The sequence below is a fragment of the Oncorhynchus mykiss genome, chromosome 10, assembly GCF_013265735.2.
Source record: "Oncorhynchus mykiss isolate Arlee chromosome 10, USDA_OmykA_1.1, whole genome shotgun sequence".
In the NCBI taxonomy this organism is placed as follows: Eukaryota; Metazoa; Chordata; class Actinopteri; order Salmoniformes; family Salmonidae; genus Oncorhynchus; species Oncorhynchus mykiss.
The window spans coordinates 61,121,167-61,265,345 of NC_048574.1; the positions used below are offsets into that span (position 1 = coordinate 61,121,167).

Consider the following 144,179-nt stretch of genomic DNA (forward strand, 5'->3'; position numbering starts at 1 on the left):
TTTCTTGGGACCTAAAACAAGCATCTCTGTTTTGTCCGAGTTTAAAAGTAGAACGTTTGCAGCCATCCACTTCCTTATGTCTGAAACACAGGTTTCTAGCGAGGGCAATTTTTGGGCTTCACCATGTTTCATTGAAATGTACAGCTGTGTGTCATCCGCATAGCAGTGAAAGTTAACATTATGTTTTCGAATGACATCCCCAAGAGGTAAAATATATAGTGAAAACAATAGTGGTCCTAAAATGGAACATGGAGGATCACCAAAATGTACAGTTGATTTGTCAGAGGACAAACCATTCACAGAGAAAAACTGATATCTTTCCGACAGATAAGATCTAAACCAGGCCAGAACTTGTCCGTGTAGACCAATTTGGGTTTCCAATCTCTCCAAAAGAATGTGGTGATCGATGGTATCAAAAGCAGCACTATGATCTTGGAGCACGAGGACAGAAGCAGAGCCTCGGTCTGACGCCATTAAAAGGTAATTTACCACCTTCACAAGTACAGTCTCAGTGCTATGATGGGGTCTAAAACCAGACTGAAGCATTTCATATACATTGTTTGTCTTCAGGAAGGCAGTGAGTAGCTGCGCAACAGCTTTTTCAAATTTTTTTTGAGAGGAATGGGAGATTCGATATAGGCCGATAGTTCTTTATATATTCTGGGTCAAGGTTTGGCTTTTTCAAGAGAGGCTTTATTACTGCCACTTTTAGTGAGTTTGGTACACATCCGGTGGATAGAGACGTTTATTATGTTCAAAATAGGAGGACCAAGCACAAGAAGCAGCCCTTTCAGTAGTTTAGTTGGAATAGGGACCAGTATGCAGCTTGACGGTTTAGAGGCCATGATTATTTTCATCATCGTGTCAAGAGATATAGTACTAAAACACTTGAATGTCACCCTTGATCCTAGGTCCTGGCAGAGTTGTGCAGACTCAGGACTACTGAGCTTTGGAGGAATACACAGATTTAAAGAGGAGTCTGTAATTTGCTTTCTAATGATCATGATCTTTTCCTCAAAGAAGTTCATGAATTTATTACTGCTGAAGTGAAAGCCATCCTCTCTTAGGGAATGCTGCTTTTTAGTTAGCTTTGCGACAGTATCAAATATACATTTCGGATTGTTCTTATTTTCCTCAATTAGGTTAGAAAAAAAGGATGATCGAGCAGCAGTAAGGGCTCTTCGGTACTGCACAGTACTGTCTTTCCAAGCTAGTCGGAAGACTTCCAGTTTGGTGTGGCGCCATTTCCGTTCCAATTTTCTGGAAGCTTGCTTCAGAGCTCGGGTATTTTCTGTATACCAGGGAGCTAGTTTCTTATGACAAATGTTTTTAGGGGTGCAACTGCATCTAGGGTATTGCGCAAGGTTAAATTGAGTTCCTCAGTTAGGGGGTTAACACATTTTTGTCCTCTGATGTCCTTGGGTAGGCGGAAGGAGTCTGGAAGGGCATCTGGGAATCTTTGGGTTGTCTGGGAATTTATAGCACGACTTTTGATGCTCCTTGGTTGGGGTCTGAGCAGATTATTTGTTGCGATTGCAAACGTAATAAAATGGTGGTCCGATAGTCCAGTATTATGAGGAAAAACATTAAGATCCACAACATTTATTCCATGGGACAAAACTAGGTCCAGAGTATGACTGTGGCAGTGAGTAGATCCGGAGACATGTTGGACATAACCCACTGAGTCGATGATGGCTCCGAAAGCCTTTTGGAGTGGGTTTTTGGACTTTTCCATGTGAATATTAAAGTCACCAAAAATTAGAATATTATCTGCTATGACTACAAGGTCCGATAGGAATTCAGGGAACTCAGTGAGGAACGCTGTATATGGCCCAGGAGGCCTATAAACAGTAGCTATAAAAAGTGATTGAGTAGGCTGCATAGATTTCATGATTAGCAGCTCAAAAGACGAAGAAAAAAAAATGTATATTTTTTTTGTAAGTTGAAATTTGCTATCGTAAATGTTAGCAACACCACCGACTTTGCGGGATGCGCGGGGGATATGTCACTAGTGTAACCAGGTGAGGCTCATTTAACACAGTAAATTCATCAGGCTTAAGCCATGTTTCAGTCAGGCCAATCACATCAAGATTATGATCAGTGATTAGTTAATTGACTATAACTGCCTTGGAGGTGAGAGATCTAACATTAAGTAGCCCTATCTTGAGATGGAGGAGGTCTTTATTCTAGTGAGATTGCTAAGGCGAACAACGCCATGTTTAGTTTGCCCAACCTAGGTTGAGGCACAGACCTGTTCTCAATGGGGATAGCTGAGCTGGCTTCACTGACTTCACAAAATAGATAGCATCATGAGGTAGGAAAATGATGTGGATATATTGAAGCAACATCTCTAAAGCTTAGTCGCAAATGGGTCTTCCAAATGGATAATGACCCCAAGCATACATCCAAAGTTGTGGCAAAACAGCCTAAAGACAACAAAGTCAAGGTATTGGAGTGGCCATCACAAAGCCCTGACCTCAATCCTATAGAACATTTGTGGGCAGAACTGAAAAAGCGTGTGCGATCAAGGAGGACTACAAACCTGATTCAGTTACACCAGTTCTGTCAGGTGGAAAATTGACCCAACTTATTGTGGGAAGCTTGTGGACGGCTACCCAAAACATTTGATCCAAGTCAAACAATTCAAAGGCAATGCTACCATACACTCAATTAGTGTATGTAAACTTCTGTCGCACTGGGAATGTGATGAAAGAAATCAACGCTGAAATAAATCGTTCTCTCTACTATTATTCTGACATTTTACATTCTTAAAATAAAGTGGTGATCCTAACTGACCTAAGACATAGTTTTTACTAGGATTAAATGTCAGGAATTGTGAAAAACTGAGTTTAAATGTATTTGGCTAAGGTGTATGTAAACCTCCGACTTCAACTGTAAGTGAATGTCATAAAGGACTTACTTTTCCTTTGATCTGGTCGTGGATGTAATTGTGAAAAAGGAATTAAGCTGATTGTTGCTACTGCATAAGTGAATATGGTAAAGGACATACTCAGCCTTTGACCTGGTTCCACAGTTCTGTACTTTGATAAAGGACATACTTTTTCTTTCAGCTGGCTGTGGATCCAAGACTGTGTGTGGAATAGGAAGTAATGTGCCTATTAGCTGGTTTTTCGATTTAGGATAGTGACTGAATATGATAAAATACATACTTTTATTTTGAGCTGCTTGTACAGTGCTTTCAGAAAATACTCACACCCCTTGACTTATTCCACATTTTGTGTTACAGCCCGAATTCAAAGTATATATTTTTCACCCATCTACACACAATACCCGATAATAAAGTAATGTACATACACACACACACACACACACACACAGTAGAGAGAACAAGTATTTGATAACCTGCAAAATCGGCAATGTTTCCTACTTACAAAGCATGTAGAGGTCTGTCATTTTTATCATAGGTACACTTCAACTGTGAGACGGAATCTAAAACAAAAATCCAGAACATCACATGAACGGATGATCTCTGCATGTGTGGTTCCCACCATGAAGCATGGAGGTGGTGGTGTGATGGTACTTTGCTGGTGACACTCAGTGATTTATTTAGAATTCAAGGCATACTGAACCAGCATGGTTACCACAGCATTCTGCAGTGATACGCCATCCCATCTGGTTTGCACTTAGTGGGACCATCATTTGTTTTTAAACAGGACAATGACCCAACCTACCTCCAGGCTGTGTAAGGGCTATTTGACCAAGAACGAGAGTTATGGAGTGCTGCATCAGATGACCTAGCCTCCACAAATTGGACCGCAGAGTGAAGGAAAAGCAGCCACCAACTGCTCATCATACGTGGGAACCCGATCAAGACTGTTGGAAAAGCATTCCAGGTGAAGCCGGTTGAGAGAATCCCAAAGAGTGTGCAAAGGTGTCATCAAGGCAATGGGAGGCCATTTTGAAGAATATGTCCTCTATTTTAATTTGTTTAACACATAGCACCTATGGAATTATTTCATTGTTTTGATGTATTCACTATTATTCTACAATGTAGAAAATAGTACAAATAAACTCTTGAATGAGTAGGTGTGTTCAAACTTTTGACTGGCACTGTGTGTGTACATGCATGGGTATTTTGTTTGAATGTTTCTCCCTGTGTGGATATCTTAATGACATCCAGACACAAACCCACGTCCCTATTCGACCTGATCATCGCTTGCCCCACAGCTCTCACAATCACAGATGGACATTTTTTTTTGTCATTGTCGTTTTATTTCTCTGCATAAAAACATTATCCAAAACATTCTGGGTTAAAACTCTGTTCGCATTCATGAATAGAGATACAGTTATAGGGAATCACTTTTTCTATGGATACAGTATTATAAACTCAAATCAGGAGTAATGACTCAATATTACCACAACATAGGGATTTTCAGTTATGGTAAACATTGGAAGATGGCTTTTGATTTCTCCAAAATGCTAACTTTTTGAAAATGTCTTCTATTCCATAAAGGAAATCTTTCAACAGGGTAAAAATACATTGAGGGGGTGGAGTTCTCCCACAGAGAAAAGTGCCTGTTGATCATCTGTTATGCAAGTTAGTCGTCACAATTGTATTAGATGTACCAACGCAGCATTAGAAGAGTCCATGATCCTCATTACCACAACCTAAAAAGACATTGATATACAAAAACACTTGTGGTGTACAATATTAGTAGTTTAAAAAAAAACCCAGTGATGTCATGATGCATTTGAATCTCTCACACAACACTTCCACACACAACAAGCTAAACTACAGAACACCAACTCTACAGCCTGTACAATAGCACAAAACTACATTAACAATATCCTTGATGGATGTGTAACAAAAAGATATTGTGCTTAAAAAAAAAAAAAAGCTTTCATGTTAAATGTGCCATAAATTAACAAACAGGTTATCAGAAATATTGTAGTCGTGGGACTGGAGTAATATCATGGAAACGTTAGGAATGCCTTTTGTCTTCTGGTTTGGTCAAGCAAAAGTCCCTCCTCCATGAGTCTACAACAATAAACAAATGGAGTGTTAATCTTTACTATTGTCTTCATCAGCACCATCATTTTGGGTGTATGACTCTAGATTATGGAGGTAAATGAATGTATTCTCTGTTGGAAAAGTTTTGTTAACTCACCATGGACTTCATCTCAGCACCGTCTCCATCTGCCTCGGGCCGATCCCTTCCCGCCATATTCTTACTGTTCTCGACAAACTCCTAAAGAGGGAGAAGAGAGAGAGAGTGACTGTGTTGGGCGTCGAGATAACAAGGCGAGTCTGGTGTAATACGTGCATAATCACTATTCACCATATAGAAATGTAGCCAAAGTAGCACAGGGTAAAAACAAAGGCTATGTTCCATTAGCCACATTAGCATACCAGTTAGAATATACGGTGTGATACATTGGAATGTTAGTGTGGATAATGGAACAGAGACATGTACGTACCGATTCTCCACCTTCTACCAAAAGGCACAGTATGAATTTAACAACGGTGGAAACTCCCTCTAGCCAACGATTACAGCAGAGAGGAAAAGGCGACGTGAGATGTATAACTGGGCCCAACATTTGTCTTCTCCAGCAGATGGTGTTTTTCGTTTTTTTTTTTTGTCGCTCATCAAGCTAAGAGTTTTACGAAGTCAATGAGGGTAGAATTCAAGAAAATGAACGACTTATTTACTACGTGAGGATTATTTGATCAAATAGAAGTTTCGTAACGCTTAGGTTGTTACGATTGTACTGATTTAAGTGGGACACGTGACATCATGACAACGTCAAGAAAAAACATGTTATATCGGCGTTGTGCCTGTTGTTCACGAGCCTGATCTTGCTATGTCCCGACTGCTTTTTGAACACATTTATTTTCATTGTTAGAGCGGCCACTTGAGTATCTGATCAATATGATGGATTATCTGTGATTACACCAGTCCATTCCTTAGAAATCCATGACATGTGGAAAATCTCCCACCCACCATAATCTCCCACCCACCCACCCACCCTTCTCCTCACCATGAGGGCCTTGTCCATGTAGAACTCTCGGCCGGGGCTGCCGTCGTTGTGCTTGGTGTCCACGGCGAAGCAGAGGAAGAGCACGTCCACCACGATCTCAAAGACGGACAGGAAGCAGTGGGCCACCAGCCAGGAGAACAGGCAGACGATGAGCAGGGGCAGCACCCACACCGTGTAGTCCCGCTGGTAGTTGAGCGACAATACGCCGACGAACGCAGTGCAGGAGACGATCAGTACCTGGACACACACACACACACACGGATGAAGAGACAGATGGAGAGAAAGGAGGGAGGGAAAGAGAGAAAGAGACAAAGATAGAGAAAAAGACAGAGACAGATTGAATTGTATTAGTATGCTTGTAAAATACACACAAAATGAACTGACAAACAATCCTAAAATGGCGTCGCTGTACGGCCGATTACCTTTCCCAGGAAGAGGACAAAGTCCCCCACGGTGTTGATGGTGGCCACTCTGAGGGCATTCTCTACCAGGATGACGAAGGCGTCACGTGCCGACGTACAGAAACTGGTGCTGTTGATCGCTGTCGCCGTGTACGCGTTCTGTGGTGAAAACAGACAAACAAGAGACAGAAGTATCATCAATAACAATGTGTGACCGCTGTCCTCTTGGAACAGGTCTCCCTTGTCAAATAGATTGTTGTCAATGATGTGACTTAATCAACATCTCAGATGACAATCAATCTGATTCTGATCGAACACTTACTTGATTCAGGTACATTAGACACTTCTTCAGGCACCACAAGCAGCAGATGCAGGATTTCAACATACAGCGAGCACAGGCATTTTCCTACAAACAGAAAATACACTGAGCTTTAGTTCTCCGCCCATTGTCTGGCTTGACAAACTGGTGGTTGGTATAAGTGAAAGCGAGAATGTTTAAAAACGGCATATCAGCCACGTGAAGAGTTCATTCTGTTCCAGAGCAGCACTGGGTGGGATATACCTACTACTGTATGTAGTGCACACGAGCAAACGCCCTCAAACTCTTCAGAAAAGTATCCTAAAAGACCCCGACTCCTAACATTCATGCCCACTACGTGAACACCCTACTACGGCCCTCTATCAATGGGGGCCCGTCCTGAGTGCTTTATGGACGGTTTAAAATATTTTGATGACTCTCCGGTGGTTTTTTGATACTTCAGCACAGGAAGAAAAAAAAATCTGAGAACACGCCCACAGTCTTTTAAACAGACACAGGTGAGTAGAGATTGGTGGGATGGGTGAAGAAATGTTACTTGTGTACAGTTTATGGCAATCTCCTGTTTTCTTTATCTATAGTACTTATGTTTAACTATATTTAGTACATTTACTCATTTCTACTGTATGTTGTAGGGTTAAACAACGTGAATCAAGATTGGTTAGTATTCCTTAATGCCCTGTTGACAATGGCACTAAAACTACTGAGAGCGGAGTCATTACAGAAAATGCTCTGTTAATATATATATATTTTAATAAACAAATTATTTAAAAAAACTTTACTTAACTAGGCAAGTCAGCAAAGAACAAATTCTTATTTACAATGACGGCCTACACGGCCAAACCCGGACGACGCTGGGCCAATTGTGCGCCGCCCTATGGGTCTCCCAATCATGTCCGGTTGTGATACAGCTTGGACTCGAATCAGGGTGTCTGTAGTGACGCCTCTAGCACTGAGATGCAGTGCCTTAGACCGCTGCACCACACAGGAGCCTTCATATTTAATGCATTATTGTTTGATTGATTATAATCTGGAGCTGGAGTCTATTAGTATTTTGATCGGAAGCATTTCAGAGTGTTTGCAGTAAAAAACAAAACTATTCTTTACAGTTTCGACTTTGCGCTCTCTCTAGATATTGCTTCCTCAAGCAGTCTGGAGAGCAGTTCCTGTGCTCTGTGCCAAACACCACTTCATGTGGACATAACTTCTGCATGGTCTGTATCACAAAGTACTGGGATAGCAAGGACCTGTACCAATGTTCACTGAGTCAGGAGAAATTCTACAGACGACCTAAGCTTTGTGTCAACACAACCTACAAAGAGGTTGTAGAGAATTTTAAAAGGATGAGAGACAAAGGTAAAGATGAGTCCCATTCCAAACCCGGAAATGTGCCCTGTGACGTCTGCACTGGGATGAAGCGCAAGGCCCTGAAGTCCTGCCTGGTGTGTCAGACCTCTTACTGTGAGACTCACCTGGAGCCTCATCAGATAGCCTCACCCTTAAAGAGACACAAACTGATCGACCATGTGGAAAACCTGGAAGACAGGATCTGTAAGAAGCATGACAGACTCCTGGAGCATGACCAGACATGTGCGTGTCAGTTCTACACTGAGGCAGACCACAAGACTCATGACACTGTCCCTATAGAGGAAGAGTGACAGCAGAGTGTGTGCAGTTCTTCAGTACTCTGGTGTGCTCCATTGAGAAAAGCCAAGCTGAGCTTGTTGAGGTGATTGAGGAGAAGCAGAAAGCAGTAGAGGCGCAGGCTGAAGGGTTCATTAAAGAGCTGGAGCAGGAAATCCCTGAGCTCAGTGTTTACAGCGATCTGTGTGTGGGGACTGTGAGCTGGAGAAGACACCGAATAAAGAGATGGAGAAGCTGCCTGAAGTCAAACTGAAGAGAATTCAGCAGTATGCAGTGGATGTGACTCTGGACCCTGATACAGCACATCACAAACTCATCCTGTCTGAGGATGGAAAACAAGTAAGACGTGGAGACATACCACAGAAACTTCCAGACAATCCAAAAAAGGTTTGATTGTTATGCCATGACCCTTGAAAAGGATGGTTAAGGGGAAGACTGACTGGGATGTAGGAGTGGCCAGAGTCCTTTGACATGTGGAACAACTTCCAGGGCTCTCTGAAATGAGATGTTCCGGTCCCCTTTGGTTAGTTCAGAGTAATAGACGTCTCCCGACTGTAGTTGACAAATGTTTTTCTTCATATGTTTTGTAACGTTGTATATGTTTGACGTATTTATGCAGGAATCATCTGTAAAAGAGACCCTAGTCTCAGTATGAAAAAAATATATATATATATATTAAGGTTATAATGTAGAGAACAATGTAATGATTCTATGTGTGATTCTATGTGATTTATAATGACATGGTGCAAAGAAAACTACGTTTTGACATTCATTTCGTTGAACCCTTTTGAACTGCCCTGTTTTTCTCAACACTCTAGAGCAGTACGCGGACACCCTACATACTCTGCCTTTGAACCGATTGTGGACGTAGGTGACTGGGCTGAATGAGATAAAGGACGTACTTTTCCTTTCAGCTGGTTGTGGATGTAGGTGAGGATGAGGCGAGGGATCTCCACCAAGGTGATGATGAAGGAGCCTTTGGCCACAGTGCCCAGGTGGTAGCGGGTCAGACACAGCATAGATGACACGATGGGGGTCATGGGCAGCTCAGATTTATTCCTGATGTCCACCGCGGGACAGAGGAAAAGAAGAGTTGGAAATAGTCAAATTAACTGATACAGGACAGACTTGGGTTTAAATAGTATTATCCGTACAAATGGACCAATAAAGCAGGCACTGTACTGTAGCTAAGATTGATGTACTTTGCACTTTTGGGACAATTCCATTGGTTCAAATGCACCAGGCAAGCTCAATTAAGTGCAGCTAATGTATTTGACAGAATTTTTAAAAATATTTTGGACTCAGGTCTGATACGGGATATTTCCAAGTGAACACATCACAAGCATGCCGTTACATCTACTACATTTCATCACAACACTCTCTCCTGACCTTGTGAAGTAGTAGGTGACCACAGCTCCGGCCACGGTCATCTGCTGGCAGGCCAGGATGAACTGACTGATCCAGATGAGGCCCACAGCGTGGTACCACACCATGTACTGGAGTGGGCCTGATATACGATACTCCACCAGCCCTGCCTCTTCACTCTGCACTGGGCTACCTGTAGGGGCACACAGCTAAGGTCAGGGGTCAACCTTCTCGTTCTTGACAGGGTTCCATACAGCCAGGTTTAGGGGTAGGCTGATCTCCTCTGATCTGCCAGGCATTCACAGATCACGATTTTGTTCCTGGAAAGCTCCTGGTAGATTTTTGGGGTGAAAAATATTTTAACTCATAAATTGGAATCAAATATAAGACAGCAAGATGACACCATTTTGCAACAACAAACACTGCAGCACGGATGACTTTGATGGACCCTATTTTTTAAAATGTGATCTAGTTTGTCGAACTCTAATCTGAATAACATCCAGGAACAGATAAAAAGGTCAGGCAGAAGGAATTAGTAGGCAGACAAATTTGACAAAAACATGACGCTTTGTTGCAATTGAGGCTTCTCTGGTGGTGGTCTTGTTGATGAGGGAGATCGTGAATGTAGTGGGTATATTTCATAGACTTGGTCTTTGACTGTGTGCCCGAGCTGCCACCCACAGCACCAGACTGACCCAAGAATCTAAATAAGAGTTGGCGTCGAGTCATGCCACTTCTAGCCATGCGCTTTCATTTCCAAAATGTCCCATGAGTGTGTTAATCACATAGAATTAGGATGGACATAAACCTTATGTTGGTCAACCATGGTTTGCCAGCTCTGTGATAAGATAGTGTGTAAAAAAATGCATGTGAGGAATTTATCTGCACTGTATGCGTGTTAGCTAGCCAGACAGTAGGTAGAGGAATGTTTCCATAAATGTTTCTAATTAACTGACAATATGCCAACATTCCATTCAAACAATGATGTCAATCCACAGTCCTACACTGGCTCAAATCAGTTGATGATGGGCCTTAGACAAGTTGTAAACGCAACAAGTACTGATATTAAGCATGGTTACAGGCACACAATAAGATGATTATGGTGGACAGATTAATGCAGTGAACAAAAATATAAGCGCAACAATTACAATGATTTTACTGAGTTACCAGTTCAAATAAGGAAATCAGGCAATTTAAATAAATTAATTAGGCCCTAATGTATGGATTTCACATGACTGGGCAGGCTGGCGTGGTTAAACGTGGTCTGCGGTTGTGAAGCCGGTTGTAAGTACTGCCAAATTCTCTAAAACGACGTTGGTGGCGGGTTGTGGTTGAGAAATGAACATTAAATTCTCTGACAACAGCTCTGAGTGGACATTCCGGCAGTCAACATGTCAATTGCACGCTCCATCAAAACTTGAGACATCTGTGGAATTGTGTATAGTGACAAAACTGCACATTTCAGAGTGGCCTTTTATTGTCCCCAGCACAAGGTGCACTTGTGTAATGATCATGCTGTTTAATCAGCTTCTTGATATAACACACCTGTCATGTGGATGGATTATCTTGGCAATGTAGAAATGCTCACTAACAGGGATGTAAACAAATTTGTGCACAACATTTTTGACAAATAAGCGTTTTGTGCGTATGGAGAATCAAGATAGTCATGTAAACGTGGGGCGGCAGGGTAGCCTAGTGGTTAGAGCGTTGGACTAGAAACCGGAAGGCTGCAAGTTCAAATCCCCGAGCTGACAAGGTACAAATCTGTTGTTCTGCCCCTGAACAGGCAGTTAATTGAAAATCATTGAAAATTCATTGAAAAGTCATTGAAAATAAGAATTTGTTCTTAACTGACTTGCCTAGTTAAATAAAGGTAAAAAAAAAACACCTTACTCTGCTTATGTCCATTCTCTGCCTACTGCCGTAATCTGTTTAATATTCAATTATTTAGTGTGCATGTAAATGTACTCATAATAGCACTCTAAGAAAACAAAATCAGACATTTATGGTCCGTTTACATATATTTGAGAGGCTATTTGAACAGACTGTTTGAACAAACACTTAGAAATTGTATTTATATGACAATATTGTTGGTTGACAATAATTCCATTACACAATATCTGATGCCTTACTTTTATTTTCTACTTTTATTTTCCTGCATATGTAAAACTGGTTTTGGATTTCTCCCTGACCAAGTTGGCTGCCATTTTCACCCCATTATGGAACTTTGAGGGTTCATGACATAGCCCATTAAGTAATTGAATAGGATCTACATGGTTAATCACCACATCACTAGCAGGATGAAGTGAACCAAACGCTCCATACGTACAGTATCCAAACTTTCAATAGTGACACAAGTCCACTTCCTTAATCTTTTACAGGGCATAAAATAATTGGAACTAATCTGAAAAGAAATATGGTATCCTCACCAAAACGGTCTATTTAGATGTAAATATCTTGTTGAAAAGGTGAAAATAAAGACATTAACAAAAATGTCCTTCACAACGTGACAAAGTTGTATTCTATTCTGACCTGCGGTTCCGAGGAAGAGGAGCACACCGAGCCAGGACACCCAGAAGAGCATGAGGCTGAGGAAGGTCCAGAAGGGCTGCAGGGCCAGCAGAGGCAGGTGAGTGAACACCTTGCCCGCCACGTGGAACAGGGTGATGGTCAGTGCCACGCGCTTCCTCATGAAGAACAGCAGCAGCAGCAGGATCACCTGAAAATTCACAAGGCTACTTTTCAATTTGCTAGTCAGAATTTTAAAAAAAGTCTGCCAAGCCCTCTCCCACTAGAATAAACAATATGCATCTTCTAGTTTCCTATTGATGGGACAGGCACAAAGTAAACAGTGACAGGGAAACACTGATGGCAGGTACAGTCTGACACGGAAGTTACGTTATGACAGTCTGCCGTCAGTCTCGCCTCCCGGTACGTGTGGTAAGTATGATTTGTGTGCGCTGTGGATGTTTGCAGTCACATTTCTTTACATGGAGGATGGGGAGAGGATGATGCTTCTTTATGGTCTGCGAGTTCATTTCGGGGATCTAGAGTGTGACCATTTCACTCGCATGTGCACCTATAAATAGATGAGTGAACTGAAAAAGTAAAGCATGAGCACATTCCTGCTGTAGCTACACTCAAGGGTATTGTCATTCTGTTTCATAGCTGACAGCTAATCACACAAAGAACCATAGATCTTATTCCTATGTAAAGAAATACATACAGTGCCTTGCAAAATTATTCATCCCCCTTGGCATTTCCTATTTTGTTGCATTACAACCTGTAACTTAAATGGATTTGTATTTGAATTTCATGTAATAAACAAACAAAATAGTCCCAATTGGTGAAGTGGAAAAAAATATATAAAACAATAACTTGTTTCAAATAATAAAAATATGGAAAAGTGGTGTGTGCATATTTAAGCTAAGTGTCACATGATCTCAGTGTGTGTAATATATATATATAAAATATACATCTGTTCTGAAAGAGTCTGCAACACCACTAAGCAAGGGGCACCATGAAGACCAAGGAGCTCTCCAAACAGGTCAGGGATAAAGTTGTGGAGAAGTACAGATCAGGGTTATAAAAAATATCAGAAACTTTGAACATCCCACAGAGCACCATTAAATCCATTATAAAATAAATGGAAAGAATATGGCCCCACAACAAACCTGCCAAGAGAGGTCCGCCCACCAAAACTCACAGACCAGACAAGGAGGGCATTAATCAGAGGGAACAAAGAGACCAAAGACAACCCTGAAGGAGCTGCAAAGCTCCACAGCGGAGATTGGAGTATCTGTCCACAGGACCACTTTAAGCCATACACTCCAAAGAGCTGGGCTTTAAGGAAGAATGACTAGAGAAAGGCCATTGCTTAAAGAAAATAATAGGCAAACACATTTGGTGTTCACCAAAAGGCATGTGGGAGACTCCCCAAACATATAGAAGAAAGTACTCTGGACAGATGAGACTAAAATTGGCCATGAAGGAAAATGCTGTCTGGCGCAAACGCAACACTTTTCCTCACCCCAAGAACACCATCCCTGTGGGGAAGTTTTTCCCATCGGCAGGGACTGGGAAACTGGTCAGAAGTTCTTGAGGGAAACCTGTTTCAGTCTTCCAGAGATTTGACACTGGGACGGAGGTTCACCTTCCAACAGGACAATGACCCTAAGCACACTGCTAAAGCAACACTCGAGTGGTTTATGGGGAAACATTTAAATGTCTTGGAATAGCCTAGTCAAAGACCAGACCTCAATCCAATTGAGAATCTGTGCTATGACTTAAAGATTGCTGTACACCAGCGGAACCCATCCAACTTGAAGGAACTGGAGCAGTTTTGCCTTGAAGAATGGCAAAACTCCCAGTGGCTAGATGTGCCAAGCTTATAGAGACATACCCCAAGAGACTAGCAGCTGTAATTGCTGCAAAAGGTGGCTCCACAAAGTATTGACTTTGGGGGGGTGAACAGTTATGCTCCGTCTTATTTGTGTCACAATAACAAATATTTTGCATCTTCAAAGTGGTAGGCATGTTGTGTAAATCAAATGATACAAACCGCCCCCCCCCCAAAAAAAATCCATTTTAATTCCAGGTTGTAAGGCAACAAAATAAGAAAAATGCCAAGGGGGTGAATACTTTCACAAGCCACTGTAGAATCCAAAATATCCCACCTCGCACACAGCAACAGTGCCTGGACCACATCAACAGTGCCTGGAGTGCGGTGCACACTGAGTGAAGTTCTGAAATATTCATTTTTAGAAGTGCACAGACACAGAAGTTGGTTGAATTTACCCAAAAATGTACTAGTGTGACTTTGTCCTCGTGTTTTTGGGCTATTTACATCGTTTTGTTCACATACACTAGGTTGTTCAACTGCTACTAGCACAAGGATGTTGGAGAATCTTAGCTCTCAGACAAACGGAAATGTGAATCCCAACATTACCACGGTAAAAGCCCGTGGCAGCTGAAAATGTTTGTCTCAGATGTGAGTCATATATTAGAGGGTACATTGATTGTACTTTATTGAGCATGGAACACCCCAAAAACATTTTATTCATAAACTTTAGAGTAATTTCTTATCATAAAACACTCTTCTTCAAATAATTTAATTTTGGGCTCCTTGTAAAACATGTCAGCGTAGAGGTGTGAATTTGCACGTCCCAGGTAATGTAGCCTAAGTGTTAACGAGGAGTCAAAATCAACTTAGCCTTCATATACAGTGTAACAGCCACCATTCATTTATTTTTCAAGATAATGTGGGCATTGGGCTATTTACATTTTTCTATGTGAATAAAATACATAATTTGACGAACAAACATTGTGGCATTTCATAGCTGGCAGTAAAACTGCAAATAAGACTTCAATCTCAAGAGGAAACAGGTTAAATGTAAAAAACTATATAAATGGTATTTTACTTAGAAAATTGTCCTGATCATATAGGCTTAGGCCTGGACAATATCCAAAACTACTAACAATACACTGAATTCATACATTTGTCATTTAAAATTATAAAATCACGTACACACAATACCACAACAAATTTTCCAAATTTGGAAGTTACATTTGATAAATTATTCAATCATTTTGCTGTGTATTTCAAGGCATTAGAATGTACCACAGGCCAGCAAAATATAGGTTGTTCTGCAACAACAACAAAAAATAGCAAACCTAGGGGGGCAAGTCACCCCGGAGGGGGGGGCCTGTATGGGTACATTTTCTATTTGTCTGGCTACTTCAGGTACTTGTGGAAAACACTGATTCGGAATGGTGGGGCGGCAGGTAGCCGCGCGGTTAAGAGCATTGGGCCAGTAACCGAAAGGTCGCTGGTTCAATATCCCTGAGCCCACTATGTGAAAAATCTGTAAGAGTGTCTGCCAAATGTCTCAAATGTAAATGTGGGTCAGGTCATTTCTGTCTGTATTACAGAAGAAACTATGGCTTTTATAGTTGCAAGACACATTTTTGCAAAAGCGTTGGTCATGTTTTCCAGTTTTCCAGACTTAAAGCTTGCCTGTCTGTCAACATCAGGCTTTTTCTTGTTACTGAAAGAGCAAATACTTGATAACACAGTACAATTATAAACCCTCCATGCACTCTCACAACACACCGTACCCATATAAAACAGGAATCACACATGGCAACAAGCACACACACGTACCGTGAAGACAGTGGCAAAGATGGCGTAGACCAGCAGAGCTTGGACGTTGTCTGTGGCCACCTGCTGTTGGGGTGTTGGGGAGGTACCAGTCTGGTCGGTCAGATTCGTCCTGTGGTCCACGTAGAGCCACCACAGAACCCCGGTCCCACCTGAAACACACAGTTCATTTGGCTCCTTGATTTTCATACTGCTACTACTTCTTATTGAGCTCCCTACAATGATTATCTGGAGAGCAGTTGAAAAAAAACATTATCCGGAGAGCAGTTGAAAATACACATTATCCGGAGAGCAGTTGTAAAACATTATCTGGAGATAGTAATTCCTCACTGCAGGGACAATGGATTGTGAGGAGAGAGGCTCATTCTGGTCCATGCTCAGTTTTTGCAGTGTGTTTTTGCAAGCAATCTAATTTTGTGAGGTAAAATTGATTTGAACTCACATTTCACAATCTGACCTAATGGTTGGTGACCTTTTAGGCTTTAAAATAGAAATGTGCTATAATACATGTTTATTCATACATTTTTAAGCACTGCAGAATGAAGGAAGAGACGTTTGAGAGCCAAATGAACGGGAAGCTTACCTATAGAGCCCAGAACCACGAGGGCGGTGAGGATCCAGACCAGCACGACAGAGATGTAGCGAATCACCACCATCAGGATTATGGAGAGGACTACAAACAGAGGAGGATATAAATAAAAGAAATGAAATGATGCCATTGTCATGACAAAAATTGCCTTATTCTTGTACAACGGCTATATTTATTGAAACATAAGGCATAATTGTGTGATGTTTCATGTACATTTAAGGGGGGGGGCGGGGTGGCACGACTACTTCTTTTGGATGCCAGCGCTCTACAGTGCAACCTTCTTACTCGTATATGCGCTTAAATATTTTTGCTGTGTGACCTGGAATTTTCATTTAGGAGCACCAGTGCGCCTAGAATGAAAATCACCCAGGTGATAATTGTTGCAATAATTAGGCAACTTCACGGCACTGTAGCCCGAGTGCAGATTCATGACTGTCATGCTTGCACTATTACTACAAAGAAAACAGCTTATTACCGCAAATATTCTCCATTGTGCTCCTACATTTCTACGTGTGCTCCTAAATCTCTCTCCTAAATTTCTGTGTGCTCCTAAATGTTTCTACTTAAAAAAAAACATTTAAAAGGTCAGCGTAGAGCCCTGGATGCCGTCAGCTCTCCTGGAGACATTTCCTGTTATCATTTCCTGACCGTGTCCCAGGAAACACAACTTTCTAGGTGGAGAGCAGAGGCCTCTTTGGCACAATTAAATCAGGCAGTATACAGAGAGAGAAGTCATTTAGGATATTACACTATAATGCTTTACGAGGCTAGACAGCAGACAACTAAAACATAAAATGCCACTTTAGGATATACAGTACCTAGAGCCAGCACGCACAGGCCCATGATGATCTCCTTGCTGGCCATCACCCCGGCAATGACCCTGTGCAGCATGCTGTTGTCACTGACGAAGGTGACGAAGGCCTCAGCGAACTGGGCATAGCAGGAGATGTCCACGGGAGTGCAGCGGTGGAACACGGGGAGAGAATTACTGCACAAGGGCAGAGGATGAGGAAATGATATCGTCAGCATAGTCTCGCTAGTGTCATTATATTTACTCGCTGTCGACTCGACACTGGTAAAAAAAAAAAAAAAAAAGGACTGTACCTTGGTGGCACGGGGAGTTTGGGGCACTTTTTGGATCTCTCTCCGTGGCTTGGATACTTGGAGACTGGGATGTCGTACGAGCAGAGCTCCGACCCTATGTAAAGAGGAGAAATGGGAAATAAACATTGTGTAATTCATTCATCCACACTGTGGAAACGACCAATGAATACATGCATAAGGTACGGATGAGAGCAGGAGGAACGTTCACCATTTTGCAGTGCAAACTTTTTGACGTCAGTGTACGTCTTGAGCTCTATGTCTGGACACCTGGACACACAGAGAGCCATGGACTTGATCTTCCTGTTCAGGATGTCAATGTTGCAAGGGTCTAGGAAGAAGACATACCTGGAAAAGGACAAAGAACAGGACCTCAATAAGGATGGAGGGAAGTAGAGAAACATCCTGAAAAGAGAGCGAGATGGAGTGCATTTGTCAATGGCACATGCTCCTTGAAGGAAGCCAAGGGCCCAAGTCAAGTCAGACAGAACTAAACATCTGCACATTTGAGTAACATCCTTGAATGTTCTCTTCCATCTTGCAATACAATAAATTGCACATTTTCCTAAGTATATTTTCATAGTAGACTTTGGGATGTAGGTTGAGTAAAATGTGATGTGGGATACAGCTTATCAAACAGTCAAATCTCTGTAGCCAAAACGCCCCTGCTGCCCCTCACTCAAAACGTCAATGGGCATACCAGCCCAGCTTATGAAACAAAGCCCATTGTCTCATTGAAACTGTTCCTAGAGACTGCTAGAATGGAAACTTACTGGACGAGCAGCTCAAAAAAAGTTGAATCGTGTTTGAATAATTTATTCAAATATATTCAACAACAAAAAAAGAACACGGGCGTGAATTAATGCAGAACACTGCTGCACTCAGGCTGCATGTGAAATGGCACCCTATAACCTAGTGCACTATTATTGAGCCCAGCTCTGGTCAAAAAGAGTGCACTATATAGAGAATAGGGTGCCATTTCAGACCCACATCAGTCTTTTCTGACCACATTTAGAGTAAAGTGTCTTACAGTAACACCCTGTGCTAGCAAGCCAATTAAGCAATAAGGCACGAGGGGATGTGGTATATGGCCAATATACCACGGCTAAGGGCTGTTCTATCACACGACAACACAGAGTGCCTGGATACAACCCGTAGCAATGGTATATTGGCCATATACCACAAACCCCCGAGGTGCCTTATTGCTATTATAAACTGATTACCAACGTAATTAGAGCAGTAAAAATTAAATGTTTTGTCTTACCCGTGGTAAATCAGCATTCAGGGCTCGAACCCCCCAGTTTATAATCCTCTGTAACCCACTGATCTCACTGGTTAACCCATCAACAAAACAAATGAGCATCCAGGCTTTAACAGGCCTAGCATCAGATGAGCAAGAAAGTATAAGTGGCAAACTGGATTACCAAATTATGAAATCCGTGTTTGTGCACCGGTAATGTTAAATGGCGCGTGTTAAACTACCACAAAAAAGGCTTGTCGATTGTGGGGAGGAAGGGGGAGAGAGTTAGCCTGGTTATATCACACTGAACAATGGCGAAGGCCACATTCTGTCTGGTTTAACCAGGCTAGGAGAGAGGAGTCATAACCTGCTGAGCCTACATTGTCATGGGAGTGGACAGCTCAACCAAAACATTGTTATTATTTTCCAATTACATGATAGGCTAATAACTGGTAAGCATCCATCTCGAGATGTTCCACATTTCCAACGCAACTTACTTGTTGTCGGTCTGATCCCGGCCACTGAGCTCGACCCCCTCGATCTTGCTATTCTTCTGACCGCAGGTGTTACCGTAGCTGTCGTAGCCAGAGATGAGCCTGGATGCAGCTCCCGTGGAAATGGAGAAACCAGCGATACAGGCCTACAGGGGAAGCAGCTTCCATTAATAACGATATCATCACCATCATGACAATGCACAAAAAAAATATTGGGGTAGCACTGAACTATGCTGGTAAATACAATAATCAGTATGTAGTGCCTTTTGCTTAAAAAAAACAAAACACAAGGTTGTCTCCCACAATGTTTTGGTTCCAAATTCAAGTTGCAGTTGGTGAGGACAGAGAGGAAGAGGCGAAGCGAGGGGGACCCAAAGTCTGTCTTCTCCAGCATGTAACTTGTGTCAAATGTCATTAACAAAAAATGTTATGGCTTATTTGCTACATGTCTTATTTGCTCGAATATACGTTTTGTAATAATTAGGTTGTTATGAATGTACTTCTATAATGAGGCCACGTTACATCCCGGCAACTATTAAGAGTCGTGTCTGGTAGTCACTAATTAACACAGACACAAAGTCATAACCCCGCCTATTTCTACAATTTATCTTTTTCAAATGTGATTTTAAACCTCATCCTTAACCACACTACTAACCTTATGCCCAACCCTAATCCTTAAATTAAGACAGAAATACAAATGTTTGTCTTCATTAATTTTTACGATACACTTTGTGGCTGTGGTAACTTGTGCCCATTCACACGCGTATCTGCCCCCTCATTGGCTAGAATGGTCCCACCTGATCTTGCCTCCTCTTGACTGCTTTCCATTTTTGAAGACATGTATTTTCATTAGAGCCGCCACTGGTCAATATAATGGATAATCTGTGGTGAGGAGCAACTGAAAAAATGTCCAGTCGACTGCAGTCGAAAGTTCATGACATGGTTGTTGTAAAAGTCATGCAGTCTACATGCAGTCCCAAATCTGACACTTTTTATAACAACGTGACCAGGGTTAGTTAACGTCTTGACAAAAGCGATCCGCTCAAACGCGCCCATGGTCATCTACAAAGAAATCACAGTCAAACTCACCATTCCGATACAGAACAATGCGAATATGATGAGCCATGGAATATCCGTGCAGCTTCGATCCTCCAATGGTTTCCACTCGCGCTGCTTTTGCTAACAAATAAAAATGACAAACAATCAAAAATTGTCATCTGTGAACACCTGGTGCATGCGCGAAACTGTTTTAACCTGGCGTAATTTCTAAAAAAAAAAAAAAAAAACTCAAATCAGTTTCACACACAGCAACTACTGTACTGTAATTGAGTAAATAATTTACTTTCACCCAAATTAACACGCACGCGTCTTTTTACACACGGAAGTAACCCGTTGTTTAAAACGTAAACAACTATGGCTAACTACATATAGTACAGACAACGCCTCTAACGATCTGCAGTCGACAACAACGTGTACGTAGCTAAATGGATATCCCAAACAGATAATGTTAGCAACTTATCTGGTAAATCCAAAAATGTCTAACTAGTTAGTTTTGGCTTAAATATCCCGAACCCCGATTACCTCTGAACTGCCACAGCATCCCATTGTTAACAGGCGATTTAGGGAGTGACTGGAACTCTCAAAACACAACAATCGTTTAAGTTTCAAGTGCCCGCCTCACTTCCTTGCCTGTATTTTACACTGCGCTTCTAAACAGATTAGTTGTTAATCAAACTCTTCCCCTCAGCTGCATCCATGGCCTCTATTGATAATATGGAATAGTTCGCAAGGATGTATATGCATATCCTACTTTTTTACTGCAGGTAAAAAAAATGTAAAAAAAGCAGGAAGAGTTCAACTTTCCTTGCGACCGAGGCGGAAGTGTCGCTGCAATCACACGTTTTTTATAATATTATTTTTGTGGCACTGGATACTCTTTCACTGTAGGCTATACGTTGGACGCAATGGTACCCCCACTGAAAACCCATAGACATTAAAACCGTGAAAACCCCAAAGAGCTTATTGCAGACATTCACCTTATGGAAATAAATGTTTCTATTCAAAGTCATGTTCTTTTGACATGAATACAAGTTGCAGAATTTGCTAACGCCTTTAAATAAAACGTGTTTTTTAAAAGTTTTTTTTAAATGTTAGGGTGTTGGTGGACACAGACTTTTGTTATCCAAGAAACAAATGTGCTGTTGTTTATTTTGGCAAATAAAATCTTTCAGCTACTATAGGGCATAACAAAAGCACCATAAACTTCCACCAGAACCTCAGTGACAATGGCACTGACCATCCAGAGCCATTTGTAATGAGCATACCAAAGTCAACTGACAATTCAGTGTGAAAGGGAATTCTAATCCCACTGCCCTGAGTGATGACAGCATCTCATGATTTCATTCTGAAGCATAACACTAATCGCTGATGATTCACACAGAAACATCGCCTGGTTGCTGTCTCCGTTCTGCTATTAGATAGAATGTTCATATTTGAAGATTTCCGAAAGGCCAGTCTCTTTGGCAAATGGCAGGAATGTCAAGGAGTGGAATGTTAGCTAAAAAGACTGGTATCCAGACTAAAACAAACATGGTGACATTTTTTTTTTCATTTACAACTGCAACCTGGCCAAGATAAAGCAAAGCAGTGCAACACAAACAACAATACATAGAATAAACAAACGTACAGTCGATAACACAATAGAAAAAAATGATATACAGCGTGTGCAAATGAGGTAAGATTAGGGAGGTATAGGCAATAAATAGGCTGTAGTGGCGAAGTAATTCCAATTTAGCAATTAAACACTGGAGTGATAGATGTGCATCAGATTAATGTGCAAGTAGAGATACTGGGGTGCAAAGGAGCAAAAAAATAAATAACAATATGAGGTAGTTGGATAGGCTATTTACCGATGGGCTATGCACAGGTGCAATGATCTGTGAGCTGCTCTGACAGCTGATGCTTGAAGTTAGTGAGGGAGATATGAGTCTCCAGCTTTAGTGATTTTTGCAATGGTGGGTAGTATATGGGGCTTTGGTGGCAAAACTGATGGCACTGTGATTGACTGCATCCAATTTGCTGAGTAGAGTGTTGGAGACTATTTTGTAAATGACATCGCCGAAGTCAAGAATCGGTAGGACAGTCCGTTTTATGAGGGTATGTTAAGCAGTATGAGTGAAGGATGCTTTGTCACCAAATAGAATACAAACTAACACTCAATCTACTAGCTCAATTTATCAACCTCTTATTCACAGATCTAGGACAACATATCATATTTTGCAATGACCTGTAGGCTAGTGGTAAGGCCCGCAAAATGTTTCGATTGTTTAGAAAAACAAAACACAACCACGTTTTTCACATCTATAATGTCTCTCATTTTTTAAATTGATGGTTGTATAAAAATATTAGAATGCAAGTTGTTAAATTGATAGACACTGTGAGACAGCCCTTAAACTCAAAAAGTGCAGAAAATGCCTTCCTGGGGGGGGGAATGGGCCACATAAACTGATGTAATCCAATATTGCAACAAAAATTTGGAATACAAGTAGTCAGTTGTCTGCCCTACACACACAAACAAATATCATTACAATATCATAATGCATCTTGAAGACTTGTAAAGACTATACTATGGGCGTGAATAAATACTATGAATATCTATGATAAATGTACTTTCCTGGCCATAATAATGCTTTTGATGTATATAATTTGAGTAATACCTCCCCCGAGTGGTTAATTTGGAGAGCACCCCGACACCAGATAAGTTGGCTACATTTATGAGATTGTGGGTCTGTTTCCCACCCAGATCAAGCCCACTCAGTAGTTTGTGTCCGGGAAACCAGCAGCAAGTAAGACTTACTCTTGACGTAAAGTCGCAGTTTAGCTGATGTTTTAAGTTTTAGTGAACTTTAAAATGCATTTTGCAACTGTCATCTGAATACAAAAAAATGTAATAAAAAAAGTACTTTTTATTCTATATGATAGTGTTGTGTAGTTGTTCCTTTCTGTTGTGTAGTTGTTCCTGCTTGGAGAGTTCTTCCCGTTGTATGGTTATATACAGTAGTGCTGTGTAGCTGTACCTGTTGGTTCTATAGCTTTCTCTGTTTTTGTTGTGGCAGCTGTTTAGCTTCTGTTATCATCCTGAAAACCTTGTGAAGACTTACAGAAAATGTTTGACCTCTGTCATTGCCAACAAAGGGTATATAACAAAGTATTGAGAAACTTTTGTTATTGACCAAATACTTATTTTCTACCATAATTTACAAATAAATTCATTTAAAATCCTACAATGTGATTTTCTGGATTTTTCTTCCTCATTTTGTCTGTCATAGTTGAAGTGTACCTATGATGAAAATTACAGGTCTCTCTCATCTTTTTAAGTGGGAGAACTTGCACAATTGGTGGCTGACTAAATACTTTTTTGCCCCACTGTATGCAAGAACACATACACAGTTCTGACCTTCACAAAACCTCACCATTCCATTGTACAATGAGCCCGTCCTCGTATAGCTCCAGCCACCATCCTCCTATGACGTACACACACGCACATACAGCACATACATACACATACGACTTTAATCAAGACATGATCAATCCAAAAAATAATATACATTTGAGTGAATTTAGGATTCTTATTGGTATGTTTATTCTCATAAACTGTACACTGTAAAGCTATTCTGAGAGAGAATAATTGACAGGTTGTATAGCAAAGTATAGCGCTTTTCCAGATGCTCAAATCACTTTACATAGTAAAATGGCAAAAGTAGTGCACTATATAGGGAATAGGGTGCCTTTTGGGAGTCTACTCTGACTACAGTGACTTTTATTCAGGTAGGCCTAAACACTATACTGCGTCCCAAATGGCCATATTCCCATAGGGCTCTGGCCAAAAGTAGTACACTATATAGGGAATATAGTGCCATTTGGGATGCGTATTGACTGAGTGTACAAAACATTATGAACACCTGCTCTTTCCGGTGAAGCCAGGTGAAAGCTCTGATCCTGTCACTTGTTAAATCCACTTCAATCAGTGTTGATGAATGGGAGGAGACAAGTTAAATAATTATTTTTAATGGAGACAGTTGAGACATGGATTGTGTATGCGTTCCATTCAGAGGGTGAATAGGCAAGACAAAAGATTTAAGTGCCTTTGAACAGTGTATGGTAGGTAGTAGGTGCCTGGTGCACTGCATTGAGTGTATCAAGAACTGCAATGCTGCAGGGTTTTTCATTCTCAACAGTTTCCTGTGTGTATCAATGGTCCACTCCCCAAAGGACATCCAGCTAACTTGACACAACTGTGGGAAGCATTGGAGTCAACATGGGCCAGCATACCTGTGGAATACTTTCGACACCTTGGGGGGGGGGGTGTATATCCAGTCACTGTGACAGGCTGTACTTGAAAACACACAGTCTTTTATATGAAATACTAATTCAATAGCCTAATGTATTCAAGCGGGTCGAGGCCCAGAATGGGACATTTACACTAGGAAACAGCATTGCTCTGTGAAACATCGGAAGCAAATCATATTCAATGGAGGGAAAGTGAGAGAAGTGGAATGGGCCGCTGCGAGCATGGGCAAGGGAGCAGAACAAGGCGGGGCTAAAGTTGGGGAAAGCTGAACTTTATTCGAATCCTCTGCGATTTTGCGACACGAGTGACAAATCGAAGCTCACCATAGCAGAAGACAGAGGGCACAAACATGTCATTGAAAAATACTGTCGGCTGCAACTGTGTTAAAACCCGGTTTCAAAAAGTGTACAGTAAGTGTATATTTTGCATTTGTGAAATGATTTTGATGTGATGTGAAAGTAGAGGGCTTTATGTTTCTACAACCGTACTGCATTTGGCTTTTTTTGGCTTCCAGAACCCAATTCACCTCTAAACAGAACATGCAAGGTCCTTGGACTATAAAGACAAACGTTAGGCTCCCTTAGTCCATTATTGGGCTAACATACTCCCGGCTTGAGCCGTAATAAAATGTACCTCTGCCCCGTGATGGTTGTTATGTCAGCCACGGTTCTTAGTGAATAATCAGAAAAGCTGTCTATGAACTGTTTATAATCATCTCTAAGGATAATGACAACATCAAATCAAATCATGACACAGGCTACTTTATGAAGGCTATCCGGAATTCCCTTTGGTGTCCCCACACAGTCAGATATCTTTCGAAAAAGCTGAGACGACATTAACTTGATGAGTTCCCTGAAACTGCACAGTGCTACAATTACATAGCAATGTCGTTACATTGCAGCAGAAAGCCTTCTGTAGCGGTCGTGGCCACGATTCTGTTTTGAACCACAAGATTGCAGCAAACATCTCTGAAACGGGAATCCAACGCTCGAGCAGGCACCTGCACTGACACCGTGATCCAAACCACGGGGGTGTGTTTCTTCAAAAGTGGAATAGATAACAGACATTGTAGCGTTTTCACATGCATGTCTTCTTCATGCATATTGTTTATCTTCTAATATAAAGTTATGTATTGGAGCAATTGGTGAACACACCTACTATTTTTTTTAAACTTTGTATGCCCTACTCGTGTGTGTCTGTGTATTAATTTGTTTACTAACACACACGTTTATCGCTTTCCTTCGCCGGCATGTGGAAGCATTGCTTAGGCATGTTCATCCTGGAGATCCATTTTGTTATCCGTTTTCTCCCCTCTTTTGGATTTACTCTCTGTGCCAACTACCAAAAAGTTTACAGTACACCCCCCCCTCCTTTCTCCCCCCTGCTCTCACACACACACACACACACTCCCTCTCTCACACACTCTCGCTCCCTCTCCTTGTCTCACACTAATGCACACCATTAGAAATCATTTGTCAGCCACCTATCCTAGTGTTTCCCCTATATTCAATTAGCAGTATTTTTTTTTTTTACATATATAATTTTGGGGATAGTAAAACGTATTATGTGTCAACTTAAATGACTAATGTCAGATTTAAATGACGTAGAAAAGATAAAGGAGCTATATACAGTTGAAGTTGGAAGTTTACATACACCGTAGCCAAATACATTTCAACTCGGTTTTTAACAATTCCTGACATTTAATCCTAGTAAATATTCCCTGTTTTAGGTCAGTTAGGTTCACCACTTTATTTTAAGAATGTGCAATGTCAGAATAATAGTAGAGAGAATGACTTATGTCAGCTTTTGTTTCTTTCATCGCATTCCCAATGGGTCAGAAGTTTACATACACTCAATTAGTATTTGGTAGCATTGCCTTTAAATTGTTTAACTTGGGTCAAACGTTTCGGGTAGACTTCCACAAGCTTCCCACAATAACTTGGGTGAATGTTGGCCCATTCCTCGTGACAGAGCTGGTGTAACTGAGTCAGTTATGTAGGCCTCCTTGCTCCCACACACATTTTCAGTTCTGCCCACAAATTTCCGATAGGATTGAGGTCAGGGCTTTGTGATGGCCACTCCAATACCTTGACTTTGTTGTCCTTAAGCCATTTTGCCACAACTTTGGAAGTGTGCTTGGGGTTATTGTCCATTTGGAAGATCCATTTGCGACCAAGCTTTAACTTCCTTACTGAGGTCTTGAGATATTGCTTCAAAATATCCACATCATTTTCCTCCCTCATGATGCCATCTATTTTATGAAGTGCACCAGTCCCTCCTGCAGCAAAGCACCCCCACAACATGATGCTGCCACCCCCGTGCTTCCCGGTTGGGATGGTGTTCTTCGGCTTGCAAGCCTCCCCCTTTTTCTTCCAAACATAACGATGGTCATTATGGTCAAACAGTTCTATTTTTGTTTCATCAGACTAGAGGACATTTCTCCAAAAAGTACAATCTTTGTCCCTATGTGCAGTTGCAAAGTTGCTTTTTTTATGGCGGTTTTGGAGCAGTGGCTTCTTCCTTGCTGAGTGGCCTTTCAGGATATGTTGATATAGGACTTGTTTTCCTGTGGATATAGATACTTTTGTACCCGTTTCCGCCAGCATCTTCACAAGGTCCTTTGCTGTTGTTCTGGGATTGATTTGCACTTTTCGCACCAAAGTACGTTAATATCTAGGAGACAGAATGCGTCTACTTCCTGAGCAGTGTGACGGCTGTGTGGCTGCATGGTGTTTATACTTGCGTACTATTGTTTGTACAGATGAATGTGGTACCTTCAGGTGTTTGGATATTGCTCCCAAGGATGAACCAGACTTGTGGAGGTCTGCAATGTTTTTTCTGAGGTCTTGGCTTATTTCTTTTGATTTTCCCATGATGTCAAGCAAAGAGGCACTGAGTTTGAAGGTAGGCCTTGAAATACATCCACAGGTACACCTCCAATTGACTCAAATTCTGTCAATTAGCCTATCAGAAGCTTCTAAAGCCATGACATCATTTTCTGGAATTTTCCAAGCTGTTTAAAGGCACAGTCAACTATGTAAACTTCCAACCCACTGGAATTGTGGTACAGTGAAAATCAGGTAAATCATCTGTCTGTAAACAATTGTTGGAAAAAATATCTGTGTCATGCACAAAGTAGATGCCCTAACCGACTTTCCAAAACTATAGTTTGTAACAAGACATTTGTGGAGTTGTTGAAAAACCAATTTTAATGACTCCAACCTAAGTGTATGTAAACTTCTGACTTCAACTGTATGTTTTAATAAGATCATATTTGATAACTAACATCCACCAAAATAAAAACTAGACAGTCAGGGAGAATCTAAAATTCCAAAAATGTCACGGCATGGGGTCCACATTAATTTTTCCAAAGTTTGAGTCACTCAGATGGCTTATGTGATGTTCTTATGCTATTGCAAAATGTGTAGAATTGCAGGAAATCGGTTTTAAAACTGCAATTTTTTTCTCTCAGCCCCATGACAAAATGTATAGAATTGCAGGAAACTAGGTTTGAAAGTAACAGTAAAGTCAAAATCACACTTTTAAAAGTTACTATTCTGTTAACTCATACAAAAATGTTGTTGTCTAGTTCTATACTTGTTTTGTGGCCAAAGCATACATTTGAGAAAAATTACTTCAAAAACCTCACATCAATTTTTTTTTTAAAGTTTGCTATTTCTTCAGAGTATGATGTAATACCCCTTGACATTAAAACCAGTAGATAGTGACAGCGCTGACATCATCCACATATTCCTATGGAAAACTCCCGATGGCGCGTGAAGCTGGAAGTATTTTATTTTTAAGCGTGCCATATTGCTGAATGGGGCTGAACGGCACCAAAGCATCACTAAGGATCATGGTGAAAGTGTCCGTAACTAGCAAAGTATCATAGTTGATGTAGTCGTTTCAGTCTTTTATTTATTTATTTTTTGCAAGTTTTTTTGCAATTTTTTGCAAGTATTTTTTGCGGAGCTCGTGAATTAAAACTACAGACCGGACACTGGGGGCCTGGTAATCAGCGGTATAGAGGATGAGCTAGCCAATCAGCAGTCTACTTGCATTAATATTTTTTATGACGGTATAGTCCACACCATTCTGTTGTTGGGATATGCCTACACCATTCCAACACAGAAAAGCTGCTTTTTCCCAAAAAAATTGGAATTATTTGACTCTTATTGTAAGTAATTATAGGTCATATTTCATAGAAATCTGGAAACACTGGGAAGTTACTTTAAAAAACAATATTTTGTCTCTAAGGCAAAGAGGGAGGGACCCCCCACACTAACCATGCCACCACTGCATACAAAATCCTAGGGGAAACACTGTATGCCATTGTGTGTGATTTCATTAGTGCGATTCAGATTTGTTTCATTATGTCTGGTGGTGCTGCAGCAGATGTTGGTCAACTTAGTGTATGTATGTATGTGAGCTTTGTGGGAATATGTGTGTGTGGAGAGGAGGGGTAGGCTGGGCTTATCCAAAACTCCTGCTGTCGCTTTAATCCCCCTCTGGCGTGTGTGTGTTTACGGGCCCACACACACACTGAGACAGTACACACACGCAAAACACACAGTATTTAGTATGTCAGTGTGTCAGAGGGTTTTTAAACACCCCCCCTTTCAGTCAAGGCCTACCTGTCAATCATGGAGTAGGAATAGCCAGGCTGAAACCACTTACCCAATACATACCGGATTGTATTCGAGTGTTGGGAGTCAAAATATGGTTATTTATTTTGGAAGAGTATCTTGTATGGACATTGACTGACCATCATGATCAACAAAGTAAAAGCACATGACATGATGTATTGGTCTTGAGCTCTACTGATGAGTGGGCAAGTTTGTTTTGCATGGCCCGGTGTCCCCTGTGTGGAGATTTAATTTAAGGAAATGGTCTAATTAATCAATCATTTTAGGAGGTGTGGTATTTGGCCAATATGCCACTAGTGCCTGGATACAGCCCTTAGACGTGGTACATTGGCAATATACCGCAAACACCTGAGGTGCCTTACTGCTATTATAAACTAGTTACCAACGTAATTAGAGCAGTAAAAATACATGTTTTGTCATACCCATGGTATAGGGTCCGTTATAAACTGTTCGAGCCCTGCATGCTGATTGACACACAGCCGTGGTATATCAGACCGTATACCATGGGTGTGACAAAACATTTATTTTTACTGCTCTATTTACATTGGTAACTAGTTTAAAATAGAAATAAGGCACCTCGGGGGTTTGTGGTATGGCCAATAAAGCACGGCTAAGGGCTGCGTCCAGGCACTCTGCGATGCGTCGTGCGTAAGAACAGCCCTAGCTGTATGTCGTATATTGGCCACATACCACATAATGTACACGAGAAACTCCACTTCTTGGTTGACAGATAAACTTTCCAATAGCAAGGAAGGAGGCGGGACTTCAATATCTTCTCGGAGAGAGGTTCGTGGACATCTGCGCTTGGTTGGTCCTGAAAATATGTATCGGCTTCGGGCATCTCAGTATAATCTACCTGCTGCAATCGTTCGTGTCTTCGATTAAAAAAACGCCTAGACGTTATGTAAACACATGCACCGAAGCCATCGACCAGTGATAACGAACAGCTTTAGATACTTATCTTTTAGGCGTGTACTGTACCGTAATGGAGAAGGAAAATGTAGCTATCTAGCCAAATTGCTAACACGGAGGACCCAACACCAAACCTTCGTATGGAGATTAAAACGGGTATCATCAATCTAATCTATCAACGGGGGACATTCAACCGTTTTGGGATTTATTCACTCAAGGAGCCGGTGTGAATCCACATAGCTACAGGTAAATGGTTAGCCAGGTTTGTCAAAATGCTGTTGTGAAAATGAAACCTAGAAGCTAACTTAATGTTACTGTAGCTTTGCAGGCTAAAGGTGGTATCCAAACGTTAGCTGGCTAGGTAGCTCAAACGCTCAGGTGTTGCCACCAAGCTAGCACAGTTTCCAAGCTAGCTAGCTAGAAGTTAGCCACCAGAAATGGCTAACTGGCTTGCAAAACATCTACTCCATTCCGTACCACTGAAGCGAGCTACATTTTACAGGGGGGGGATTTAGCTAGTCATAGACTAGTAACCTTAGTCAATTCATAGTTCGCTAATGTTCCCATAACCGACTCTCACCTAGCCAGTGCTGACAGTAACGTTAATGTCTGTATTATTTTCGGGGCAAAGTTGTTGAATCGGAGTCAACGTTCCTACAGCCAACCATGCCTCGCTCGATATGAGTCGAACTCATATTTATTATGCTAACCTGTAACCTGTAACGAGTGTGTCATCTCGATTCGAGCAAGGCCGGGCCGTCAGAACACATCGGGCTGTGCCGCTGCGTCGACCCCAGTTTTGAAGGTATCTTTTCTCAACCTAGACAAGAGAGTGAGTTCGGGGATGAGTTTTGAGGCCTATACAGAAGAGTGACAGAGTGGAACCGCAGCGATACACACCCAAAAATATTACAGGCGGAATGGGGTTTGTCAAAGAGAATGAGAAAGGGTTCAAATCATAACGCTTTTTTTTCACTGAACGTGACCGCAAACTAACCTTTTCGATCGATTGACGATGCTTCGGTATTACAGATTTAGTATAAAGGTAGAATTGTATATAGCCTATCTGACCATTTTAGATTATCCAACCATTTGTCAGACTACATGAATGATGTCCCCCCATAATGTCAAATCACATGCTGCACTAAGGCCTGTCCCTTGGCAGACCAGACACCAACCTGAAGTTTTGGGTGAGGGTGTTGACTAGCCCTAGCAGCACATGCTTGTGTGGTAACACTTGACAGGTGATCCTGTTGAGGACTGAACACATGATTGTCATCTCTGCTTCAGCTATTTAGATGGTGTGTTTCTGCAGGCAGGGTCCACCTTGAAACCTGTGAAGTTTGCAGGATGAAGAGTGGGTGGTGAATAAGATGCAAATGAGCAGTGAGGTCACATTTAAGATCCTCCCTGTAAGGGAAGGAAAGACAATTCAGAGAGGGAATGTAGAAGGTACATGAATCAAACAAAAGGAGATGATGAGAGGAAGCTATTCAGGAATATTTGGTTTCCACTAGCAGTCAGATTCCACAGCCACAACATCAAAATTGGCTACACAAATGTGTCTTAATTTAAGGTCGGGGTTAAGCATAATGTTAGCAGTGGGGTTAGGTTTAAAATATCATTTGAAGAAGATAAATTGTAGGAATGGGTGGGGTTTATGACTATGGATATAGAAGCTAATGACTTCCCTACAGCTCTGCTCATGTGTCGAACAAAAGGAAAATGGGACACATCTGATCCTCACCTCCGTTCTGATGAATGGGGACTGAATGATACACTCTCAGGGAGAGACCTCTCTGCCACCTCATTGATCATGATACGCACGCAGAGTCCATGCAGAGTCCATTTTAATGCAAATGTATGCACTCCTCCTCAGCTGTCCCCTGGTCCAGGAGAAGTTGTTAGTGGTGGTGATTTTAATGTATTACGTACGGTAACCAGGTTTTCATCCAACCTTTTTATGCGAGTGAAGTACATGTTGGATAAAACATGTCACCACAGGCCTGATGGGAACAGCAAATATGTCTAAACTTTCCAAATGCCGACCAAAACAAAATATAATTTTGTGTAGGTAAAATGAATTATGTACGAAATGGCGGTGGAAATGCATTTATGCAGAACTATTCATATATCCATATGGAAGTAAATCTGGAGTCACGTGGTGATATTTTGTTTGATCCTCTTGCTAGGACTCGGGGAAGAATGCAGTTTATTAGGTTACAGATGAAATGAGTTATGAACTTCACAGGGTGTTGCACGTGATGAGCTTGATGCTCCTTTCCAAACTATTTTTTTTTGCTGTCTTATTCTGCTGACTTGATTGATGCTTCACTACCGTTGGAAAAATATCAATAATCTCACTATTTTGTCCATAATAATCTCATCATGTAGACCAAGTGGTTCCCAAACTTTTTATAGTCCCGTACCCATTCAAACATTCAACCTCCAGCTGCGTACCCCCTCTAGCACCAGGGTCAGCGCACTCTCAAATGTTGTTTTTTTTGCCATCATTGTAAGCCTGCCACACACACACACACACACACACACACACACACACACACACGATACAATACATTTATTCAACATAAGAATGAGTGTGAGGTTTTGTCACAACCCGGATCGAGGGAAGTGACAAAGAACTCTTATAGGAACAGGGCACAAGTAATAATACAATAATAATAGTAATAATAATAATCAATCATTTTGGTCTTTATTGAACCATCTTACATATTAGTTCCTCAAAAATTGTGAATACCTCACCACAGGTTAATGAGAAGGGTGTGCTTGAAAGAATGCACATAACTCTGCATTGTTGGGTTGTATTGGAGAGAGTCTCCATCTGAAATCATTTTCCACACAGTCTGTGCCAGTATTCAGCTTTCATGTTTGTGAGGGCCGAGAATCCACTCTCACATAGGTACGTGGTTGCAAAGGGAATCAGTGTCTTAACAGCACGATTTGCCAAGGCAAGAAACTTTGAGCCCAGCCCAATCCAGAAATTTGGCAGTGGCTTCTGATTAAATTCAATGTTCATAGAACCGCTTGCCTTGTTGCAATTTCGATGAGGGGCTCTCTTGTCTTGTAAGTGGACTGGAGGCAGGGCATGAAAGGGATAATGAATCCAGTTGTTTGTTTTGTCCGTTTCGGGAAAGTATCTGTGTAATTGCGCACCCAACTCACTCAGGTGCTTCGTTATATCACATTTGACATGATCTGTAAGCTTGAGTTCATTTGCACACAACAAAAATCATTAAATGACGGAAAGACCTGTGTGTTGTCCTTGTTAATGCAGACAGAGAAGAGCTGCAACTTCTTAATCATAGCCTCAATTTTGTCCCGCACATTGAATATAGTTGTGGAGAGTCCCTGTAATCCTAGATTCAGATCATTTAGGTGCGAAAAAACATCACCCAGATTGGCGAGTCGGGTGAAAAACACGTCATCATGCAAGCGGTCAAACGTGAAAATTATGGTCAGTAAAGAAAACTTTAAGCTCGTCTCTCAATTCAAAAAAACATGTCAATACTTGCCTCTTGATAACAGCGCACTTCTGTATGTTGTAAAAGCGTTACATGGTGGCTGCCCATATCATTTGCGTAATGCAGAAAATACACGAGAGTTCAGGGGCCTTGCTTTAACAAAGTTAACCATTATCACCGTAGTGTCCAAAACATATTTCAAGCTGTCAGGCATTCCCTTGGCAGCAAGAGCCTCTCCGTGGATGCTGCAGTGTACCCAAGTGGCGTCGGGAGCAACTGCTTGCGTTACCACTCCACTGTGTCTTCCTGTCATGGCTTTTGCGCCATCAGTACAGATACATCTTGACCCCAAGTCCATTTGATGTCACAAAGCTGTCCAGTAATATCCTCTCATGTTGTCCTGGTTTGCAGAAGAGGATGTCTTCCTTAATTGACCCCCCCCCCCCCATAAACGTAACAGACATATACCAGGAGCTGTGCCATTCCCATCACGTCTGTTGACCCTTCCAGCTGTAATGCATATAATTCACTGGCTTGTATGCAAAGCAGTAATTTCTTCAAAACATCTCCTGCCATGTCACTGATGCGTCGTGAAACAATGTTATTTGATGAAGTCATTGTCTGTATTGTTTTTTTGGGGGGGCCCTTTCCCCCCAGCCATATCTGTGGCAGCAGGAAGAATTAAATCCTCCACAATAGTATGGGGATTGCCTGTCCTAGCCACTCGGTAGCTCACCATATACTGTTGCTTTTATACCTGTCTTACTACTCGAAAGTCGTCTTTATTCTCCACAAAAAAAACTCCCGTGGCTTATTTTTCAAATTGTCATGTTTTGTTTCTAAGTGTCTGCGCAAGAGTGAAGGTTTCCCGCAAGAGAGTTACGGTTAATGTGATTGGATGTCAATTATTTGACTAGGCTACCTGTATTTTACATTGTGTTGTTATTTTTCTGAATACTTGATGGTTTAATTTTATTTTTTGGCAGTGAAACGAGGCTACTCAGGCGCAGGGGGGGAACCTCACCCAAATGCATAGCCCCGTTGGAAAATATAAATGGACTGTTTGAAAATGTGAAGGGGAAAATAAAAAATATTAACCACATTTTTATTTAGCGTACCCCCGACGGCATTGCGCGGACCCCAGTTTGGGAATACATGAGCTAATAGACAAAACCATGAGTAGAGTTGAAAATGTGATTGGAAACCCATTTCACTTGTACTTTTTATTCAGTACATGAGAATTTGACCGAAAAGTTATTTTAATGTGCACTATGGCTGGTGGGGGAAAAATATGCATGTTGTTTCTATGCATATTTTTGAATATTCACATCGGTTGCCAATTGGATGGAAACCTAGCTAGTGAAGAGAGTAGCCTGTGCCAATGGTCGTGGCCAGCCTGGCGCTACTGCGGCTGATGAGGGAAGGAGGAAACACTCATTGTGTTCATGAGTGTACTCAACTGCCTTCTTTATTAGGTCTGTGTGGGATACAATACACATTATACACTCATTCTTTCCACCTAACCTCAGTGTTTTGTTTGTCATCGGTCAACTTTTGTGTCGAGGCTCCCTTTCTACAGCATCCGGGTCAGCTGAGGGCAGACATCTCCATGGAAACCAATTGAAGCCAAGTTCTTTTGGGCAGGGTGGTGATCTCACTCACACCTAAGAAGTGATAAGGGAAGTAATACCTTTCTGAATGTGTTGTAGATGCAGGATAATCTCACCGTAAAATAAATAAATGTAAAATATATATATATATATATAACAGCTGACTGGAGACGAGACGGCCGGGTAGCCGTGCGACTGTCCTTTTCCTGCGGGTCACATGGACTCTTAACAACGTGATGAATCTTTGTTGCTCCTTGCTGAAACAAGCAAGAGGTGTTGTAGCAAATGAGTACACGTGGAAAGGCGCAGCAGCACACAGCAATATAACCTACGACAGTGCATGCAGTCAGGAGGAGAGGGGTAAATGTGCGTCCAAAATAATAGACATTTTAATTGTGTTATATTATTTGCTATTGGAACTGTTTTACAGAGACTGCGGTCATTTGGCTGGCCAATTACCACCATGCAAAATTCCATCACAGCCCCACTCCGATCATTCTATTGCAGGAAGGAACTGTAAGGACTTTGGTTTGTCAGTTGTGTAGATGGTTTTAAGCGCCAGATGTAGTGTGAGTGTCGGTGGTGTTTTCTGAATGAATGAATGTACTTTATTGATCCCCATGGTGGGGGGGGGGGGGGGGGTCATGTAAATGGAAAGGAATGATGGCTGAAAATGTACAGACGGAGAGCGAGGGAGTTCAATGCCTTTGAGCAATTGGGGCATGTAGCCCAGAGACAGACGCACAGCCGTTGTGCGCAAACACCTTACGGGGTGACCACACACCGCCGTGGCATCCAGTTACGTTGTTCCCCGTTGAGTGTGATGTAGGTGAGCATGCCCAACGAGGTAGGTGTCAGGTTGTTTCACCCAGCAGCCTACTGAAAAGAAGAGGAAGTGATGATGATCATCAGCTAATCCTTGTGGAATTTGACTGTGTCAGAATAGGCTCTCTCTCGCTTTCTCCCTCTCAGCTGTCATCTGTGTCTGTCTTCAGCGCATGGGATAGTCCCTCCCAGGCTCTTTCCCCAATTCGTCTTGTGTCCTCTCTCCTCAAAGAGCATTGGCGGAGAAGGCCTGAGGGGCGGTACCTTGGATCTTCTCCCCTCCAATGTGATTTGAGAAAGGTGAGGGAAGACGAATTTGAGGAAAAATTCCCAGATCAAGCAGCTAGTTTGTTGGTTGAGTCGGTGGGAGGTCCTCCACAGCTAGGTCAATGGTCCAGAAGTCAAGACTTCTCCTGGACAGTGGAAACCAAAGAGGGAGACTAGAGACTTGAACACAGGCCCAGTGAGGATACTACTTGTAAAATGCATCCTTCCTTCCTCCCTTGAAGTTTAATGATGACAGGTTTAACACGATTAAGGTAGAAAGATAGATAGGTGTGTGTGTGTGTGAGATATATATATATATATATATATATATATATATATATATATATATATATATATATATATATATATATATATATATATATATATATATATATATAGATATATATATATATAGATATATATATAGATATATATATATATATAGATAGTACCAGTCAAAAGTTTGACACACGTTCTCATTCAAGGGGTTTTCTTTATTTTTACTATTTTCTACATTGTAATATAATAGTGAAGACATCAAAACGATTTTAATTACACATGGATTCATGTACTAACCAAAAAAAGTGTTCAACAAATCAAAATAATTTTATATTTGAGATTCTTCAAAGTAGCCACCCTTTGCCTTGATGACAGCATTGCACACTGTTGGCTCAACCAGCTTCATGAGGAATGCTTTTCCAACAGTCAAAGGACTTTCCACATACTGTATGCTGAGTACTTGTTGGCTGCTTTTCCTTCACTTTGAGGTCCAACTCATCCCAAACCATCTCAATTGGGTTGAGGTTGGGTGATTGTGGAGGCCAGGTCATCTGATGCATCACTCCATCACTCTCCTTCTTGGTCAAATAGCCCTTGAGGTGTGTTTGGGATCATTGTCCTGTTGAAAAACAAATGATAGTCCCACTAAGCCCAAACCAGATGGGATGGCGTATCGCTGCAGAATGCTGTGGTAGCCATGCCGGTTAAGTGTGCCTTGAATTCTAAATATCACTGACAGTGTCACCAGCAATGCACCATCACCATGATCTGAAATTTGGACTCATCATACCAAAGGACAGATTTCCACCGGTCTAATGTCCATTGCTCATGTTTCTTGGCCTAAACAAGCCTTGTCTTCTTATTGCTGTTCTTTAGTAGTGGTTTCTTTGTAGCAGTTTGACCATGAAGGCCTGATTCACCCAGTCTCCTCTGAACAGTTGATGTTGAGATATGTCTGTTACTTGAACTCCGTGAATCATTTATTTGGGCTACATTCTGAGGTGCAGTTAACTCTAATGAACTTATCCTCTGCAGCATAAGTTACTCTGGGTCTTCCTTTTCCTGTTGTGGTCCTCAACCAGTTTCATCATAGGTATTTGCGGATATTTTCCATATTGACTGACCTTCATGTAATACCACCCCTACCTTGTCAACACATGATTGGCTCAAATGCATTAAGTAGGAAGAAATTCCACAAATTAACTTTTTACAAGGCACACCTGTTAATTGAAATGCATTCCAGGTGACTACCTCATGAAGCTGGTTGAGAGAATGCCAAGAGTGTGCAAAGGTGTCATCAAGGCAAAAGGTGGCTACTTTGAAGAATTTTAGATATCAAATATATTTTGATTCGTTTAACGCTTTTTTTGGTTACTACATGATTCCATATGTGTTATTTCATAGTTTAGATTTTTTTCCCACTATTATTCTACAATGTAGAAAATAGTAAAAAATAAAGAACATTTGACAGGTACTGTGTATATATATATATATATATATATAAGTCCATCTGTGGTCACCTTTTGAGTATCTAATCATCTCTCAGTACCTGGTACACGCTAGTCCTTTTCAGATGATCACATACCTTTAGGCTGTAGAGGGGGAGGGGACGGCTGCGTATTGTTGGTCATACGTGAATGGTTGTGATTGCATATCTCCTCGACAACCCTAAAAATGAGGTGGACGCAGGGAGGGCGTAGCACTGCGGTGAGTCATATTGTGTGTCTGTGCTTCTGTTTCCTCCCCACAGCAGTAAGACATACTCCACTGATTAGGCAATCTTCCGCACTCATGTTACACACACACACACCGAGAGTGAGTGAATGTGTGTGTGCCCCCGCCCATTTTGCTCAATATGTGTAATCTCTATCTAGATCTCAGTACTATGACAGCCTAGGCAGAGACACCCTTTTCCTGGCAAGATTCTACTGCTGCAGGCTAACCATCTATTTTGCGTCCCAAATGGCTCCCTTTTGACCAGAACCCATAGGGTAGTGTGCTTTCTAGGGAATAGGTTTGCCATTTGGGACACAAGCCTATATCAGTATCATGCTGTGTCCCAATACTCTTAGATAGCATCTGTTTCACTCCGATAGCCATTGGTCTGAGTGATACAAGCCAGTCTTCTCTCTTACAAGTAAAGCCAGAAGTGTTCCCGACCATGTGAACTGACTAGGAAAAACGCTGGGCCTCTTTTTACATGGCTATAACTAGCTAGCACCGTGGGTTTTCCTTGGTCTGCCTAGCTACCTCCATTAGGATGAAGGAAAGGAGATGAGGATACTAGGAGGTTGCTGAATCTGATTGGGACGTAGCCCAGAGCAGAGGTCTATGTATTTCACACATTCGATTGGAACTTAGCCCAAAGCAGAGGAGAAGTTTATATGTTCCAGACATACCAGGGATTGTTCTATTGTTACCATTCTGTCTTTCCCTTTTCCTTATGCTGGAGATGTAGATTCCAGAAGGAAAGGGAGAGAGGGGTCAGTCATAGGTGATAGTCGTAGACTCAAAGTCCAAAATGACAATTTTAGGGTTAGGCCAAGGAGACGGATCGGGGGTGAGGCCTTGCGACAGACCAGCGTCCTGTCTAGGGGGGTTTCCTTATACCTCCAAGCTGCCTCCCACTACAGAGACAGGAGACAGGCCTAGGTACTATCGCCGTTCTGGCTCGGGAAGAGGCTTACTTGGCTTGTGTCCCAAATTACACCCTAGTTCCTTTATAGTGCACTACCTTGATCCAGGGCCCTATAGTAAATGGTGTGGGCCCAGGTCAAAGGTAGTGCAGGAAAAAGCAAGCGGGGTGCCAGTTGGGACGTAGACTTAGAAGAACATGGGAGATCATGTTACAAATCAAATGTTATTGGTCACATACGCGTAATGTCTAACAATGAATATCTAAACAGTTTCACAACATATACCCAAAATACACAGAAACCTAAGTAAGGATTGGATTAAGAATATATACATACCCGTAAAAGCGGCATTGGACTAAGGTACAGTGGCGGTATGGAGTACAGTATATACATATGAGGTGGGGGATGCAATATTTACAAACAATTGAAGTGACTAAGACACAGTGGAATGTGAGACGCTAAATACGGGTACATTACTAAAGTGGCCAGTGGTTCCTGATCTATGTCTATAGGCAGCCGCCTCTGATGTGCTCCATGCTCTATTAGTGTTTGAATGATTCAGGTCACCGGTCTGACTGTCACCGTCACTTCCAGTCTCTGCATAGCTGAGCCTGATACCTATAGGCATGTCCCCTGTTAGTCAGCCCGTTTAGAACTACATCACCCTAATTACGGACCTGTCCGGCGTAAGAGGCGGCACATGGGAGAAACACTTTTTTTTAAAAAAGCGTTGTGTTTTAGAAACGTTTTTATTGGACTAGCGCAGCTAGGCCCCTCCCTCCCTCCCCCTGTCTGTCTGTTTTTCTTCTGCTTGGTGCCTGATGAATACAACCCTGGGAAGGATGTAACAGAGGGACCGGTGTTTGAGTTGACTACTTCAACTGTCGAAGGGGAGATGGCGCCTAATTGGTTGAGGAAAGGACAATTCAACCCAATACAATTTTAAAGCACTTTGAGATTGAGGAAAAAGCACCAAGCCACTATAAATGCAGATTCTGTTCACGAATCATAATAACTTGCTGATGTAGGACTTAGGAGTGAAATTCCTGAGTCTGAATGGAGCGAGACCTCAGGTGCTGCGTCTTATCGCTGTCTTCTCACCTCATGTGGCGGACAATGGGCCGTGTTCTGGACAATACCTCTTTCGACAGAGGATGTAGGCCTCCTGGGGAAAAACGGCAAAATGAGCGTCGTTATTGTGCAAGTTCAGGTTGTACCCCCGGTCCCGACGAGCGCACTCTCATTTCGTGCCAACCTTGGTGTCCTTCGCAGGCCCAGACACACAGTCACAGTCACTCACATTCACTCAGTCTCACTCGTACGTTCACGGTTCACGCCCTCTAGCATTGGTTGTGTCTGAGTGGCACATGGGGCCCTGGTTATAGGGCCCAACTCCCATTTTTGAGTTGGCTAATTATGAAAAGCGTCATCTCTCAACACCTTGTCATACACTGTTTGGAGACGAGGGACAGGACACTTTTATTTGTCTTTTTTTGTTGTTGTTCTCACACTCTTTCAGATGAATCCCTGGAGGGCTAACGGAATATCTGCCAGACCGAATCACACCTTTGTTTTTATGGATTCGTTTTTTAGGAACCAGAATGATTGCTGGCCGAGATAAAAAATATGAATATATATTGCCCACAGACACACTCCCCCGGTTGACGGACTCACTCGCGCGTCGTACACACACACACACACACACACACACACACACACACACACACACACACACACACACACACACACAGAGTGACAACAGCAGATCACTTCCACAGCAGAAGCAAGGTGAACAACCGACGCTTTCCTGCTAGACTAGTTGGTGCTCGACATTGAATGCTGTTTTGTTTACGATGACGTCCCATACATAGAGTTGGCTGTGGTTCATGATGGAGCTAAAGACGTGTATCTCTCTCCCACGCTTTTCCTCTCCCTCGCTTTCCCCTCTCTCTTATTCCCACCCTCCCCTTTCTCTATCCCATCTGTCTCTCTCCCCACTCTCCTGCTCCTCCCTCCCTATAGGAGCTGTGTCCCAGCAGACGTCTAGAGGCCGTGCAAAGACGTATCTGACTACAGAGAGGACGATCACCAGTGACACGCCAGCGGGGTGGAGAGAGAGGCCGTGCCTGTTGGAAAACCTGTTGGATCTTTTATTACAGATTATCACACTGCTCTCCTAACTGCCACTCTCCCCCTTTACACACACACACAGAATCACACACACTCCTCTAGAAGTAGCCCTAGAGAGTCACATAAACGTCTCGCAGTCACTCAGACACGCCCTCCGAGACCCAGAGTTGCTTCCCAGGGGTCGTAGTGGGAGGGTGTGCCCCCCCCTCTCGGTGCACTCCGCTGGGGGACGGAAGTAGAGGAATGGCCCTGGGGGAATGGGAATGGCTGGCTGGCTGCCTCGCTCAGTGAGACGGCGGCTTATGTAACTAACGGCCCTCCTCATCGTCCTCTCCTTGGCTAGCTAACGCAGCTGGGCCTTGGATGTCCACAGGCACTGGGGAGGAGCTCTTCATCAATCTCCACTAGGGAGATCCAGCTTCTAATTTTCAGGCCCTTCCTCTCTGGGTTCAACGTCACATTGTTTTGTTTTTTTTTATCCTTTTTTTGTTTGTTTTTCTTTAACCATTTTCCAGGAGGATCTTTCAGGGTGTTTCGGATATGTGCCCCCTCATGGACTCCTGCAGGTTACAGGGACACACACAATTTGACCTGTGTACACGTCTTCTTCCACCCACACCTGTAGCAGGTGGGATCGACCTCTGAGACCTCCCGCTTGTCTCCCGTTGGCTCAGGGATGCCCCGACCAGGAAGACCAACGTCTGAGCGTCCGCCTACGAGCACATTGGCGTTTTGAAAATGCTGTTTGGACTGAAGGGACAGCCATTTTTATTTAGTGAGGAAACTAGCTGACTCCCAGAGCAACTACAGGACTGCCTGATATTAGTCTCCGCTGATTTTTCGCTCTTGTTTTGATGTTGTTTTGTTTTCCCCATCTCATCTGAGGATTGAGCCAACCAGGGAGACAAGAATCCCACTTGGACACAATCAAAGACCATTTTGCTCTCCTTTTCTCTCCTCTTTCTCTCTCTGTTTACACAGTAGACCAGCTACAGTGAGACCTTTCTATCGAGGCAGAAAATAAACTGCTATGTTGCGATCTTTTTACGTCTTGACCCGCATCAAATCAAAAACCTTGCAATCAATCTCTACCTCTCGATCGCTCCATCCCCCTTTTTAAAACATCTGTGTCAGAGCCACATTCATACTCAGTCGGTCACAGACAAGAGTAGCGTACAGACGGAACCATACAATCTGCAGACGGAACCATACAATCTGCAGACGGAACCATACAATCTGCAGACGGAACCATACAATCTGCAGACGGAACCATACAATCTGCAGACGGAACCATACAATCTGCAGACGGAACCATACAATCTGCAGACGGAACCATACAATCTGCAGACGGAAGCAATCTGTCATCTTCGTCTGGAAGGGGAGAAGGTTATTGGGTCTGAATGTCATTGAACTGAACCAGAGGTCGTTCAAATATTAAGTTATTGATCCGGGCTTTCATTGAACAGGGAATGTATAGCAGGTCAACCAAAGCGATCTGCCTCATCCTCTGTACCTAACTGACCTTTTGACCCCTCAAAGTTGAGTTGTTGTTTAAAAAAAAAAAGTCTTAAGGACTAGATGAGGGTGAGCTTGTAATGAATAAAGAGGAAATGTACGTTTTTAAAACGGCTTCACCAAATCATATACATTATGCTTTACTGAGACATCCTACTTCTTTCCTTTAGAAAAGGGAGGGTCCAAGATTTTTCTAAACCCCACCGAAACGATCAAGCCATATCACAGCTTTTACATTTTTTTTTTTATTGCACAATTTTATTTTTGTATCGTACAATCACTACGCCTTCAATTAGGTTATTTACCTCTCGCACGCGCACATTTCTTGATATTCCTTTTAAAAACGTCAAGATATTTACCCAAATCCACTGTAAGGAACCATTTTTAAAGACTAAAGTGGAGAAACCAAGCAATTTAAAAGCATCAGCCTTGAGATTGACCCACATTTGAGCAGAGCTTGTCGTTGTCGTCCTCCTGTATAAAGCCAGTACTTCAAGCATATAGCTTCATGTTCCAGTCTACTTTTTATGTTGACCTGTGTGTTGAAACAAAAGGCCTTCTAGTGGAGTTTCTTTAAGCCTTTAGCTGTCAGAGTCCAACTCAATCAACCCCCCCCCCCCACCCCCCCCCCCCCCCCTATCTCTGTCTTATCTCCCCCGTTTCAAATACCCTCTGTCTTATCTTACCCCCTCCTCTCAGACGAGGCCGAAGGTCAAGTTGAATAGACACTCGACAACTTTAAGCAGAGGGACGGAGTTGTTTTATGAACACGCGGTTTAGGGAGGGCCGATCTAGCTCCCTTTCTCTTCATCCCCCTCTTTCCGGTGAACATGCAGAGACGTGGGTCTTCTCTCGTCCTGGTCCGATTGAGAAGGGGACTCCTCTACCTCCCTCTCTAACCCCGTCAATCCCTCTCCCTCTCTCTCTCTGTGCCCTTTCTCTTAATCTCTCCCTCGCTCTTTATCTATAATCCATCCCTCCATCCACACACCCCAGACAAATCCCCCTCCCTCCCTGGGTATTCCCCTCCCCTCTCCCCCTGTGTGATGCCGGGCAGCAGTAAGAGTGGAGGTGTGGGTGGCCTCCCCTCGCCCCCCCACACCGCCTCCCCGTCCCGGCCACTTCGCCCGTCCCGCTACGTGCCCGTGTCAGCGGCGACAGCCTTCCTGGTGGGATCCACCACGCTCTTCTTCTGCTTCACGTGAGTACGACCAAACCACACACTCATACACGCGTCATACACAGACATTCAAACGCACAGCGTGTACACGTCCTACACAAGTCTGACACACACACACAAACACACAAGACCGTCTCCTCAAACACACCCACACCTTTACATAAACACTGCTATCACCACACACACCCTCACTTGGTTTGTTCTCTGCCTTTCTAGAAAGACACTCGCATGCACATCAGTCCTCACACACCAGTCCCCTACGGCCTGTAGTGTGACAGTTATTGAGTAGTGCACCATCAGTCAACCCCTGACAATGGGACAGAGCAGAGCAATGTCAGACGTAAAGACATGTACTCAACATGCTCCTCAGCTCTCTCTCTCTCTACTCAACATGCTCCTCAGCTCTCTCTCTCTCTCTCTCTCTACTCAACATGCTCCTCAGCTCTCTCTCTCTTTCTCTCTACTCAACATGCTCCTCAGCTCTCTCTCTCTCTCTTCAACATGCTCCTCAGCTCTCTCTCTCTCTCTCTCTCTTTCTCTCTACTCAACATGCTCCTCAGCTCTCTCTCTACTCAACATGCTCCTCAGCTCTCTCTCTACTCAACATGCCCCTCAGCTCTCTCTCTACTCAACATGCTCCTCAGCTCTCTCTCTCTCTCTCTCTCTTTCTGTCGCTACTCAACATGCTCCTCAGCTCTCTCTCTCTCTACTCAACATGCTCCTCAGCTCTCTCTCTCTCTCTCTCTCTCTCTCTCTCTCTCTCTACTCAACATGCTCCTCAGCTCTCTCTCTCTACTCAACATGCTCCTCAGCTCTCTCTCTACTCAACATGCCCCTCAGCTCTCTCTCTCTCTCTACTCAACATGCTCCTCAGCTCGCTCTCTCTCTCTACTCAACATGCTCCTCAGCTCGCTCTCTCTCTCTACTCAACATGCTCCTCAGCTCGCTCTCTCTCTACTCAACATGCTCCTCAGCTTTCTCTCTCTACTCAACATGCTCCTCAGCTCGCTCTCTCTCTACTCAACATGCACCTCAGCGCGCTCTCTCTCTCTCTCTCTCTCTCTCTCTCTCTCTACTCAACATGCACTTCAGCGCGCTCTCTCTCTCTCAATTCAATTCAATTTGCTTTATTGGCATGACGTTACAATGTACATATTGCCAAAGCTTATTTAGGATATTTACAATATAAAAATGAGAATCAAAATTGTCAACGGGACAACAGTAACAACAATAACCAAGTGTCAAAATAACCATACATTCAACAATAACAATAAGTATACAGTAGAGGACATGTGCAGGTTGATTGGTCTGCCAGACACTGTCACTCAACTAATGGCAGGCAGTAATGTAGTGTGCTGCCAACCCACAGCTCTCTGCGTCCTCCCCCAACAGGACGGGTAGCCTACTCTCATCAGAGAGGTCTTTGAAACCTTGAATAAGGGTTTCAAATTTGGGGAAATGACACTCTCTAATTGTTTTATATTTTTGACATTTTGTCAGGAAATGCAGCTCCGTCTCAGGTTCTGCTGTTCTGCAGTGGTTGCACAGCCTTTCCTCTACAGGGAGCCAGGTTTTCCTGTGTCTACCCTTCTCAATGGCAAGGCTGTGCTCACTGAGCCTGTACTTGTCAAGGTTTTTCTAAGGTTTTGATCAGTAACCATGGTCAAATATTTAGCCACAGTGTGCTGTCGATTTAGGGCCAGATAGCACTGCATTTTGCTTTGTGTTTGTGCTTGTGTTTCCCAATAAGCAATATAGTTTTGTTTTGACTGTGTTGTAATTTGGTTTATCCTGATTGATTGGCTGTTCTGGTCCTGAGGCTTCAGTGCGTTAGTAAAACAGGTTTGTGAATTCAGCCCCAGGACCAGCTGGATGAGGGGACTCTTTTCTTTGCTCAGCTCTTGGCATTGCAGGGCTTGGTAATGATATGAGAGGGGGTCACTGTATTTTAGATGTTTCCAAAACTTAATTTCTCTGTTTTGAGTTTTTATTATTAGTGGATATTGGCCTAATTCTGCCCTGCATGCATTGTTTGTAGTTTTCCTCTGGACTTGTAGGAGAATCTTACAGAACTCTGCATGCTGGGTTTCAATGGGGTGTTTGTCCCATTTGATGAAATCTTGTTTTGCAAGTGGACCCCACACCTCGCTGCCATAGAGTGCAATTGGTTTAATGACATATTCAATTAGTTTTAGCCATTTTTTAATAGGTATTTAAATTTGAATGCGCTTATTAATGGCGTAGAATGCCCTGCGTACTTTCTCTCTCAGTTCATTCACTGCCTCATTAAGGTGTCCAGTTGAGCTTATTTTTAAACCTAAGTAATTGTACTGTGTGCAGTACTCTATATATTTTGTACCAATTGAGAACTTTGGTCTAATGTCCTGAGATCTGGATCTTCTCTGGAAAAATCATTATTTTAGTATTTTTGGGGTTTACTGCCAGGGCCCAGTTCTGGCAGTACTGCTCTAGCAGGTCCAGGTTCTGCTGTAGGCCATGTGCTATGGGTGACAGCAGGCATAGGTCATCTGCGAGGAGTAGGCATTTGACTTCTGAATTGTGGAGACTAACACCAGGGGCTGAGGATTTTTCTAGAATAGTGGCCAATTCGTTGATGTAAATATTGAAGAGTGCAGGGCTCAGATTACAACCCTGACGAAGGCCCCGTCCCTGGTTAAAGAATTCTGTTATTTTCTTGACAATTTTAATGCTGCACATATTGCCAGTATACATTTGATTTAATTATGTCATATGTTTTACCCCCTACACCACTTTCAATAACTTTGTAAACAGTCCTGTATGCCAAATAGAATCAAATGCTTTTTGGAAGTCGATAAAGCAAGCGTATATTTTGGTATTATTTTGGTGGACATGTTTATCTATCAGGGTGCGTAGGGTGTAAATATGATCAGTTGTGCGATGTTTTGGTATAAATCCAATTTGGCTTTTACTCAAGACATTGTGCTTATTAAATAAGTTTAGAACTACAGAAAACCTTCCCCAGCTTACTGTTCACACAAATTCCTCTGTAATTGTTAGGGTCAAATTTGTCTCCGTTTTTAAATATTGGGGTTATGAGTCCTTGATTCCAGATGTCAGGAAAATAGCCTACACTCAGGATCAAATTAAACAAATTAAATTTTTTGCCAATTTTGCCAGAAGTTGTGTGTGTTTTATGGACTCCTCAATTAGTGTCAGCTGCTTGCTGTTGAACTGTGCTTTTTTTGGTTCTGGGTGTACGTTTTTATAGTGTTTTAAAGTCTCACAGTAATGAAGGCGTAATTCACCATTATTTGGGTCTCTGTGCTTTTGGTTGGATAGTTTATTCCTTATAATTTGACAATCTGCATCAAACCACTTGTCATCTGTGATCTTTTTTCTTTTGTTTTTTATCATTTTCAATTGTGCTTCTTTTGCCGTTTGCCTGAATATATAGTTGATGTTTTATACTGCCAGATTGATGCCTTCTTTACTGTGAGTGAATGTGGTATCCAGAAAGTTATCTAAGAGTGTTTGGATGTTTTGGTTCCAGGTTGCTTTCTGGTATTATTCTGTGCTGTTTTGGGCCCATCTGTATGAATTTCTGATGTTGTACAGCTTATTGGGCTGTGAATGTCTGGTTGTTTCCATGTCTGTTTTTTTGAGGAACAATGTAATTTGGCTGTGATCAGACAGAGGTGCTAGCGGCTTGACAGTGAATGAGCTGAGAGAGAAAGGGTCAATGTCTGTGATCATTTAGTCTACTGTACTGTGGCCAAGAGGTGAGCAGTAGGTGAATCTCCCCAAAGAGTCCCCCCCGTAACCTACCATTGACAAAGTACAGACCCAGGCTTCTACAGAGCTGCAACAGATCCCTTCCGTTGTTGTTGACGGTGCTGTCACTGTTGTTTGTATGGGGGAGATGAAGACAGTTAGACACTATGGCCTGTAATAAAGCTGTCCCCTCGTGTGCTCGTTAGATCAGGTAGTGTTCCTGTGCGCGCATTTGTGTCCCCACAGATGAGCACATTTCTATCTCTGTCTACTCAACATATTCCTCAGCGCTCTCTCACTCACTCACTCACTCACTCTCACACACATATTGAGTGTGTGACAGTAGTAGTGCAGAGCAGGATAGACAGGACAGATCAACGTCAGGGTGTGTGTGTGTGGAGGTCGTCTCCTGTCAGTTCATAGCTCTACTCCAGACAACAACAACAACCACCACCACCACCACCACCATGCTGGAACCGAGGGAAATAGGCCAGCATCTGTCACCCTTAATAAAGAGCTGTCCTTCTCTCTCTCTGTCCCTGTCCTTCTATATCTATCTCATCCTCTCGCTCTCTTTTTCCCCTCTCCGTCTCCCTCTGAATTTGCTCAACTCGGTTTAATGCGAAAGTGCTTTATTCACTAGACAAATGCAGTCTTTGCTAAACCTAGCATGAACTCTCTCTCTCTCTTTCAGGGTGTTGTCCTGTTGTCCATGCGACATGTGGGTCACCCCATTCCCATGGCAATGAGACAAGCTGTCCTGTAGTGCCACTGCCCCCCCTGTCAAAAACACTGCTTTTAAGGGCCCACTCCTTCATTAAAACATTTCCAGAAAAGCACACCAAAAGGGCAGCCCTGCCACTTGGTTTGCTACGGAGCTGAAAGATGGGGGCGGGACAAATGTAACGCCTCTGAAATTCATAGATGGGAGCTTACTGTCAACAATGCTACCGTGATATTCCTTCCTTTTATTGAGGTGTTCAGAGGCAGCGGGGGCATTGCTGTGGTTCTTGTTATGAATAACGACAGTTGATCGAACTTCTTTAAACCCTCTCTTCTTCTCCCTCCCTCTCTCTTTCAGGTGTCCATGGCTGTCGGAGCAGTTCTCGGTTGCCGTGCCGATCTACAACGGTGTCATCTTCCTGTTCGTTCTGGCCAACTTCTGCATGGCCACCTTCATGGACCCGGGCATCTTCCCCAGAGGTGTGTGTGTGTGTGTGTGTTGCACAGGTGTATAACAACACCAGCCTCTTCCATCTCATGCTCTCTGCAAACTCTCTGCATGACTGTCTCCTGCCAATGCAGTGTAATATAGTATAATGGTGTATGTTCATGCTGGTCTAGTAAGGGTGTGTGTGTGTTCATGCTGGTCTAGTAAGGGTGTGTGTGTGTTCATGCTGGTCTAGTAAGGGTGTGTGTGTGTTCATGCTGGTCTAGTAAGGGTGTGTGTGTGTGTTCATGCTGGTCTAGTAAGGGTGTGTGTGTGTGTTCATGCTGGACTAGTAAGGGTGTGTGTGTGTGTGTGTGTTCATGCTGGTCTAGTAAGGGTGTGTGTGTGTGTTCATGCTGGTCTAGTAAGGGCATGTGTGTGTGTTCATGCTGATCTAGTAAGGGGATGTGTGTGTGGTTTATGCTGATCTAGTAAGGGTGTGTGTGTGTTTATGCTGATCTAGTAAGGGGATGTGTGGGTGTTCATGCTGATCTAGTAAGGGGATGTGTGGGTGTTCATGCAGATCTAGTAAGGGGATGTGTGGGTGTTTATGCTGATCTAGTAAGGGGTGTGTGTGTTTATGCTGATCTAGTAAGGGGGGGATGTTTATACTGATCTAGTAAGGGGGGATGTTTATACTGATCTAGTAAGGGGGGATGTTTATACTGATCTAGTAAGGGGGGATGTTTATACTGATCTAGTAAGGGGGGATGTTTATACTGATCTAGTAAGGGGGGATGTTTATACTGATCTAGTAAGGGGGGGATGTTTATGCTGATCTAGTAAGGGGGGGATGTTTATGCTGATCTAGTAAGGGGGGGGATGTTTATGCTGATCTAGTAAGGGGGGGATGTTTATGCTGATCTAGTAAGGGGGGGATGTTTATGCTGATCTAGTAAGGGGGGGATGTTTATGCTGATCTAGTAAGGGGGGGATGTTTATGTTGATCTAGTAAGGGGGATGTTTATGCTGATCTAGTAAGGGGGATGTTTATGCTGATCTAGTAAGGGTGATGTTCATGCTAGTGTACTAACAGTGTGTGTGTGTGGGTTGCTCCAGCGGATGAGGATGAGGACAAGGAGGATGATTTCCGCGCTCCGCTTTACAAGACGGTGGAGATCCGAGGCATCCAGGTCAGGATGAAATGGTGTTCCACCTGCCGCTTCTACAGACCGCCCCGCTGCTCACACTGCTCTGTGTGTGACAACTGTGTGGAGGTACGCACACACACGTTAACCTACAGGGTAGTTCTCCAGGAACAGGGTTGGAGTTAACCTACAGGAGGGTAGTTCTCCAGGGACAGGGTTGGAGTTAACCTACAGGATGGTAGTTCTCCAGGAACAGGGTTGGAGTTAACCTACAGGAGGGTAGTTCTCCAGGAACAGGGTTGGAGTTAACCTACAGGATGGTAGTTCTCCAGGAACAGGGTTGGAGTTAACCTACAGGAGGGTAGTACTCCAGGAACAGGGTTGGAGTTAACCTACAGGAGGATAGTTCTCCAGGGACAGGGTTGGAGTTAACCTACAGGATGGTAGTTCTCCAGGAACAGGGTTGGAGTTAACCTACAGGACGGTAGTTCTCCAGGAACAGGGTTGGAGTTAACCTGCAGGACGGTAGTTCTCCAGGAACAGGGTTGGAGTTAACCTACAGGACGGTAGTTCTCCAGGAACAGGGTTGGAGTTAACCTACAGGAAGATAGTTTTCCAGGAACAGAGTTGGAGTTAACCTACAGGACGGTAGTTCTCCAGGAACAGGGTTGGAGTTAACCTACAGGATGGTAGTTCTCCAGGAACAGGGTTGGAGTTAACCTACAGGAGGGTAGTTCTCCAGCAACAGGGTTGGAGAGATGCCTTTGAACAAACCTCTGTTGGAATGAGCCCTCAGCTCAATTCTCCTGTCAGTGTCACACACAAACATACACCAGCACCAAATCTCCCACTGTCCCTTTAACTTTGTACAAACGGCTCTAACTCGCCCTTTACTCCTGTCCCCCCCCCCCCCTCCAGGACTTTGACCACCACTGCCCGTGGGTGAACAACTGTATCGGCCGGAGGAACTACCGCTACTTCTTCCTGTTCCTGCTGTCCCTGACGGTCCACATCATGGGAGTGTTTGGCTTCGGCCTGCTCTACATCCTCTACCACACACAGCAGCTGGACAGGGTCCACTCTGCCGTCACGTATCCTGTACTTAGGTGTTGGAATGTCCTGAAAGCCAGGAGTCTGGGTTCTTGGGGGGGGGGGGTTAGTGAGTGTGTGTGTGTGTGTGTTTTGTTGCGAGAGGGTGTGGTTGGATGTGTTGGTTGGTTGGGGTGTGTGTGTTTTGTTGCGAGAGGGTGTGGTTGGATGTGTATGTTGGTTGGGGTGTGTGTGTTTTGTTGCGAGAGGGTGTGGTTGGATGTGTATGTTGGTTGGGGTGTGTGTGTTTTGTTGCGAGAGGGTGTGGTTGGATGTGTAGGTTGGTTGGGGTGTGTGTGTTTTGGGGCGGTAGATGACTGTGTTTCCATCTGTCGGACGGCGTGCTTCTATAGGTGTTTAATTTTCAACACATTTGGGAAGTGTTAGCCTGGTGCACTATGTAAGGAATAGCGTGCCATTTGGCACGCAGCCCCTAAGAGTGTGTTAGTTGGTGTCTCTGTTCTCTCCTCAACCGCTGGTCTCTCAGTATGGCAGTGATGTGTGTGGCTGGTCTCTTCTTCATCCCGGTGGCTGGTCTCACTGGCTTCCACATGGTACTGGTGGCCCGGGGTCGGACCACCAACGAACAGGTACCACACACACACACACACCAGGAATGAACCACCAACTAACAGGTACAACACACACACACACATCAGGAATGAACCACCAACTAATAGGTACAACTGTAGTTTTCAAAGTGCTTTTACCTCTGTCAGAAATGTCCTAATGGCCAAGATGCTGGAACAAAAGCTGGCAGCCAGTGCTTAATTTGAGCCGGGTTCCTGCCGGGAAACGGGATCCAACACCTCTCTGTTTTGGACTGTTTCGGTCCGGGAACCTAATTTGGCCGGATCCGGTATCTCTTTCTGGCTCAAAAAAATAAAAGTCGCTTTTTTTTTCAATGTAAAAATGTGAATAAAAGTGGCCAAAGTGTCATTTTGGAGTTGCCTCTTGGTGAATTGTCCTCCTGTAACCCGCGTTTGAGACCCAACGCGTGGCCGTGGCTGTATGAGTAGCACGCTTGTAACTCTCACAAGAACTAGAATGACATTCCCCTTTCCAAGATCTCTCTCTGCTCTGCTAGACGTGAGCCTGCGACTCTCGTCTCTCCAGAGTTGCACTTCATCATTTATTAGTAGAATCATAGCAAAGGGTTCTGGAGGAGCTGCAACACCCTTCATAGATTGAAACACATTAGCCAAAGTTATAGTGTTACTGCTGTCTGTCAGAAATCAATGAAATCATTCAGAATAGATTACTACACCATGTTTAGGCCTAGAATTTAGCCACTGAGGGTCAGTGTCTTCTTTGAAACAATTACCTAGCTGTGGATTGAGTGTATCCCAATAACAAGACACAGCCTACAGTCGGGAACGCGCGGCAAATCGGTCGGTGAGCAGAATGCCAGACAAAACGGGTTGGAAAGCAAATGGTTCCTGCTGAAAAGACAATACTCTTGATCTCTCTTCTCTAGGCGAACAAAATGTTTGATCGGCTTCCAAATATTGTTTTACAAAACAAAACGAGTGAGATATATAGGCTTTTGGCACCAACGCATCGGCCGCCGCCGGCGAGTGAGCTGCGCGTCATCGGGTGACCACTGGAAAGCATTTTTAGGATTTTTAGCATTTTTAGGTAATTTCCTCCTACAATATGCGTCTCCACACACCTAGACCTCTAGGCTATTGATGGATTCAAGACCAGGTCGTTTTTTTATTGATCTTTAAGAGTCTCAGTTTGTGAGTGTCAAAGTAAGCCTGTCATTTGATTTGAGCGGGGTTAAAACACATTCTGCCGGTCTCCAGTCACGTCAGATGACAGTAGAATTGCATGCAATATTTTCCCCCGGACTCTAGGCTACTAAATAAATGTACCCCCAAAGTGGTGCACCTTCTGTAAGTGCCTCTTCTCTACTGCTCTGTGCCACGGCGCTAATCAAATCACATTTAATTGGTCACATACACGTGTCTAGCAAGATGTTATCTATGTTATTCTTGTGTTTCTAGCTCCAACGGCGCAGTAATATCTAACAAGTAAATGTTGTAACAATTTCACAACAATGCGACGATATGCATGCAATGCTTTTTTTAAAAAAAAAGTAGATTAATTTTGTTATCATGCTGATCTCCCCAGGTCGTCACCCCCCCCCCCCCCCCCCCTCTCTCGAGCTCACTTTTTGTTTTGGCACCTCCCGATTTACAAATTTAAGCACGGCTGGCAGCCTCCCGGACTAGAATTTGCCCTGCAATTGCAAAGATTATCTGTCATCACGTAAATAATGAGAGATGCTTACCACAAAAAAAATACTGCACACCCCTTGAGAACAGAGACTGAGCTCAACGTTAAATCAAATCAACGTTTATTTGTCATGTACGCAGGATACAGCGGGCGTAAACAGTGCAATGACATGCTTACAGAAAAGGAGTTGTCTCCTTATTCCTGCCCATTCTTCTCCCTGGAGAGACATGTAGACCCCTTGCTAGCGTCAGATCCAACACTCCGCCCAACCCGTCCCAAACAATCACACCCTCTTATCTGACGTTGTTGTTGTTGTTGTTGTTGTTGTTGTCTGAGATCTAAACCGTTGGCTTGTGTTGACGTCGTTCTTAAAGGCCCAAAACATTTAATCTCAACAACAGCCCCATGATCATCCTCGAAAATGTGACCCCCCCCCCCCTTCGTCCCGGTATGAAAACATACAGGTCATAATCTCATCACGGAGAGAGAATAATCCTCTGTCGTCCTCTCCCTCATCCCTCCCTCCATTTATCTCCCTCTTTTATATGACTCTCCATGTCTGATGTTTTCACTTTAAATATGTTGTGTTGATGAATGGAGGATGTCTTGAGGGGAATGAATAACCTTCTCTATCGTTCTCTCTCGCTCTTTCTTTCTCCATTTGTGCCCTCTCTCTCTCTCTCTCTCTCTCTCTCCCCCAGGTGACGGGGAAGTTTAGGGGAGGAGTGAACCCTTTCACTAATGGCTGTTGGAAGAACGTTTCTCACGTGCTCTGCAGCTCCCAAGCGCCCAGGTCTCTCTCTCTCTCATCATTGTCTATGGTTTTACAGTATGTTATTAGTGTTGCATTACTATCAGTTCAAACAGTGTTTTGAGCTGCTGTCATCCCTACATGCTATTAGGGGTTTGATTGATGACCGAGACTAGGTCCGCTTAGAGCTGGATAGAGGACTCTAGATGGATACAACCCGTTTTTAGCCTGGACATTTCCATTGAGGGCTTCTGCCTTTTTTTAAAGTAGTCAACTGGGTGGGATTTGCTATGGGTTGGGAGCAATCAGCCAATGACCAGAGCGTTGTTTTCTTCAAATTGGGTTGCCTTTGGTTGAAAATGGGATTAAAGATAGAACACTGCTATCTAGTGGCCACAATAACAGATTTTTTTTTTCAAATCACTAATTAAGAAAAGTGACTACTTTTAAATGGAGATGCTGTCACAGGTGCCATAATGGCACAGATCCAAAGATGAGTCCTCGAACTCAATGGGTCCTCTTCATCCTCCTCATCTTCTTCGTTCCTTCGCTTACTACTCTTTCTCCCTCCTGTCCCTCCCCCTCTCCATCAGCTACCCTCTTCTCCTCTTCCTCCTTGTGCTTTTAAATAACACGATTTGATTTGGTCTTCATCAGGTACCTGGGGAGGAAGAGGAAGCCTCACAGTGTGGTTGTCCAGCCTCCGTTCCTCCGGCCACAGCTCACTGACACCCAGCTGGCCGCCAAGGTCCTCGACAACGGTATCCACGGAGACCTCCACCGGGTATGACGCGACAAAGACCCATGTAGACGCATTTACACGCGTACACACACACACACGATCTGTTTGTTCATGGCTCCTTCTTGCTCTCAGCATTGTGTATAGTTAATGCTCTCCAGTTTCCACTCTGCCACTACACTGGGTTGTATAGACTTTGACATTTATTCTATTTAATGTCATTAATTTTCTCTGTTTGCTTCTCTCCCTCTTTCTCTCCCTCTCAGTCTAAGAGTAGTCTGGAGATGATGGAGAGTCAGTCGTGCGATGCGGAGCCCCCTCCTCCTCCCAAACCAGAGCTCAGGTACCCCGCCCTGTCCAGAGGCCACCAGGGACAACACACCGAGGGTACGTTCACCAGAGTTGTACTCATTACTACACACCGTAGGAAAACGTTTTGCAATGGAAAAAGGTAAGCAAGCGGTTTGCTGATGGACATGGTCAGGTTGTCCCTCCCTGTTTGTTTCCTTCCGTTTGGTGCCTAATGAACATGACCCAGGTTGTGGCTGTGAATAAGTGTGTTATCAGTCAACTTAGCTGATAAAAGAAAATAAAGTTTTTTACCTATGATAACAATTATGTACCTGAGTTAATTTATTTGTCCCTCTCCCTCTCTCCCCACAGAGAGTAGTCTTCTGAACAAAGCCCCGCCCACACCCACCATGTATAAATACAGGCCGACCTATAGCAGTCCAGGAAAGAACCACACTGCCCTTACCCATGCCTACGCCAACCAGGTAACAAACACACACTGTCTTTGATGCCAACCAACCAGCTCGCGCATAAAGTGACCGTGGAAGACTGTGTGTCTCTGTGTGAAAGACTGTGTAAATGCTGTGCGAGGTAGGATGCATATCACACTACTTCGGGTGGCACACACATTGTTCTCTCTGACTCAGATTTATATTTTACATCTCCGTTGGCTGCTTGCCTGTCTGTCCTTAATCGTTTGATTTGTTATGATTTGTTAATGCATCTCTGTTTTTACTCGTGGCTTCTTTTCCTGCCTTTTGATTGGTTATTCAGTGGCTTTCAGTTGAACAGTATCAGTAAGTGAATGTTGGACTATTTTTCTTTATTTTCTTTAGTTTTAAGTGTCTGTGCTTTTTTCTTGTTACCCAACCTTGTGTGTCGTCTTTTAGCCGAACGCTTTCCCCACAGTTTTGTGTAAAAGATTCTCCCCTAGCAATTTCTTGTTGTAGAAAGGTTTTGTGGAAGTTAATTAACATATTATTACATTTGTATTTGACCTATTTTACATGTACGGTATGCTTCCTATATGTCACACAATCTGATCATAATTCACTTCAAATCAATTCTGGAATCACACAGTGGACCGTCAATGGCCCAGCTGCTGTTTGACGTTTTCTCCACAAGAGGGCATCAAGGTGCACAGTCGAACAGGCAGGGTCGCACGAGCCTCCTTTGGGCTCAATACAACCAAAACTGTGCTTGTGTCAAAAAATGGCACCCTATCCCCTATAACGGGAAAGAGCAACTGGCAGCCGCAGGCCTTTTTGAAGGGAACAATAAAATAAATATTTGTATTTGTTTTTTTGGGGAACTCTGTCTGGGTCTCAACTTACTGTTGAGAGTTAGAATAGTAAACTCAGCAAAAAAAGAAACGTCCTCTCACTGTAAACTGTGTTTATTTTCAGCAAACTTAATGTGTAAATATTTGTATGAACATAACAAGATTCAACACCTGAGACATAAACTGAACAAGTTCCACAGACGTGATTAACAGAAATGGAATAATGTGTCCCTGAACCAAGGGGGGGTCAAAATCAAAAGTAACAGTCAGTATCTGGTGTGGCCACCAGCTGCATTAAGTACTAGAGTGCGTCTTCTCCTCATGGACTGCACCAGATTTGCCAGTTCTTGCTGTGAGATGTTACCCCACTCTTCCACCAAGGCACCTACAAGTTCCCAGAAATTTCTGGCGGGAATGGCCCTAGCCCTCACCCTCCGATCCAACAGGTCCCAGATGTGCTCAATGGGATTGGGATCCGGGCTCTTCGCTGGCCATGGCAGAACACTGACCTTCCTGTCTTGCAGGAAATCACGCACAGAACGAGCAGTATGGCTGGTGGCATTGTCATGCTGGAGGGTCATGTCAGGATGAGCCTGCAGGAAGGGTACCACATGAGGGAGGAGGATGTCTTCCCTGTAACGCACAGCGTTGAGATCGCCTGCAATGACAACAAGCTCAGTCCGATGATGCTGTGACACACCGCCCCAGACCATGACGGACCCTCCAAATCAATCCCGCTCCAGAGTACGGGCCTCGGTGTAAAGCTCATTCCTTCGACGATAAACGCAAATCTGACCATCACCCCGCGACTCGTCAGTGAAGAGCATCTTTTGCCAGTCCTGTCTGGTCCAGCGATGGTGGGTTTGTGCCCATAGGTGACGTTGTTGCCGGTGATGTCTGGTGAGAACCTGCCTTACAACAGGCCTACAAGCCCTCAGTCCAGCCTCTCTCAGCCTATTGCGGACAGTCTGAGCACTGATGGAGGGATTGTGTGTTCCTTGTGTAACTCGGGCAGTTGTTGGTGCCATCCTGTATAATACCTGCAATCGTGTACAGGTGTTGTTACACGTGGTCTGCCACTGCGAGGATGATCAGCTGTCCGTCCTGTCTCCCTGTAGCGCCGTCTTAGGCGTCTCACAGTATGGACATTTCAATTTATTGCCCAGGCCACATCTGCAGTCCTCTTGCCTCCTTGCAGCATGCCTAAGGCACGTTCACGCAGATGAGCAGGGACCCTGAGCATCTTTCTTTTGGTGTTCTTCAGAGTCAGTAGAAAGGCCTCTTTAGTGTTCTAAGGTTTTATAACTGTGACCTTAATTGTCTACCGTCTGTAATCTGTTAGTGTCTTAACGGTCGTTCACAGGTGCATGTTCATTAATTGTTTGTGGTTCATTGAACAAGCATGGGAAATGGTGTTTAAATCCTTTACAATGAAGATCTGTGAAGGTATTTGGATTTTTACGATAGGGTCCTCAAAAAGGGAGGTTTCTTTTTTTTGTTGCTGAGTTTAGAATGCACAAGGTGCAGTTTCTAAATGTGGTTGTGCATCATCAGTTTCTCTTGTTAAGTCGGGTCACAGAGTCAGTCAATTAGCCCAACAAAAATGTTTTAGATTTCTACGTAAGTCATGCGGCCAGGTATCTAAACTTGTTATCATAGTCGAATTACCGACCGGTGGGCCCCATTTGCTTTTTGTTACTCAGATATCATATTTAAAATAGCAAAAACCTCTCTCTGCCCCATGGCAAAATAAGTAGAATTCAGTGGAGGCTGCTGAGGGGAGGACGGCTCCTAATAATGTCTGGAATGGAGCAAACGGGATGGCATCAACCACATGGAAACCATGTATTTAATACCGTTCCACTGATTCTGCACCTGTCATTACCATGAGCCTGTTCTCCCCAATTAAGGTACCACCAGCCTCCTTTAAAACTCAAGTGGGGGGGATACTAAAATGTTTTGCTCGCAACGTGGGGGGATACGCAGACCCGCGAGCCTTAGGGATGAGTTTAGATTTTCTTGTGGCCCCCTCCCCCATCAAAGTTGCCCATCCCTCCCTTTATATAGTGCACTACTTTTGATCAGGTCCCAATATGGCTCTGGTCAAAAGCAGTGCACCATATAGGGTGCCATTTGGGACACGGCCCATGTGTTAGAAGAGCTCTGTCAGGAGCAGGGAGAGAAGATGGTTGTTTTGCTCTATAAACTATTTTAACTGTGTTATCTGTTAGCCCAAACAACATCCATTTCATTAACTCTCATGCTGAGCATCCCAAATGGCACTCTATTCCCTATATAGAGCCCTGTGGGTCCAAAAGTAGTGCACTAAATGCGTACTAGGGTGCCATTTTTAGACACAAGCTTATTGTTTCACTGGGCACACATGTTGCCTCCCCCCCCTATCCCACAGCCATCTGGCTATATATACTGTGTGTGTCTCTTCTGTCCTATGTGTTGTAAAGATAACATACTGCTACAGAAGCCATGTGGGCATTGTAAAAGTTGTAGGCCTGTATATTCTTCCCCCTGCAGCAGACCCCTTGTGTATAGTGAAGCCCATGCATCTGGCCTGAAAGAGTTGTTCCCTTCCCCTATGTCTCACCTTGTTCTTCCCACTGTGGTTTTATTGGTACTGGTCTAGTGCTTTGTTTGTACATTTGGACATCCAATTCTCATTCCAGGTTAGAGTTAACATGACTTTATCTACTCTCTCTCCCTCTTTCTTTCTTTCTTTCTTTCTCTACCTCTTTTCTTTTTATCTCGCTCTCTCTCTCTACCCCACCCTCTCTCTCTCTCTACCCCACTCTCTCTCTACCCCACTCTCTCTCTACCCCACTCTCTCTCTACCCCACCCTCTCTCTCTCTCTACCCCACCCTCTCTCTCTCTCTACCCCACCCTCTCTCTCTCTCTACCCCACCCTCTCTCTCTCTACCCCACCCTCTCTCTCTCTCTCTACCCCACCCTCTCTCTCTCTCTCTACCCCACCCTCTCTCTCTACCCCACCCTCTCTCTCTACCCCACCCCCTCTCTCTCTCTCTACCCCACCCTCTCTCTCTCTCTACCCCACCCTCTCTCTCTCTCTACCCCTCTCTCTCACTCGCTCTACGCCACTCTCTCTCTCTACGCCACCCTCTCTCTCTCTCTCTACGCCACCCTCTCTCTCTCTCTCTCTCTACGCCACCCTCTCTCTCTCTCTCTCTACGCCACCCTCTCTCTCTCTCTCTACCCCACCCACCCTTTCTCTCTCTCTCTCTACCCCACCCTCTCTCTCTCTCTCTCTCTACCCCACCCTCTCTATCTCTCTCTACCCCACCCTCTCTCTCTCTACCCCACCCACCCTCTCTCTCTCTCTCTCTCTACCCCACCCACCCTCTCTCTCTCTCTCTCTCTCTACCCCACCCTCTCTCTCTCTACCCCACCCACTCTCTCTCTACCCCACCCACCCTCTCTCTCTCTACCCCACCCTCTCTCTACCCCACCCTCTCTCTCTCTCTACCCCACCCTCTCTCTCTCTCTCTACGCCACCCTCTCTCTCTCTCTCTCTACGCCACCCTCTCTCTCTCTCTCTCTACGCCACCCTCTCTCTCTCTCTCTACCCCACCCTCTCTCTCTCTCTCTCTACCCCACCCTCTCTCTCTCTACCCCACCCTCTCTCTCTCTCTCTCTCTACCCCACCCTCTCTCTCTCTCTCTCTCTACGCCACCCTCTCTCTCTCTACCCCACCCACCCACCCCCTCTCTCTCTCTTCCCCACCCACCCACCCCCTCTCTCTCTCTTTTCCCCCCCCCTCTCTCTCTCCCCCCACCAGATGAGTCGAGGGGACAGTCTGAAGGAGTCGTCTTCTCTGCTCCAGTCCAGCCAGCAGCCTGGCTTCCGCTCTGAACCCAGCCTGGATGGGAGAGAGGCCCCAGGGGAGAGAGGGGGAGGAGGATTGGGAGGAGGTGGAGACAGACCTGGAGGAGGGGGGGCACCAGGGTCAGGGGGTGGCGGTATCCCCGGTTACTCTCTAGGGGGACGTTCCTACCCCTCCTTTTCAGACCCAACGGTTCTATCCTCCGGTGGAGGGGGAGGTGCTTCCCATTCTTCCAGCATGCGTTCTGGCTCCGCCCACAACGCAACGCATGTCTCCGAGGCAACGACCTCCACGAGCTACAAGAGCCTGGCCAATCAGACGCCTCCTCCGCGCAACGGCAGCCTATCGTACGACAGCCTGCTCACGCCCTCCGAGAGCCCCGACTTTGAGTCGGCCGCACCCGACATGTCGCCCGGGCACCACCGTACCCCGGCACCACCCCCCATCCTGGGGTACTCCTCCCCCTACCTGTCGGCCCAGCTCAGCCAGCAGAGAGACGCAGAGCTCCACCAGCCCTCCGCCTCCTCCGTAGCCCTCCTCTCCTCCCCACACCGCGCCCACTATCTCCAGGAATCGCATCCCCACTCCCACCACTCTCAGCCCCCTCCCTCCTCCGCGGCCCCCCAGCCCCCCCACCCACACCACCACCATCATCACCACCACCACCACCACCATAGCAGCCACAGCTCCAGACCCCCCCGCTTCTCCCGGCCCCCGCTCCTGTCCGACTCTGCCGCCCACTACCCGTACCGCACCCGGTCCACGGACACCCCCCTGGCCCCCTCCACGCACCCCCCGCGCTCCCCCCACCCCCCGCCGCTGGGGAAGTCTCTGTCGTACTCTTCGGCGGCGGCGGCGGAGATGCAGTACCGGATGGTGCGCAAGGCGTCGGCCTCGGCCGGAGGGGGAGGGGCGGGAGGGGGGATCCATGCACCTAAGTGAGTAACGGCTCTGCTCTTTACCGACTGACTGCAGCCCGCTGCCTCCTCCTTCTCCTCCTTCTCTTCCTCCTCTTCTTCTTCCTCCTCCTCCCAGGCTCCTGTGAGTTCCTTTACCTCTTCTCCCCCCCCCCGTTGTGTGTTTTCCACTCGTCTGTAGAGTCGGTGCTTCTCCTCATCACTGCTTCTGTTGGTTCAGCCCCGACTGTCACCCTTTTCCCTATAGAGTGCCCTACTGTTGACCACTGCTCTGGTGAAAAGTAGCGCACGGTATAGGGAATAGGGTGCCATTTGGTACGTACCCGCTGTCTGTTTTCGGCTGCTGTAGTTGTTCCATTCAGTCTTTCTCTGTCCCGAACTGTCTCTCTGTCGCCTGTCCTGGTTCCCTTCACTATGTGATGGTGTTGTTACTGTACGTGTAGGTCTTTGTTATGAGACATCACAATACATTATGTAATGGCATGCCATTCCCTATGTAGTGTACTACTGTTGACCATCTCAAAATGCATTTTGTCCACTATAGACCATGGTTGTGTTATCGATGTAGTTGTTAATATGTTTTATCCTGTTGCCCTCTGCGTGTGTCATCATTATCCAGCATGACGTCCCTCTGTTTGACTATAGGATTACAGTAGAAGATATCTGTATGTAACAGCCCTTGGTCACCCCTGCATGATATATCCCATCGATTGATTATGAATGCTTCCACAAAGGCACACTATTCCCTAAAGTGAATAGGAGCTCTTTTGGGCCCTGGTGAAAAGTAGTACACTATTGAGGGGATAGGGTGCCATTTAGTATATACCCCGAGTGTGCGCTCTTCCTCTCCAATTTCTTAACTAATCCTTCTTTCCCTCCCTCTCTCGTTCTCTCTATCCAGGGACGAGATTCAGATGAAGTTGTTCAGCCGGACGAACGGGCAGCCCAGGTCCTCCATTTCCTCCTCAGGCTCCACCCCTTCCTCCCCCTCTCACCCAATCAGCATGTCCACTCGCCCCGGACAGGCCTATCCCAGCCCTGGAAACACCCAGAGCCCCGCCCACAAGCCGGGGGGCGGGGTGAAGAAAGTGACGGGCGTCGGCGGGACCACCTATGAGATTTCAGTCTGAGTTTGACGGGCGGCTACTCCGACTAATGGCGTCAGGGGTTGAAGGTGAAGGAGGGGTCAGAGATTGACTGATGATATTTCTGCCTCTCGGACCCTTCAGGAGAGGAAAGCTTTTAATAAACAGACGTTTTAAAAGTTGGGTGATGAGGAAGAGTGAAACGACAGACTTTTCTTGCTCTTCTTCCAAATGCGATGGACTCCGGACTTCCTCTCTCATTCAGAGACCTCCAGTCAAGGAACTACAGAACTATTTGGGAGGAAGTTGTTTAACCAATCACATTCAAGAACACAATACACCATTATGACATGGTGGGCTTACGGGCCCAGGGAGCCAATCATAAGAGGCGGGACTCTTTGACAATCCACCAATTTCTGGGCAGATTGAACTCTGTGGGAATGATTGACAGTTACAACTGGGTTTGCCTTTATTGGATAAAACAAGGAAGATCAACATGGCTGCGTATACACAGGCAGCTCAATTCTGATATTTTTTTGACCAATCAGATCAGCTCTGAGAAAGTAAAAGGATCTGATCTGATTGGGAAAAATACATCTGGATTGGGCTGCTTGTAAAAACAGCCCATATTTTAAAGAGAAAAACAAAAATGTTCTTTCATTCATTCATAAATGTGTAATGATTCATTCTCTGTACAGAATTATATGGTTTGGAATTTATGGTGATTTCCTCCAATCAGTGGCATTTAAAGGTGACTGTGGCATGCACCGGCCACCATGGACCACTGTGATTGGCTAGTGATCACGCTGCCATTCTCTCTCGACCAATCAGAAATGGAGATGCTAAACTGTAGTAGACGGCAGGATCATTGGTAGAGTTCGTTTTTGGCCTGGCCTGGTTCCCCGAGTGGGCGGAGATTTCACTTAAGGACCAATGGAATGATAAAAAAATAAGAAACTCGACCAGTGACACAATCATCGGGTCTGTACTAAAGATGGAGCAGCCTTTTCTAAACAAACTTTGGAGCAATGGCCTTGATAATCAAGGTGTTTTTTTTTATTTTACTTATTTAATTTCAAAATGTTATTTTATATGAATTTATATATAGCTGTTGATAAGATTTTTTTTTTAACGGGCTGATATAGGGTTTTTCTGGTTTGAGTTAATTTCAGAATTATAACCAAACAGGAAAGAAACTGTTGCCGCGTTCAAGTGCTAGTCGGAACTTGGGACATTTCTGACTTATTAACTGGTTTTAGTTAAACACGTGCCACGTTCAACCAGGTAGCAAGTCGAAAATGTCAGTTTCCTAGTTCCGACTAGCACTGGAATGCGGCTAATTTGGATTGATGGCTGCACCAGCCAATCAGAGGCTGAGTTTTGAGTATTCAGCCAAAGAGAGGAGCTGGACAATGATATGGTTCAGCCAATGGGAAACAATGTATTTGATAAAAGAAGGCGATGTAGCATTTTTAAAGTCCTTTGATACACAGTAACCACTCGACTTCTCTTGGGGCATATTTCAGAAATACCCCGCTGTACTTTCTGATTGTTTACTTCTGAGCTTTGTAATGGGTGTGTCTGAAATGGAACCCTTTTCACTATATAGTGCACTACTTTTGACCAGGGCCTAAAAGACTCTGGTCAAAAGCAGTGCACTATGTAGGGAATAGAATGCCATAACACACACCCAATGTTTTGTTTTATTGGTCCGGATACTGACATCTCTGGTTGCAGTCCACTAGCTGACCTATTGAGAAACTAGCGAGGATCACATGCTTTGGCGCGACCAATCCAAAGAGAGCAAGAGATTCATATCAACCTACTCTTATATTCGTTAATGGTTTAAACCAATGATGAGCAGCTGAAAGTCAGTAACATCCTTTTTATATTTAATTTGTACTTTTCTTTTTTTTGCAAGATTTTAAGACAATTTACAGGGCATTGCTTTAGACTGACAGTTTGTTTGACCAGTCAGGAGCGTAGAATGAAACAAAATGGTCTAGGACTAAAAAAAAGCACGTCGCCCAATATGTTTGACTGCCATCAGGAACAGCCAATGCCCTTACAGATGATGTTTAGACAAGTACAGGCCCTGGACTTGGGTGTTTTGAAATAAATAAATCAAATTTAAAAAGTACTGTATAGCTCTGTATGTGTGTGGGCGTGTGCATGTGTGTATGTGCGTGTGTGTTTGAGCATTGGTAATAAAGTATTTAAAACCAAAGGCAGTGTTCTTTTTGTTTGCAGTTGAGGTCTGCCAATGCAACACATGAGAAAGGGCAGAACATAGTCTATCCCATACTTACTACACATTCAGAGTAGAACTTTTAAGTTGGACCAAAGGATTCCACATTGGCAATTAAAAGTTATGATCCAGTTACAGTAGAGTTTCATGCAACTTAACAGAATTTCTTCTGTTAAGGGGCCAGAGAATCATTGTGGGGTTTACATCAGTCAGTAGTTCTCAGGTTCATATGTAGGGAGCAAACTCAGACTCGCCTCCCTCCATAACTCTTAAATGCCGTCACTACCAGAAGGCGGTGCCAAAATGTAGGTTCAACATCCGGCGCCGACAAAGATGGCCGCCTCGCTTCGCGTTCATAGGAAACTATGCAGTATTTTGTTTTTTTTACGTTATGCCACCAAAACATACATGTTGCTAAAAATGCTTAAATTCCCATTTATCTTTAATTGTAAACCTGGTGGGATGAGCCCTGAATGCTGATTTGCTGACAGCAGTGGTATATCAAAACATACATTTTTACTGCTCTAATGACATTGGTAACCTGTTTATAATAGCAATAAGGCATCTCGGGTTTATGGCCAATATACCATGGCTAAGGGCTGTGTCCAGGCACTCTGATTTGTGCCTAAGAACAGCCCTTAGTGGTATATTGGCCATATACCACACCCCTTCGTTCATGATTTCTTATAGTATAGTGCAACTTGAAATGTAAAGGCAATGTTCCTGTGGTCAGGAACATTACCAGACTCAATGTATTCATGTACACATTTTTATTGCATAAAAAAAACATGTCAGACACCTCAAGCGGCAGGCTCACCCATTCAATCTACACATTCTGAACGGAAGGTTGAGACCGAATTCTACAGTAACCAAGGGAATGTCAAACAAGTAGTAAAACGTTATGTTACATCACCTAGAGATGCTGGTGTCAAAATGTTAATAGTTTAGATGGAAGCCAGCCCTGAAATGGGAGCGTTTGAAAGTAAACATGTAATTCTACCTATTCTGTCAGGGTGGAGAGGAGTGAGGGATATTCTGTCATGGAGGGGATTGAGAGATATTCTGTCATGGAGGGGAGTGAGGGATAGAGACTACCAGTGCCTCCCTCAACCATCTCTGATATGACTATTTTATAGATGACAAAATAACAGGTCTAGTTCTCACATGGAGTTAGCGTTATTAGCCAAATGCTCTGTTCACTCCAGCATCATCTTGAACTGAAAACTATTAGGTGACAACCACTTATGGAAGAGAAAAAAAATAAAACAAGTTTCCTCTCAAAGACAGAGGCCGTGGCTCATACACATTATCATGGACCCAGTTGAAGGTAGGGAGCTGGCGTAAAATATTTGACCATGTCTAAGCCATTTCAGACGAAGCCAATGTAACCTCAGTTCAATGGGTGCATGCAATTTGTCTCACCAAGCATGGACTGGACGGAGTGTAAATTCACACTATATCCCAAATGGGACACGTTTTAAATCAAGTGAAACACTAGGAATGGAGTGTATAATTGTAGTGTGCCAATATTAAAGCCTAAATAAAATGTATTCAATTGTTAAGTCATGTCACACCCCTTTTCCCTAGTGCACTATATTAGGTAATATAATGCCATTTGGGACACAACCAATGATGAGCATAGAGTTTCTCCAGGGAACTGGAGGAAAGATCGATGCAACTCATAAGTATGACGGAGACGTACAAATCTAACTGTACAGTTGAGATATTAGTTAATATTGAGTTAATCATAATCACATTTTGCAACTGAAATCGTGTTGTACATAGCAAAATAAAAAAGGATTCGTAACAATCATGTTTGTTCCCTCGATAGAACATAACACCAGCTAGTCCCATTGTGATGTCCCAGCGTTCTTCTGAGGCCACTACCCCTGACAATTCTATTTGTCCTTCTTGGTCTCCGTCTCCTCCACCTGGGCGTCGACCTCAGGCTCCTCCTCTTCGTGCAACGGCGGGAACTGTGATTCGTTGATCTTGTCGCTCCAGTCTCCCTTGGACTTATTGAGTTTCTTGGACTTCTGGTAGAGCTCGTTCAGGTTGAACTCCCGGATGATGTTCTCCTGTTGAGAGTGAGTGTGTGCATGTTTGGGTTTACAGACATTTGTCAAATTAAGTGGAAGTATATGCATATCCCCCGTGCATCCCGCAAAGGCGGAGGTGTTGCTAACATTTACGATAGCAAATTTCTATTTACAAAAAAAAAAGATGTTTTCGTCTTTTGAGCTTCTAGTCATGAAATCTATGCAGCCTACTCAATCACTTTTTATAGCTACTGTTTATAGGCCTCCTGGGCCATATACAGCGTTCCTCATTGAGTTCCCTGAATTCCTATCGGACCTTGTAGTCATAGCAGATATTCACATTTTTGGTGACTTTAATATTCACATGGAAAAGTCCACAGACCCACTCCAAAAGGCTTTCGGAGCCATCATCGACTCAGTGGGTTTTGTCCAACATGTCTCTGGACCCACTCACTGTCATACTCTGGACCTAGTTTTGTCCCATGGAATAAATATTGTGGATCTTAATGTTTTTCCTCATAATCCTGGACTATCGGACCACCATTTTATTACGTTTGCAATTGCAACAAATAATCTGCTCAGACCCCAACCAAGGAACATCAAAAGTCGTGCTATATATTCACAGACAACACAAAGATTCCTTGATGTCCTTCCAGATTCCCTCTGTCTACCCAAGGACACCAGAGGACAAAAATAAGTTAACCACCTAACTGAGTAACTCAATTTAACCTTGCGCAACACCCTAGATGCAGTTGCACCCCTAAAAATATTTCTCATAAGAAACTAGCTCCCAGGTAAACAGAAAATACCCGAGCTCTGAAGCAAAGCTTCCAGAAAATTGGAACGGAAATGGCGCCAAACCAAACTGGAAGTCTTCCGACTAGCTTGGTACCGAAGAGCCCTTACTGCTGCTCGATCATCCTATTTTTCCAACTTAATTGAGGAAAATAAGAACAATCCGAAATTCCTTTTTGATACTGTCGCAAAGCTAACTAAAAAGCAGCATTCCCCAAGAGAGGATGGCTTTCACTTCAGCAGTGATAAATTCATGAACTTCTTTGAGGAAAAGATCATGATTATTAGAAAGCAAATTACGGACTCCTCTTTAAATCTGCATATTCCTTCAAAGCTCAGTTGTCCTGAGTCTGCACAACTCTGCCAGGACCTAGGATCAAGAGAGACGCTCAAGTGTTTTAGTACTATATCTCTTGACACAATGATGAAAATAATCATGTTTGTCTCTGTGAATGGTTTGTCCTCTGACAAATCAACTGTAAATGTCGGTGTTCCTCAAGGTTCCGTTTTAGGACTACTATTGTTTTCACTATATATTTTACCTCTTGGGGATGTCACTCGAAAACATAATGTTAACTTTCACTGCTATGCGGATGACACACAGCTGTACATTTCAATGAAACATAGTGAAGCCCCAAAATTGCCCTCGCTAGAAGCATGTGTTTCAGACATAAGGAAGTGGATGGCTGCAAACTTTCTACTTTTAAACTCGGACAAAACAGAGATGCTTGTTCTAGGTCCCAAGAAACAAAGACATCTTCTGTTGAATCTGACAATTAATCTTAATGGTTGTACAGTCGTCTCAAATAAAACTGAAGGACCTCGGCGTTACTCTGGACCCTGATCTCTCTTTTGAAGAACATATCAAGACCATTTCAAGGACAGCTTTTTTCCATCTACGTAACATTGCAAAAATCAGGAACTTTCTGAAAAAAATGCAGAAAAATTAATCCATGCTTTTGTCACTTCTAGGTTAGACTACTGCAATGCTCTACTTTCCAGCTACCCGGATAAAGCACTAAATAAACTTCAGTTAGTGCTAAACACGGCTACTAGAACCAAAAACATTGATCATATTACTCCAGTGCTAGCCTCCCTACACTGGCTTCCTGTCAAGGCAAGGGCTGATTAAGATTTTACTGCTAACCTACAAAGCATTACATGGGCTTGCTCTTATCTCTCTGATTTGGTCCTGCTGTACATACCTACACGTACGCTACGGTCACAAGACGCAGGCCTCCTAATTGTCCCTAGAATTTCTAAGCAAACAGCTGGAGGCAGGGCTTTCTCCTATAGAGCTCCATTTTTATGGAATGGTCTGCCTACCCATGTAAGAGACGCAAACTCGGTCTCAACCTTTAAGTCTTTACTGAAGACTCATCTCTTCAGTGGGTCATATGATTGAGTGTAGTCTGGCCCAGGAGTGTGAAGGTGAACGGAAAGGCTCTGGAGCAACGAACCGCCCTTGCGGTCTCTGCCTGGCCGGTTCCCCTCTTTCCACTGGGATTCTCTGCCTCTAACCTTATTACAGGGGCTGAGTCACTGGCTTACTGGGGCTCTTTCATACCGTCCCTAAGAGGGGTGCGTCACTTGAGTGGGTTGATTCACTGATGTGATCTTCCTGTCTGGGTTGGCGCCCCCCCTGGGTTGTGGCGGAGATCTTTGTGGGCTATACTCGGCCTTGTCTCAGGATGGTAAGTTGGTGGTTGAAGATATCCCTCTAGTGGTGTGGGGGCTGTGCTTAGGCAAAGTGGGTGGGGTTATATCCTTCCTGTTTGGCCCTGTCCGGGGGAGTCCTCGGATGGGGCCACAGTGTCTCCTGACCCATCCTGTGTCAGCCTCCAGTATTTATGCTGCAGTAGTTTGTGTCGGGGGGCTAGGGTCAGTTTGTTATATCTTGGAGTACTTTTCCTGTCCTATTCGGTGTCCTGTGTGAATTTAAGTGTCCTCTCTCTAATTCTCTCTCTCTCGGAGGACCTGAGCCCTAGGACCATGCCTCAGGACTACCTGACATGATGACTCCTTGCTGTCCCCAGTCCACCTGGCCGTGCTGCTGCTCCAGTTTCAACTGTTCTGCCTTATTATTATTTGACCATGCTGGTCATTTATGAACATTTGAACATCTTGGCCATGTTCTGTTATAATCTCCACCTGGCACAGCCAGAAGAGGACTGGCCACCCCACATAGCCTGGTTCCTCTCTAGGTTTCTTCCTAGGTTTTGGCCTTTCTAGGGAGTTTTTCCTAGCCACCGTGCTTCTACACCTGCATTGCTTGCTGTTTGGGGTTTTAGGCTGGGTTTCTGTACAGCACTTTGAGATATCAGCTGATGTACGAAGGGCTATATAAATACATTTGATTTGATTGGGTGCGTAACCGGATTAGGGCGTCCACACGGTGCTCAGAATGACAAATCACATTTAGATGGTAATTCATTAACAGAAGTCAAGGACACAACAATGTGAGGTCCTTCTTACCTCATTCTGATGTGCACTGAGGATGTTAGAATGACTGTCCACATTTACTTTTCCTCAGCCAAGACGAGTAACGAACAGCAAAATCACTTAGCCTATGTTAATCTTCTGTCCCGCATAGCAGAAAAGGTTAAACTATTCTATTAAAATCAGCTTGTCGAGAAAGAAATAGCCTATTCCAAACAGACTCCAGAACAGTTGGGGGACGTTAGGTCCCAAATCCATACAACCAGTACTGGGCTTTATAAAAAATAAAGTTAACGCAATGAGTCTGATGCAACAGATCAGAACGTTTAACATAAAATGTTGATAAACGTATTTCTTTACATTTTAAGAGCAGCAATGCAAACAAGGCAGTAGGCTACGCACAAACATTCCTTCCATAATGAAATTAGCGGGGAAAATACCCCGCTAATTACCCCTGCCTTCAAAGATGGTCTGATTTTGGCTAGGCTACTTTGAAGCAAGGTAAGACATGCCTCAATATGTATTATTAAAGCGTTCAGGTTTTCGAAAAAATGAAGTATATATTTTCAAAATGCATACTGCCTCCAGTTCATTGCAAAGTGGTGTGTGACATGCTGAAGAGCATGCCTTCCATTGCCCTATGTATGCATGTTCTGTTTGAGATGCTGTAGCAGCTCTCACGGTGTCTGACAGATTTTTCCACTCAAAGGCGCTGTATCCTATACGAGTGTGAGAAAATACATAGCGAATATACTGTACACTAAATGATGCTAATTAACTTAGACCGATAACTACGATTTTCCCCTCTCCCAGTCAATGGGCTGGTGCAAACTCTCTCACACACACACACTAAAAGTCAGCTGTTATCAGCTAACGGAAACCCTGGTGTGTGCGCATTTCTATGTTCTGCTTTGAAACCACTCCTCTCACCTCAGTGAAGCTCCAGGATACGGCCCTACACTTCTTGTCCACCTGGGGGCGTCGCATCACCTCCTTGCCCCCCTGGAACAGCAGCAGCGAGGGCAGCTGCTTGGAGAGGGGCGAGGTACTCACCTTGTACCTGGAGAAGAGCGATGGAGGATGGGAAGCGATTACAATGTTTCAAAATCAGAGACGTTCAATCAGAAATCTACTTCACTTAAATATAATCCAATCTGCAGAGAGAGAGAAAGGAGGAAAGAGAGTGAATGAGAAAAGGGACCTACTTCTTAGACACGTCTCCATACCGGCCGATGTCCACCTTCCCAAACTTGAGCCCAGCACAGTTATACCTGTAACCATGAGAGAGAAAACGTCAATTTCCCAACAAACTCGCAGCAATAGCAGTACCACTTCAGTCGCACCACAAACTGACAGGTGATACTAATAGGGAACACAATCCAGGAGAGGATGTTGATTGACGCTATGGGTTTATGGTGCAATGCATTAAAATGGAGACTTTCGTCGTGTATAGTGAAGATTAGTCGCCGTCTTACTTGAGGGAGAGGTCTGCGTAGACGGCGGCAAAGGACTGACACTCCGGGGACCAGTTAGCGAAGAACTCTACAATCCACGTCACCCTGTTGTCCCTCTCCAACTCGTCCTGCAACAGAGTCACAAGTCAGCCATCAGTTTCACTAAAAGTCCAATTTCAATCAATAAAAGCATCGTCTGCGTGGATCGGTTTTGAAATCACCTGATGAAAATACTTTCAACTGAAATGTCAAAAACAACCTAACTGGTGTCACCTTCGGCGATCCTGTGAAAGTATCATTTATGATACACGCATCTGTGTTGTTTTCAAACTAACATGGCAATATTGTCAGTCACAGTAGAGCCTTAGAGGAAATCTATGGTACTCACATCTATGGTCTTGTCACTGAAGTACTTGATGTACTCTGGGCCCATGTAGAGAGGAGGCTTACAGGTCATCAGGAACACTGGAACACACAATCAGCCAATCAGAGAGCCGAATGAGGGGTCATCAGGTTATAGGTCATGTCATCTAACTAGGCATTTACCGGTATAATTAATTACCACAACAGTACAGGAGTGCGTGTGTGTGTATCCATGTATGTGTATGTATGAACAAAGTGTGTATGCATGCACACATTGTGTGGCGCAAGTGTGCGTACTGACCGATGCAGAGGGTGAGGTAGAGCAGGCCCATGCGGATGTCCAGTCTGAAGAAGAGGATAACGTTGGCAACCTTACTGAACAGAATGATGTTCCCCACATGCTGTTCCACAGTTACTGAGACAATGAGAAATGGAGAGAAGGGGTTAAATCAAGTAAACAACCTTTTTTTCATCTTTAAAAAAAAAAAGAAACTATGGCATAGAATAAGGACAATTTGCAGGTTGAAGACAAGAGTGAACTTGGGGAGGAAACGCAAAGAACAATAACATTTAGAGCGACAGAGAAAGAACCGACGTGAATAGAAGGCAGGAACAAACTGTTTTGTAAAACGACAGGTAAAGGAGTGACACGAAGAACTATGAAGAAAAGTGTAAAAACTTTGAGCCTGAGAAAGAGGGACAGTTAACAGTTGAGGCCTAACAAGTGAGGGATTCACTTTAGGGAGGAGGGGGAGACAGGCCGATGAAAGACGAAGGGAGCGCCAACGACCAACAACAGAGCTACAATAACGTAAACACCACAATGACACCACAAGGTCGACAGACAACACAGCCTTATCATTTCTTCCTATGAACGATCTATTAAAACAGTCCGTTTACAACACTAAAAAGTATTAATTTAAGTAGGGCTGTGCGGACAAGATATTTGCCATAGTAGATTGGATGAATAATTAGAACAGTATCATGAATATACAGCAGTAACCAAGAACAAAAAAATATTTGGCTTTACACCAAACGATTTGCTCAGACAAAGTTTAAGTGTCTGAAATGTTAGCCTTGTGGATACAAAAGTGAAACTTCGCTAGCAATGTGTGTGGGTACCAATCATTTAACGGAAATGGTAGCCATGTGTTGAATGTCATGTAAAACAAACATGTCTGCCTGCTGAAGGAGACCCCTAGCTCAAACTGAGGGTGTTTCCCCTAGATACAACAGCCTCAAAATTGTCTATATCATAAACATTCATCAAAACAAAAATGTGTTTTTTTTTGTCTTCATTTAAGGTTAGGCATATGGTTGGCAGCATGGTTAAGGTTAAAATCAGACTTTTGTGTATTTATTTAACTAGGCAAGCCAGTTAATAACTAATTCTTATTTACAATGACGGCCTACCCCGGCCAAAACTTAACGACGCTGGGCCAATTGTGCGCCGCCCTGTGGGATTCCCAATCACAGCCCGTTGTGATATAGCCTGGAATCGAACCAGGGTCTGTAGTACATTAGACCGCTGCGAAGATCAATAGAAATAGGCGGGGTTTATGACCTCAGCCACCCAAGCCACAGCCTGTTCTCCCCGCTTCCAACACGTAGTCAGTACAGGACCGTCATGGCAAAAACTGACGACTGGCCAATAGCATTTACCCACAGACCACCAGGCTGCTGAATAGCCACCACTAGTCAGCTGTACCCTGCAATCATGTGTGTGTGACCCTGTGCATGTGACTAATAAACTCTAAAATGCTATGTGGCTGTGGTAACTTGTGATGATGACCAACTGATGGGGGGTCAGTATTATAGTGTCTAAACGCAGACAGGTACAACTCCGCTGATGATTAGCCTTTGAATTTAGCTCTGTATGAAACATTTACATGGAGTGAATTAGCGATAGTGAGCTGCTGTATTGGTCAAGGATTTTTGTATAACGATGTGTGCGCCTCTGTTTTTAAGTAAGTAAACAGATGAGAATGGGTCATAAAAGTATGGGTACGCTAGCTAGATCTCTGACAGGGCTCTAGTTCAGGGCTGATACTTACTAGCTCTTCTGTTTTTCATCATGACGATGGCACTGAGGAACATAAGAATCTCCACTTCTCTCTGTGGAACATGAGAATAGAATAAAACATACAGGTCAGGGCATTTCAGTCTTTTGACGTTTAATCTACTGCTTTACATTACAGGGTCGGGGCAGGCGTGCAACTAACTCCAGTTTTTGCCCGTGTACTTTTTTGGGTGGTTTTGGTGTGTGCACTCATGGTGGTAGTGGCACTTTCAGCCCGAGATAAAAAAAAATAAAAAACAAGGTCCTGGTAGCCTAGTATGAGAGGGGGGCACGCACCTGCAAACTCCCCAGTACACCCACCCTTTGCACGGCTCTGTCTCACATCACCTGACTGTTACTTTCCGATTTAGTTTCGGGTTACAGTCTATATAGCATCTTTCAGTGTCGAACCCAGGCCAGCTCCCACCGAATTTCAGAATGGCCATTCATGTAGCGAACTAAACTCCCACTCTGTCATCACATTTAGCATGGGATAGCTAACGTTAGCTCGTTGGCAATCTAACCAGTCTTTATCTCGGCCTAATCACGTGTATCCTTCCTACCATTTTTCAATCCCCATTTGTTACACCATTCAATACTGACCCAGTCAAAGTCGCAGGGGTTGCCATCCTCTCGTTGTGTCGAAAGATGCTCGCAGATGCCTGGCGTCTTGCGGATCATGAGAAACGCGACTGACATGAACAGAGACGCGACATAGTATGGCTTTAGCAGCCACTTGTACACCTGCGGCAAGTGGTAGAGGAATGCAAGGAGAGGTGTTAGCAACGCCATTTTCTAATTTAGATATACAAGTAAAATAAAACTCGCTGGATAAATTTCCAGTCTGCCAATGTGTAAACTGCGAATTAAAGGGCACGAAGGATGTGGCCGAGGTCAATGCGGACGAATCCTTGGAAATAGTCCCGCCTCTTTTGTGAAATGGTGGTGATTGGCCAGTTGAAAACACACAAGGAACAATAATTGGTTACATTTTCCGAAAAAGGAAGGGCAAAAGAAAAAACAGATTCCTCCCTTTCCTTCATTTGGGAAAAAAAAGTGGCGTTTTTGGAATACTTTTTAAATGCAGGGCTTGTTCGAGATTGTAGCCGACAGTGCAGGCAAATCACCAGTGGTGGGAAAATACCCAATTATCATAAAAGTATAGATACCTTTATAGAAAGTCTCTCAAATAAAAGTCAGACAGTAAAATACTACTTGAGTAAAATTATTTGATTTTAAATATACTTAAAGTATCAAAAGTAAATGTAATTGCTAAAATATACTAAAGTATTAAAAGTAAAACAATAAATAATTTCAAATTCCTTATATTAAGCAAAGCAGAAGGCTCCATTTTCTTGTTTTAAAAATGTATGAATGACCAGGGTCAAACTTCAACACTCACAAAATATGCATTTGTGTTTAGTGAGTCTGCCAGGCCAGATGCAGTAGGGATGACGACATGTTTTCTTGATAAGTGCATGCATTTGACAATTGTCCTGTTCTTCTAAGGATTCAAAATGACAGGAGTACTTTTGGTTGTCAGGGAAAATGTATGGCGTAAAAAGTACAACATTTTCTTTAGGAATGTAGTGAAGTAAAAGTAGTCAAAAATATAAATAGTAAAGTACAGATACTCCAAAAAACGACTTAAGTAGTACTTTAAAGTATTTTTACTTAAGTACTTTACACCACTGGTGGAAAGCCTTCCCAAAAGAGTGGAGACTGTTATAGCAGCAAAGGGGGAACTCCACATTAATGCCCATGGTGTAGTTTATGCACCTGTTTCAGCATACGCTACCTATAAAATCAATGTTTTCAGTGTACATGTTCACCTCCGCTTTGAGATTGTGAAACACTGCAAGTCCAATGCTTCCACCAATTGGTCAACTGTGATAGCTGAAAGATGGTTTCTTCCCTGTTTGTGTAAGGAAATACCAAAGGCCGTCATTGTAAATAAGATTTTTTTCTTAACTTAACTTCCTAGTTAAATAAAGGTTAAATAAAAATAAATAAACGTCTTCTTATTTTGCTCAGCAGTTCATGTAGAAGAGTAATTATGGAGTAACAGAGACATCTGCTGGGAGGTTTTTCTGTGTAGCTTTGGTGAAAAAACGCTAAAATGAAGTGTGAAATTGTGAAATGAAGGAAGAATAAAACACATTGGATAATTCTGAAGAGGGGTGTTATCGGTGAGAAATATAATCTTAAAACGCATCCATATTTCAATAAATGTGTATTTATTTAACCAGGCAGGTCAGTTAAGAACAAATAATTATTTACAATGACGGCCAAACCTGGACGACGCTGGGCCAATTGTGCGCTATCCTATGGGATAGCGCACAATTGGATGTGATACAGTCTGGATTCAAACCAGGGACTGCAGTGACACCTCTTGCACTGAGATGCAGTGCCTTAGACCGCTGCGTCACTCATTAGCCCCAACTATTGTTCCGAAGTAAATGTCCAAAATGTTATTTTACATTTGAATTTAAACTATTTTCCTATTTCTTGTCAATTGAAGTTGATATACCCTGTATATCACCTGTTGAAATAATGGTTTTCCTTTAATTAAAGCATACTCCTCTGAAAAATATGTTGTCAGTGTCCATTGCAATGAATGCACCCATGACAGATTTACACTTTCTTATTAATTGCGGTACACTGATTAAATGCCAGTGAGTTAGTTTATTTGTCCAATTCTACTTTCAGTTCAGTGCTCTTTCCAAACATAAAAAGATAAGGGATTTGTACAAATACTTTAAAGGCGAACACCAGAAGGCACATCTGCCCCTATTTCGACATCATTCCGGACCTAGTGAGGAAGTGCTTGTTTAGGTTCAACATCCAAAGAAGGATATGTAACAACAGTGCATCACACATGAAACACCAATACAAATGTAACAGCACAACAAAATATATTAACAAGTTGCTGTTCATTATAGGATAGACACTTGTGGTTTTGCTGCACCAATCAAAGTAGTGAAGTGTGATTTTGGATTAAAAGTAGTGAAGTGTGATTTTGGATTAAAAGTAGTGAAGTGTGATTTTGAGTTTGGATTGGTGATGTTTAATATGAGTTTGGAAGGAGAGTTTACAGTCTAACCAGACACCTAGGTATTTATAGTTGTCCACATATTCTAGGTCGGAACCGTCCAGGGTGGTGATGCTAGTCGGGCAGGCGGGTGTGGGCAGCGAATGGTTGAAAAGCATGCATTTGGTTCGCCCGCAGCAAGAGCTACATCATTGATATATACAGAGAAAAGAGTTAAGGCTATTGAGTCTGCCGATAAGAATACGGTGATTGACAGAGTCGAAAGCCTTGGCCAGGTTGATGAAGACGGCTGCACAGAACTATCTTTTATCGATGGCGGTTATGATATCGTTCAGTATCTTGAGCGTGGCTGAGGAGCACCCGTGACCGGCTCGGAAACCGGATTGCACAGCGGAGAAGGTACGGTGGGATTCAAAATGGTCAGTGATCTGTTTATTAACTTGGCTTTAGAAGACTTTAGATAGGCAGGGCAGGATGGATATAGGTCTGTAACAGTTAGGTCTAGGCAGTCACCCCCTTTGAAGAGGGGGATGACCGTGGCAGCTTTCCAATCTTTAGGGATCTCGGACGATACAAAAGAGAGGTTGAACAGGCTGGTAACAGGGGTTGTTAGTTCTGCATTTTTTGAACGGGGTATGCTTATGTAAGATGGTGAGGAAATTACTTTTAAAAAATGACTAGGCATCCTTGACTGACGGGATGAGGTCAATATCCTTCCAGGATGTCCGGGCCAGGTCTATTAGAAAGAACTGCTCACAGAAGCGTTTTAGGGAGCGTTTGACAGTGATGAGGGGTGGTTGTTTGATAGCGGATACAGACAATGAGGCAGTGATCGCTGAGATCCTGATTGAAAACAGCGGAGGTGTATTTGGAGGGAAAGTTGGTCAGGATAATGTCTATGAGGGTTTCCATGTTTACAGATTTAGGGTTGTACCTGGTGGGTTCCTTGATGATTTGTGTGAGATTGAGGGCATCTAGCTTAGATTGTAGGAGTGCCGGGGTGTTAAGCATATCCCAGTTTAGGTCACCTAACAGAATGAACTCTGAAGCTCTGAACTCAATTCACAAATAGTGTGCTGGGCACAGCTGGGAGGGGAGGGGGGTCGATAGCAGGCTACTACGCTAGCACGCGGGCGACAGCGTTTCAAGTTAGTAGCCTGGGGCTAGTAGAAGCGTCTGCTCCGATGGAGGCCGGTTGAAGGCACAGCGGATGGAGTATTCTTCGGCAGACCAGTCGTGGTGGTGCGGCGGGGCGCCGTGTCGACAAAGGATCCAAGCTAGATGGCGAAAGAGGTATTGTAGTTGTAGTAATTTAGTTTGCTAGCCGGGAGATGTGCCTGGCTCACGGCTAACTGGTGCTAGCTTCGGGGCAGGGGTGTTAGCCACTATAGTCACTTGGTAGCAGCGGTGATCCGGTGCCAAGGTCCAGAGCTTACGGCAAGGATCCGGTGGAGTAGTGGGTTCTAGCCGTGTTTGGGTGGAGTGCGGGTGAACAACTGAGTAGGCCGGGAGGTGGGCCTCAGGGATAGCTTCGGTACTGGGTAACTCAGTGGGTGCTAGCTAGCTGTGAAGATCAGGAGTAATGGTCCAGGGATTCCGGCAGGATTCCGTTGTAGTGGAGAGACAGTCCGATACTGTTAGGCTAGCGAGTATTATCCAGACTAAAAATAAAGGGATGGTATCTGTGTAGAAGGTAAAGGCCGCTAGCTGTCGCCTTGACATCTTTAGTAATGAAATGCCTTGAGAAAATTGTGAAAAGTTATATTTTCAGTGTCACCCAGAAGCTTCTCGACCCATTTCAGTTTGCCTATGAGCCTAGCAGAGTTGATGATGCCATTCTGACCCTCCTTAACATGGTCTATAGACATTTAGAGGGTGCCAAATCCCATGTCAGGGTTTTGTTTGTTGACTTTTCTTCTGCCTTCAACACAATCCAGCCTTACATTCTGGCACAGAGACTCATTCGACACTTCTCCTCAGATGGAGGGCTGGTTTTGTAACTGTTGGACTTCCTGAGCCAACGCTCACAGTGAGTCAAAATAGGTCCCCACAGCTTTCTCAAAAAGCTGGGATCTTTTAATGTAGACTATACTATATTGTACTATAAGTTTTTGTATTGTTTGTTGGTTTGGCAATGCCACTGTCAGCTAGAGAAATATGTTGAGAAGGATTATTACCACAGCAAGCAAGGTACTTGGAGTCAAACAGTCAGGGCTGGATGAGATCTTTAAGGTCAGAGCCCTCCGTAAGGCTCACAAAATAATTTTAGACCCAAGCCACCCCCTCTACTTGGACTTTGAACTACTCCCCTCTGGGCGCAGGTATAGGGCACCCCTCAGCAGGAAAAACAGAACTAGACAATCATATGTGCCAGGTGTAATATCTTTAAAAAAATGTTTTATTTCTTTATTTATTGTCATGTAACTGTTATGAAAGTTGTATTGTCAATTTTGTTTTGTATTTAAACGCCACTTTAAATGTGTACACGACACTGCAACAAAATTTCCCCATGGGGACAATAAAGTCAGTAAGTAAGTAGAGCCATACCCATGTACATACCCAAATTCATCTTTTCCTGTGTGTGATTAAAGTTCCTGTCTTTTGTTAACTCTTGGGCTGCTTTAACTTGGGGCGTTGTCAGTGAGTTATACACCAGTGAAATATGTAGAGCCAGGTCGCCCTCTTTCACTCACAGGGTTAGGGCCCTGATATAGACCAGACAGGGAATCATGGAGCCACCCGCTGATTCGGAGAACCACGCACATTTATGTTCATATGTGATAAATCGGAGACTTCCCATGAATGTCCATAGCCTTTTCTAGCATCTTCTCCACCCTGTGACTCTTCTCCAGGTCATTGGTGCACAAGAGATGTCTTTTCTGTCAATATAACTAGTAAAATAATGGTTAGTAAAACAACTCTAAGGGGGCCCCATAAAATCATATTTAGTTTTTTCCCGAATTCTGTTTTCTCTGTTAGATTTGTCTGTTTTGGGATTTTTCTCCTGTTTATTACTCTCAATATTACACTTATAGAGAAACAACAAAAATGGACGTTCTGAGTCCATGTCAATGCTTAAATCACATCAGAATACCATTTTGAGGCCCCCCCCCTGCCAAAAAAACGAACACATTTAGATTTTCTTGTGTAATTCCCCATTAATTGCTCATCTAGTAAGAGCTGAATGTGTCGGTCTAGCCTACTGCTGCAGAACATGCTCATTGGTGAGTTTGCTAAACAATCGCCACCCAATTGATACAAATAATCATGAAATCATTCTGTCATGTAAGCCTACTTTGCATTTAATTGAGTTTTTGGGAAAAGTCTTTCTGTCTACCCACAAGGCGGTTAGGAAGATATCCCTCTAGTGGTGTGGGGACTGCGCTTTGGCAAAGTGGGTGGGGTTATATACTGCCTGTTTGGCCCTGTCTGGGGGTATCGTCGGACGGGGCCACAGTGTCTCCTGACCCCTCCAGTCTCAGCCTCCAGTATTTATGCTGCAGTGGTTTATGTGTCGGGGGCTGGGGTCAGTTTGTTATATCTGGAGTATTTCTCCTGTCTTATCCGGTGTCCTGTGTCAATTTAAGTATGCTCTCTCTAATTCTCTCTTTCTCTCTCTCAGATTTTTGTCATTCGTCATTTTCTATATCAAAATGTGTCAAATAAGAAAAATCTGTTCTAGTGTGATAGGTAATGTAGAAATAACGTTTAAAAAAGGAGATAAGAAGTGGAAATAATGAAAATAATAGTTTTGAACCTTGAGTTTATAATCAGTTAAGTTAGTCCTGTTGACCTTTTCAATTCAATTATTATAAAATGATTGACAAACTGATTGTGATGTTATATGAGTCTCTTAGTAATGGCTAACATCCACAGACCTTACAATTGGCTGTACTATTGGTTTTCTGTAAGCAGGAGGAGGCTGAGCAACACTGTGGATCTTATAGACAACTATCACTGTTAAATGTACATCTCAAAATAATTTAAACTGACATGAGATTTTCACTGTTTGTAAATGCTGACCAAACGGGGTTTATCCAAAAAAGAACGGACAATAAATTTGAACTATTTCATATAATTGAGACATCTAAGAAATAAAATCTGCTAATTTGTTTGAATGTAGTTCTAGTATATAATGGACACACAGTGGTGTAAAGTACTTAAGTAAAAATACTTTAAATTACTACTTAAGTTGTTTTTTGGGGTATTTATACATTTGACTACTTTTACTTTGACTTCACTACATTCCACACAAAAATATTATACTTTTTACTACATACATTTTCCTTGACACCCAAAAGTACTCATTACATTTTGGATGCTTAGCAGGACAGGAAAATGGTCCAATTCGCGCAACTAATCAACAGAACGTCCCTGGTTATCCCTACTGCCTCTGATCCGGCAGTCTCACTAAATATACATGCTTCGTTTGTAAATGATGTCTGAATGTTGGAGTGTGCCTTTGGCTAATAGGGAAATTTAAAAAACAAGAAAATGCTCTACAGGATCGGTGTTTGACCCCCCACCGCGGGACGGTTGAGCTAACATGCGCTAATGTGATTAGCATGATTATGTAAGTAACAAGAACATTTCCCAGGAGATAGACCTATCTGATATGGGCAGAAAGGTTAAATTCTTGTTATTCTAACTGCACTGTCCAATTTACAGCAGCTACTGCAGTGAAAGAATACTATTGTTTGAGGAGAATGCAGTTATGCACTTGAAAATGTATCAATAAACCAATTAGACACATTTGGGCAGACTTGATACAACATTTTGAACAGCAATGCAATGGTTCATTGGGTCAGTCTAAAACTGTGCACATACACTGCTGCCATCTAGTGGCCAAACTTTAAATTGCGCCTAAACTGGAATAATATATTGTGGCCTTTCTCTTGCATTTCAAATTTTATGAAAAAGTTTTTTTTCTTTGTATTATATTTTACCAGATCTAATATTCTCGTATATTAATTTCACATTTCCACAAACTTGAAAATTAAAAAAAAGGGTCCGATCCTTATAAGGAATTTTCAATTATTTATACTTTTACTTTTGATACTTAAGTATATTTTAAACCAAATACTTTTACACTTTTACTCAAGTAGAATTTTACTGGGTGACTTTTACTTTTACTTGAGTCATTTTCTATTAAGGTATCTTTACTTGACAATTTGATACTTTTTCCACCACTATGGACACATTGCATTTTCAGTTTTTACTTTGGAAACAGACTGTTTAACAGATTTGGCAAAAAACTTGTGGTATAATAACTTTTTCAACGTCAACTACCTCTATCTATTTTCGGGTTGTATCGTTTATGAAAATGATATTACTAGAATTATTAGTCTATAGACTTTCCCTCCATTTTCTTATTTCTAATAGGCTGAAGCTGAGTACACACCTTTGTCTGTCTGGTTCGATAATAATACCAGCATCATTTAAATAAGTGACACATTTGGCCTGACCTGGTCAGGAGTAAATCAGCGCCCTGTCCCTAACATGTTCCGCACAACTCGTCATATTCTCTTCAATCATACTAAAGTGTTGTCATAACCAATATTCTACATTTGCATGTCAGGTGTGGTCCATCAAGTGAGGGACTGGGCAGCATCAGTTTACAGACGGGAGCACTGAGGTGTGTGGGTGGTTGTGTGCTGTATCCCTCAAAGATTAAATTGTATTGAATCGAATTAGTCAGATCCAATGATTTACTGTCTATAGGGCAGAGTGCCGTATAGTGCCCTATAGTACTACTATACTATGTGAGGAGGCTACAGCTAACAAAGACTGAGAAAATGTCAAAGGACACTTCATTAACCTTTGCATACACATGTTGGACTTTTTAGTAAGCCTTGTATACTACTTGAAAAATAACTAACATTTCTTCTAACATATCATAAAAATATTATATTTTTTGTCTAGCATGTAGTAGCACCAACCAGCTCTGTGTTTAACAAGTAGGCCTACAGTAGCAACAGCAACACATCCTCATCAATCACATTTGTAGGTGTGGTTTTTGTCACACTGAGTAGGACATTTGCTTGACATGTGGTCCTTTGGTGTGTGATATGTCACACAGGTGTGTTGGCAGGTATATGATTTAGCTTAGTTCTAAGGAGAGTCACAGAAAGACCGGGAAGAGAGGAAACACCAAACACAGAGTTCAGGTAGATTACATTTTTCGATCTGATATTATCTGTGTAACTGAGTGAAATGTTTGTATTTAAATTCCTTTCAATGTGTTTGATGTTATTTTCACCGGGAAGTGCATACATTGCCTGATATTGTGATTTTTTCCCCCTAAGTCCCTTTGATAGTCAATAGTTAACATGGTGGTGATGTTATTGTCACCTCTCTCTCTTCCATAGCGATCGTTGGAACGTAAAAGCCGTTTACTTCCAAAATGAACTCCTCCACCAATTCCTCTGTCCCCTTTCACTATCTGGAGCATGACGCAGCTGTCACCACTGCCTGTTATGCAGTCAAACTCATCCTGAGTCTACCCACCAATGGCTACGTCCTGTGCCTGATGCTAACCGGAGCCAGAGGGATGATGGCCTCAGAGTTCTTCGCTCTCAACTTGGCTGTATCTGAGATCCTCTACTGCCTGTGTGCTGTCTTTGTCTTTGTCTACATACACCTCCCTATTCCTCCTATCCTAGCTATAGCATCATTCTTTAGTGGTTTTATGTTCCTAGGCCGCCCCCTGTTCCAGTGCTGTATATGTTTTGAGCGCTACCTGGCAGTTGTCCACCCTGTGTTCTTCTTGAAGTACAGACCCCTGAGATACAAGGTGGGGTGTTCTGGATTGGTTTGGCTGGTTTTGATTGGGTACTGTTTACCTTTTATGTTTGTAAAGCAACAACAATGATTTTATGTGTTTTGGGGTGGAATTCTGGTCTTAATTTCATTTATGTTATTCTGCTGCTTCTCAGTTCTCAGGGCTCTGAAACAGCCTGGGCCAGGGGAAGGGGAGAGAGAGGGGACAAAATAACATGAAGATGAGGTCGTTTAAGACCATTTTGATTATCACGGTGTCTATGATGGCAAACTATCTCCCTTGGGTAGTGGTTTTACCCTTTAATGGTATCTTAGATTTGGGTCCGTTTTTATATGCCATATCTGTGTGTCTCTTCTTCAGTGTGGTTAGTGGGTTTGTGCAGCCCCTCCTCTACCTCCACCGGGCAGGGAAACTGCCCTGTATCAGAGGTCTCTGAAGGAGAGTTGTTTCACCTGTTTCACCTGATACACAGAGCCAATTGTAACCTGTTTGTTTACAACTGGTGATCGTCTGTAAAGAGGTTGCTAGTTGTAGATGTGCTGGCAAGAATGTGTTTTGATTAGGGTTGCAATATTCCTGTAAATTTACCAGAAAGGTTCCCCAGAAATCCTGGTCAGAAGATTCCGTAATCAGGTGGGAATGAGAATTTTGCAACCTTATGTTTGATTAATTCCCTCTCAACTGGGATGATTACCTATCAATTGTCTTGCTAGTGCTTCACATTGCATATTTGTGTCTGTGTGGGAAAATAAGACCTACATTATTTAAATGGTTATCAAAAAGTGTTTTTTGCATCTCATGTCTCATGTCTTTGACTTTTTGTAGAGCAGAAATAATCCGGCAATCATGCAGTCAGAAAACTTGTAAAAACTATTAGTGGTCTTTGCATACATATTTGGGGCTCTTAGATGGGTTTGGGTCCAGTCAGAGTAAATCGGCTATTTGCATGTCAGGTCAAGGGAAATATGATATACTCCACACGAGTGCAGGCAGGCCGGTGGGGGGGCAGACACTCCTCTTGTTGGTGCTTTGGTCTGCACCCGAAATGGCACATTGCAAATTTGGGGTTGAAAACAAATGTGTATCCTATTTCTCCTAAACTTTCAGCAACTAAGGAGTGGCTTCGTAAGAAGCATCTCAAGGTCCTGGAGTGGCCTAGCCAGTCTCCAGACCTGAACCTAATAGAACATCTTTGGAGGGAGCTGAAAGTCCGTATTGCCCAGCGATAACCCCGACACCTGAAGGATCTGGAGAAGGTCTGTATGGAGGAGTGGGCCAAAATCCCTGCTGCAGTGTGTGAAAACCTGGTCAAGAACTACAGGAAACGTATGATCTCTGTAATTGCAAGCAAAGGTTTCTGGTACCAAATATTATGTTCTGCTTTTCTGATGTATCAAATACTTATGTCATGCAATAAAATGCTAATGAATTACTTAAAAATCATACAATGTGATTTTCTGGATTTTTGTTTTAGATTCCGTCTTTCATAGTTGAAGTGTACCTATGATAAAAATTACAGACCTCTACATGCTTTGCAAGTAGGAAAACCTGCAAAATCGGCAGTGTATCAAATACTTGTTCTCCCCACTGTATATATACTAACCACACTCTTTGTTTGTATTGCATAATTCAATATATTTACCTGAATTCCTTCCCACTAGGGATTAACACTGGTAACTCTGACTCCTGGGACCATTAAAAATGCAATGACAAGAGCTGGGGAAATAAAACATTTCCCCCCCAATGACACCCTAATGCAATTCCACAAAATACACATCTGCAGCAGCAGATTGGAAAAAAATAAAATGCTCAATATTCGAACAGGTTGTTGCATGGAACCTTTAGCCTAGCGTATTTACTTCAAACAAAGTTGCCAAAAATTCAAAGCACAAGCATAATTGACACTGTTGGACAGCACAAGAGACACCAAATGGAGTTTATAGTTCTCATCAGAACAGAACATTTTTATCCCGGTCTGACCAAAAACCTGAGCTCTGGCCTGGTCTGAAATCACAAAAATGTCATGAGCCCGGAACAGAAAAAAAATCATCCTGAGTCTCCCCACCAATGTCTATGTCCTCTCTGGCTGATAGTGAATGGAGCGAGAGGGAAGATGGCCTCAGAATTCTTCGCTCTCAAACTGACCGTGTCTGAGATCTTCTTCTGCCTGTCTGTGTGGAGCGCTACCTGGCAGTGGTCCAGCCTGTGGTCTACCTGCCTAACTGTACTCTCAGTCCTTCAATTTCCTTTGTTAATATGGACTTTTGTTTTATAGATGAGTACTGAATTGCATGGCCTCTAAAAGCACATTTAAAAGTGTCCCAGACAATAAAGGGCTCTACTGTACCTATGTTATGTTGGAAAAAGTCAGTTATAAATTATTTTAAACAAGTTATCATCCAGTAGGCTTTGATTTGCCCACATGGAAATTCTGTAAGAGTAATATATATGCTAATTATGTGATGATCCGACCGCATTCTGTCCCCTATCAACACTTTTTAAACTTTTGGTGCCAGAGAGAATGACATAAGAAAGTAATCAAGACGACTAGCTTGTTTAAGCCTCGGCCATGTATATCTCACTAGGTTAGGGTATTTAAGCCTCCATATATCCACTAATTCCAATATGTCCACGACATTCATGATTTCCTTAAGTGCCTGAGGGTGATAGTTTGTAGTGTGATTTCCTTTACAGTCCATAGAGGTATTTAAAACCCTATTAAAATCCCCCACCATAATAATAGAGTCTAGTGTTGCTTGTAGAGTTGATACATTGTTTTATATATATTTTCAAAGAAGCTTGGATCATCATTATTTGGACCATATAGGTTAATAAGCCATATATGTTTATTGTCCAATAACATATTTCAAATAATCCATCTACCTTGATGATCTGTTTGGACAATTTGCACATTTATATAAAAATTACTGTTAATTAATATCGTCCCCCCTTTAGAATTTCTTTGCCCGTGAGAGAAATACATTTCTCCCCCCCAGTCCTTTTTCAATGAAACGTCATCTAAAATTGTTGAATGAGTTTCCTGTAAACAATATATATTATATTCCTTCTCTTTTAGCCAGGTAAATACTGATCGTCTTTTCCTATTATCTGCTAAGCCATTACAATTATAACTGGCTATACTTATTTCAGCATTGACCATAATGAGATACAAGTTTAAATTATATTTATCAAAATCTATGATTGTAAACGTACCATTAAAAAGTAACATGATGATTGATTGTCTATATAGCTGTACCATGATATTTTCATTGCTACTAAGTAAACCTCCAATTGGTTCCCACTATTCCACCCACTAAAACCCCTCCTCATCCCGAGTTGAGTTGTCATCCCAATGCCCGGCAGACCACCACCGACCCCCCGGATCCCATAGCCCCGGGGAGACCAGGACCCATCCTTCGAAAACAGCACACAGTGCCACCAACAGAACAGAAGCAGATCAACCGCCAAATGCATTTCCATCGCCCTCACTTCGAATTTAAAAAATCCTGTTTCTTATTTTCCATAATTAGCTATTAATATTTGTAGCATTTGTAGTATATTTGTAGTAAATAATTTGTACCTCTCACCAGTCTTGCCATTACCAAAATTACATTATGGCAAGCAATTATTATAATAGCAAACAATTATTGTGAATCATCCTATATTGTCCCTAACAACAGTTGTGGGATACACACACAAACACACTCCCACACACACTCAACCCCTTTCCCCCATAACAACCATAGACTAAGATTCTCAACAGTTGCACCATCCCAGAGCCCAACTCAAGAAAGGTCTTGATTTATTCATATACAAAACATATACAAATGTGCACATACAAAACATCAAAAAATTGGGCAGAAATTGGGGAAAATTGGGCAGAACCATTGTCATGTCCTAGATGATAGAGGTCAGATATACCCCCTTCCCCTGAAACACCCACAACATGGTCCCCCCGTAGTGACCATATTCCCAAGCTCCGTGCAGTCAAACCTTTGATTTTGTGCCACCAGGGCCATAATAATATGGCCCCTCTCCTGAATGTCCGAGTGAGACCCCCTCCCCATGGGTTACTGCAGCTAGTGTTGCCAGCACTGCCACTGCCTGGGTGGGGGCACCCCACCGGAATCCCCACCGGCTAGGTACAGATCGTCAAGGTTCTCATTAGCAGCTTTGAGAATTTCCTTGAATATTATGCTCTCCCATCAGGGGGCTTTGGCTTTGCAGGACCAACCCTGCCAAGCAGGCTCAGAATCTTGAGGAGGCGGTGCTGATCTAGTGCTGATCTCTGATCGCATTTTGGCTGCATACAGGCCGCTTACAGCAGGCCCATAAAACAGATAGCTGCAGAGTCTTGGCGAAGCTGTATTGCCTTCTCTCCCAGAAAACTGAGAATACTTTTTTTTTTTTTTTACCTCAGCCATGAACTCCTCCAAGCTGAAACACACAGCAGGTTGTTGTTCCCACACCGCCGTAGCACAGGCGGGAGCCCTCCCAGACAATAGCGTTATGAGATACGCTATTTTCAAATGGTCCAAGGGGAAGCTCGAAGATTAGAGAACACTGGGAGAGAAATGCCCATCAGGTTCCTGTCCCTCCAGCAAAGCGTCCATGGGGAGGTAATCAGAGTTCCTGTGAAACCGTGGTGGACGGGAGAGCCTGCTGATAGCAGTGTTACTGAGGGACTGGGGGGTTACTGTCATGGCCGGCTGCATCACAGATAATCCGCGGAATTGCTCCAGCAATGCATTCAAGGCATGGTCATGACGTTCTTCCAAGGTCTGGAATCCTTCCACGAGACCTCGAAGTAACTCCTCATGACTCCCAATGGTGGCTCCTTGGGAGGAGACGGCGTTGCAGAGCTGGCCCGAGTCTGCTGGGTCAGTCATGGCCAATTCTTACTATCAGACCTCAGAATAAGACCAGATGCAGACAGTTCAAAATAACTAACATTTACTTACAAAACAGGGGGCAGGCAAACGACAGGTCAAGGGCAGGCAGAAGTTAGTAATCCAGGGCAGATTCCGTAAAGTACAGAATGCTAGGCAGACTCAGGGTCTGGGCAGGCAGGGGTCAGTAATCCAAGGCAGTGTCAAAAGGTACAGAACGGCAGGCAGGCTCAGGGTGAGGGCAGTCAGAATGGTCAAAATCCGGGAGAACTAGAATACAGGAACTAATGACACACAGGAGTATGGGGAAAAACCGCTGGTAGGCTTGATAAGACAAGACGAACTGGCAACAGACAAACAGAAATCACAGGTATAGACACTTTTTTTCAAATAATGCATAATTTCTTGCAGAAAACATTTTTGTATCCAGATATGTATGTATTGGGTGTGCAGTTGAACAAAACAAAAATAAATGAATAATTTACCAAGTCTTATCTTATTTCACAAAACAATCCTAAAATGGCCCAGACAATATTCTGAACATGGAGAAAATAAAGAAAACCAGATAATTATCTGAGGAATTATCACCAGATTGTAGCCAAGCATGGACAATCTCAAGGCTACGAGTCCATCTCCTGAGACCTTGATGGTCCTATTTCCACCGTATGTAATGTTATCAAGAAGTTTAAGGCCCTCGCCACTGTTGCCAACATCCATGCACGTGGCCGCAAGAGAAACCTTGATGGAAGATTGCAGCGAAGGATTGTCCGAATGGTGTAGAAAGCACCTCGGTCAACTGCCAAACAGATTCAAGTTGACCCTCAGACACAAGGTACGACAGTTTCAACTCGCACTGTCCGTCGCCAACTTAATGCAAGGGGGTTATATGGTAGGAGCCCCGGGAGGACCCCTCTGCTGAGAGAAAGACATAAGCAAGCTCGACTGCAATTTGCCAAAACACACCTGAACATGCCGAAAACCTTCTGGGAGACTGTCCTGTGGACAGATGAGACCAAATTAGAGCGTTTTGGTTAGGCACATCATCTCTATGTTTGCAGAAAACATAATGAGAGCACCTTCTCTACAGTCAAACATGGAGGAGGATCAGTGATGTTTTGGGGTTGCTTTGTGACTCTAGCACTGGGTGCCTTGAACGTCTACATGGCATCATGAAATCAGGTGAACACCAAGGCATTTTGGGGCGCAATGCCGGACCCAGTCTCGGAAAGCTTGGTCTCCATCAAAGGTCATGGGTCTTCCAGCAGGACAATGACCACAAACACACTGCAAAAAGCATCAAGGAATGGTTCAAGACAAAACGCTGGACTGTTCTGAAGTGGCCAGAAATGAGTCCAGATATACAGTAAATCCCATTAAAAACTTGTGGCGAGACAACAACAGTTGGGAGAAGGCACCCTTCAAATCTGGGAGAACAGGAGCAGTTTGCACAGGAGGAGTGGGCCAAACTGCCAGTACAGAGGTGCAGGAAGCTCATTGATGGCTATAGGAAGCTCTTGATTGCAGTTATTTTGACCAAAAGCTATATTAAGTCTAGGGTGTCAATAATTACGTTAATGCCATTTCTGTTTATTTTCTGATTTAGATGGATATATTCAGTCTGAATGAAAAACAACAATTCTGCAATATTAACAGTGAAATAAAATAGTGAGTTAAAAATGAATGCAATGGTGCTAATATTTTTGACCATGACTGTAGTTCTAGTATATCATGGGTATATAGAATTTCAAGTTTTTACATTGGAAAAATATTGTTTGATAGATTTGCAGATAAACTTGTGGTATAATTACTTTTTCATAATTAAAACTACCATTCTATCTATTTTTGGTATTGTTTATAGCAAAGCTATTATTTGAAACATTACTCTGTAGATTTTCCCTCCAATTTCTTTTTTCCAATAAAGGCTGAAACTGAGTACACACGTTTGCCTGTCTTGTTAGATAATAATAGATGCATCATTTAAATAAGTGACACATTTGGCCTGACCTGGTTGGTAATAACTCATGGCCCTATCCATCGATAACACATTCCACACAACATGACATATTCTCTTCAATCATACTAAACTGTTGTCATAACCAATGGATTACATTTGCATGTCAGGACGATCCATCAAGTGAGGTGATGGGCATCATCAGTTTACAGACGGGAGCGACTGAGGTGTGTGCGGGTGAGTGATTCTGTGTTGTATTCCTCCAAGATGAAATTATATTGAATCTAATTAATCAGATCCATTGATTTACCATCCATAGAGTGGGTTGCTGCTAACACTACTATAATATGTGAGGAGGCAACAGCCAACAGCTATGCAGAAGGACGTAACATGAAAAATAACGTGAGAGAAAACAATACTACTTAGTGACTGCTGTCTGCTGAGGGCTAAATAAAGGGGGAGTGTTCAAGGAGATAATGATGACCAGGTGTGTGTAATGATGAGGAGCAGGTGTACATAATTATTGTTGCCAGGGCCGGTGGTTAGTAGACACGCGACGTCGAGCACTGGAGAGAGGGAGAGGAAGTAGGAGTGACAGAACCAAGGCCGCTGAGGCACTGAAAGGGGAAGGACCTGCTGGACCATGCTAGGGAGACTTTGTTTGGGCACATATGGAGCAGAAGTTGACATAGCGGGCAATGTCGCGCACCAAGGAAAGATCGTAATCCCGACACGACGACTCTGTCTGGACCTCTTCGTGCAGTCCTCTCCGGAATAGGGTGCGGAGCGCCGGCTCATTCCATCCGCTGGAGGCTACCACAGTCCGAAAGGTGAGGGCATACTATGCAGTGGTCTGGGCACCCTGATGGAGTTGGAGAAGTTGCTCACCTCCCTCTCTGCCCTCTGGATGATGGTCGAAGACCATCCTGAACAGAACCATGAACCTCTCGTAGGAACCCCGCTCCTCCTTTCTTCTCTCCCAGACAGCCGTAGCCCACTCCAACTCCTGCCCGGTCAGTAGGTACATGACCGTGTCAACCTTGGACGTTTCCGTGGTGGGGGCTTCCGTCTGATGGGCAAAATAGAGGGAGTACTGGAGTAAGAAGCCACAATATTTCGATGCAGTACCATCATACTCCGTAAGGGACAGTCGGGCATTGCTGACCTGGGTAAGCTGGGGGACTGGCTCACTGTGACGACTCGTGATAGGAGGCCCTCTGATAATAGTACGAATATCTTCTCTGGTGGTGTCGAGGTGGTGTTGAGGTGGTGGAGAATGCGGAGGAGAATGCGGAGGACCTCCTTCATGGTCGTACCTAGTTGCGCCAGCCGGTCGTGATGTTGGTGGAGTAGATGACCATGTTTGTTGACCGTCTGGAAGATGGTTTTATCTTCTGCTGCTTCCATATGTAGAGGTAGTATTCTGTAACGTATATATGCCGGGAATAAGGAAACAGGTGCAGAAGGTGAGTTTAATAATGATAAATGTCGATAAACAAAACATAAGAAGCGTACAGTACGTGAATCAAAAACAATACTACCTAGTGACTGATCAAATCAAATGTATTTTGTCACATGCGCCGAATACAACAGTGAAATGCTTACTTACACGCCATTAACCAACAATGCAGCTTAAGAAAAATACCTACCTGAAATAATAAGAAATAAAACTGACTCTATATGGCAAATGGACATTTTATAACCAAATGGACATGGCCTTTTCTTGTAAATGGAACAGACTTCAAAGATGAAACTCGGTGAGCACAGGGGTGGCCAAATGTACTTTTAGGCCAGAAACAAGATTGCGTTGAGGCCACAACGCTCTTTGACTTAATGCACATTTTCTGGGATTAAAGATTGAAAATAGTAATACAGCGCTAATTTGACCGCTTCACGTCAAAGTGCATAAACCTACGGTGTAAGGAAAAATAGAACCAGCCATTTATCTATCGTAGTTTACGAGAAATCGTACAACGTCCATTTAATTATGCTTAAACAAATGTGTTTTATTTTCTCAAAAAAGTTATAGATCCAGTTGAGGTGTGTTAGGTCAAATCTGTTACGCTGGGTTTCGGAGCTCTATGTGATTTCTGTGATTTTCTGTACTCACACACACACAGCCAATATGGAGTGACACAGTGTGGGGTTTACAGACACACAGAGCCTGCAATAGTTACTGGCGTTCGAACCATCAAAGAACCATCAGACCTAGAGCTCTGAAACTGCACAAACCTGTTCTAGAGCTTATATCAGTAGTGCACTGTGAGTTATGTGGCTCTAGAAGGTTCTCAGGCCGAGAAACAGCCTCGGCCATTTGCATTATCTTCAATTCATTTTTAATGTTGCGAAAATTCCATAAGTTCCATAATCACAAGACATTGATGCATTGAAACCGCCTCTGCCCATAGAAGGACCCTACACGTTTCTGTCCGATAGCTCCTTCAGGGACCCCGTAGGAACATATAAATATAATTTTCAGCACTAATTAAGGTCTCTGCTCCGAATTACCTATCAAGCTGAAACTCGGGATCCGGGGTCGCCTCAGCTCAGCTCAGCTACACATAATGTCAGTATTAGACCCGCAGCTAGAACGTAACTACCTGTTATACATCTTTTAATGGTTTTAACAGAAGGCCCTGTGAATTTGGCCTGCTCTGAAATGATAGTTGGCTTCTTAATGAGTTGAACAAAGTGGGTTTGGTGTCAGTATGATATCTTATTGACTGATGGATGGCAGACTTGATGTCTGACTTATTGTCCATTTCTAATAGGTTTAAACAGTGATAAACCATCACCAAATTGAAATCAACACCGAAAGTGTTGGCACCCGGAATTTGACATGTTCCACTTGCAATATGTTTTTGACCAACTGCCACCCAATTGAGTGGTATTTGCGATTTTGTATATGGGTCGCCCAATGGCAATAAGTAGCCATTTTGTCCATTTCATGGGGGTCTTCCCTTACCACCTACGGGTGGCCCGTCAGGAAGTCCAGGATCCAGTTGCAGAGGAAGGTGTTTAGTGCCCGGGTCCTTAGCTTAGTGATGAGCTTTGAGGGCGCTATGGTGTTGAACGCTGAGCTGTAGTCAATGAATAGCATTCTCACATTGGTGTTCCTTTTGTCCAGGTGGGAAAGGGCAGTGTGGAGTGCAATAGAGATTGCATCATCTGTGGATCTGTTGCGGCGGTATTCAGATTGGAGTGGGTCTAAGGTGTCAGGGATTATAGTGTTGATATGAGCTATGACCAGCCTTTCAAAGCACTTCATGGCTACATACGTGAGTGCTACGGATCGGTAGTCATTTAGGCAGGTTACCTTAGTGTTCTTGGGCACAGGGACTATGGTGGTCTGCTTGAAACATGTTGGTATTACAGACAGACAGGGAGAGGTTGAAAATGTCAGTGAAGACACTTGCCAGTTGGTCAGCGCATGCTGGAGTACACGTCCTGGTAATCCGTCTGGCCCTGGGGCCTTGTGAATGTTGACCTCTTTTAAGGTCTTACTTACATCGGCTGCGGAGAGCGTGATCACACAGTCGTCCGCTCTCATGCATGTTTCAGTCGTACTGGCCATCGACGCGAGCATAGAAGTAATTTAGCTCATCTGGTAGGCTCGTGTCAATGGGAAGCTCTCGGCTGTGCTTCCCTTTGGCTACTGAGGGCTAAATAAAGGGAGAGTAATAATGAAAATAATGTGGTCCAGGTGTGCGTAATGATAGTTGCTAGGGCCGTTGGTTAGTAGACTGGCGACGTCGAGGGCCAGGGCGGGGAAGATGGAGTAGGTGTGACAATATTCTTGCTAGTGTTTCACATTGCATCTTTGTGTTTAAATTTAATAAAGAGATGAGATGTTTTCAATGTTTTTAAATTCAGATTTTTTTGCATGTTTTTCTTTTTCTTTTTTGAATCCTTCATATTCAATAAATGCTTATGTTGAATTACTAATGTCTTTTACTTTTTACACAGTGGAAACAATCCGGCAATCATTAAGTCAGAAAACGTATTAAAACTATTAGCGGTCTTTGCATACATATTTGTGTCTCTTAGATGGGTTTGAGTCCAGTCAGAGTTAACAGGCTATTTGCATGTCAGGTCAAGGGAAATATGAAATACTCCACGCGAATGCAGGAATGGGGGCAGACTCTCCTCTTGTTGATGCTCAGGTCTGCGTCCAAAATAGTACCCTGTACCCTATAAAGGGCTCTGGTCAAAAGAAGTGCCCTATAAAGGGAATGGGGTGTCATTTTGGACGCACTTTGAAATAAAAAATGTGACGAAACAAACAGGTGGGGCAGGAAAGGGTTGGGTAGAGCAGCGATTTGGATAAGGTCCAGCGTCTGTGACAGGCACAACCACATCACATCTCAGAGGACAGGGACGCTGCATCTATACAGGTTAGACAAATGTTTGTTTTTTATTTTAAAATGTAATTTTTTGAATTCAAACCCCAATTAATATCCAATATATATGTTTCTGAATAAAACAATAAGATGTAGAAAGATATTATTTTAAGGCCAGGCACCACTCCATAATAGGGATTTTATTTCCCCATAATCATATCACAATCAACTTTTACCGGTTGAATGTAGACACAAATATTATAATTTTTTCAATTAAAATTGTTTATCCATTTTGTTACATTCTCTATGAAATGGGCTTTTACAACTGCTTACATGTAAATTCCCCTGTTTAGGGAACCTGCATGGTTTGGTACCGGTTCTACACCGTAGATCGAAATGGCTTAAATTGAGCGATAGCCCTTGTTCCCAAAAACAAAGTAGTATATTTTTGCACCTGTGTGATGTAAGATGTGAAATCTGAAACCACTTGACGCTGGGATGTCCCACCTTACATTTAATTTGATCTTCCGACTGTCCAACTCCCGGCTGAACCCTACATCACAGCCACTGGCAAAGCACATGCCTTTCGGGGCGAGAGTGGTTTCATCACTATAGCAGATTCAGGGAATACTTCATATATTTTAAATAAAAAACACTTTCTGTTTGTCATAGATGGTCATCTCCTGATAAATAATTACTTTCGGGTATTACACAGATTACATTTTAGATCATGTGTAGTTTAATTTAGTGAGCTTTGAAATGGATGTATGGATGTATTTTAAAGGGGTTAATATTCATGACATTTTGATGAAGGTAGTATGATAAACTAAAGAAAATATACATTTTTATCAAGATTTTGACATGAGTATATTTACTTTTCGAAAATACTAATATTAATGGACCAAAATACCAACAAACCTCAAAATTCATAGATAGATGCAATAATGTAATTTCAGCCTTAAATCTGAATATTGGAATATTCAGATGTTGACCACAGTATGACATTATATACATATATTTGTCTGTCGTGTCTTTGATCATATAGTTGGAGTAAAGGAGGTGTTTCAAGTGACAACTTGATGATCATCTTCTCTTGATGCATTTGTGTGTTTCTGATCTGATCGTGTCTCTCTTCTCCCACAACCAGGATGTGTCCCAAATGGCACCCTATTCCCTATATAGGGCACAGGACTCTGTTCAAAAGTAGTGCACTATGTAGGGAAAAGGGTGCCATTTGAGATCCATTCCAGGACTCAACCCAGTTGTTCACTCCTGCATCTCTACCCACAGAAGCAGCTTCCAGAGAGGAGATGAACACTTCTGAAGAGGGGGATTCTTATTTACCATCTGTGGTCAACAACACCGGCCTTACATCTCAACAAGAGACCTTATTCGTTGTGTCCCATTCAATCAACCTCATCCTGAGTTTCCCCACCAATGTCTATGTCCTGTGGCTGATAGTGACCAGAGCCGGAGGAACGATGACCTCAGAGTTCTTCGCTCTCAACCTGACCATGTCTGAAATCATTGTCAGCCTTTTTGACGTCCTTTCTTTGATGTCTTTTTACCTCCCAAAAGTTTCTCTTTGGTCTGCTGTGCAATTTTTCTCAGGTTTCTTGATATGTGCTCGGCCCCTGTTCCAGTGCTGTGTCTGTGTGGAGCGCTACCTGGCGGTGGTCCACCCTGTGGTCTACCTGAAGTACAAACCCCTCAGATACAGGGTCGGAATCACTGGTTTAGTCTGGTTGGTTGTGATCGGGTTCTGTTTGGCCACAATTTTCATGGGTTTCTTTGCTCCTTACTTTAGACTGGCCATGAGCGCTTACATCGTGATTTTATTAGTGATGTCATTCTGCTGCCTCTCAGTTCTCTGGGCTCTGAAACGCCCCAGGCCGGGGGATGGTGAGAAGGAGGTGACAAACAACATGAAGATGAGGGCGTTTAAGATCATTTTGATCAATCTAATAGTTTTAGTGATGAACTACCTCCCAATGCTGCTGGTAGCAGCTCTTTACGGGCACTTGGGATCCAGATTACCCCAGGCTTTGATTGTGTCTCTCACCGTTGCTGTGGTGACTGGGTTTATGCAGCCCCTCCTCTACCTCCACAGGGCTGGGAAACTGTCGTGTATCAGAGGTCTCTGAGGAAGACATGACTTCCTATTACGGGGTGCTCATACTACTCACTACTTTCAGTAACTAAGCTACTATAAATCCGTCATATCCAATGGGGGGACACATTCAGCAATTTGACAGTTGGCGGCTAGAGAGATATGACCAAAGTTAAGGAAGTTTCTAAATTCATCTTAGTGATCAGTGATGCAAACGCTTGATAGCCAATTAGAGGAAGGAGGGTCTCGCTAGACAGCTTTGACACTGTGCTGGATAGGCTAACAACCAACATGTTGTTTTACATGCAGTTCAGATGATACACCCCTGAGGGAAGGTTTTGGCAACAACGTAGCTGAAGGTAGTGAGTAGTGTGAGTGTCCTGCTAGATGTCACTGCTCTGACGTATTGCATCGATAAGATATTTAGTTTGACTTAATTTGATTACTGTCATACATCATTTTCAATATCAAACCTTGTGAAAGTGGAAAAGGACATACTTGTGTGATAGATAACGTACAAATAATATTAAGAAAATAGATAAGTAGTAGATATAATGAAAATAACGTTATAAACTTCCGTTTATAATCAATAAGTTAGTCTTGTTGACCTTTAAATGCAATTATTTTTAAATGATTAGAAACTGAATGTGATGTTATATGACTCTCTTAGGAATGGCTAATGTCCATAGACTTTATAACTGACGTCAGAGTTTTCTGTAAGCAGGTGGAGGCTGAGCAACTATGTAGATCTTATAGACCACTATCACTTTTACATTTAAAACTGATATTATATTTGTATCACTGTTTGTAAATGCTAACCCTACAGGGTTTATCCAATAGTGGAACGATCAGAAAATAAATTATATTTCTCATTATTGAGGCTTCTAAGAAAGACAATGTACCCGTTTGCATGAATAGTTCTAGTATATCATGGACAAATTACATTTTTTTGTTTTTACTTTGGAAAATCGACTGTTTGATTGATTTGCATAAAATCTAATGTCTAATGACTTTTTCATAATTAGTACTACTAATGCTATTCACTGTGTTCTAAACTATCATGATGTGTGAGGAATTATTACTCTGTATAATTTTCCTCCATTTTCTCTTCTCCAATAAAGGCTCAAGTTAAACTATATGTGTTTGTCTGTCTTGTTAAATAATAATAGACGCATCATTTAAATAAGTTAAGCATTTGACCTGACCTAATCTCTCGTGGACATAATACTTAACATAAATGGTGTTGTATTAGTTGTTCCAGCTTGCAGCCCTTACAAAAAAACACATGGCAAATTTATATTTTCAGATGTGAAGTAACTGTTTTCACATGCTGAACTTAAATTTCACATGGGAAACCAGATGTTCATATTTAGAGTTCACATGTTAACACCACCTTTTCAATTGTGAGCAGATTAAAGTGTTAATTAACCTCCCATGTGAATTGCAGTTTGACATGTGAAATGTGCAGTTTCAAATATTAACCCCTGAGTTCGATGTCTGTGCTAATTTAGAAATCTAATTAGCACAATAGAAAAATCTCCATTAAAAAAAATCTCTGTTTAAGATAGATATCTTTTTTTCTTTTCATTAGATGTGTCTCAATCCACACCATCTGCCATTATCACACAGCCACATCTGTGGTGAAGGATGACAGAGCTAGAGTGGTTTTAATCTGACCATGAGACATCCCGAAAATCATTTGCTCTGGCATGCCTTCAGACCTCACAAGACTCGTCTTAATGTCCACCGGTACCAGTTGAAAAATAAATGGAAGTATACGTATATGGAGACTGTTAGTGCCAAAAATTAGGGGTTAAAGATAAATGCCCCCTGCCTGCCTATGCCCCCCTGCCTGCCTACCTCACACGAGTGCAGGCAGGCAGGGGGGCATACACCCCTCTTGTTTTTGTTCTGGTCTACATTTGAAATCTCACCATATAAAGGGCTGTGATCAAAAAAAGTTCAGTATGTAGGGAATGGGATAACATTTTGGATGCACCGTGATGAAATCATCAGTGTGATGTAACACACAGATGGGGCAGGTGTCATGACTCTCTCCTTACTGATGATCAAAGGTGACAGATAGCCAGACCCCCCCCCCCCCCCTCTCTCCCACAACACTTAACAGACTTGTTAAGCCTATGGGTTCCCCTACAGGAACTACACCCCCCCGTTCAGCTGAAACGGTGGCGCAGGGAATGCAAAAATATTCATAGAAATATTTAACCTCCACACATTAACAAGTCCAATACCTCAAATGAAAGATAAACACCTTGTTCATCTACCCAGCGTGTCAGATTTTTAAAATGTTTTACGGCGAAAACACAGCATATATTTATGTTAGACCACCACCAAAACAAAGAGAAAACGTAGCCATTTTGTACCACAAAAGATAAAAGGACAAAAGCACGATTAAAAAAAGAATAATTCACTAACCTCTTGAAAATCTTCATCAGATGACAGTCATATGACATGTTACACAGTACATTTATGTTTTGTTCGATAATATGCATTTTATATCCATAAATCTCGGTTTACATTGACGCCATGTTCAGAAAATTCCCCAAAATGTCCGGAGGAATTATAGAAAGCTACGCCAGTTAACAGAAACACTCATCATAAACTTTGACTAAAGATACATGTTCTACATATAATTAAAAAGATACACTGGTTCTTAATGCAACCGCTGTGTCACATTTTTTTTAACGTTACGGAAAAAGCCTACCATGCAATAATCTGAGACGGCGCTCAGACTTAACAATATTTCTCCGCTATGTTGGAGTCAACAAAAATACAAAATTACAACATAAATATTCCCTTACCTTTGATGGTCTTCGATCAGAATGTAGTGCAAGGAGTCCTAGTTCAACAATAAATCGTTTTGTTTCATAATGTTCAATTCTAGTGTCCATGTAGCAGCATTTGCTACCACTTTCAGCTCAAATGCCCAAAAAATGACTTCTGGTCCAGAATAATTTTGCATCAAAACTTCCAAATTACATATTACAGGTCGACGAAACTGGTCAAACTAAGTGCAGAATCAATCTTCAGGATGTTATAATCATACAGATCGAATATCATTCCAACCGGGCCATCCTAGTTCATCTGGGGCTGATTGGAACAGACGAAGCACTCTAACGCATACGCGCCTGCAAGCACATGGAAATCTTTGCGACACTTAGTACTTTTACTTCCCATTAGGTCAAAGTTCACAGCAAATGCTCCATTACACTTTCTACTGAATGAGGACATCTAGTTGAAGACATAGGAAGTGTTTCCAGATCCATAACTTGTTGGGAAGGGAGGGGGCGATGACGTCAAAGTTGCCCCAACTTTCAGGAATCCAAAACTAGTTTGGAAGATTGCCTGCCCTATGAGTTCTGTTATACTCACAGACATAATTCAAACGGTTTTAGAAGCTTCAGAGTGTTTTCTATCCAATAATAATAATAATATGCATATATTAGCAATTTAGGACAGATTTTGATGCAGTTCACTATGGGCACACAATTCATCCAAAGGGGAAATACTGCCCCCTATCCTTAACAAGTTTTAATAGTTTGCAGAAACTCTCACTTTGGCTCTCTAGTATGGGAAGACATCTTTGTTCCAGAGACTCTTTTGCCGCCAAAACTTTTACGTCTATAAAAGGGAAACATTGGAACATTATACCTGACATCTAAATGTTAAGAATGGTCGTGGGATCTAAAGAATAATCTTATCATATTGTTTATTATTTTGTGATGTCATTAAGGATGGTATAACAAAGAAGCTGTAACTCTGAAAGTGTATGCATTCTATGTATCAACTTTACATCTAAATGTTGTATAAAATATATGATTAAATGTGAGAATACATTTGTGAAGATAGCACTGTGATTTTAGCCTTCTAAATTAGATAATTGTTTTTCATATAAATTTGTGCCCAGTAAGTAATCACGCCTAAGTTAGCACAGAAATTGTGTCGGCATGATGGGACGCCCTCTTTTTACCCGAGGATAAAAGCCTTTACATTAAACCAAGCAGACTGACGATGTGAGCCAGACGTTACGAATGGTTAAAGACGAGACCAGACAGCGTGGAGCGGTGGCTACACGGTTGAAAATTGTGAGACCAGTACATTGCCGGGTTACTACTGACGTGTAAAGTTGTCGGGATCTGAACCCTGAAAAATCAATCATTGAGACCACTACGAGACCAAAAGACGTGGGGCCGTGGTCTACACATTGAAATGGTTAGAAACTCTGAAGTGCTCAACCTCAACACGAGTGAAGAAGATAAAACTAGACCAGAACATTCACAGTCTGCAGCTGTGCATGTAAAAGTGGTCCTAAAACTTTAACTAAAAGACATGAGGTGGGAAAGACAACCCCTTTCAGACAACCATTGGTACATCTGAAGTATATGTCCTAACAACCACTATACTACCAGAGAAGCTCTACTGGTGGACAAACCAGAGCCTTACATCAATCGACAACTTCAACATAGGAGTCATCGAGTTCAACACAGATAGATGACGATCAAGGAAAGCTACGCGTAAATATATAAAGTTGAAGTCGGAAGTTTACATACACCTTAGCCAAAAACATTTAAACTCCGTTTTTCACAATTCCTGACATTGAATCCTAGTAAAATATTCCCCGGTCAGTTAGGATCACCTCTTTATTTTAAGAATGTGAAATGTCAGAATAATACCAGAGAGAATTATTTATTATTTATTTCAGCTTTTATTTATTTCATCACATTCCCAGTGGGTCAGAAGTTTACATACACTCAATTAGTATTTGGTAGCATTGCCTTTAAATTGTTTAACTTGGGTCAAACATTTTGGGTAGCCTTCCACAAGCTTCCCACAATAAGTTGGGTGAATTTTGGCCCATTCCTCCTGAAAGAGCTGGTGTAACTGAATCAGGTTTGTAGGCTTACTTGCTCGCACACGCTTTTTCAGTTCTGCCCCCAAAATTGTCTATAGGATTGAGGTCAAGGTTTTGTGATGGCCACTCCAATACCTTGACTTTGTTTTCCTTAACTTCTTGGTGACAGGGGGAAGTATTTTCACGTCCGGATGAAATGCATGCCCAAATTCAACTGCCTGCTACTCATCCCCAGAAGATAAGATATTCTATTATTAGTATTTGGATAGAAAGCACTCTAACGTTTCTAAAACAGTTTGAATCATGTCTGTGAGTATAACAGAACTTATTTAGCAGGCAAAACCCAGAGGACAAACCATTCAGATTTGTTTTTGAGGTCACTCTCCTTTCATTGAGTTTCATTGGGAATCCAGATTTCTAATCAACCTTCTTTCAGTTCCTACCGCTTCCACTCGATGTCAACAGTCTTTAGAAATTGTTTGAGGTTTTTCATTTGTGTAATGACGAAGTAAGGCCATCTTGAACGAGGGTCACTTGAAGTGCCCTGTTAAATAGAGGCACGTGACCAGAAAGCTAGCTACAGTTTGTTTTCCTCCTGTATTGAACACAGATCATCCCGTCTTTAATTTTATCGATTATTTACGTTAAAAATTACCTGAAGTTGTATTACAAAAGTAGTTTGAAGTGGTTGGCAAAGTTTACAGGTAACTTTTGAGATATTTTGTAGTCACGTTGCTCAAGTTGGAACCGGTGTTTTTCTGGATCAAACGTGCCAAATAAACGTTAGACATTTTGGATATATATCGAACATATATCGAATTAATTGAACAAAATGACCATTTGTGATGTTTATGGGACATATTGGAGTGCCAAAATAAGCTCGTCAAAGGCATGAATTATATTTTTATTTCTGCAGGGTTGAAATTTGCTTTTCTCTCTTTGTTTACGGAGGTGTTATCCTCAGATAATAGCATTGTTTGCTTTTGCCGAAAAGCCTTTTTGAAATTTGATATATTGGGTGGGTTCACAACAAGTGTAGCTTTAATTTTCTATCTTGCATGTGTGATTTAAAGAAAGTTTGATTTTTAAAGTAATTTATTTGAATTTGGCACTCTGCATTTTCCCTGGCTTTTTCCCAGAGAGGTTAAGCCATTTTGCCACAACTTTGGAAGTGTGCTTGGGGTCATTGTCCATCTGGAAGACCCATTTGCGACCAAGCTTTAACTTTTAACTAATGTCTTGAGATGTTGTTTAAATATATCCACATCATTTTCCTCCCTCACGAAGCCATCTATTTTGTGAAGTGCACCAGCCCCTCCTGCAGGAAAGCACCCCCACAACATGATGCTGCCACCCCCGTGCTTCACGGTTGGGATGGTGTTCTTCGGCTTGCAAGCCTCCCCCTTTTTCCTCACAACATAACAATGTTCATTATGGCCAAACAGTTCTATTTTTGTTTCATCAGACCAGAGGACATTTCTCCAAAAAGTATGATCTTTGTCCCCATGTGCAGTTGCAAACCGTAGTCTGGCTTTTTTAGGGCGGTTTTGGAGCTGTGGCTTCTTCCTTGCTGAGCGGCCTTTCAGGATATGTTGATATAGGACTAATTTTACTGTGGATACAGATACTTTTGTACCTGTTTCTTCCAGCATCTTCACAAGGTCCTTTTCTGTTGTTCTGGGATTGATTTGTACTTTTCTCACCAAAGTACGTTCATCTCTAGGAGACAGAGCGCGTCTCCTTCCTGAGTGGTGAGATGGCTGCGTGGTCCCATGGTGTTTATACTTGCGTACTACTGATTGTACAGATGAAGGTGGTACCTTCAGGCATTTGGAAATTGCTAACAATGATGAAGGTAGGTAGGCCTTGAAATACATCCACAGGTGCACCTCCAATTGACTCAAATTATGTCAATTTGCCTAACAGAAGCTTCTGAAGCCATGATATAATTTTCTGGAATTTTCCAAGCTGTTTAAGGGCACAGTCAACTTAGTGTATGTGCACTTCTGACCCACTGGAATTGTGATTTAGTGAAATAATCTGCCTGTAAACAATTTTTGGAAAAATTACTAATTTCATGCACAAATTAGATGTCTAACCGACTTGCCAAAACTATAGTTTGTTAACAAGAAATTTGTGGAGTGGTTGAAAAACAACTTTTAATGACTCCAACCTAATTGTACGTAAACTTCAGATGTCAACTGTATATTGCACTTCTTATCCGAATGTGAGGGGGTTAGGGTGCTAAGTTTGACTATTTCCGTGAGCGTAGTTTCCAAATGTAACAACGTTAAGTTGAATCGCTTTGTCTCTTCCTTTCTCTCTCTTTCTATTGACCCCTCCCTTTTACAACCAAGCCGTCATATCTTGTCAGTCCACTAGGGACTTTTAAATAATGTAAGTGTGTATGTGTATTCTGTGTTATTATTTAGTTGGTATATAAATAATTAAGCCAATTTGTGTATAGCTGATTCATCAATAAGGTTAGGGTTCTTGCAGAAATCAAGGAGTTTGCGACATTCAGAATGAGACTGATGAGATGATGTAAGAGATATCTATATATCTTTAGAGTTTAAGTCGGGAGATAGTAACTCGTGAAACAACTTTTCCCGTGGTGCCCCGAATTCCTAATGAGTTAATGGTTACATGATTCATTTCATTGAGTAACAATTAAACATAATTAGTTGATAAGATAATTACAGTCATCCGATTAATCATAGTCACGTCACGACACAGAGACGGTTCGGTTAGAGCAGAGATTGGACCAGGTCCAGCATCTGTGACAGGCACAACCACACCACACCAAAGGGGACAAGGACCATGCATCAATACAGGTTATTTTAAAATGTTCAAATTTGAATTGAAACCAGAAATGTATATACAGTATGTACAGTAGCTTGTGAAAAAACACAAAGAACCACACCATAATAGGTATTTTATTTCCCCTTAATCATATCACAATACACCTTTTACCAGTTTGTATTTGTATTTATCATGTATCCCCATTAGCTGTTAGCTAATGGGGATACATGATAAATACAAATACAAACTGTTGCCATGGCAGCAGCAACTCTTCCTGGGGTCTGGGCACTTTCAGGCACATTCCAAAATAAACAAGCAAAAACCAAATAAAACAGTACACCACACAACATCACTACACCACTATATGTCGACAACACAAAATGTACAATATCACCATACAACAACATTAAAATATACATGTGTGTAGAGTTTGAGTGTGGGTGAGTGTGTGCCTTTGTGTGTGTGTGTGTCTTTTCACAGTCTACTTAGTTCCATAAGGCACAGTTTTATCTGTTTTTTTTAAACAGATTTTTCTGCTTGTTTGAGTTACTTGATGTGTAGTAGAGGTCTGTGTAGTCATGGCTCTGTATAGTACTGTGAGTCTGTTCTAGACTTGGGGACTGTGAAGAGATCCCTGGTGGCATGTCTTGTGGGGTATGCATGGGGGTCTGAGTGTGCGCTAGTACATGTTAAGCCCGCTCTCAAAGATTAGCCGTGATGCAGTCAATCTATTCTCTATGTTGAGCCAGGAGAGATTGACGTGCATGTCAGTGATGCTAGCTCTCTGTGTACATTTAAAGGTCTGCTGTGACGTTCTGTTCTGGGCAAACTGTAATTTGCCTATATCCCTCTTCGTAGCACTTGACAATTTGACTGGACAGTGGTCCAAGTGTGACAAAACCAGATTTCTTATTTAACACCACCGGCCTGACATCTTAACCGGAGACCTTATTCGTTTTGTTCCATGCAATCAACCTCGTTCTGAGATTCCCCACCAATTTTCTACATCTTGTGGCTGATAGTGACTGGAGCCGGAGGAACGATGGCCTCAGAGTTCTTCTCTCTCAACCTGACCATGTCTGAAATGATTGTCTGCCTGTTTGACATCTTTGGCGAGTTACAACTTCAAATATGTTTTTCTTTGGTCTGCTGTGCAATTTTTCTCTGGTTTCTTGATAGGTCCTCGGCCCCTGTTCCAGTGCTGTGTCTGTGTGGAGCGCTACCTTGCGGTGGTCCACCCTGTAGTCTACCTGAAGTACAAACCCCTCAGATACAGGGTCGGAATCACTGTTTTAGTCTGGTTGGTTGTGATCTGGTTCTGTTTGGACATATTTTTCATGGGTTTGCTTGCTCCCTACTTTAGACTGACCATGAGCGCTTACATCGTGATTTTATTAGTGATATCATTCTGCTACCTCTCAGTTCTCTGGACTCTGAAACGCCCCAGGCCGGGGGAAGGGGAGAGGGAGGGGACAAACAACATGACGATGAAGGAATTTAAGATTATTTTGATCATTCTAATAGCTATAGTGATAAACTACCTCCCAATGCTGCAGGTAGCAGCTTTTTACGGGGACTTGGGATCCAGATTACATAAGTCTTTAATTGTGTTTCTCATCTTTGCTGGGGTGAGTGGGTTTGTGCAGCCCCTCCTCTACCACCACAGGGCTGGGAAACTGCCCTGTATCAGAGGTCTCTGCGGAAGATGTGACTTCATATTATGGGGTGCTCATACTGCTCACTACTTTCAGTAACTAAGCAACCAGAAATCAGTCATTTTCAAAGGGAGGATACTTTCAGTAATTTAACCTTTGGTGATAGAGCTGATCTAAGTTCAGGAAGTTTCCAACGTTATGCGATTTGTCTATGCTTCTAGATAGAACGTCTCCAGTCAGCTATGCTCTTGAGGTTGAGGATCTCATCCTGATGTTTATGATGTCATTTTACCGGGTCTCGGTTCTCAGGGCTTCGCCACGTTGTGGACAAGGAGAAGGAGAGAGGAAGGGGACAAATAACATGAAGAAGATCCTTTTTCTTCTCCTATTGTCTACAATGGGGAACTACCACCCTATTATTGTAATTACGTTTTTGCACAATGTCCTCTGATTGGGTTGTGGTCCATTTTTTCACTATTCATTTGCTACTCCATCAGTGCGATCTGTGAAATGTGCAGCCCCTCCTCTACCTCCAAAGGGCTGGGAAACTGCCCTTTATCACAGGTCTCGTTGGAAGAGGAGACTTCCTACAACGGGGACCTCACACTGCTCACTACTTTCAGTGACCAAGCTATCAAAATTCAGTCAGAAACTAAGTATGTGAACAGTTGGCAACTGGAGAACCTGCAACCAAAATTGAGAAAGTTTCCAACTGCATGCAAATGGTCAGCAAGTGCGATCGCACAAAAGCCAAACAGAGGAGGCAGGGTAGCAGAGGAGGCTAGCTTTAACACTGTGGTGGATAGGCTAACAACCAACATGTAGTTTTACATGCTGTTCTGAAGATACATCCCTGATGGGATGTTTTGCCAACAAGGTGGGTGAAGTTAGGGAGTAGCGTAAGTGTCCTGTTATATGTCATTGCGCTTAAGTATTGCAACGGCGAGATATTTAGTTTTATTTAATCTGATTTCATACATCACTTTCAATATTAAAACTTGTCAAAATGCAAAAAAATATATACTTGTGTAATATAGCATGTAAGAATAGCGTTTTAAAAAAGGAGATAAGTAGTAGATAAGGAAATAATGAAAATTAAACTGTATAAACTTGTATAAAGTTTAACAGGACTGTTAAATGTAGATCTCAAAATCTATTTAAAACTGATATTGTATTTTTCACTGTTTGTAAATGCTGACCAAAAAAGGTTTATTCAACAGAGCAAAGGACCAGAGAATAAATGTAAACTATTTCATATAATTGAGGCATCTAAGAAAGAAAATATACCCATTTGTTTGAATGTAGTTATCGTATATCATGGATAAATTGCATTTTCAGTTTTTACCTCGGAAACAGACTGTTTAATAGATTTTCAGATACATTTGTGGTATAATTCCTTTTTTATCATCAATACTACCTCCATCTATTTTCTGTTGTATTGTTAATGGCAATGATTTTACTAGAATTATTAGTCTGTAGACTTTCCCTCCATTTTATTATTTCTAATAAAGGCTGAAGCTGAGTACACACCTTTGTCTGTCTTGTTAGATAATAATACCAGCATCATTTAAATAAGTGACAGATTTGAACTGACCTGGTCAGGAAAAACTCAGGGACCTATCCATCCATAACACGTCCCACAGAGCACAGCAGATTCTCTTCAATCATACTAAAGTGTTGTCATAACTGATGGCTGACATTTGCATGTCAGGTGTGATCCATCATGTGAGGTGATGGGCAGCATCAGTTTACAGATGGGAGCGACTGAGGTGTGTGGGTGAGGGTGAGTGGTTGTGTGTTATAGTCCTCAAAGATTAAATTGTATTGAAATGAATGAATCAGATCAAATAATTTACCGCCCATAGGGCAGAGAGCCACTAGTACTACTATAATACGGGAGCAGGCTACAGCTACCAAAGACTGAGCAAATGTCAGAGGACACTTCACTAACCTTTGCATACACATTTTGGACTTCTATATCAACAGTAAGCCTTGTGTACAACTTGATAAATAGCGTCTGTTTCTTCTAGCATGTCAAGAAAATATATTATTTTTGGCTAGCATGTAGTATCACCAACCAACTCTGTGTTGAACAAGTAGGCCTACAGTCTCTGTAGCTACTCCCAAATACCTCATGTCATGCAAATATCCTACTCAGTAGCGACAGAAACACATCCTCATCAATCATATTGATAGGTGTGGTTCCTGTCACACTGAGTAGGATATTTGCATGACATGAGGTATTTGGGAGTAGCTACAGAGGTTAGCAATATGATATGCCACATAGGTGTGCTGTCAGGAATTTGATGTGGCCTATAGATGTACCTAGCTCAGTTCTAAGGAGAGACACATTAGTAAAAAGACTGGGATTTACGAAGACAGGTATAACCAATCAGTACAGTGGCTTGCAAAAGTATTCACACCCTTGGAATTTTTCTTATTTTGTTGCCTTACAACCTGGAATTTAAATGGATTTTGGGGGGGTTATATCATTTGATTTACACAACATGCCTACCACTTTGAAGATGCAAAATATTTTTTTATTGCGAAACAAACAAGAAATAACACAAAACACAGAAAACTTGAGCGTGCATAAGTATTCACACCCCCAAAGTCAATACTTTTTAGAGCCACCTTTTGCAGCAATTACAGCTGCAAGTTTCTTGGAGTAGGTCTCTATAAGCTTGGTACATCTAGCCACTGGGATATTTGTCCATTCTTCAAGGCAAAACTGCTCCAGCTCCTTCAAGTTGGATCGGTTCTGCTGGTGTACAGCAATCTTTAAGTCATACCACAGATTCTCATTTAAATTGAGATCTGGGCTTTGACCAGGCCATTCCAAGACATTTAAATGTTTCTCCTTAAACCACTCGAGTGTTGCTTTATCAGTATGCTTCGGGTCATTGTCCTGCCAACAGCATGAAACAAATAGGCTTTATCGTTGGGTTTTTTCCAGAAATGTTTGTTGGCGACTAGGAATGCCTTTGAAGGTGAACCTCTGTCACAGTCTCAAATCTCTGGAAGAGTGAAACAGGTTTCCCTCAAGAATTTCCCTGTATTTAGCGCCATCCATCATTCCTTCAATTCTGACCAGTTTCCCAGTCACTGCCGGTGAAAAACATCCCCACATTATGATGCTGCCACCACCATGCTTCACTGTGGGGATGGTGTTCTCGGCGTGATGAGAGATGTTGGATTTGCACCAGACAGAGTTTTCCTTGATGGCCAAAAAGCTCAATTTTAGTCTCATTTTACCAGAGTACCTTCTTCCATATGTCTGGGGAGTCTCCCACGTGCCTTTTGGTGAACATCAAATGTGTTTGCTTATTTCTTTCTTTAAGCAATTACTTTTTCATCGCTACTCTTCCGTAAAGCCAGACTCTGTGGAGTGTGTGGCTTAAAGTGGTCCTTTGGACGGATACTCCAATCTCCACTGTAGAGCTTTGCAGCTCCTTCAGGGTTATCTTTGGTCTCTTTGCCATGGGCAGCGTTCGGTACACTAACACACACACACATTCATCGCTCCGTTATCAGCTACGTTAACAATGTGGGTCGACACACAAGTTAACTTGTGTTAAACATTTCACACTTTATTCTTACCTCCCATCAGTAACAGTTTATGGTGTAAATAATATACAGACAAGCATTCATGTTTAATTTAAGCAACGTTTATTGTACTTATCTTATTATGTTATGGATGCGCGCCTTGTTTGTTTGGTTCTGTTCCTCTCTCTCCATCTCTGTAGCTTCCGGGTATGCTGGGATAAGGACCAGAGCTACAGTAATCGGGCTGGCTTTTTTTGTGCCTGTCATGAATGGCGCATTCATGTGAATGGGCATATTGGAAGACACCATGTCAGTAGGGATGGGATTTTGTAAATGTGTTATATTGGTATATTGTATCATGAGAAACGTGTTGCAATGTATATCATTCATTATGTTTAGCTGAGTGGAAAATGTAGGCTTTTGATGAAGGTAATTGCTAAATTAATTCGTGCTGGGTATGTTCTGATAGGAGGGGCTTCCCCTACAAAAGGAGCCTCTCTTTCAGTTCAGGGGGGGGGACCATTTTGGATTGAGCTGTTCATGGGGCAGCATTGTTTTAAAGCTATCCCCATAATGTATACTTTGGATGGCAGTACTGTTGTTTTTCTTCCTGATTCACTACGTAAATAAACACCTTTGCACAGAAGTACTTTTGCGGCTGTGCCATCTTTTTATTTGATAGAGGTTAGGTTTTTCAGTTTAGCCTTCTGGCCTACTCTATGGGACAGTCTCTTTGTTGCCTTTCTGATTAATGACCTCCTTGCCTGGTCCGTGAGTTTTGGTGGGCAGCCCTCTCTTGGCAGGTTTGTTGTGGTGCCATATTCTATAATGGATTCAATGGTGCTCCGTGGGATGTTCAAAGTTTCAGATATTTTCGTATAACCCAACCCTGATCTGTTCTTCTCCACAACTTTGTCCCTGGCCTGTTTGGAGAGCTCCTTGATCTTCATGGTGCTGCTTGCTTGGATGTGCCCTTTGCTTAGTGGTGTTGCAGACTCTGGGGCCGTTCGCAACAGGTGTGTACAGTCGTGGCCAAAAGTTTTGAGAATGACACAAACATTAATTTCCACAAAGCTTGCTGCTTCAGTGTCTTTAGATATTTTTGTCAGATGTTACTATGGAATACTGAAGAATAATTACAAGCATTTCATAAGTGTCAAAGGCTTTTATTGACAACTACATGAAGTTGATGCAAAGAGTCACTATTTGCAGTGATGACACTTCTTTTTCAAGACCTCTGCTATCCACCCTGGCATGCTGTCAATTAACTTCTGGGCCACATCCTGACTAATGGCAGCCCATTCTTGTATAATCAATGCTTGGAGTTTGTCAGAATTTGTGGGTTTTTGTTTGTCCACCCGCCTCTTGAGGATTGACCACAAGTTCTCAATGGGATTAAGGTCTGGGGAGTTTCCTGGCCATGGACCCAAAATATCGATGTTTTGTTCCCCGAGCCACTTAGTTATCCCTTTTGCCTTATGGCAAGGTGCTCCATCATGCTGGAAAAGGCATTGTTCATCACCAAACTATTCCTGGATGGTTAGGAGAAGTTGCTTTCGGAGGATGTGTTGGTACCATTCTTTATTCATGGCTGTGTTATTAGGCAAAATTGTGAGAGAACCCACTCCCTTGGCTGAGGAGCATCCCCACACATGGATTGTCTCAGGATGCTTTACTGTTGGCATGACACAGGACTGATGGTAGCGCTCACCTTGTCTTCTCCGGACAAGCTTTTTTCCAGATGCCCTAAACAATCAGAAAGAGGATTCGTCAGAGAAAATTACTTTACCCCAGTCCTCAGCAGTCCAATCCCTGTACCTTTTGCAGAATATCAGTCTCTCCCTGGTGTTTTTCCTGGAGAGAAGTGGCTTCTTTGCTGCCCTTCTTCACACCAGGCCATCCTCCAAAAGTCTTCGCCTCACTGTGCATGCAGATTCACTCACACCTGCCTGCTGCCATTCCTGAGCAAGCTCTGTACTGGTGGTGCCCCGATCCCGCGCTTGCTGGACATTCTTGGGCGCCCTGAAGCCTTCTTCATAACAATTGAACTGCTCTCCTTGAAGTTCTTGATGATCTGATAAATGGTTGATTTAGGTGCAATCTTACTGGCAGCAATATCCTTGCTTGTGAAGCCCTTTTTGTGCAAAGCAATGATGACGGCACGTGTTTCCTTGCAGGCAACCATAATTGACAGAGGAAGAACAATGATTCCAAGCAATACCCTCCTTTTTGAAACTTCCAGTCTGTTATTCGAACTCAATCAGCATGACAGAGGGATCTCCAGCCTTGTCCTCGTCAACACTCACACCTGTGTTAACAAGAGAATCACTGACATGATGTTAGCTGGTCCTTTTGTGGCAGGGCTGAAATGCAGTGGAAATGTTTTTTTGAGATTCAGTTCTTTTGCATGTTAAAGAGGGACTTTGCAATTAATTGCAATTCATCTGATCAGGCTTCATAACATTCTGGAGTATATGCAAATGCCATCATACAAACTGAGGCAGCAGACTTTGTGAAAATTAATATTTGCGTCATTCTCAAAACTTTTGGCCACGACTGTAAATATTGAGATCATGTGACACTTAGATTGTGACACTTAAAACAAATTATCTGACTTCTGAAGGTAATTGGTTGCACCAGATCTTGTTTAGGGGCTTCATAGAAAAGGGTCTGAATACATATGCACGTACCACTTTTCAGGGTTTTTTTTGTTGTGGAATTTTATGAAACAAGTTTAAAAAAAAAAAGAATTACTTCACCAATTTGGCCTATTTTGTGGATGTCCGTTACATGAAATCCAAATAAAAATCCATTTAAAATACGCCAAGGGGGGTGAATACTTTTGCAAGGCACTGTATTTAAATTACTTTCAATTCAATTAATGTTATTTTCATTGGAAAATGTGGACATTGACTGATATTATGAATCATGTTTTTCTGATGTTCCTTTCATATGAAGAGTTAACATTGTGGTGGCTATTGTCATCTCTCTCTCACACGCTACTGTATATGTCTTTGTTAGAAATTCTGGTCATAATTTCATTTATGTTATTCTGCTGCCTCTCAGGTCTCAGGGCTTTGAAACATCCTGGGCCGGGGGAAGGGGGGAGAGAGAGGGAGGGGACAAATAGCATGACGATGAGGCGTTTAAAATAATTTTGATTATCACAATGTCTATGATTTGCAAACTACATCCCATGGGTAGTGGTTTTACCTTTTATTGGCATTCTAGATTTGGGGCAGTTTGTTTATGCCAAACATTTGTCTCTTCATCAGTGTGGTCAGTGGGTTTGTGCAGCCCCTCCTCTACCTCCACAGAGCAGAGAAACTGCCCTGTATCAGTGGTCTCTGAGGGAGAGTTGATACTCACAGTTTCATCTCATACAGCGGGTCAATTGTAACCTGTTTGTTTACAACTGTTAGGTGATAGCTTGTAAAGAGGTTGGTAGTTGTAGATGTGTTGGCAAACAGTATGTATGTGCTTTGATTAGGCTTGCAATGTCCGGTCATTTGACCAAAAATGTTCTTCAGAAATACTGGTCAGAAGATTCTTGTAATCAGGGGGGAATAACCAGGAAATTCAGAATTTTGTAACTAGAGATATCTGTTTATTAGTTTATCTGTTTATTTGCATTGGATGCGTCTCAATCCAACACATCCGCCTATGCCACACATCTGCTGTGAAAGGTGACAGAGCTAGAGCTGTGTTTGTCAGACAATGAGACATCTTGAAAATCGGTCTTTTCACAAAATCGTCTGTAGCGTCCCAATGGTTTGGCCTAAAAACTATTATGACCTCTCTATGGAATGGTGAGACTCTCACAAGCACATACAATGTCGGTTGCTCTGGCATGTCCACAGGCCTCACAAGAGGCCTGGTACCAGTTGAAAAATGAATGGCGGTACATATGGAGACTGTTTAGTGTAAAAAATAAGGGGTTAAATACATGTAAAGAAAAATAAAAAATCCTGATCTTTCTTATATCTCTCAGATATAGGACAGATATTTCAGAACAAACTTCCTTTAGAAATTTTTGGGGGGACTATCTGTTGTTCCATGAAGTGAATCTCGTATTCAATGCGTTTGTATGGGCTAGTAGAAGTAGGGCCGAATCAAATGTTTCATCAAATATTTTATAAATATATTATTAGGACTTAAAATATCCAAATTATCCATGGTATGATCTTCTTAAAACAATTACATACAGCTTAGTAGAACTTTCAAATGTAGAAATCACATTTGATGTTTCACATTTAAGAAAACTCCACGTGAAAATGTGTTGTTTCATACATGAAAATCTTTTACACAATTGTTTTCCACATGTGAACTTGCAAATCCGCATGTGGAAGTGAAAATCTAATTTGTAGTTTGACATGTAAGAAAGAACACATTTACTCCAATGTGTGTACACTGTATAGCCTAAAAACATGGTTAAAGCTATAGTTTTGATATCATGGAGGGTCCATCCTTGCATCCATATTGTAGTCTATGGATTTGGTTGCATTTCTCCAGCCCCATCCCTCAGTTTTTTACCAAAACTGTTTTAAACACCTTTAATAGAGTAATAGTGTTATTATCTTGTCCAATCCTTTAGTGAGCGAGTTACTTTTGTGCCATTAATATCAAGGACAACTTCTGATGTAGAGATTTTTTGTTGTATTGCAAACAAAATAATGATATTGAAAAGCAAAACCTGAATCCAAATTATTGATAGCAAAACTAAATATACATTTTAAAAGCAATGGTAAAATATTTTTAAATGGATGCTAAAAATGAATGAAACACTGTTCATGATAACGCAATTTAAATCAAATGCAACCCTAATCAAAGCATACACATGCTTAGCAGATGTTAGCAGTAGCGAAATGCTTGTGGGAGCTAGAAGCAGAGCTGCCCTATCTGTCGGCGTCATCTTGCCATTCCTAAACTAACTAAACGCATCTTTCCTTTTTACTGCAATTCTCCTGATCTTTGTTTCCAGTTGCAAGTTTGGGCACATTCATTCCAGCAACATCGCACCCTGCATCCCACTGCTGGGATATAAAACTGTATTTTTTTGTGAAGAATCAACAACAAGTGGGACACAATCATGAAGTGGAACGACATTTTTCGGATATTTCTAACTTTTTTAACAAATCAAAAACTGAAAAATTGGGCGTGCAAAATTATTCAGCCCCCTTAAGTTAATACTTTGTAGCGCCACCTTTTGCTGCGATTACAGCTGTAAGTCACTTGGGGTATGTCTCTATCAGTTTTGCACATCGAGAGACTGAATTTTTTTCCCATTCCTCCTTGCAAAACAGCTCGAGCTCAGTGAGGTTGGATGGAGAGCATTTGTGAACAGCAGTTTTCAGTTCTTTCCACAGATTCTCGATTTGATTCAGGTCTGGACTTTGACTTGGCCATTCTAACACCTGGATATGTTTATTTTTGAACCATTCCATTGTAGATTTTGCTTTATGTTTTGGATCATTGTCTTGTTGGAAGACAAATCTCCGTCCCAGTCTCAGGTCTTTTGCAGACTCCACCATTCTTCCAGAATGGTCCTGTATTTGGCTCCATCCATCTTCCCATCAATTTTAACCATCTTCCCTGTCCCTGCTGAAGAAAAGCAGGCCCAAACCATGATGCTGCCACCACCATGTTTGACAGTGGGGATGGTGTGTTCAGCTGTGTTGCTTTTACGCCAAACATAACGTTTTGCATTGTTGCCAAAAAGTTCCATTTTGGTTTTATCTGACCAGAGCACCTTCTTCCACATGTTTGGTGTGTCTCCCAGGTGGCTTGTGGCAAACTTTAAACAACACTTTTTATGGATATCTTTAAGAAATGGCTTTCTTCTTGCCACTCTTTCATAAAGGCCAGATTTGTGCAATATACAACTGATTGTTGTCCTATGGACAGAGTCTCCCACCTCAGCTGTAGATCTCTGCAGTTCATCCAGAGTGAATGGGGCGGCAGGGTAGCCTAGTGGTTAGAGCGTTGGACTAGTAACCGGAAGGTTGTGAGTTCAAACCCCCGAGCTGACAAGGTACAAATCTGTCGTTCTGCCCCTGAACAGGCAGTTAACCCAGGCCGTCATTGAAAATAAGAATTTGTTCTTAACTGACTTGCCTGGTTAAATAAAGGTAAAATAAAAAAAAAGTGATGCAGCCTCTTGGTTGCATCTCTGATCAGTCTTCTCCTTGTATGAGCTGAAAGTTTAGAGGGACGGCCAGGTCTTGGTAGATTTGCAGTGGTCTGATACTCCTTCCATTTCAATATTATCGCTTGCACAGTGCTCCTTGGGATGTTTAAAGCTTGGGAAATCTTTTGTATCCAAATCCGGCTTTAAACTTCTTCACAACAGTCTCTCGGACCTGCCTGGTGTGTTCCTTGTTCTTCATGATGCTCTCTGCGCTTTTAACGGACCTCTGAGACTATCACAGTGCAGGTGCATTTATACGGAGACTTGATTACACACAGGTGGATTGTATTTATCATCATTAGTCATTTAGGTCAACATTGGATCATTCAGAGATCCTCACTGAACTTCTGGAGAGAGTTTGCTGCACTGAAAGTAAAGGGGCTGAATAATTTTGCACGCCCAATTTTTCAGTTTTTGATTTGTTAAAAAAGTTTGAAATATCCAATAAATGTCGTTCCACTTCATGATTGTGTCCCACTTGTTGTTGATTCTTCACAAAAAAATACAGTTTTATATCTTTATGTTTGAAGCCTGAAATGTGGCAAAAGGTCGCAAAGTTCAAGGTGGGCCGAAAACTTTCGCAAGGCACTGTAAGTGACAGATTTGACCTGACCTGGTCAGGAATAACTCAGGGCCCCATCCATCCATAACACTTTCCATAGAGCCCAGCATATTCTCTTGAGTCATACTAAAGTGTTGTCATTAACAATGGACTACATTTGTATTTCAGGTGTGGTCCATCAAGTTATGTGATGGGCAGAATCAGTTTACAGACGGGAGCAACTGAGGTGTGTGGGTGAGTGGTTGTGTGTTGTATTCCTCAAATATGAAATTGTATTGAATCAAATGAATCACATCCAATGACTTAACACCAATAGGGCAGAGTGCCATTAATACTACTATGTGAGGAAGCTACAGCTAATGTCAGGATTTGGCCAGGATTGTTCAGATTTTGGTCACTAGATGCCCCCATTGTGCTTTTTTGACCCTTTTGTTTTTCCCTTGTTCTAGTTATTAGTTGCACCTGTGCCTCATGTCCCTTGAATGTAATTAATAAACCCTTAGTGTTCCTCAGTTCTTTGCTCTGTGTTTGTATGTTAGCACCCAGCCATGCTGTGAACTTTTGTTTCTCTAGTTGGATTTTCTTGAGGTACTCTGGTTTTGTTCTTGTTTATTTTTGATTATTCTTTTGAGGTTTGTTTTTTTCCCAGCTGTTCTTACCACTTTGTGGATTTTCCTTGTGTCTTGGAGGATATACATTTTTTCTCTTGTAATTACTTTTGATGTTGTGGATTTATATTTTTGCCTGAAGATCTTTTCCTTTTTTCTTTATTAAATCACCGTCCCTAGTACTGCTGTGTCTGCCTCATCTTCTGGGTTCTGCCGACTATTAGTGGCTCAGTTTACTAAGTGACTGTTTATCACACCGGAGACCCGAGATCATAACCTGGTCCTGACAGCTAACAAAGACAGAGCAAATGTCAGAGGACACAACATTGACCTTTGCATACACATGTTGCACTCCTTAGAACTCTGTATCTACAGTAAGCCTCGAATACAACTTGTGTTTCTTCTAGCATATCAAGAAAATATATTATTATCTGCTAGGATGTAGTACCACCAACCAAATCTGTGTTTAACAAATAGGCCCACAGTAGTAACAGCAACACATCATCATCAATCATATTTATACGTGTGGTTCCTGTCACGCTGAGTAGGATATTTGCATGACATGTGGTCCTTGGGTGTAGCTACAGAGGTTGTCAATGTGATATGCCACACAGGTGTGTTGGCAGGTAGTTGATACAGCCAATAGAAGTCCCTAGCTCAGTTCTAAGGAGAGACACAATCGCAAAACAACAGAGAAGAGAGGACACACCAATCACAGAGGTCAGGTTTGATGATTATTTTCAGTCACTGATATTAGCAGTGTAACTGAGTGAAATGCTTGTATTTCAATTCCTTTCAATTCAATATACGTTATTTTTGTAAGAAAATGCAGGCATTGACTGATTTTCTGAATTATGTTTTTATAACGTGCCTTTGATATGAAGACTTAACGTGGTGGTGTTTATTGTCACCTCTCTCTCTCTCTCTCTCTCTCTGTCTCTTTTGCACTGATCATTGGAATGTTAAAGCCGGTACTTCCAAACTGAAAAAACATGAACTCCTCCAACCGTTCTTCTGTCCTCTTTGGCCATCTGGAGCCTGATTATGCTTTCTCAACTCCTTGCTATGCAGTCAACCTCATCCTGAGTCTACCCACCAATGGCTACGTGCTGTGGTTGATATTGACCGGAGCCGGAGGGACGATGGCCTCAGAGGTCTTCACTCTCAACTTGGCTGTATCTGAAATCATCTACTGCCTGTCTGCTGTCTTTGTCTTTGTCTACATACATCTCCCTATTCCTCCTCTTCTAGCTCTAGCAGCATTCTTTAGTGGTTTTATAATCCCAGGCCGCCCCCTGTTCCAGTTTTGTATATGTTTTGAGCGATACCTGGCAGTTGTCCACCCTGTGGTCTTCCTGAAGTACAGACCCCTGAGATACAAGGTGGGGTGTTCTGGATTGGTTTGGCTGTATTTGATTGGATTCTGTTTTACTTCTATGTTTCTAAAAGAACAAATGGTCATATATTATGTGTCTTTGTGTGAAGTTCTGGTCTTACTTTCATTTATGTTATTCTGCTGCCTCTCAGTTCTCAGGGCTCTGAAACAGCCTGGGCCGGGTGAAGGGGAGAGAGAGAGGGAGGGGACAAATAACATGAAGATGAGGGCGTTTAAGATCATTTTGATTATCATGGTGTCTATGATGGTAAACTACCTTCCATGGGTAATGGTTTTCCCTTGTATTGGAATCTTAGATTCAGTGCAGTTCCTTTATGCCACATATATTTGTCTCTTCATCAGTGTGGTCAGTGGGTTTGTGCAGCCCCTCCTCTACCTCCACAGGGCTGGGAAACTTCCCTGTATCAGAGGTCTCTGAGTGAGAGTTGATACCCCCCTAGTTTCACCTGATACAGCGGGCTAATTGTAACTTTTTTGTCTACAAATGTGAGGTGATTATTTGTAAAGATGTTGGTAGTTGTAGACAATATAGATGTGTTTTGATTAGGGTTGCAATATTCCCAGAACTTTACAAAAAAATGGTCGGATGTTTCCAGTTGTCAGTTTCGAATAATTAGGAAATCCAGAATTTTGAAACACATTGTTTGACTAATTCTGTCTTATCTGGAAATGTTCCATATCAATGTTCTTGCTAGTTCTTCACAAGTCATCTTTGTGTCTGTATTTAATATTGCGATGGGGACAATAAGACCCACATTTTTTCAAATGTAAAAAATGTGTGTATATTACATTTTCTTTCTTTTGTTATTCATCATATTCAATAAAAGCTTGATGACCTAACTCGTGTATTTTACTTTTTGGAGAGGAGAAACAATCTGGCAATCATTAAGTCTGAAAACTTTACAAAACTATTAGTAGTCTTTGCATACACATTTGAGTCTCTTAGATGGGTTTGGGTCCAGTCAGAGTAAATCGGCTATTTGCATGTCAAGTCAAGGGAAATATGGTATACTCCACATGAGTGCAGGCAGGCCGGTGGGGGAGACACTCTTCTTGTTTGTGCTCTTTGTCTGCATCCTAAATTGCTCCCTGTACTCTATAAAGGGCTCTGTTCAAAAGAAGTGCACTATATAGGAAATGGGGTGCCATTTTGGATGCTGCTTGATTAAATCATCAGTGTGACCAAACACACAGGGGGAGTAGAGAAGGGTCGGGTAGAGCAGAGGTCCAGCGTCTGTGACCGGCACAACCACACCACATCCAAGAGGGCAGGGACGCTCCATCCATACAAACGTTTGTTTTTTATTTAATAAACAATTTTAATTCAAACCCCAATTTAAGTAGTTTGTGAATAAAAAAAATATGTTAAGACCATGCACTGAAATGTTATTTCCCCTTAATCAAATAGCAATACACTTTTACCAGTTGACTGTAGACACAAATAATATAATTTTGTGTATATATGTTTTTTGGAAATATTAATTCAGCCTTAATATTTTGTTTTCCTTTTGTTATGACACTTCAGTACGGAACTTACTCCGAGCAGATTTTGGATAAACACATTTTCCATATTTCTGTAAAATAGTAAAGATTGCCTTGTTGACAAATTTTTCTAAAGAACATTTTAATTGGAATAAAACATTTACAACATATCTGTCACACCCTGACCTTAGTGTTCTTCGTTTTCCTTGTTATTTTGGTTAGGTCAGCGTGTGACATGGGTGATGTATGTGTTTTTGTCTTGTCTAGGGGTTTTGGATGTTTATGGGGCTGTTCACCTTTCTAGGTGTTTATGTAAGTCTATGGTTGCCTAGATTGGTTCTCAATTAGAGGCAGGTGCTTATCGTTGTCTCTGATTGTGAACCATATTTAGGCAGCCATGTTCTTTGGGTATTTTGTGGGTGATTGTTTCCTGTGTCAGTGTTTGTGCCACACGGGACTGGTTCGTTGCCAGTTCACGTTGTTGTTTTGAAATTTGTGTTCATGTTGAGTTTTCATATTAAATACCATGGACACTTACCACGCCGCATATTGGTCTGATCCTTGTTTCACCTCTTCAGAGGAGGAAATCTGCCGTGACAACATCAATAAATCCAACAAGATAACAACACAGAAGTTTTAAGTACACTGAAATGTAGACTATCAAGCGCCAGACACCCTTTTTCACCCAATCGCCATCTCTTCAAAGTAAGTTATTACATATAGTCCAGTTTGTTACATTCTATATGAAAAGGACATTTAAAACCTCTTAGTTGTAAAGTATTTTGTTTAGGGGGTCTGCATGGTTCGCTACCAGTTCTGATCAATCATTTTCACTTAAAAAAAGTCTGTGCACAACGTAGAGCAATATGGCCCTAGTTCCCACGGACACAGTAGTACATGTTTTGCACCTGTGGGACATAGAATTTGAAATATGAAACCACTTGACGCTGCGATGTCACTCCAACCATTTAATTCGCTCTTCCAACTGTCCATTACCTCCTGGCTGAAACCTAAATCACACCCACTGACAAAGCACATGCCTCCAATCCCTACATCGTAGCACAGCACGAGAGTATCTTCATTATTACGATAGCGCCGGAGGGTATTTTTTTTGCATTATTCCTAACTTGTTTTGTACATAATGTTGCTGCTACCGTCTCTTATGACTGAAAAGAGCTTCTGGACATCAGAACTGGGATTATTCAACTCAAATTGGATGAGGAGTTCTTCTTCAATGAGTCAGACGCGAGGGATATACTGCAGACACTCGATCAGGCCCCGAACCCCGTGATTCGCTGGAGAAGGAAACAGAGATTTTGAGGCAAAAGATCAGGGAACCTTGCGAGGATCAGGCCACAAGTGGCTAATCTGCCCTTGCCTTCCGTTCTGCTAGCTAACATTCAATCGCTGGAAAATAAATGGGACGAACTGGAAGCACATATCCTACTAACCGGACATTAAAAACTGTAATATCTTATGTTTCACCGAGTCATGGCTGAACGAAGAAATTAAGAACATACAGTTGGGGGTGTGGTTTCAACATGGCTAAGTAAAGACGTGTCCCGAGGCCTCTCCACTAAGGTCTGATACTTTTCTGTTTTAACCTTTTATCTATCAAAACGAAAACACATTTTACACACCTACTGACTCTAGCAACATTCGGGGTACATTATTGGATATGTCTGGAACAAGGAAAATGAGACAAAACGGTAAACAAGAAGACATGACAAAGACTAGAAAAATTATGGCGGATGCTAACGTTATGGAGATGCTAGTCACCATCTGTGCAGAAATGGCTACACTACGCTCTGATTTCATGACAGACTTCGCTCCTCTGTGTCAAGTCTACAAGCTGAAATTATGACAGAAGTCCAGTCAGCTATGGCAACACTACAAATAACTTTCGCAACACAAACCCCAAAAATAAAGGATATGGAAACATCGTTGACCAACATAGATAAATGGCTTACTGAATTGGAAACCAAAAATGAGGAGCTTACATCCGAGAACGTGAAGTTAAAGGTTGTCTAGATGAACAGGAAAACCGTTCTGGGAGACAGAACATACGTGCGGTCGGAATCACAGAAGGGACAGAAGGGCACAATCCTACCGAGTTCCTACCGAGTCCACTTTCTTGCAAGACGTCCTCGGCGGAGAGACGTTTGACCGGCCTCCAGTCATCGACAGGGCGCATCACCCTCTAGTGGTAAAACCACAGCCCGGTTGCCCTCCCAGAGCAATGCTGGTCTGCCTACATTACTTCCAGACCAAAGATAAAATTCTTCGGACCTCCTGCGAAAGAAGACAACTGAACTACAATGGCAAGCGGATCTATTTCTTCCCAGATTACTCTGCAGATCTGGCAAGATGCAGAGCTGCATACAAAGATGTGAAAGCCCACCTTCACAAGGTAGGAGTCAGATTTGGCCTGATACACCTGGCTAAACTGAGGATTACTTTCCAGGAAGCAAGCCACACATTGAAGATCCCCCAGTCTGTGCTCACCTTCTTCGGGACAATATCACCTCTACAGTGGCACAGAACCCAGAGCCGTGAATGTTGCTAGTTGTGTTTTTCATTTTTTTTATGAATGAATAAGCCAAATCCCAATGACGTTCCTGTTAAGAATGTTAGGATTTTCTTCCTCTTGACCCACTGTCCCATACATTCCAGGAGACTGCTTTAAATTAACTATTTATGTTACAGTAGTATTAAAGAAGAACTGAACCCAGACTAAGTAGTGCAACACAAAAACAATTGACAAGACATTTATGTAACCCTAAACCAAAGTAAAACAAACAAATAAAGTTTAGAAAACCCACACTGCCGAGTCCCCAAATGAAACAACAGACCCCACAAACAGTACCTACCCTGTTTTCTGTCACTTTACTAACAGGAAGCCCATTAAGAGTTTTTAAGAAGAAAAGTGTCACTATGTCCTATGTTGAATAAAGGGAAATTAATATACATCTATGGACATGTAGAGGAAAAAGGTATAACCTAAATCTTTTAAATTGTCCTAAGCATTATTGCTATTGCACTCACATGCACGTGTCCGAATAGACACACCATACAATCACATGTAGACTAGCCTATATAATGAAAAAATTGCGTGCCTAAAGTAAATTAATATTGCCTAGTAAATATGCCCCTTTGCCTACCTTGAGGCCCGACTAAATGAGCAAATTAAAGCTAGTGAGGGAGATATGAGTCTCCAACTTCAGAGATTTTTGCAGTTCGTTCCCGTCATTGGCAGCAGAGAACTGGAAGGAAAGACGACCAAATTAGGAATTGGCTTTGGGGGTGACCAGTGAGATATACCTGCTGGAGTGCGTGCTACGAGTGGGTGCTGCTATGGTGACCAGTGTGCTGAGATAAGGTGGGGCTTTACCTAGCAGAGACTTGTAACCTGTAGCCAGTGGGTTTGGCGACGAGTATGACGCGAGGGCCAACCAACGAGAGTGTACAGGTCGCAATGGTGGGTAGTGTATGGGGCTTTGGTGACAAAACGGATGGCACTGTGATAGACTGCATCCAGTTTGTTGAGTAGAGTGTTGGAGGCAATTTTATAGATGACATCACCGAAGTCGAGGATCGGTAGGATGGTCAGTTTTACGAGGGTATGTTTGGCAGCATGAGTGAAGGATGCTTTGTTGCAATATAGGAAGCCAGTTCTAGATTTAATTTTGGATTGGAGATGTTTGATGTGAGTCTGGAAGGAGAGTTGACAGTGTAACCAGAGAACTAGGTATTTGTTGTTGTCCACGTATTCTAAGTCAGAGCTGTCCAGAGTAGTGATGCTGGACAGGCGAGCAGGTGCGGGCAGTGATCGGTTGGACGCCACGGAAGGAGAGTTGTATGGCATTTAAGCTCGTCTGGAGGTTAGTTAACTTCTTATGGCTGCAATCCCGTTAACGGGAGCAATATGACAACAGCCAGTGAAAGTGCAGGGCGCCAATTTCAAAACATCAAAAATCAAATAATTGAAATTCCTCAAACATAGGAATTTACCATTTTACCATACCATTTTAAAGCTAATCTGTTTGTGAATCCCACCACAGTGTCTGATTTCAAATATGCTTTACAGCAAAAGCACCACAAACGATTATGTTAGGTCACCACATAGCCACAGAAAAACACAGCCCTTTTTTTCCAGCCAAAGAGAGGAGTTTCAAAAAGCACAAAGAGATACAATTAATCACTAACCTTTGATGATCTTCATCAGATGACACTCATAGGACTTAATGTTACACAATACGTGTATGTTTTGTTTGATAAAGGTCATATTTATCAAAATATGAGTTTACATTGGCGCGTTGCATTCACTAGTTCCAAAAACATCCAGTGATTTTGCATATCCACATCATTCAACAGAAATACTCATCATAAATGTAGATGATAATACAAGTTATACACATGGAATTATAGATATACCTCTCCTTAATGCAACCGTTGTGTCTGATTTCAAAAAAACTTTACGGAATAAGCAAACCATGCAATAATCTGAGACGGCGCTCAGAAAAATAGTAAAAATAGCCGCCATGTTGAGGTTAACATAAACAAGAAATTACATGGTAAATATTCCCTTACCTTTGATGATCTACATCAGAAAGCACTCCAGGAATCCCAGGTCCACAATAAATGTTTGTTTTGTTCGATAATGTTCGTTATTTATGTCCAAATACCTTCTTTTGTTAGCGCGTTTGGTAAACATATCCAAACGCTCATTCTGGTCAGCGTTACGTCGGACAAAAACTTAAAGTTATATTACAGGTCGAAGAAACATTTCAAACTAAGTACAGAATCAATGATTAGGATGTTTTTAACATATAGCTTCAATAAAATTCCAACCGGACTATTCCTTTGTATCTTCATGAGCAATGGAACGCAAGTGGATACCATGAGGAATGCGCGTGATCAGAAAATGGCTGACTGCCAGACACATGATTGATTCTGCTCTCATTCACTCCCACAACACAGCAGAGGTTTCATTCACATTTCTATAGATGGTTGACATCTAGTGGAACCCCTAGAAAGTGCAACATCAATAATAACTCAAGGAGATTTCATTGGGGACTGCGGTGAATACATACAAAGCTCAGATTTCTCACTTCCTGTTTTGATTTCTCCTCAGGATTTTGCCTGCCATATGAGTTCTGTTATGCTCACAGACATCATTAAAACAGTTTTAGAAACTTGAGTGTTTTCTATCCAATACTAATAATAATATACATATATTAGCAACTGAGACTGAGGAGCAGGCCGTTTACTTTGGGCAACTTATTCATCCAAGCTAGTTCTGCTCTCCTGCGTCTGACTTCACTGCCACCAGTTACGCACCCCTTACAGGTCAGGAATAACTCAGGGCCCTATCCATCCCGAACACTTTCCACACAACACAGCATATTCTCTTCAGTCATAGTAAAGCCTTGTCCTAACCAATGGATCACATTTGCATGTCAGGTGTGGTTCATCAAGTGAGGGGATGGGCAGAATCAATTTACAGACTGGAGCACTGAGGTGTGTGGGTGAGGATGAGTGGTTCTGTGTTGTATTCCTCAAATACTAACTTGTATTTAATCAAATTAATCAGATCCAATGAGTGCCACCAGTACTTATATAATTGATGTGAGGAGGCTACAGTCAGAGGACACTACATTAACCTTTGCGTACACATGTTGGTCTCTTTAGTAAGCCTGGAATAGTATTTGATAAATTACTTATATTTCTTTGAGCATGTCAAGGACATACTATATTATTTTTGTTGAGCATGAAGTACCACCAACCAGCTCTGTGTTTAACAAGTAGGTCTACAGTATCAGAACCGATACATGCACATCAATCACATTGGTAGGTGTGGTTCCTGTCACACTGATAGGATATCTCATGGCATGAGGTCCTTGGGTGTATCTACAGAGGATGGCTTTGTGATATGCCACACATGTGTGTTTGCAGGTATTTGATGTAGCCTATAGATACCTAGCTCAGTTCTAAGGAGAGACACAATCGCAAAATGACCGGGAAGAGAGAAGACACTAATCACAGAGGTCAGGTTAGATTACATTTCTCAATCTCTGATCTTTGAAAAACTATTTAGGAAACATTATGTTGGTCAAGAGCTTATTAAACATTCATATAGACGTAAAGGGGAACCAATAGTATCGATTCACGTAAAAAAAAAAAAATCTGACAGCGATATAATAATATAGATCTATGTAAATGAAATGATTTGGTAAAATGTAAAAGAGTAAAAGTAAGTTACTTCCTGCAGAAATTACTTGAGCAAGAGTACAAGTACAGCCCACACAGAGTAACTAAAAGAGTACTAGTTCCTCCAAAAATTCAAAGTGCAGCGGTGGGCTGGATTCAACCACACGCCAGCTCTGGTATATGTGTGCTGGGGTTATCTGCTGTAACCACTGGACAATACAGGCACTGAGACAACCATTAATGTATATCGGCTATTTTGGCAAAAATGAAAAGAAATGGGATGTCCGGGGGAGGCAGGGGAGCAGGTATCTGACTAGTGGTGGATTTTCAACATCCTTATTTGTTTATTTTTAAGTTAACCAGGTAAGTTGTCTGAAAACACATTTCTCATTTACAGCAGCGACCTGGGTATTAGTTACAGGGGAGAAGAGGGGGGATGAATGAGCCGATTGGAAGCTGGGGATGATTATGCCAATTATATGCATCTAGTGTCCTCCAATTATCTCTATGATGGAAACTTGACACAAAAACACCTGTTATTTTGCCAACGTAAAGATATGTAAAGTGAGAATTTAAACATTGAACAACATAATTGAACAACATAATTAGCTAGATAAGTCATTTCAGATTCATACAGTCAGCATTGAACATTTGACAGAGAACAATAGAGATTATATTTCTCTCATTTCAATGTAAAGGATTTGAAAATCATGTTTTTACTATTTTATTAATTTGGTAGGCAGATAAAAATGTCCACATATAATCTGTAATAGAAGTTTAATCAAAATAATCACTACTCTGCATGGTTCTCACTTTGTTGCAACTTTTTCACTATGTTTTGGTAGTGATACATTTATTTGGGTGGTAAGGAATTCAGGTGAATATATTGAAATTTACAAAACACAAAAAGTGTGTAAAGTGTTACAACTGTGACCTGGCCAAGATAAAGCAAAGCAGTGTGACACAAACAACAACAAAGAGTTACAGATGGAATAAACAAACATACAGTCATTAACACAATATAAAAAGTTGTGTTAATGGGGTAAGATAAGGGTGGTAAGGCAATAAATAGGCCATTGTGGCGAAATAATGACAATTTATCGATTAAACACTGGAGTGATAGATGTGCAGAAGATGAATGTGCAAGTAGAGATACTGGGGTGCAAAGGAGCAAAATAGAAAATAACACTATGGGGAGAAGATGTGTGCTGAAAGTTTGGCAAAAATAGGATGCACATTTGCATATTCTTTCAACCCACCAAATTTGCACCACTTCTGTAAAAGGATAGGGTATAGGGTTCCGTTTCGGACACAGACCAGAGCACAGACAAGAAGAGTGTCTGCCACCATGCCTGCACTAGTGTGAAGTATGTACTATTTCCCTTGACCTGACATGCAAATAGTGTGTTTTACTCTGACTGGACACAAATCCATTTAAAAGATCCAAATGTCAATAAATCTAATAGTTGTATTTATCTTTTCTAACTGCATGATTGATGGATTGTTTCTGCTCTATCAAAAGTAACAGACATGAATGGTTCAACAGAAGCATTTATTGAAAAGGATGGATTCAAAAATGAAAAGAAAACGTGCAAAAAAACACTCTTTGTACACATTTGTTTAACCCTTGAAAACATTTGGGTCTTATCATCCAATCTCACTATTTGTCACGGTTTCCGCCGAAGTTGGTCCCTCTCCTTGTTTGGGTGGCATTCGGCATTCTAGCCATCGCTGATCCTTTTTTCATTTTCCTTTGGTTTTGTCTTTTCTTCCATCACACCTGGTTCCAATCCCATCAATTACATGTTGTGTATTTAACCCTCTGTTTCCCCTCATGTCCTTGTCGGTGATTGTTTATTGTAAGTGCTTGTGCAGGTCTGTCCTGGTGTGCGTCGGGTTATGTACCCATTATTTGATTGTTCTGGTTTCCAGTGGGTTTTTTGTTATTAACCTGTTATTAAATCAGTTTTTGCTCTCCTGCGTCTGACATCTCTGCCACCAGTACGCACCCCTTACACTATTAAATACTGACACAAAGATGCAATGTGAAGCACTAGCAAGAATCTTCCTAAAGGGCCTCACAGGTGGCGCAGTATCGCAGTGCTAGCTGTGCCACCAGAGATTCTGGGTTTGAGCCCAGGCCCCATTGACAGGAAGGTCCAATATGCGACGCACAATTGGCCCAGCGTCGTCTGGGTTAGGGAGGGGTTGGCCGGCATTGTGCACTAGCGACTCCTGTGGCGGGCCGGGTGCAGTGCACGCTGACCAGGTCACCAGGTATAGTTTTTCCTGAGACACATTGGTGCGGCTGGCTTCCGGGTTGGAGGTGCGTTGCGTCAAGAAGCAGTGCGGCTAGGTTGGGTTGAGTTTTGGAGGACGCATGGCTCTCGACAGTCGCCTCTCCTGAGTCCGTACGGGAGTTGCAGCGATGAGCCAAGACTGTAACTACTACCAATTGGAATACCACAAAATTGGGGAGACTAAAGGGGGTAAAAAAAAAGAATCTTCCCAGATAAGAGGGAATGAATCAAATCTAGGGTTGAAAATTCAGGTTTTTCTAGTTATTCCCTCCAGATTAGGGGAATCTTCCGCCCGTCAGCCAGGAGCTGCCAGAGCCGTCCGTCAGCCAGGAGCTGCCGGAGCCGTCCGTCAGCCAGGAGCTGCCGGAGCCGTCCGTCAGCCAGGAGCTGCCGGAATTGCCCTTCACTCCGAAGTTGCCGAAGGCTCCCGCCTGTCCGGTGCTGCCGGAAGCTCCTGTCCGTCCCGTGCTGCCGGAATCTCCCTTCCATTCGGGACCCGTGGCTAGGGTCCCCAGTCCGAGGTCGACGGCGAGGGTCGCCGCTCTAAAGAGGCCACGGAGGCAGTTAAAGAGGCGGAGAAAGACTATGGTGGAGTGGGGTCCACGTCCCGCGCCAGAGCCTCCACCGTGGACAGACACCCACCCAGACCCTCCCCTATAGGTTCAGATTTTGCGGCCAGAGTCCGCAACTTTGGGGGGGGGGGGGGGGGGGGGGGGGGGGGGGGTACTGTCACGTTCCGACCTTAGTCCTTTTGTCATGTCTTTGTTTTAGTGTGGTCAGGGTGTGAGTTGGGTGGGTTGTCTATGTTCCTTTTTCTATGATTTGGGATTTCTGTGTTTGGCCTGGTATGGTTCTCAATCAAAGGCAGCTGTCATTCATTGTCATTGATTGAGAACCATACTTAGGTAGCCTGGTTTCACTTTTGAGTTGTGGGTGATTATTTTCCATGTCAGTGTTTGTTCCACACGGAACTGTTTCGGTTTTGTTATTTCACGTTGTCGTTTATTGTTTTGTTCAGTGTTCATTATTCTTATTAAACAATATGGACACTTGCCACGCTGCGCATTGGTCCTCCGATCCTTCCTACTACTCCTCTTCGTCAGACCTGCACACTGTGTGTGTGTGTGTGTGTGTGTGTGTGTGTGTGTGTGTGTGTGTGTGTGTGTGTGTGTGTATCCAGCCAGCCAGGTAGAAAAATGGCTGAACATTTTTAAAAGACAACCATCAGAGCATTTTTTAGTACACCAAAACGCAAAGTAAGAACCCTAGTAGCCTAATATCTCTAAGACTAGTTGATAAGATGTTCATAATGGAAATGTTTCATAATAATGTCATTCGTGCAGGATTTAGGAACTAGAGAAAAGCCATTGTACAAGTCACAGCACATCAAAACTGCAAAACCCATTGCCACTTTGTAACTGTAAACAGCACACCAGATAAATCCAATCAGTGCCCAGTTATCCAGCGTGTGGGGTAAACCGCAGCAGGACGCAAGATATTGCTTGATGAAAATTGTTAGTTTGGTGCAGCATGTAGCAAGACAGCGACAAGCCGTTAGAGGCCAAACGGATGACAGTGGGAATATATACCAGCTTTTACTGAAGTGGTTAACAGAGCGTACCACAATGTACACAGGCCCCAAAGCACAGAATGACATTTTTAACATCATGCCCAATACAGTCATTCGAGGCATTGCAGCTGAGATTAGGTCTCTTCAGACTGTACAATTTCCAGTAATTGTTGATGGTACTCATGATGTCTCTGGCGCTGAACAGGAGAGTGTCTGAGAGTGTCTGCCTGTGTTATGATGACCATGACTTTGTCCTTCACAAGGAGTTTATTGGGCTATACACGGTGTCAGAGACAACAGATGAGGGCATCGCGAAAGTGGCAACTGATGTGTTGTTGAGGCACAATTTGCCCACAGTAACATTCTCTTTGATCTAGATATTGTCTACACAACGCACAGTATGTAAACATTGTGTAAACATTGTGTACATATTATGAAAACTCTTCATGTTACTGTTTTCATTATAATGTCAGCATTTTACTTTTAATAAGATAACAAAAGTGACATTCATTTTCATAATCCATCTATCAGTGTTACCACTATTTTGGCTGATTAAATATAATGTCCCAAAGTCCATTTACTGCATGTTACAGTTCTGAGGTAGGTTCTCCATAAGACCTACACAGACATTCCAGTCCCAAACACTAAAGGACAAAGGATTCGTCTGCTGCCTTAAGATTTACAATGGCTTGGGGTGTCATAACCCTCCCCATCAATCCCTCTCTACCCCTCCCCTCTGCGAGACTGAGAGATATTTCTGTAGAGCTGTGATCCATGGTAACCTGATCCTCACAGGCTAGTCATGACACAGGTGTGGTCCATCAAGTGAGGTGATGGCCAGCATCAGTTTACAGACAGGAGTGACTGGGGTGTGTGGGTGAGTGGTTAAATGTTGTATTCCTCAAAAATGAAATTATATTGAATCTAATTAATCACTTCCAATGATTTACCACCCACAGGGCAGAGTGCCACTAGAACTACTATAATATGTGAGGAGGCTGTCAGAGATTGTCAGAAAATGTCAGAGGAAACTTCATTAACCTTTGCATACACATGTTGGTCTCTTTAGAATTTGATATCTACAGAAAGCCTTGTGTACAACATGATAAGACATGTCTGTTTCTTCTAGCATGTCAAGCAAATGTATTATTTTTGGCTAGCATGCAGTAAAAAGTAGGCCTACAATAGCAACAGCAACACATCCTCATCTATCATATTTATAGGTGTGGTTCCTGTCACACTGAGTAGGATATTTGCATGGCATGAGGTCCTTGGGTGTAGCTACAGAGGTTGGCAATGTGATATGCCACACAGGTGTGTTGACAGGTATTTGATTTAGCCTATAGATGTACCTAGCTCAGTTCCAAGGAGAGACACAGTCGTAAAAAGAACTTGAAGAGACGACCCACCAATCTCGGACTTCAGGTTGGTTGATGCAATTTAATCTCTGAGATTAGCAGTGTAACTGAATTAAGTGCCTTAGATATGAAGAGTTAACATAGTGATGTTCTTGTCACGTATGTCTGTCTCTCTCTTTCTCCCTCTCTCTCTCTCTGCTGCAGTGATCATTGTAACTTTCAAACTGCGGTTTGTATAAAAGAAAATGAACTCTTCCAACCATTCCCCTGTCCTCTCTGCCTATCTGGAACTTAATATCGCTGTCACCACTGCCTGCTATGCAGTCAACCTCATCCTGAGTCTACCCACCAATGTCTATGTCCTGTGTCTGATACTGACCGGAACCGGAGGGACGGTGGCCTCAGAGTTCTTCGCTCTCAACTTGGCTGTATCTGAGATCCTCTACTGCCTGTGTGCTGTCTTTGTCTTTGTCTACATACACCTCCCTATTCCCCCTATCCTAGCTTTAATTACATTCTTCAGTGGTTTTATGTTCCACGGCCGCCCCCTGTTCCAGTGCTGTATATGTTTTGAGCGCTACCTGGCAGTTGTCCACCCTGTGGTCTTCCTGAAGTACAGACCCCTGAGATACAAGGTGGGGTGTTCTGGATTAGTTTACCTGGTTTTGATTGTGTTCTGTTTTATTTCTATGTTTGTAAATGAACACAAAATTGTTGTATGTTTGTATTTGGCTGATATTCTGGTCTTAATTACATTTATGTTATTCTGCTGCCTCTCAGTTCTCAGGGCTCTGAAACAGCCTGGGCCGGGGGAGGGGGAGAGAGAGAGGGAGGGGACAAATAACATGAAGACGAGGGCATTTAAGATAATTTTGATTATCTTGGTGTCTATGATGGTAAACTACCTTCCATGGGTGGTGGTTTTACCTTTTAATGAAATCTATGATTTGCTGCAGTTAGTATATATCACATATATGTGTCTCTTCTTCAGTATTGTCAGTGGGTTTGTGCAGCCCCTCCTCTACCTCCACCGGGCTGGGAAACTGCCCTTTATCAAAGGTCTCTGAGGGAGAGTTTATATTCCCAGTTTCATCTGATATAGAGGGTCAATTGTAACCTGTTTACAACTGTTATGTGATAGCTTGTAAAGAGGTTGGTAGTTGAAGATGCGTGTCAAAAATATGTATGTTTTTAGGTTTGCAATATTTAGGTAATTTGACCTAAAAGGTTCTCCAGAAATCCTGGTCAAATGATTCCATTAATCAGGAGGGAATTACAAAATGTTGCATCCCTAGCTTTGATTCATTCCCTTGTACCTGACAAGATTTCTTATCAATCCTCTTGCTAGTGCTTCACATTGCATTTTTGTGTTTGTATTTAATAGTGAGATGGGACTAGAGGATCTTTTGTTATTTAAAAAAAATCCATCATATTCAATAAATGCTACTCATGTCTTTACATTTTTGTTGAGCATAATTTTTAAAAAACTCTTAGCTGTCTTTGCATGCACATTAGGGAGTCTTAGATGGGTTTGTGTCCAGTCAGAGTAAATAAGCTGTTTGCATGTCAGGTCAAGGGAAATATGATAAACGACTGCAGGCAGGGGTCAGACACTCCTCTTTTTGGTAATCTGGTCTGTGTCAAAAATGGCACCCTATACCATATAAAGGGTTCTGGTCAAAAGATGTGCACTATATAGGGAATGTGGTGCCATTTTGGACGAACCTTGATTAAATAATCAGTGTGACATAACACACAGGTGGGGCAGGGAAGGGTCGGGTAGAGCAAAGATTTGGATCAGGTCCAGCGTCTGTGACAACCACAACACACCCCAGGGGACAGGGACGCTGCATCTATACAGGTTACCCAAAACTTGTTTGTTTTTTACATTACAATTTGAATTTAAGCCCCAATTGAATAAAAACATAATATAGGAAAACATATTGTTAAGGATTTTATCTCCCCTGAATCACGTCACAAGCAACTTTTACCAGTTGAATGTAGACAAAATATAATACTTTTCTGGACACTAGATTGTCAGATTTAATATTTTGGTTTCAATACGTTAAGATACTCAAGGACAGGAATTACTCAGAGCAGATTGTGGATTGAATAAATTGTCTGTAAAATGCTAATGAATGCCTTTTTGACAATTTTTTCAAAAGAAAAGTTTATATAGAATGAAAACGTTACAACATATCAATAAATCCCCATGGACACGTCTCTGGAATATATAGAAGGATAACCACACACAATGTTGTTTTTAAGCAGATGCTTATGAAATTGAGAAAGGTGACTTGGGCGTGTGGGAAGAGTTTGACTTTCGGGAAATGGTAGAAAAAACCATGTGGACTAAATTTAGACTACGACACGCCAAACACGTTTTTAGACCCAATCGCCATCTCCTCAAACTAAGTTACTACATACAGTATAGTCCAGGTTGTTACATTCTTTGAAATGGCCATTTAAATTATGTGTAGTTCGATGTAGTGAGCTTGGGAATTATGGATGTAAGTCCATTTTAAAGTGGTTCATAGTCATGAAAATCTTACTACGCTGGTATGATAAACGAATGAAAATATATATTTTTATCAAGATTTTGACATTTTTATGTTTATTGAGTCCGATACGTAAAGCTTTTTAAAGAGCAGTGTGAGTGTTTCTTCTTTTTTCTCATGTTTCTTTTCGAAAATTCTAATATTAACGGACCAAAATATCAACAAACCTCAAAATTCATAGATAGATGCAATAATGTAATTTCAGCCTTAAATCTGAATATTGGAATATTCAGATGTTAACCACAGTATGACATTATATACATGTATTTGTCTGTCGTGTCTTTGATCATATAGTTGGAGTAAAGGAGGTGATGATGATCCGTTTCTCTTGTTGCATTTGAGTGTTTCTGATCTGATCGTTTCCCAAAACCAGGATGTGTCCCAAATGGCACCCTATTCCCTATATAGTGCACAGGACTTTGGTCAAAAGTAGTGCACTATGTAGGGAAAAGGGTGACATTTGAGATCCATTCCAGGACTCAACCGTTCACTCCACCATCTGTACCCACAGAAGCAGCTTTCTGATAGGCGATGAACACTTCTGAAGAGGGATTCTTATTTCTCCTCTGTTGTCAACATCACCGGCCTTACATCTCAACCAGAGACCTTAGTAGTTGTGTTCCATGCAATCAACCTCATCCTGAGTTTCCCCACAAATGTCTATGTCCTGTGGCTGATAGTTACTGGAACCAGAGGGACAATGGCCCCAGAATTATTCGCTCTCAACCTGACAATGTCTGAAATGATTGTCTGCCTGTTTGACACATTTTCTTTGAGTTTTATATAACTACCTCCCAATGCTGCTGGTAATTTGGGAGAATGAGGTACATATAGGGTGAAACGATATACTATAACACAAGGGAGAGATACATTTATAGAGTGTATTTGCCATTCTGGTAAAAGGCATTGTCTATTGTATAGGACAGGAAGCCAGAGTGGGGCCATGGGAGAGGGCAACACATGGGCACCAGGACAGCTGGAAACACTAAAAATGGAGACACATAGTCTGCAGATATTAGACAACCACATGGAGAGAGGGCCCCACGTTGGGCGCCAGGATGGCTGGACACACTAAAACTAGAGGAGACACACAGTCTATTGATCCAAAATAAAGGCACACATACAAAGGCACAGATGGAGCTAATTACAGGATCAAAGCCTATAGCATAGAGGAATGTATAGCATTTTTAGTATAGCTGAGCGCGCTAAAATCAGAGGAGACACAGTCTGCTGACCCCAGATAACACACATACAAAGGAATGCATTAAGCTGAGTGAAGGGACAAAGCAAGGGTCTTGTCATCATTATAATCTGACGGAAAGCAGATATGGGCGTTATTGGGCTGAACAAGCAGGATGCATGAATTGGGATGTAACTTCATGTGCATGTAGGATGGGCTTATGTATGTGTATAAAGTCAGAGCCAGGAAACTCTGAAAAGTGTGTGTTCCGCGGACCACTCCGGCTTGAGATACCTTTTTATTAAAAGCCTATTGATTTTCACAAAGTTCTTGATCGTGTCATATTTGAACCGATTTTCCACGACAGACTTGGCGAGCTTGCCAGGAGTGACAGGGGCCGAGGCGTCCTGACTGACGGCGGGTTCTTTTGGACAATCTGGCAAACAAGGGTGGCCACCCAGCTATAAGAAGGTAAGCATAGTTCTTACAAAATAGTTGAAATGTTTGCATAGATTGCTTCAGAGATCCTGCCTCAGAAGGAGGGACATCAAGTAGGTCTCTCTCTCAAATTTCCTAAAAACTATAGAAACGAAATAACTTTTTGAAATTCAATTAATTTGCATGTGTGTGTGTAAGCTTGGGAATTGTATAGCGGATACGAATGTGCATGCATTTCTGGTGAGTAACTAAGCGGGGGCTGTGAACTACTTTGGTGTCGGGTGTTTGGACGGAGGGCGCGGTCGGACTGCTTGAGCGGACCTATGTGTCTGGTTGGATTGGGGGAGTTGTTCCGTCTGATTCAGTTTGGCCGGGCTCGACCGTTTCAGGATCTGTTTTGAGATGTGCGTAAACACAGCTCATTCAACCTGAGCGAGCGACCCGTGTTGGGTGCGTGATTCGGACTGCCCCCCTCGTTGAGCCATTTATGTGGGGAAACTTTCGTTTGGCCTGATTGGTGCGATTGTGTTGCGCTCTTTGGCTAAATTGCTGAAATCGGGCACAGGGCTACAGCTGCCTGCTTATATGGTTAAAACATAAATAAATAAGTAGTTAGATAGATAAAAACCCATGGCTACCGCTCTGAATAAGAGGTCTGAACAGATGGGTATTTAGAACGCAGGAAGAACGCTGGCCTGATTGTGCGACGTTCAACTGCAAAAAGAAATCCTGCGAACGGGGGTTTATGAATTAGTAGGTCACGCCACGATATTGCTCTAACGTAGAATAAAGATCAGTACGGGGTGGATGAATAGGATATGAAGACAGGCTGATCCGATTAGACAGTAGTCTCGTCATATCATAAAAATCCTATAATCTAGACTTATGTTGAGGAAGTGAATTAAGTCGATAAAGAAATTATAGGTCGTTTTTAGGTAAAAACGAAGGGTATTTGTGAAAAATCCTATAATCTAGACTTATGTTGAGGAAGTGAATTAAGTCGATAAAGAAATTATAGGTCGTTTTTAGGTAAAAACAAAGGGTATTTGTGAAAAATCCTATAGGATAATACCAGCTTATGTTGAGGAAGAGTATTAAGCTCAGAAAAAGACTGTTGTTTTTAGGTAAAAACAAAAGGATTGAATGAATGAATGAAAATAAACGAATGAATGAGAAGGATGCTGTAATATAATTCTGTGTGAGGATAGAACCGTAGAGATAAGAACAGGTTGTGTGTGTTTAGACAGAACGTCCAGAAGAGGGAGTGCGCAGCCCTCCTGTGACAGAGTATAAAGTTGACTTCTTCTGACTGGCCAAAAGTAATCCTCTATCACAGTTTGATACAGTTACAGAGTGATCCCTATCATAGTTTGACTATTATTAGGTAGAGGAAACAAAAGTAAGGAAAAATAATAGAAAGGTGTCGAAACAAGAAATAAATAAAAATAATTAAAGAAGCATTACCCGAATTGTATAAAACGGATAGAACAGTGTGAAAAAAAAGGAGAAAGCAGAATCACCAATAAACTGAAATTATAATATAACGTTAAAATTAGTCTAGGTCAATTAAGATCAGGAGTGATGAATGAGTAAAATACAGGACACATTAATGATTCATGAGCAGCGCAAGCAGAGTGAGAAAGAGAGAACGGACGCTGGTCACTGCGTACACAGAGGCTGCGGTCTAAAAATAGCCCGAAGGGGAGGGGGGGTGCGAAATATAGTAGACAAGAGAAGGACAGAGAAAGAAAGAGGCTCCCTCACTAATAAATTGACCATAGGATCGAACAACTAGAATTTAGAGTAGAGATAAGAAGTATAGATAATATAAATAAATAAAGGTAAAATAAAAACGTTAGTTATATTATCTTAAAAAGAGATTAGAATTGTAAAAATAGAACAAACGAATAAAATGAATAAAACACCAGTAGAGATCTTAGGGGCAAGACATCCCTTGAGCAAAGAAGAAATAATAAGAACTTCCATAAAATGGGAGAAACGCACAAGAAAGCCAACCACCAAATGGCCAGTGGTGGGAACATTGGATGTCTCTGTGTGTGAAGAAATGGAGACACTGATAAAGAACTACAAACCAAAGGACAAGAAGCAAAAAAGGAGAAATAAACGAGAAAGAGAATGAAATAATAAAAATTTTCAAAGAAGAAGGAACAGCTTTGTTAAAAAACATGAAAGCGGCAAGAGAAATGCTGAAGAAAGATGACAAAACAACGAAGGAAAAAGAGTGGGAGACTAACCCACCACCTTTTTCCAATGGGCAATTTCCAGTGATAACTGGACACGTGGAAATAAGGGGTGAAGTAGAACTGACTGAAGAAGGAGAAGAGGCTGTCACGCCTGGGGCAACGTGCACCCTCTCATTCAACGGACAGAAAAAAGAAAAGGATTGTGAAAAACCCAAGCACAGAAGAAGGTTTCAATTGTTATGCAGGCTTGAGAAAAGCCCTGGCCACAATGGAAACAGTAAAAAATGAGAAGGAAATAAAATAAATAAAAGCGAAAGAAAGAAAGGAAGAATACTTTAGGAAAGGTTTGGAAATATTAGCAGAATTCCAAGCAGAACAGAGTCTTAGTGATTCAGGAGAGGAAGAAGTGGAGAGCGGCAGATACTATAGAAATGAAAAGGAATTAGAAGATCAAAGGTCAAAGCTACAAGAGGAATGTGAAGGACTGGAATTGGAACTAGGAATAAGTGAGGGAAGGCAACAGCGAAGGGACAAGAATTCAGCCTGGGATACACATGAGGACATGAGATGTGAGTCTGCAGATAAATATCTTGGGGCTCGTAGAAAAGGGTCAGGAAAAGAACCTGGTTTCTATAAAAAACAGTTTCCGATTCTGATAAAAGGCACTCAGGGACACTACACACCATGGGCTACACAGGACCTGGAGGGGTTGGTTGCCTGTCTGCCAGATCTACATGAAGGGGCGGGTAAATGGATCAGAACCTTTGAAGAACATACCGTTGGGAAATTACTGGCGGTGGGCGACATAAGGGCACTACTGGCCAGGGTGACGAGCATGCGTACTATGGGAGAGATCATGCAGGACGGGGGCATCAATGGCGAAAATGGGGGAGTGATAAATGATGGATTAATGTTTAACGGATATAGACCAGCCATCTGGCGAGCCTTAAGAGCAGCATATCCAACAAAAGTGGATCAAAAAGCGCTAAGGGGTGAAGCTATCGGGGCCACAGAAAACCCAGCCACCTACCTACATGGACAGTTGAAAAGGTGGAGGATGGAAACAGAACAAGACCCTGAGGTTAATGAACTAATGACAACTATGTTCCGAAACTCAGTAATAGAAGCCATGCCCCAGCCAGTAAAAAGCAGGCTGGAGGATGTGGTAGGACTTACATCAAAACCCTACAGGGAATTCTGTGACTATGTGGTCCATGCAGTAGAGAAACACAGAAAGGATGAACAGAGGCAGATGGATCAAGGAAGAGACATTCAGAGAAGACTGACCCAGCTGCAGTTGGATGAACTAACCAACAAAGGGAAGAAGAAAGTCCAGGCTGCTGTCGCGACCCCTGAGCCAGAGATGGGAACAATGGCTGCTGTCTCCCTAGGAGAGCCACAGCTGTTCAGCCCTGGGCGGGCCCAAGTGTCAACTGCACCGCCAGTAGTAAATGTGTATACACAACCCCCGAATTGGAATGGTGGAAAAAAAACAGCAGAAAAATGTACAATCTGATAAAGGCAAGGGATCCGTGAACCCCCGAGGGCCACCTGGCACCTTTTGGGGATGTAGGCAAACAGGACACAACAGGCGAGAATGCCCTACACATCCTTGGCAGGATCGGGCTGGGGGAAATAGAAATAGCAGACCGTCACCGAAGAATAATGCTCCAAACTACCAACAAAATCTGAATGGTTGGAGTCCGAATAATGGCTGGCGGGGCGACCCTAACCAACCTTCAGGCCCTGTGAACACATGGTCAGGGCCTAATCAACGAAACTAGGGATGCCCAGGGAATCCTAAAGGGGAGGGTCAGTTTCCAATATTAACAACAAAGGCTGACCAGGAACCTATACTGCAGGTTCAGATAGAAAATAGAGGCTTGCCCATGATGATAGATACTGGAGCCACTTACACATGTGTGAGTCCAAATTATGCCTCTCATCTCCCCATGTCAGGTAAATATGCCAAAACAATAGGATTCTCGGGAAATACGCAGATAATTCCAATGACCGCTCCAGTTCGTCTAACAACTAAATATGTCACAATTCCAATCTTAGTGTCAGATCAAACACCGATTAATCTACTAGGAAGAGACGCACTATGTATGATGGGTTTACAAATCAAATGTTCTCTTGATGGAGTAATAATTGAAAGAACAGGATTACAACTACCGGTGATGAATACAGAAGGAACGGCTAATGTATATTGGCTAGGAGGCATTGAATCAGATGTCGATAGAACTGTAAGGAAGTGGGGTAAATTCATCCAGGCCCAAATACCTAAAGCAGTTAGAGCAAAATCTGAATATCATTGCACACTGCAATTTGACCCACACCAGGACCCATTATTAGAACAACTTTGGGTTATGGGGGCAAAGGGAAGGAAAGCACCGATAATGTCTCAGTGTATAGTCATTGGAAAGCAGGGAGCCGCAATGGACGTGATGGACGGAGACGGGGCTGAATTTGTGCAGAAATGGTTTAATGTCTATGACTCCGTCCCTCACATCACATTACTGGTAAATCAGGGTTACACATCTAAAGATCTAGGATCAATGATGAAGGAAGTTAGGGAAAAGAAATGGGATAAAACAGACAATCCACTAATCTTTCATTCAAAGGATAAATCATTTATCAAAATAGTTACCACTACTATGTTGATTGGTGATCCAAGGGAGATAGAGGTTAGTGCAGGCCAGCAGGTAGTGTTAGGTGAAGGGCTAGGATTAATTAGTGAACTTAGAGCAGAAATGGAGAAAAATATACCAACCAAGGTATGGTCGCAACACGATACAGACGTTGGATTAGTTAAATCTGCTAGTCCTGTTTGTGTAAAAACAAAACCCGATGCCAAACTTCCATGGAAAACCCAGTATCCTCTGAAGCCTGAGACTGAAGAAGATTGAGATTGACAATAGAAGGACTGCTCAGGGCAGGTGTATTGATAGAGATGCCCAGTTGTTGCAATACACCCTTGTTACCTGTTCTTAAAGCCGATGGTAAAAAATGGAGACTGGTCCATGACTTAAGAGCTGTCAATGACATAGTTCAGGATTGTCCTGCTGAAGTCCCAAACCCTCACACGCTGTTGACAAATGTTCCCCCGGATGCCAAATACTTCACGGTTATTGACCTATGTGGAGCGTTTTTTAGTGTACCCCTGGCAGAGGAGTGCAGACATTTGTTAGCGTTTAGATATAGGGGCAAAACTCTGTCTTATACTAGGACCCCACAAGGCTATAGGCACAGTCCTCATTTATTCAATCAGATATTGAGAGCTGATTTGGAGGAATTAATGTTAGATGGCACACTGATTCAATATGTGGATGACCTGTTGATCTGTGCCTCAACTTTGGAACAATGTCATTCATACTCACTAAAAGTACTGCCGCGACTAGCTGAGGGGGGACACAAAGTCTCTAAAACAAAACTACAGTACTGTCAACCTCAAGTTGAGTACTTAGGGAGAACAATAGCTCATGGGACTAAAGCAATAGCTCCAGGACAGCTAGAAGGTATTAGTAAAGCACCCTTACCACAAACAGTAGCTCAGATGATGACCTTTTTGGGAATGACAGGGTTCAGTTCAGACTGGATAGAAGAGTATGTAGTCAAAACAGCTCCCCTGAGAGAAATGATGAAAGAAGCTGGACAACTTAATCTAAGAGCAAGACTAGATTGGAACACTGATGCTTTGGTGGCTTTCGAAACACTTAAGACAGAGATGCAAACAGCACCAGCTCTAGCAACCCCAGATTACACCAAACCATTCTTGTTATACGTAGCAAACAGGTGCAACAACTATGCAGCAGCTGTTCTTATGCAAGAAACATGTAGTGGTAGGAAGAAACAACCTATTTCCTATTATAACTCTAAATTAGATCCGGTAGCCCAGGGATACCCACCGTGTTATCAAGGATTGGCAGTGTTGCATTATGCATATGACAAAGCGTCAAAGATAACCATGGGGTACCCTGTGATTATCAGCACTCATCATAAAATAGTGGAGTTGATAGAGCAGGGAAAATTCGTGTTAACTAATGCAAGGACAATGGATTATATGAGCTTGCTCACATATCCAGATGTTCTCATTAAAAGATGCAGCACTGTGAATCCAGCAGAAAGGATTCCATTTGATTTTGAAGGAGAAGCACACGATTGTGTAGCCGAGGCTTTAACATTTACCAAATTACGCCCTGACTTAGAATGAATTCCTTTAATAGATCAAGAGGGAGATAATCTGGAAAGTTACTTTGTAGATGGTTCTTGCTTTAAAGATTATACAGGTAATCATGCAGGGTTTGCGGTAGTCAAGCAAAAGGGGAAAGTTTTCACTGAGGAAATATTAGAACATTGTCCTCAACCTTGCTCGGCCCAGCTAGCTGAACTACAGGCTTTGACTGCAGCATGTATACTAGGAAGAGGTAAAACAGTTAATATCTATACTGATTCCGCTTACGCGCACGGCGTATGCCATTTGTTTGGTGCAGTTTGGAAACAGAGAGGATTTAAAAAGAGCGATGGAACTCCCATCCAACATCACGCACAAATTGTTAAATTAATGACAGCATTAATGTATCCTCGGAAACTAGCAATAATCAAATGTCAAGCGCACAAAAAAGGCAATGATTTTGTAATTAGGGGCAATAATGCAGCAGATGAAGCTGCCAAAAAAGCATCCAAATGTGTTGTCCCAATTCTCATTGCACCATTGATGGACATGATTACTATTGCACCAATTACATCTCCTGCTGAGCTAATTCAAATTCAGGCTCAGGCTGGAATAACTGAACAAAATACCTGGCTACAGAGGGGGGCCTCTGTAGATAGACATGGGATATGGAGAACACATGATGGTGCCATATTAGCCACCACCACTCTCCTAACGCTACTTATCAATGATGCACATGATATTGATCATTGTGCAAGGGGTGAGGTGATAAGAAAAATCAAACAAGGATTTTGGTCACCTTATCTACAGGCAACAGTAGATGAGATTTTGTCAAAATGTGAGATATGTGCAAAAAACAACATACGTAAAGGTATAACTACACCTACAGGTCACATGCCGGTTCCAGAAGGCCCGTTTAGACACATTGTGATGGACTATGTAGACATGATAAAACCTATACGGGGTAAAAGGTACATGTTAGTTATCATAGACAGGCTCAGTAGATGCGTAGAAGCAATACCATCGGTGGATCAGGGATCAGGAACAGTGGTAAAATTCTTATCAACAGAAGTAATTCCCAGGTTTGGGATTCCGTCCGAAATTAGCTCAGACAATGGTTCAGCGTTTATACAAAAAGTTGTAAAAACAATAATACAGCAGCTAAGGATGAAACAAAGGTTGGGATGTGTCTATCATCCCCAATCGCAGGGGATGGTAGAGTCAACGGGACTCTGAAAAACAAGATAACAAAGATCTGTAGATCTACAGGACTCAATTGGGTGGATGCCTTGCCGCTTGCACTACTGAGTTGTCGCATGGAAACTAACAAACACGCATCTCTCGCCGCATGAAATGCTTACGGGTCGACCCATGCCAATACCAATGTTAGGAGGACTGTATAAAGGTCCCTCCTTAGATATATTGCAAAGTGAATTGAAATCATATGTGATATATCTAACCAAAATACACAAAGCCATATACTTACAGGAGAAAAAGACCGTGTCAGAGCCGGGTCCGGAAGGACCTCTCCCAGTGATACCAGGAGATCTGGTCTACGTTCGAGTGTTCCGGAGGAAGTGGGATCAGCCGAGGAGAGAAGGACCCTACGAGGTGGCAACAGCCACAAACACGGCCGTCCAAGTGAAAGGAAGCAAGACGTGGTATCATCTAAACCACTGCACCCGAGTCCCGAGAGAGAGAAGGATACAACGATACAGAGATGAGGACACAGAGGATGCTGATTCACCAGAGGGAGCCCGGACGGAGCAGGAGCAGCGGAAACGATCAAAGCGCCAGAGAGGAATCAAGAAAATGGCAGACCAGATACTAGCCAAGATACGACAACTACCGCACTCAGAAGAAGTACCAGGGGAAAAGAGCCTGAAAAGAAAAAAGACAAACAACCAAGGTTTCCTCCAGTACGGCCAGAAAGCCCAGAAGTGGGGGGGGGTAACATGTCTGCTACTCCTGATGATATACCTGTTGGGGCAGACCTTGTTGACGGAAGCCCTCTACAGTGGGACCCCGAGGTATCGCCTAAAGAATGGGAACATCTCTTCCATGAAATGGACGCCTTCCCAGATGGAAGCCCAGTTCGGCCTGAGGAGGGAACA

At 42.5% G+C, this 144,179-nt stretch overlaps 3 protein-coding genes across 6 annotated transcripts; 1 reads left to right on the plus strand and 2 right to left on the minus strand.

The window, feature by feature from the left end:
- Positions 1-4,210: 4,210 nt before the first annotated feature.
- LOC110534422 (choline transporter-like protein 1) lies at positions 4,211-21,199 on the minus strand. 2 transcript variants are annotated; one of them, XM_021619281.2, is made up of 16 exons: positions 20,892-21,199; positions 20,400-20,489; positions 19,314-19,456; positions 17,788-17,924; positions 17,580-17,673; positions 17,294-17,463; positions 16,470-16,559; positions 15,890-16,038; positions 12,259-12,445; positions 9,751-9,919; positions 9,264-9,420; positions 6,724-6,807; positions 6,423-6,560; positions 6,001-6,237; positions 5,130-5,210; positions 4,211-4,999 (listed from the first exon to the last, which is right to left on the minus strand). In XM_021619281.2, the coding sequence occupies exons 1-16, from the start codon at positions 20,913-20,915 to the stop codon at positions 4,973-4,975; spliced, it is 1,977 nt and encodes a 658-aa protein (XP_021474956.2). In that variant the 5' UTR covers positions 20,916-21,199; the 3' UTR covers positions 4,211-4,972. The 2 variants fall into 2 exon arrangements, with proteins under 2 accessions (XP_021474956.2, XP_036789444.1); XM_036933549.1 differs by lacking the exons at positions 20,400-20,489; positions 20,892-21,199 and adding an exon at positions 19,966-20,101.
- Positions 21,200-24,957: 3,758 nt separating this feature from the next.
- On the plus strand, positions 24,958-64,669 carry LOC110533174 (palmitoyltransferase ZDHHC5). Of its 3 annotated transcripts, none has more exons than XM_036933551.1 (12): positions 24,958-25,070; positions 41,340-44,163; positions 48,977-49,098; positions 50,165-50,322; positions 51,112-51,284; positions 51,770-51,872; positions 54,225-54,316; positions 54,932-55,058; positions 55,280-55,400; positions 55,677-55,789; positions 60,396-61,378; positions 62,259-64,669. In XM_036933551.1, exons 2-12 carry the CDS (start codon positions 44,009-44,011, stop codon positions 62,485-62,487), a joined length of 2,376 nt encoding a protein of 791 aa, XP_036789446.1. In that variant the 5' UTR covers positions 24,958-25,070; positions 41,340-44,008; the 3' UTR covers positions 62,488-64,669. The 3 variants fall into 3 exon arrangements, 2 of the variants coding, with proteins under 2 accessions (XP_036789446.1, XP_036789445.1); XR_005034198.1 differs by lacking the exon at positions 24,958-25,070 and adding an exon at positions 30,007-30,464 and having other exon boundaries at positions 60,396-61,481; positions 62,259-62,465; XM_036933550.1 differs by lacking the exon at positions 24,958-25,070 and adding an exon at positions 30,009-30,464.
- Positions 64,670-65,443: 774 nt separating this feature from the next.
- Positions 65,444-74,785, minus strand: LOC110534429 (thioredoxin-related transmembrane protein 2-B). The gene is made up of 8 exons (XM_021619286.2): positions 74,443-74,785; positions 73,835-73,895; positions 72,082-72,195; positions 71,806-71,882; positions 71,439-71,545; positions 71,169-71,234; positions 70,894-71,023; positions 65,444-66,768 (listed from the first exon to the last, which is right to left on the minus strand). Exons 1-8 carry the CDS (start codon positions 74,629-74,631, stop codon positions 66,589-66,591), a joined length of 924 nt encoding a protein of 307 aa, XP_021474961.1. The 5' UTR covers positions 74,632-74,785; the 3' UTR covers positions 65,444-66,588.
- Between the last annotated feature and the right edge of the window lie 69,394 nt (positions 74,786-144,179).

Bases quoted from the DNA above. Each gene is read 5' to 3' on its own strand.
- LOC110534422 (XM_021619281.2), bottom strand. From the start codon at position 20,915: ATGGGATGCTGTGGCAGTTCAGAG. The intron at 20,490-20,891 runs GTAATCGGGGTT...TTTATTTGTTAG, and splicing joins GATGCTGTGGCAGTTCAGAG to CAAAAGCAGCGCGAGTGGAA. The intron at 17,674-17,787 runs GTGAACGTTCCT...CTCTTTACATAG, and splicing joins AAAGTTTGCACTGCAAAATG to GGTCGGAGCTCTGCTCGTAC.
- LOC110533174 (XM_036933551.1), top strand. From the start codon at position 44,009: ATGCCGGGCAGCAGTAAGAGTGGAGGTGTGGGTGGCCTCCCCTCGCCC. The intron at 49,099-50,164 runs GTGTGTGTGTGT...GGGTTGCTCCAG, and splicing joins CCCGGGCATCTTCCCCAGAG to CGGATGAGGATGAGGACAAG. The intron at 55,059-55,279 runs GTATGACGCGAC...TCTCCCTCTCAG, and splicing joins TCCACGGAGACCTCCACCGG to TCTAAGAGTAGTCTGGAGAT.
- LOC110534429 (XM_021619286.2), bottom strand. From the start codon at position 74,631: ATGGCGTTGCTAACACCTCTCCTTGCATTCCTCTACCACTTGCCGCAG. The intron at 72,196-73,834 runs GTAAGTATCAGC...TCATTGTCTCAG, and splicing joins GATGAAAAACAGAAGAGCTA to TAACTGTGGAACAGCATGTG. The intron at 66,769-70,893 runs GTGAGAGGAGTG...CACTCTCAACAG, and splicing joins TATCCTGGAGCTTCACTGAG to GAGAACATCATCCGGGAGTT.